Here is a 108,753-nt window from a genome sequence, read left to right on the forward strand (position 1 = left end):
TAAGCAGCCAGCCAAGAGAACAACACAATCTCACTGCTTAAGGGACAAGCGGAAATTTGAACAAAATGTCAGTTTGGAAAAGATAGCTTACCGGCTGCTTAAAGCAATTGACTGATTAATACAGGTATCTGCTAAAACAGGTTTACATGTATATACAAGTCTTCAAATCTGAAATCAAAGCAATGATCTTTAGGGGTAATACCTGTTCACAGGTTGTTTTTGGCACAGGTCTAATGGTATTACCACGACATTTTAAAAGAAAATACCATGACAAAATGATAATACTTGTATTATAACCCCTTACTATGATGTTGTCTGGCTGCAAATGAAAATTCATATACAATATATGCAACATCAAGATTTTATTATAAATCTGCAAGTCAATAATTATGTATAAGAAATGAAAAAAGAACAATGACTAAAGCTGTGACAGGTGTCCAAGTTTAAAGTTGACAAGATACTAAAAATGCGATTAACGTAAAAAAAACGCAAGTGTACAAACGTATTTCTAAAATGAAAATTTATAAGCTTTCAGCTATTGATCGTCAAATAATGTCAGAAAAGGCAAGAATGCATGTTTTAACATATAAATGTGTTTTGTGATTGAATGTCAGATTTTTGCCTCACATAATGCATAGATTACATGATAGCTTTTGGGAATAAGTCGTATGACAGTACGAAATCACTGCAATGTATTACGCAAAAACGCAAGTGGAAAAGCGCTTTTTTAAATAAACGCACATGTACGTTGTCTAACTCTCAATTTCTGACATTAGATAATGCCAGAAATAAATACATTTGTGCAAATATGTTTGATGGCTTAGTATCTGTCCCTCACATAACATAACATACATTTTAGAGCAAAACGATAAGAGTGTTGACGAAAGTGATAAAACAAAAGTGGACTGTGCATGCATCAAATGCTACATATCACTGGAAATCTGGCATAATTACATTGTTTATGACACTGAAATTCTGACGTAATGATTTATGAAACCAATTATTGTATCCAAATAATATAAACGTATTATTCCCCAAACCATTTTGAAGAAAAGTCAGTATCATTTTATTTCCTGCGTTGGTTACTCTTTTTATCTTTATTCAAGACCGGAAGTGAAGGTTTCAGTGCTCCCATGTTAAAATTGTTATACACTGTCTTGCCCCCACGTGCAGTCTGAGGCACGGGTATAGGAGGAGCCACAGGTTCTTGTGGTATCACGTGACCTTTGCCGTCCTGCTGCTGCTGGACTTTGGCATCGTCGTCAAGGCAACCGTTCACCAACAAACTACGAATGTCTTTTATGTCTCTGCTCATTGACATGTTTTGTTCTCTCAGAGCACGCATCTCTTCCCATTGTTTTTTCATAACGTCGCGCATCTTCTCAACTTCTAGACGCATTGAATGCGACACCTTAGCTAATTCCTCCTTAAACTTCAATTGTAAGGACTTTTTATCTGAATCCATCAATTTAATTTTTCCATTCTGGGTTGTAATCACTTCTCGTGCCTTGGTTAATTCTGATTCTAACATGGTAAGGTTAAGTTTCAGTTCACTGACCTCTTTTCTAAGAGCATCAACTTCTTTATCCTTTTCACCAAACACACCTTCCATTTCAAGACGCTCTTTTTCTCTGGTAAGGTTTGTTAGTTCCGACACCAAATCATTTGCATACGTTTTAGCACTATCAACTTCACTGTTCAAAGCTTCAATCTGGCGCCTTAGGTAGCTAATTTCGCCATCTCTTTTCTCATTTTCACACGTGACTTCTTTAATAGTAACATCTTTAGCACTGATCTGCTGTTTGAGTATATTAACCTCCTCTGCTTTTGATTTTAGTTTGGCTCCCGTTTCAGCAATGATTGCACTTTTCTGCGCTTCATGATGCCGGGTATCGAAGTCCAAACGTAATCTTAGTGTTTCTATTTGCTTTTCAAGAGTTTTATTTATTCCCACAAGTTCGTCAACTAACATAGGATTAGTGTCCCCATCATTTTCTGACTCCGAATCAGCCGGAAGTGCGTTGGACGCCATAAGGATACCGGAGGCAGCTGCTGCCCCGTCTGCAGCGTGTTCTTGGTCTTGCTTTTGGTAACCTTGACCTTGAATGCGAAAGATTCCTCCAACCCTGACCCGGCCACTCTGAAATAACAGAGTAAAACTCCATATCTAGTATGTACCTTTTTTCGGTAAATTGCTGAAAGTCAGTTTTAGCTGACTAATAGATTATGGTTCCCTTAACAGGGACATAGATAGATACACCATTCTTGCCTCGAAAGTGCTCGTTATTCGTTCTCTACATACACATTATATATATAAATACTTTAGGTATTTACTTAGATAAGCTGTAACCGAGTTGTGCAATTCTCAACAAAGAAGGACCGAGAACATCTGCTACACCAAGGGATCGGATTGGCGAGCGAGCGAGCAAGGTTCCTTTTACAACATGGCAAGACTTAAACGAATACATTTACATTACTAGTAAGATTCAACTACATGTAGGTTATGATTTTACGTAGTGCGGAGTTTTTAAGGCTTACGTGAACTGCTTCAAGAAAACTAATGGATGCTTACACTCGGCGTCATTTCTTTCCTCACAGATGATTTCCCTCTTTTGGGATGCCTGAAAAAACAACAACAACAACAACAATTTATCAGAAATGCATTAAAGACAAAAACAACAAGAAAAACAGTTACTTGTTTGTTATATGGCATAGGTTTATAGTACTAGAAACCAAAAGACATGCTATGACACCCGTTTCTGAATCAAACCAATGTCTTATCTGTTTTGTTAAACATCGACAGATTTTTTTTAAATTGTATTTGTCAGTAAATAAGCTTAGAAGATATAATCACTTTATCTTAGTTGTGGAATATACTAACATTGTGACGATATAAGTTTTTCATTTCAAGATTTTTAAATTATAATCTCCCCTTGACAGTAACACCTATAAAACCGACCCTTAGGCAAGAGTTGTCGTTATTTGCGGTTACAGCAAAAAAAATCTTTTACCTGGTAAAATATTCTTTGCCAAGCCTTTTACAATATTTTTCTTACTTTGAAAATTTAACTTAAAGATACTGTTTTGTTTTGATTACGAAAATCTTTACACAAACCAAAACACACACACACACACGCATACACACACAAAAAAATGTGTATACTTATTTCTTTCTGAATTGAATGTTACTCTTTTTTTTTCAAACGATACACAATATATAACATGAACACTGTTATTAATTTACAAATCAAACGTGCGTTAAATTGTTAGTTGAACTTCTCACGTGTTAGATATGCTGCACAAAATGATTGTGAACACGTCTTATAGAATTTAAATGGAATTTCTGTTATTTCAGAGTTGGTCCGGATGACACTATGATTATGTTATAAATCACGTTGTTTTATGATTATTTATGGAAAAGGAAAATCATTCAGGGAATTGTGAATATTCAGAATTGATACCTGTCGGATCGGTACATCTAAAAATAAAAGACAAAGTTAATTATTCCACATTATTAAAGTCATGAGAGCATGCATGTGCATTCAATTAACATGCGAAGGATTAGAAGATACGTTTATTTATTAAGGAAGCAGTCATATATGATGACAATTAATTGACGTAATTAATATACTAATTGATACAACCATTAGATCATGCACGAATGTTTCACTGTCATGCAAATATTATTATATAACATTTCAGCTACTTATAGTTTAAAGTAATTTCTATTTTAGAATGGCAATCTTACCTTTGTGTTCACTTCCTGGTAAAAACTGAAGATTTAAAATATATCCAAATATCAAAAGCTAGAAAATTCAAAATATAAATTATAAAATATGAATTTCCAAGTCTTTCTTTATCAAAAATATTTTGTATTTTGAGGATACAAAAAAGTTCAAACGATCATAACATTTGTTAAGCTGTTTACATCAGATTTTCATTTAGAAGCGTTTGCTAATCGTCTATTTTTAAGAGTATTACCGGTCTTTAATTTTTGTTTTATATAATCCTGGATTATATATTTCTGACATTGTTAAGGTTAAAAAGATTATTTGATCATTCCTATATTTTAAAGGGGGATTTGTTACAAAATTCAAATATGTTTTCCATTTAATTAAATGACCTATACTTACTAGATCATTTTATATCAAATGGACATCATGGGCATTTATAAATTAGGCGATTTCTAGACTCGCGCAGTGTTGTGTATTTAGCGATTGTAATATGCGATTTCATTTGTTATCGGTTTTGTTAAGCAGTTTCATACGCTGTCTCACATTAAAGCGACTGCAGCCGTAGCCGGTCTAGTATTTAGCGATTTCAGTCGTTATCGGTTATTAGGCACTGGAAGCGTTTATAACCCGGCTGGCATTTTATCAGTCCGGTGTCACATGTAACTTGTATTTGCCGTTGTTCGGCACGAGAAGCAGTTATACCCGCTGTGGGGCCTGCATCCGTTGTCAAGCGTGCAAAGCGGTTTCGGCCATTGTAGGGATTTATGTCTGGTATGAAACTGCATGGTAAAATAATTTTATCCCTCACGGAACAGGTTTGACGATGCAGAGGTAAAACAATGTTCCAGACATGCCCAATATTACCTGACAACGCACTGATGGGAGGGGGCAAAGGATGAAAGGTGCCAGTCTGTTCACGAATCAATACAAGTAGTCTAAAAATTCCGACGGATAATGCTTCAACTTGCCAATTTAAGAAATTCTTTTAATAGCACAATATTATATTTTGTAGTTGTTAAATCCTACTGAAGTACATTTACTCCCATTCATATGAACATTGGATGAAGTTTTGGGCAATTTTTCCCTGTAAATGCAGTAAAATAATCCAAGATTCCATTGCTCCTGTAAAATGTGATTCACTTACCGCGGACAAATGACGACTGACATTTTAACTGATTATTTTTATATCCACAATTGAAACAAAATTTATCTTAATTCAGTTATCATAACTCCAACCTAACTGGATCTTTATAAATAAGTTAATACATAACGAATATTGATTTGTTTCTTGTAAATTTAGTCCCGTCAATATACCGAATTTATGCTGTCAATAGATACACTGGACACTTCTTCCCACTGCTTCACAATAGAACAAAAGAAATTTGAAATAGATATTTCTTATTATGACAAAAGCCTTATTAAAGCAACTATACGTTTAGAACTATGCCAATTTTCAAAACTCCGCAGACACGCAATGCTATTGATATTAAGGTGAAATAGCGAATTTATAATACATTTTGTGTTATTTCTTTGTGTAGTTGAAACAGTTATTCCTAAAAGTTTCAATATTATACTGTAATTCATTTAACAATAAATTCGCTCAAAATGGCGTCAGAAAAGTTAGCTTTGGTTATTCTTTTCATGTACACAGGCGTGCTCACGAGATAGTAAGTCGTGCGCACAACACAAAAACATTTTCATATTCCGTTTTCAATTATTCATATTCTAATATCAAACAAAACCTTCAGTTGTGTTTCTATCATTAAGCTGCACATTGAGCACGAGCAATTAAATTCTCTTCTCTCATTAGCGCTCATATTGTTGTCCCAGAAACATTTTTTTATATACATGTATTAGATTACATTCCTATATTTATCATATTTAAAGTTTCACTGTACTTTTGCGAAACAATTAAATAATTTACCTGTTCATTTTAGGAGAAGAACTCAATAAGACTTGTCCTTCGTTCTAATCCTTTCCATCAACTGTACTTTAGTGATGTTAGTATATAAATATAATTATGTAATACTATATTGTTGGGAATAAATATGTTTAAACCAAGGGAATTAAACAGATATATTTAAACAAAATATGACAAGTAATAGCTCATGTTAATCAGCTCCTCCCCCCGCCCCCCCCCCCCCCCCCACCCCAAAACACACACCGTCTCCATTCGTACTTTCAACGTTTTCCCAAGACGAGCCGGTGAGTCTTGGCAGAAAATGTTACTAACAGTTACAATGATACTGTATTTACCCACTTGAATTATTTTAACAGTAATCATATCTTCAAGTACCTATTTAGTAATTAAAACAATAATTGTCATTAAGTCTTTTAGGAGAAAGCAAATAAAATGGTAATCATGATACGGTTTTATTTCCTCAATCACTGGCGCTTGTTCAATTTATTTCCCAGTATTCCAGAAGATTGTACGTAAAACCGTATATGTTTTTCATTTCTCACGTGTTTAAGAATGGGCTTCTACGTGGTATTTTAACCTATATAAAATGCAGTCAGAAAAACTGGTTTGATGCCAAGAACTTTCTACGTTTCTTGTTATTTGTGCTACAATTATTGTACGTAATTTCTCCATAAGAAACTTTTATGTCCAAACCGCTCGCCGGCTACTGATCACATTGGCGGTCATAGGTTTTAAATATTTGAATTTAATAGTGGTCAGTCGGCATTGTTAAAAAAACGCAACCGGAACTATAATGACCAGGCTAGTCTAATTGCATGAGACAGTTGTTAATGAACAGGCTGATGTGTAAGTGGGATGCAAGATAGGCGTGGGAGAAGGGATGGGGATGGGGGTGGGGAGGGGGTGAACAGGAGGAGGATCGAGGAGGCAAATGATGAAGATGATGACGATGATGATGATGAAAACGCTATTGATTATATGTATGATGGTAATTAGTGAAGCTTCTGGTAGTAATTTTGATAATGAGAACGACGACGACGACGTTATTGTTTTTGTTGTTGATGATGGAGATCATATTAGGCATACGGACACTAAATAGGAAAATGGCACGAAAAAAATTGTAGGATTCAAATATAGTCCCCAGTTTGTTTGCATCGTAGAGCTATTTTCCTTTTTTTTGCATTTTTTTGCTGAAATTACATGACAGATCTATGCTTGACATGTCAGTAGCATTTACATAATGAAATAATAACATGACAGAATTTGTCATGGAACCACCACCACCACAATTTTGCTGTTTGTGTATTTGACTGGAAATATTTTTCGTGCATCAAACATGATCCCCACTTTCCTTTTGATTTTTATTCAACATTGACAATATTCTTCAAGAAAATGTAAGTTACAAATATTTAAAATGGGTCCTGATTTGTGCTGCAGCCATTTGAAATATGTCAATTTTATATAATAACGAAGAATAACCTATTATAATACTCAATATTAACCTAGATTTATACCCTATTATAATAGTCGATTAACCTAGATTTATACCCTATGATAATAGTCGATTAACCAAGATTTAAACTTTGATATTAAAGCAAGTTTTATCATATTGTTAAAAGGAGCACTCATATTTTATCAATTAATGATTGATAATGATCAGGTAAGCTGTACGTTAGATGATCTGCGGCGCAAAATATTAGATCAGCTGTGTTTGTAAACAAAACCATGTGATTATCATAAACCACGTGGTGATTAATATTCAATATTTTGTCCAATCAACGGGAAGAAGCACAAACGTTCGTCCAATGAAGTTGATGATATATATTCGCTCCGTGAATAACAATGTACATCCGGCGAAAAAGTAAACAGAATACGCAATTCACAAACAAAAGATTTGTCTGGTGCCGTGCGAGCTTAAACATTTCGTAAATTATGCCATACTTGGGCCGTGACTGGCGATCTCCCGGTGACGAATGGGTTCGGACAAAAGAGGGATGGGAGAAGTTAAAACTCTGGCGAGTTAAAGTGTTTGAAAACCTGAATTCACACTGTCTTGCGAGGTAGGTCATCTTTTCTATTTTCTGACATAATTAATTACAATGAAAATCAATAATCAGCTGACACAAAAAAATTCGTATTTTGTTACGTATCTCAAATGCGGCCTAAGGTAGGTTTCACTGTATGCATAAGAACTGTCATATTCGTCAGAAGGACTTAGTATTTGACCGTTTGACCGATTCATCGGGAAGCAGAACTGCCGTAATCACCCAGAAAAGATACTTCGCAACTGTAATCCCCCAGGAAAGGTCGATCGCAACTGTAATCCTTCAGATCACATTATTACATTGAGTCTTAGACGTTCACTTAATTTATTAAGTTTTCATCAATAAATAGGTCAAATTTAGGATGTCATCCGAATTACAGCTGAACTAAGATCTCGAGATAGATTGATTTAACATTTATTTTGCTACCACCAAACTCGGATCTCTGAAGCCCTATACTTAGAAATATTTCGGCGGGAAATCTGCACGTGACCTCGGCCCCCGACGCGGGTATTTTACAAAATAAAAGAGCGTGACCAGTCTAAAGTAATAATTATTTAATATATTTCATTCACAATTTGTCAGTATTTACTGGCCATGCTCAAAGAGAGCTTTATGGCAGTTGCGGAATGTGATGGATATATTATAATTTAAAAAAGACGGAATTAGGGCATCGGTAAATAATATCCGCTATCGCAGTGACTGTTCGATCAGTATAGGAATTTTTCGCTTTTGGACTTTAAAGTCATGCTACAGTTTAAAAGGTCATATGGCGACTTGTATACTTACACAGTGGAGAAGAATCCATTCCAGGCATTATATCGTGTTAGAACCACCGATGTAACACGACAGTTTTCGTACATAACATAGCTCTACACCCAAAAGGCAAATTGTTCTTATTTGAATCAGTGACGCCAACCGCTTGGTCTCGGAGTCCGTCTCAGTATGATTATGTCTCTGTGGTTTCTTCCTTTTCCCAGGTTACTCAGAATGGCCCTTGAAGAATGGGACACGTGCTACGACGACCTTCACAATGTTCACAGACCCTACATCCGGTACATCAGGGCTACATCGCGAGAACAGAAGACATTGACAAGTATTAGTGAAGCATTTATACACCTAGACATGTCAACTGCTGGAAAAGATCTGAGGAGATTTAATTATGTAAACAAGGTAAGAACAGAAACAAGCAAGACCTTAAAGGTGGTATATCAGATTTTGGTCAAACAATATGGCTTTGTACAAACATTGACTTTAATTTATGGGCTAAGATTGCTTAAAACATAATAGATTTTCATTGGAGGAAATTTAAAATGTGATTTTCCTATCCTGGGTGCCAGCAAAATAGTTATTTTAGCATAAGTATTTAAAATTTGTTAAACAGATTTAGCCTAGGGAATTATATGAATATCATATCCAGGCCAGATGAAACTTTAAAGGCAGTAAAGGTTATAGCAATGTCACATAATTAATGTATAGCATATAACTGACATGTAGAACATAGGATACAAGAAAAAAAAAAGCAAGAGCTGTCACAGAAGACAGCGCGCTCGACTATTTCGATGCTGGATAGTGAAACTGGGCACATCTGAGGAAACTAGAGCTGTCACTGGAGTGTTTAATGACTCCAATTGTGGATGAAGATATTGCACAATAGCCTGAGTCTATGTCAAAAATATCAACTTAAAGTAATAAGAGAGGTAAAGATAAAATGTATCAAAACACTATATAAGTATATCCTAAGCAAAATGGGGCATAATTCATAAAATATTGGTGCCAGAGTTATGCACCTTGTGCCGTATGGTGTGGTTGATGATGTTGAACAACCATTTTAAGTTTAAATCAAATCCATTCAGTAGTAACAGAGTGAAAGTGCATCAAAACTTTAACCTAAAATTCTAAGTAAAAAGGGGGAATAATTAATGAAGAACTGGTGCCAGAGTTATGCACCTTGCGTCATATAGTGTGAGTGATGATGTTGAACAAATATTTAAGGTTTGAATCCATTCAGTAATAACAGTGACAGAGTGAAAGTGCATCAAAACTTTAACCTAAAATTCTAAGTAAAAAGGGGAAATAATTCATGAAAAATTGGTCCCAGAGTTATGCACCTTGTATCATATGATAAGGGTAATGATGTTGAACAATTGTTTAAGTTTGAATCAGATCCATTCAGTAATAACAGAGATAGAGTTAAAGTGCATAAAACTTTAACCTGAAATTCTAAGTACAAAGGGGAATAATTCATGAAAAATTGTGCCAGAGTTATGCATCTTGTGTCATATGATGTGGGTGATGATGCTGAACAACTATTTTAAGTTTGAATTAAATCCATTCAGTAATAACAGAGGTAGAGTGAAAGTGCACCAAAACTTTAACCTGAAATTCTAAGTAAAAAGGGGGAATAATTAATGAAAAAATGGTGCCAGAGTTATGCACCTTGTGTCATATGATGTGGGTGATGATGAAAAACAACTATTTTAAGTTTGAATCAAATCCATATAGTAAAAACAGAGATAGAGTGAAAGTGCATCAAAACTTTAACCCGTAAATCTAAGTGAAAAGGGGGCATAATTCATGAAATATTGGTGCCAGAGATATGGCCCTTACGTCAGATGATGTAGATGATGATGAGGAATAAGTATTTTAAGTTTGAATCAAATCCATCAAGTAATTACAGAGATAATTGAAAAAAGAGAAAGTGTAAAAAAACTTTAACCAAGGTGGGGACGTGGAAAGATGCCGACGCCGACACCAGGGCGAGTAGGATAGCTCTCCTTATACTTCGTATAGTCAAGCTGATAAAGACAAAAATAAAGCACAGTCTAAGACAAGCACAACTTTAAGATGTAACTAAATAAAGTTTCATAAGCACTGACATTTTTCTGCATCATAAAAAGATATTTTGCATCAAAAATCACAATGTCTTTTTATGGTGTATTATTAATTAATGTCAGTATTCATGCAAGTTTGATTAGTCATGTCTTAATGCTGTATATAAGAACTACTGTATTATATTTGCTAAAGATACATTTACAGTTGTATATTAAGCCGAATTTAAGTTGAAAAACTATTATATTATTACCTCCCTTTGTCTATCCTTGTTGTGTGACAGCTACACACAGTTTTAAGAATTGTCTTTAAATGTTTAATGTTGTTGAAACATCCCATAATCTTAACAAATGCAGATGTAAAGCTAGAAATTGGTTAGATTTTGAATACTTTTGTAGTAAAGGCAGTAATTATCAAAATTATTTAACTAAAATATACAAATCCGGCAGGGATCCAAATGTATGTAATAAGTCTTTTTTTATATCTAAATAGGGGCCTCTTTGGTGGAGCGGTTAAGGTCACTGACTTTGAACCACTTGTTTCTTACTAATGTGGAATGCGAAACTTCACTAGTAGTGTAGAATGTTTAATGTTAAGAAGCATAGAATGGAGCCATCAAACTGTTACACAGAAGCTTGGTGGTTCTACCCAGGTGCCTGCCCATACTCAAATCAATGCTTGAAGGGGCACACTGAGTCTTCTTCCAACGTCGTAAGGTGGAAAAATCGCCATAATTATGTGTCAGTGTGACTCTTAACCCTACCAAAAATGTTTCTTAAAATAATTAATCTCTAATATTAATAGACTATAGTTATAAATGAAAAATGAAAATGTGATAAAATATTGGTAAATGTGATTGACCATCTCTAACAGTATCTACCTGAAAAAGTGGGAATGAAGGTTATCATTAGTTTTTCATTGTCATATTTTAGCTCACCTGTCATGTAGTGACAATAAGCTTTAGTGATCGCCCTTGTCGAAGTTTGGCTATTTTGGCTTTTGCAGCCATATAGAGTATTTATGGTTTGATTTGATACAAACTTGCAAAATATCTTTAATAACAATAGTTCTTGGATTCCATGATGAATCCGTCAGATCCAATCATAGGTTCCGGAGTTACGGCCCCTGAAAGAGCCAAAATTTGTTAATTTTTACATTGTGAACAGGATAGAAGTGACAATTTACATTTGATTTTAACCACACTTACATACAACTTAAGTAACAATAAGATCTCGCTTCCTTTCGAAAACCGTCTAGATTCCTTCATGGGTTCTAGAGTTAATGCCCCTTTCTGTTTTGGCCCATTCAGCCATATAGAGGTTTCATTTATGCTTTGATTTGATACAAACTTATATAGAATGTTTATCTTGGTGATCTCTAAGCCAAGTTTGAAAGTGGGCTATGTGGGGTCTAAAACTAAGTCACCAGGTCAAATCAAAGGAAACGCTTCTTAACACTACAGATTCCACATTTGTAATCCTATCTTCATGAAAATTCAGATTGTTTATCTTGATGATTCCTATGCCAAGTTCAAAAGTGGGTTATATGGGGTCAAAAACTAGGTCACTCAGTCAAATTAAAGGAAAAGCTTTTTTAACACTCTTGAGGCCACATTTATGATCCTATCTTCATGAAATTTGGTCAGAGTGTTAATCTTGATGGTTCCTAGGCCAAGTTCGAAACTGGGTCATGTGGGGTCAAAAACTAGGTCACCCACTCAAATCAAAGGAAAAGCTTGTTAACACTCTATAGGCCATATTTATGACCCTATCTTCATGAAACTTGGTAAGAGTGTTTATCTTGATGATTCCTAGGCCAAGTTCGAAACTGGGTCATGTGGGATCAAAAACTAGGTCACCACTTAAATCAAACAAAAAGCTTGTTTTACATAAACTTATTTGTTTAAGAAGTAATGGCAAAGAAATTTGGACCAAAAGTATAATGTTTGATATAGATTTCAATATTTTAATTGTGACCTACTGACCTACTTTTTTGTTTTTAAAGTTACAGCAAAGAAATTTGGACAACATGTATATTTTTTGATACAGATTTCAATAATTACCTTGAATAATCTTAATAATGACCTATGACCTACTTTCTTGTTTCTGAAGGTACAGCATAGAAATTTGGACCAGTATATAACTATATTCTTAAACCTGACCTGCTGACCTACTTTCTTGTTTTTGAAGCTACAGCTAAATAAATTTGGATCACATGTGTAATGTTTGATACAGATTTCAATACTCATCTTGAATAGTCTTAATCGTGACCTATTGACCTACTTTCTTGTTTTTGAGGTTACAGCAAAGAAATTTGGACACTGTGTATATTTTTTATTACAGTTTTAAATTCTGAACTTGAATAGTCTTCATCTTGACCTACTGACCTACTTTCTTGTTTTTGAAGGTACAGCAAAAAAATTTGGACCACATGTATAACTTTTGATATAGATTTCAATACCCGTCTGTAATATTCTTAACCCTGACCTACTGACCTACTTTCTTGTTTTTGAAGCTACAGCAAAGAGATTTGGACCACCTGTATAATTTTGTAACAGATTTCAGTACTTTTCTTGAATAATCTGTACCATGACCTAGTCACCTAGTTTTCTGTTTTTGAAGCTTTAGCAAAGAAATTTGTTCAAGCAAGCAGCTTAACTCAGGTAAGCGATATAGGGCCATCATGGCCCTCTTGTATTTGTCTCTCAGAAAATAAAAGAAAAACAAATGCATGATGTACAAGAAATGATAGAGTGAGAGAAGTAGTATTGTGTCCTTGTATTGTATGAGAAAAGTTGCAGTGGATATAGTGGGCTTATGTGATCAATTCCTTCAGGGGATACAGCTTTATAACACACTGCAATAATTTGTCCCATTATGCAAAAAATTTAAAGTAAATATTATGTTATCTTGACATTCAAGTTGAAATAAGTTACTTTAAATATTGAATTAAATTTTGAAAAACTTAAGATTTGTACATGTTTCATGTATTTTAGCTGCTGAAACTCCTGCTGTGTGACAAAATTGCCCATCTCAGTGGAGCTGTACAAAAACATATTTTCGGTATTATGGAAGACATGGTCACTGACGGTAAGTTTGTGAAAAGGCAAGTTTTCAACTGCATGTACAACATTATTCAAATACGAGTCGATTTTTTGTCAGTTAAAGAAAGAAGAAAATAACTGTTGTATATTCAGCGAATGCGCAGGCTGGTCTGATTCCATGCTGGTCGCAAAGCCACTATGTTGGTTTTCTCATGGCGTGGCTCATATTGAGGTTAATTAACTTGAGTGTTGTTTCTCTATAAAACACTTTGATATTTTCAGTTATTCGATCACAGAACAATGTGACAGAGATGCGCCGTCTGGTGAATTTCGCTGCACGAGCTTTGAACGAACACCGCACAGATCACATCGGAAGTTCACATTTATGGAACAGTCACTACCAGTCGGTAAACAGAATGGCAACAAAACTGAGGAAATTCAAAGTAAAAGAGGTAGATAGTTGCTGTTGGTTTTCTTAAGGTGGACATGTACCAAAGAACACAATTATGTGTGTCTTTTCTTTTGATTCCATTTAAAATTAAATTCAGTATTGAATAATATATAAGTCATTTAAATTTCTGATATTCTTTCAGCAAATACTTGTACAAAGGCATCTATTTGACAAAGTTTTCAAAAGGAGACTTTATCAAGAAAGTGTAATTTGCTCAGTAAATTAAATATTGCATAACTGTTCTTCATATTGTAATGATATAGAGACAGTCTTTAATTGCTCAGACTTTCAGAATCTTAAAACACAAGTGCAGAAGTAAGCTGTGTATAAATGAACTATATTCACTAAGTCAGGGGGTTTCATATTGAGAAACGTTTTTCAGAAATGAGAAAATGATTTTTGTATATATTTCTTTGTATTTCTTTTCTATGTGTAGCAAGCACCAAAAATCTGCTGAAGTGCAAACAAATTAAGTCATGCACAATAGAAGTGCAAGAAAATCACAATGTGTGTGCTTTTGTAGAAAAAAAAAAATTAGAGTTTATTCTAATTCTCTCTTTCAAATTCTATGTCCTTTATAACATTGAATATTGAATTCTAACACACATCTTTTCTTGTATATACAGCGTAAAGATGATGGCAAATTAACATTTATGGATCTTCCGGAGGAATGTAAACGTCACATTATCACCACCCTGCCCGACCACAAGGACATCATTCATCTTGGTCAGACCAGTGCATCAAACCATGACATTGCCAATGAACAGTTACTATGGAAACAGATGTGCTTCTTTCATTTCAACAAACGTCAGATATTGAACTTCCACAACCAGAATGATGATGAATCTCACACAGACTGGATGTATATTTACAAAAGATGTTACTTGTAAGTTATTTACCCTTATCAAAGCACTTATTATATATCCCTTACCCTGCTAAATTTCTATAATGAACTTGTCCATCTTTCAATTCGGACAGTACCATTAACTGTTAAAATGGGTACTTACCAAAAAGATACTGACTGTATGGTGAACAGTGCAGATCTTGATCAGACTGCATGGATGTGCATGCTGATCATGATCTTCACTGGTCACATAGGCAGAATCAATCATGTCCAGCATTATAAGGGATATATATACAGTCTAACCTGTTTATGGCAGTCATCAAAGGGACTGACTGAAAGTGACAACTGTAGACAGGTGACCACTATATCCAGGTTTTCCATGTATGAACATTGGTTTGTAGATAAATATTATTAAAGGATAAATTTCATTGTTGTAACTTATTAGAGAGTAACATTTATTTGTACTAACATTATTTAAAAATTATTTGCAAGTAAATAGAAAGAAATAAGGGACAATAATGCAATTATTGTAAGAATGGTTACAGATCTGTGATTGAAACTGAAACTGAATAATTTGATTAAACGCCTGTTTCTATACAATGACATATTCAATGGCGTTGTACATAATAATAATAATAACAATAATAATAACAGTAATAATAACGACAATAATAATAATCATAACAATCATAACAGCCTTATTGAAACAAAAAGTCATGACCGCACCCTTCCCCCTGAGGTTGTTTTACCCCTGATTTTGGAATCATTAGCAGCAATTTCCTGTGTGCAGCTCAGAATGAGGTTGTGAGTTAGTGGGACCTCGAGTTGCTGATAATTTCAGCTGTATCGAGTTGAATGCCAGTTACGAAATTGAAAACAGTATTTCATATTTGGATGACAATGAATCAGTAGTGTTTCAGGACTTCTGTCTAGTATCTAACAACTTCCACCCAAGAAGTAGAAGTTAAGGTTGTGATTTTCAGCAGGTTGTCATAGACATTAATTTTGGCACCCCACAGAATCAAACTCACTACCCCTGGATTGGTATGCAAAACAGTTGAGATAAAAAACATGAATATTCAGTTAATTTTTATTGAATCTCTTATGTCTTAGTTCAGCATGATTTGTTACATCTATTTCATCTTTGTCTGGTTAACTCTTACAGATTTCAAGGGATGATTGAAAAGGGCAACTAATTGGTCTGAACAGTCACTGTTTTGGTGTGTTTCTGTGATTCCAGCTTGGAAAAGTTTTGATTCTATATGTCATGTAGACATATAAAATCCAAAAGTTTTAGTCCTGTTTGGTGCCATATAACCTGTACTGTGTTGTGCCATATAACCTTTACTAAGTTGGTGTGCTGTTAAAATCCAAATCGGCTGGATTATCTATGGTCAAAAACTAAGTAACTTTATCAAATCATAGAAAAACCTTGTAAACACTCGAAAGGACACATCTTCTACCTAATCTTCAAGAGACTTGGTGTCCAGGTTAAATTTGTCACTGGGTCACTTAAGGCAGAAATTTGACCACTAGGTCAAATCAGTGTGAAACGTGGTTAATGATCTACCTGATTTACATAAAAGATGGTCAGAATGTTTGTTCTAATGAAATCTAAGTCAGATCAAATTCTAGGTTATCTTGGATAAGAACTAGGTCAGGTGAACGATTCAAGGATTTCAAGGCCCTCTTGTTTTAACAAGAAAATAATTTTTAGATATCAATTGGGTTAGTGGGGTCAGGTCAGATTTACTAAATTGAAATATAATATCCGGCCTACACTAGTAACTTAAGTTAGGATTGACATATTTTCACCAATCTTGGTGTATACCAAATTATGTCAAGTTCAAGGTAATTGTTACAAAAAATTGAAATATGATTTTCATTCTGAAATTCTAGAGCTGAATGAGATATTGCTATAAACCTTTGTATGCATGTAACTTACAAGGTTAAGGGTATTCATTGCAAAGGAAATGTCTTATTATAACAAAATTTAGGATAATTATTTTTATATGTTGGAATATAGGTAGGTAGCAACAGGCCTATTGATTTTCATTGTCATTCTTGTATTACATATTTTAGGATAGTCATATGTAAAACATGCTAAATATGGTTTGCTTTATTTTCAGACGGTATGGTAAAAAAGAAGTGTATGCTGATATGCTGGCCATCTGTAGACATTGTAATAACATATTCTGGCAGGTAAATAGAATCTATGTTTTATGCCCCTCTTTGAAGAAGATGCTTATGCTCATTGTTGGGTCTGTTGGTCTAATGTCTGTCTGTTGGTCGGTAAACTGTTTGGTTTCTGATCAAGAACTAGCGGAGAGAACACTTTATGTCACAATAATCAAGCTTCATAGGGTGATTGCCTGTGGTCACTAGATGACCTCTGTAGTTTTTGAGGTCAGTAAATCTGAGGTCAAGGTCACACACACTGACATTGAGGCTGAAAATGATTTCTGCTCAATCACTTCAGCCTAAAGTTGTCAAACTTCATAATGTGTTTAGCAGTGTTGGGAAACAGAAGTTTAAAGGTCAAGGTCACTGTGACATTGAGACTGAAAATAGTTTCTGCTCAGTGCTCAATAACTTAAGAAGCCTTTGACCTTATGCCATCCAACTTCATTTGATGACAGTCTGTGGTCAGTAGATGACCCTTATTGTGTTGGGGGTCTGTTAGTAAATGAGCAAGGTCTTGGTGATCTCTTGACTGAATAAAGGACAGGTCATCATGGGGAGCATTGTGTTTCAAAAACAGCTCTCGTTTCTGAAACTTTTCTTCGCAAATTAAGATGTTATGATTTAAAGAAAGTTCTGTGGGATCATTTAGTTTCATGATAACATATATAACACATTGACTATTTGTTATGTAGGCTAGAAATATGTATTACAATTTACATATAAATAAAGTAAGCATTATATAAATATCAGCTGAAAAGCTGAAATGTCAGCTGAGGCAAAAGCTGTAAACTCAGCTGTTGACTGAGGCAAAAGGCTGATATTATTTTTCATGGGTTAAAAGGTCAAAGTCAAGACTGGGTAAGACAAAACTAGGTCACTGTGTCAATTTTTGTGATCTGCATAAAACTGTCAGAATATTTGTGGTGGTTTGAAACCTAGGTCAAATCATAGAACAAAACCTTATTAACACTCCAGAGCCAGCATTTTCAACTCGGTTGTAAAAAAAACTCGTCAAAATGTTTTGAAAATAGATTATCCAAGGTCACAAACTAGGTTAAATCATAGAAAAACCTTGTAAATACCAAGGAGGCTACACTTTTACCTAATCTGTATGAGACTTGAATAGAATATTTGTCTTTTTAAAATTTGAAATAAATTTGTAACTTGGTCATCCAGTCTAAAACTAGATCAGTATGTTAAATGAAAAACCTTTTCAGTACTCCAGATGCCATATTTTCTACCTGGTCATCATGAAACCAGGTCATTTATGATAAACTAATCATCTATGGTCAGAAACTAAGTCACAAGATCAAATGATAGAAAACTCTCCAAAAGCCACATTTTCAACCTGATGTTCATAAAACTGTAACATTGTTCATCTTTCTGTACAAAACTGAGGTTAAAAACAAGGTCAAACTAGAAACAACATTTTATACCTTATTGTACCATCCGACAACAAAGTTGTAAGGGGGGGAGGTGTATACTGGTTTCAGGTTGTCTGTCTGTCTGTCTGTCCATCTGTCCGTAGACGCAATCTTGTGTGCACCATCTCTCCTTATCCCCTTGACAGAATTTAATGAAACTTCACACAAGTGATCAGTACCAACAGTAGTTGTGCATGGGGCATGTTAGGTTCTTTTAGAAAAAAAAATTGCAGAGTTATGGGACTTTGTTTTTTTTGTTACTATACTATATACATAGACACAATCTTGTGCGCACAATCTCTCCTCATCCCCTTGACACAATTTAATGAAACTTCACACAAGTGATCAGTATCAACCCTAGTTGTGCATGGTGCATTCTTTTAGATAAATATTCTGCATAGTTATGGGACTTTGTTTTTTGTTATTATACTGTATACATACAGTCTATATATACATACAGTCCACATAATTATGCAATCTTGTCACAAGATTCTTGTGTGCGTCAAATTGCAATGTACTGTCAGTGCATGGGGGGGGGGGGGGGGGGGGGGTACATCCATCACCTTTAGTGATGGCTCTAGTTTTCATGATGTTTTGATGGAATGATTGTTTTTATAAAATGTACATGATTTTGGAAACTTAGGTGTCAAGTATTAGAAACTTAGGTCAAGTAATAGAAACTTGGGTCAAGTAATAAAACTTAGGTCAAGTAATTGAAATATACCTGTTTAACATAACACATGGTCAGAATGTTTAAAGAAATTAAGGTTAAACTGGATAATATGTTATCTAGGGTAAGAACAAGGTCAGGTGAGCAATACTGGGCCTTCATGGCTTTCTTGTTTATATGGAGGAAGTTACCCAGCTAAGTTGATAAAGGTAGATGGTATTAATTGGATGCTCCTGAGAGAAATGTCCACTGGGGTACTTACTGTCTTCTTCAACCATTAAAATTTGAAGTAACCATAGTATCATTCTGATCTTCATCTTTTCAGTCATTGGGCCACCCATGTGTCAGTGATCTGCCACCAAAGTGCAAGATCTTGAAGCCGGAAGAGTTCATTGCACTGTTCCAATTCTGAAGACCTACTGCTGAGCCCTAATATCAATAAGGCAGTTAACGCAGCAACATGTTTGTACCACAACACAAGATGCTCATAGGAGCTGTTTTATAACTAGTCTATGTTTTAATGACAGTTTTATTTAATAGGATATTCTGATGTTAGATGGATGCTATAATTTTAACAACGAATCACGACTTACTACCTTATTGACCAAATATGATAGGTCATTGTTCCTACTATTTATTATAATGTCAGGAAAAATGAAGCTTGAATTTACAGCAACAACTGGAGAATATTATAAGAGAAACTAACACACAAAAAGAACTCGGAAATGGTGTTAAAATCTAAGAAAACACTTGTGTCAGACTGAAGCTTACGGGGTGAGGGCAGCACTCGACAGTACATGTCTACATGACAGTTCTTTTGTTTGTTTTGGATTAAGCACTTTTTCAACAGTATTTCAGTTATGTAATGGTGGGCAGTTAACCAGTAAGCCAAGTGTAGCTGAATTCTAGGCCAGTAATAACTTGTTTCCGAACAGTTTCTGCAAATCAGAGGTGGAGGACAAAATTAATGATTATTCTGGACACTAGGTTTTTCATCAAATTGTTATAGAGAACATGCATCTTGCCTGTGAATCAAACTCATAAGCTGGCATCTGTAGATATGTGCTTTTCCTGTTGAGTTAAGCCGGAGAGGTGTGGGGTTGTGGCTACATGACAATTAAGTCAGCATATGAATAATCACTATAAAACTGTTTTGAGTTATTACATGCTAAGGAAACTATTACAGAAACTATTTCAGAAACAAGTAAAGTGATTTTCTTTTCTTGAAAATTCCAGTCTATCACATATGAAGATATTCCTACATGTGCAATAGTTTAATATTGTTTGAGATGTCATTTTAGTCTTTCAAGTTTTTATTTGAGAACAGATTTAGAACCTTGTGTTTTGTCTGTAGAGAATTTATTCTGTGTTCATAGGATCTGTTATATAACCGAGTGACAGATAATGTATATAACCTAGTGACATCAAGTTTGCAAAGTTAACATATTATATTTACATGTTTATATTATACTCCTACCTAGCTGCAAGCAAGTAATGGCACTATATAAGAAGCTTTCCCTTGTTGTACGCACAAATCAGAATATCCAGCTTCAGGGTAACGGTTGTAAGGTGGTAAAGAGGTTCTGCTACCATAACAGTTAACCAAGGGCTGGTCCTGGCTGGATATTTCTATTCGCACATTCAACCAGTGATAGATTCTTTTTCTTGCATACTCATTTCTACAAAGAATAGAAAAAATAAAGAAAACAAATAACTAATTCCTTTATGCACTACTTTCCAACAGTATCATATGAATTTACGCATTCATGAATGATTTCATAAATGATGTTATGATCATTTACAGCATTACTGTGATCCTTTGATGCTGAGAGTAAGAAAGATTATTTCAAGCACTGGACTCGCCTGTATGGTATGCAAGAAGAAAAGTTATAATAAGCAAATGCTTCAAAAATAGTGCTACAGATTTTGGATGGATTTTGTTATTGTTTCGTAAATATCTTGATTGAATAGCTCATGTAATTTCTTTTACTAAATGTACATAAAAGTGTTCAAACCCCGAAAAATAATTTCTTTTGCCAAGTTGTAACTGAAAATTTAAAGGGACATGCCTACAGATGGACATTAAAATTTAAAAATAAAATAAAATAGCAAATAACAAAAGTCATGAATTAGTATAGCTGAATTTGGTTTTTAAGAGAATGATATAAAATACAGCTTAATTCCATAGATTCTGAAGCTATTTTCAAATGTGTAACTTGCACTTTTTAGAAAGGTTACAGACTCAAGAGTGCTTACTGCACAGAACTTGCTGAAGCACTATTTTTATACGCCCGTTTGAAAAAACGGGACGTATTATGGGAACGCCCCTGACGGGCAGATTGGCGGGCGGATGGGCGGGCGGGTGTCGTCCACAGACCTTGTCCAGAGCATATCTTCTACATGCATGGAGGGATTTTGATGAAACTTGGCACAGTTGTTCACCATCATGAGACGGAGTGTCATACGCAAGAACCAGGTCCCTAGGTCTAAGGTCAAGGTCACATTTAGAGATCAAAGGTCAAATTCAAGTATGACTTTGTCCGGAGCATATCTTCTTCATGCATAGAGGGATTTTGATGAAAGTTGGCATGTGCAAGAACCAGGTCCCTAGGTCTAAGGTCAAGGTCACACTTAGAGGTCAAAGGATACAAGAATGAAAACTTTGTCCAGAGCATATCTTCTTCATGCATAGAGGGATTTTGATGAAAGTTGGCACAATTGTTCATCATCATGAGACGGTGTGTCATGCGCAAGAACCAGGTCCCTAGGTCTAAGGTCAAGGTCACACTTAGAGGTCAAAGAATACAAGAATGAAAACTTTGTCCGGAGCATTTCTTCTTCATGCATGGAGGGATTTTGATATAACTTGGCACAAATATTCACCACCACAAGACGGAGTGTCAAGCGCAAGAACCAGGTCCCTAGGTCTAAGGTCAAGGTCACACTTAGAGGCCAAAGGTCAGATACAAGAATGACTGTCCGAAGCATTTCTTCTTCATGCATAGAGGGATTTTGATGTAACTTGGCACAATTATACACCATCATGAGACGAAGTGTCATGCGCAGTTCCCTTCTTTAGAATTACTTCCCTTTGTTGATACCCATAAATAGCTTATATTGTAACTTTTTCATTACTAGACGTAGGGAAAAATCGAGACCACTTTTCTGTAGTACAACATGCATGTTACATCCAATTTTGAGGTGTATTTTGACCAATCTCTACCTGGTAAGGATTTTTGTGTGGACTTAAAAAAAATTTTTTTGTATTTTTTTTTTTTTTTTTTTTTTGTATTTTTTTTTTAAGATTAACTTCCCTTAGTTGTTACTATAAATAACTTATATTGTAACTTTTTTATAATTGACCGTTGGGAAAAACCAAGACCACATTTCTGTGGTACAACATAGTTGTTACTTTCTAATTTTAGGTGTATTTTAAGGTATCTCTACCTGGTAAGGAGTTTTTTTGTGGACTTAGAAAAACAAAAGAATTACAATGATTACTAAACAACCACAAAATCAACATTACATCTGCAAATACAGGCGCTAGAGTAAATAAATTTGCTGTGACGGGTGTATATTGTGACATTCTGGCATTCTTGTTATTTTTTAGTCTCAATTTATAAAGCACTTTCTAAATTTCGTAAATGACATAAATCTGCAAAAAGTTGACATAAATCTGTACAAATTTGACGTGAATCTGGAGACATGTCCCATTAAATGATAATTATTTAAAGACAGATTGTTTGAGAATGAAAGCAGGAATGTTGTATATATTTATTATTAAGTACTTAGTGCTTCTTTATACAGAATCTACCTGGTGTATATAATACATGTATGTATATATAAAGTTTATGCTTCACTCCTTTTACTGTACATTGAGATTTTGTGGGCTGTGTTATTGCAAAATCAGGTATTTTTGTTGGGTGAAAAGTTTGCTGTAAAACTCAAATTGGTGAGAATATTCTTGTTATGACCAGCTTTTGAGAAATATAGGGCTATTCATAGCAGTCAGATCACTTTTGCAAGTACTTATTTTCAGGAAAACAGACAGGGAATATAGGCAAAGTAATTCCCTTGCAAAAAATCTGATTTTACAGGCGTTGCTTTATAGATCAGGGACTGTATTTTCATTAATGTTAATGCCACTCATTGTTATGTTTTTATTTATTCCAGCTATATATGTCCAAGATTTTGCTTTTTATTTGTCTGTCTTTTGTTGATAAACTGTTTGTATATAATAATTATTTTGCTAACTTTCCTTTGTTTTATTCATCCACGTGTCACAATAAAACCTCGATTCCATTTCCAGTGTTTGTAAAGTTGTGTTGCTGTTACCTTAGCGTAAATTTGAGTTTCTATTACCTTAGGGTAAAGTTGTGTTGCTATTATCTAATGACAAAGTTGTGTTGCTATTACCTAAGGGTAAAGTTGTGTTGCTACAGCCTTAGGGTGAAGTTGTGTTGCTATTACCTTGGGGTAAAGTTGTGTTGCTATTACCTTAGGGTAAAGTTGTGTTGCTATTACCTTAGGGTGAAGTGGTTGCTGTTACCTTTGGGTTCAGTTGTGTTGCTATTACCTTAGGGTGAAGCTTAGTTGCTGTTACCTTAGGGTTGTGTTGCTGTTACCTTAGGGTAAAGTTGTATTGCTATCACCTTATGGTGAAGTTTAGTTGCTGTTACCTTAAGGTAAGTTTGTGTTGCTATTACCTTAGGGTGAAGTTGTGTTGCTATCACCTTATGGTGAAGTTTAGTTGCTGTTACCTTAAGGTAAATTTGTGTTGCTATTACCTTAGGGTTGTGTTGCTGTTACCTTTCTCAAGTTGTGTTGCTATTATCTAATGGTAAAGTTGTGTTGCTATTACCTTAGGGTGAAGTTGTGTTGCTATTACCTTAGGGTGAAGTTGTGTTGGTAAATTTGTGTTGCTATTACCTTAGGGTTGTGTTGCTGTTACCTTTCTAAAGTTGTGTTGCTGTTATCTTAGGGTATCTGAAGATGCAAGGTTTGACCTTTCTTGGGACTTTAAGCAGTCAAAAATACTTGCAAATTACAGCATTGCTTTTGTTAATTTGAAACAATGACATAATAACATTGTAGTCTTCAGGCATCAACACACTAAATAGCTAGCTGTCTTTATTCTGTATAAAATTGATCAACTTTGCTGTAGGACACCACCAGGACCCTTCTTAAATGTCAGTTAGTTCTTTTTGTTGAAAAATGGTGTACAGCAGAAATAAATAGGAGTCATGAATGGTAGATTAAAAAGCATGTTCTAGCAAACAAACTCTTTGTAAAATCAATGAAGAAGCATGACCTAAAATGTATTTGTTGTGTATAACCTGTAAAATCAATGAAAAAGTGTGACTCAAAATGTATTACCTAAGTTTATAGTGCAATTAGTTCATGAAAATGTGCCAAAAACTGTCATATGACTTGAGAAAGATATTGCTGTGAAATGAACGAAAAATTCTCTAAGCAGAAAAAACTGGTAACTATCTGAATCTACCATTGTATGATCATCTTTTCTGCACCATATGGCTATTTAGCGTCGGTATACCTTGTGAGTCATTCATGTAGGCATACGGTTCAAAGTGTGGACAAGTTGTCTCTGTTATAAACCTTTCTCTGATAATCCATGTTTAATGTGTTATTAAAGATATCTTGCCCGTTAAGTTCTTGTTATATATTATGTGATTCATTAACGCACCTACAGATGTATATTTTCTTGCATTGTTAACTCACAAAGTTTATTGTTTTGTGGAAATTTGTTCAAATGTGTAGATTGTTATCATATTTATATTGAATGTAATTGTCTTAAGACTATAAATTGCATTATTTTGTTACCTTAAACAAATTATGTAGATTTAATCCTGTTTGAAACGTCTCCCTCATGCCAATATGTGTTTAATAATTGTGCCAATAACCACTACAGGTACATCACTGCCATTTAATAAGTGCACTTATCACACGTTTGAGAAAGAAATAAAGCCGTCACATCAATTTGATATTACACTAGTGTAATACAGAACGATGTTGACGTTGTTTCAACTATAAAAGACGTTGGTCGAATTGGCATCTATAATGGATAGGCCTAAAGAAAGAAACAAATTCGATGTTTCAGCAAAAAAAGCTAACATCTGAGAAAAAGATTTGTATCTTTCTCCATTGAATTTGTTACACTGATAAAATGCTCGGCAGATAATATCCTTTATTTAATTAAAATCATATGATACAATCGTGTATTAGTGTGGTTGCATACTGATTTAAATGTTAAGATTTTCTCTCTTTTATATCTTATTTCAAAACATCTATGATGTTACAATTTTGTGCACTTATAATGCATTTGGGACCTTTTCTATCACATAGAAAACCAGATATAAAAATAATCCAGAGAACTTTATTGTAATTTAGCATTTTCATTACCATTTTAATTATACGTTTCACAGTGTACAGCTTATAGTATGTAAAACATACAGCTTGAAAATGTTGTCGGAAATTAGGTTTTTGTTTATTGCTTTGAGTGACACAGTTATTTTTAAAAATAAAATGTTAAAACTGAAGTCTTCTTTTTGTTTTGGTTATAACAAGTGAATGAAGTATTGCCATGCAATACAAAGTCCCCTACTGGAAGGCACCTAACTTTTTCTACTGCAGTATAACATAATGAACTGATATCTGTCAATGATGTATAAACAATATTGTACTACATATACAATATGTTATAACATTATAACAACACACTTGGATTAAAATGTGCATATATAAAAACCCACAGTTGTTTTCATATTAATTTTTTGGGCTGATTATAAAAATGTTATCATGCAAGTTATTTATAGTAACAACAAAGGGAAATTAATCTTTAAAAAAAAAAAAAAAAAATAATAATAATAATATAAGTCCACAAGAAACTCTTTACCAGGTAGAGATAGGTCAAAATACACCTAAAAATTGGATGTAACATGCATGCTGTACCACAGAAAAGTGGTCTCGATTTTTCACTACCGCCAGTAATAAAAATGTTACAATAAAATCTATTTATAGTAATAACAAAGGGACGTTATTCTAAAAACAAGGGTGCCTCATGGTGGTGAACATTTGGTCCAAGTTACATCAAAATCCCTCCATGCATGAAGAAGAAATGTTCCGTACAAAGTCATTCTTGAATTTTACCTTTGACCTCTAAATATGACCTTGACCTTAGAGCTAGGGACCTGGTTCTTGCGCATGACATGTTGTCTCATCCAGGGGAATATTTGTGCCAACTGATATCTAAATCCTGCTTTGCATGACAAAGTTATAGACCGGACAGGAAAAAAATCCTCTTGACCTTTGATCTCAGTGTGACCTTGACCTTTAAGCTAGGGTACTGGGTTTGCGCATGACACGTCGTCTCATCATGGGAAACATTTGTGCCAAGTAATATTAAAATCCCTTCATGGATGGCAGAGTTATGGACGGGACAGTAAAAAAACTCTGTTGACCTTTGACCCCCAATTGTGACCTTGACCTTTGAGCTAGGAGTCCGGGATTCGCGCATGACACGTCGTCTCATCATGGGGAACACTTGTGTTAAGTGATATTAAAATCCCTTAATGAATGTCAGAGTTATGGACCGGACACGAAACAGACCCTGTTCATGCTATGTTAACATTTGACTGCTAAGTGTGACTTTGACCTTTGAGCTAGGGGTCTGAAAGTTGTGCATGACACATCGTCTTATTATGAGGTACATTTGTGCCAAGTAATATTAAAATCCCTTCATAGATGGGAGAGTTATGGACCGGACAGGAAAAAAGCCTTGTTGACCTTTGACCTCCAATTGTGACCTTGACCTTTAAGCTAGGGGTCCAGGTTTTGCGCATGACACGTCGTTTCCTCATGGGGAACATTTGTGCCAAGTAATATTAAAATCTCTTCATGGATGGGAGAGTTATGGACCGGACAGGAAAAAAGCCCTGTTGACCTTTGACCTCCAATTGTGACCTTGACCTTTGAGCTAGGGGTCCAGGATTTGCGCATGACACATCATCTCATCATGGGGAACATTTGTGCCAAGTAATACTAAAATCCCTTCAAGGATGGGAGAGTTGTGGACCGGACAGGAAAAAAGCCCTGTTGACCTTTGACCTCCTATTGTGACCTTGACCTTTGAGCTAGGGGTCCGGGTTTTGCGCATGACACGTCGTCTCATCATTGGGAACATTTGTGCCAAGTAATATTAAAATCCCTTCATGGATGACAGAGTTATGGACCGGACACGAAATTGCGGACGGACGGAATGACGGAAAGACGGAATGACGGAAAAGAGCATTCCTATAGTCCCCAAAACTGGTTTTCAACCAGTAGGGGACTAATAAAAACCTCATCTAGAGTCTGTTTCAATGTACATGTACACTAAATCAGTTAACATTATAGTCTGTTTCACTTTCTTACACAAGTTGTAATTAAGAAATAATTTATAGCAAAAGAGTGTTTTAACACTATTTATGCACGATGGGCGGTTATGCGTTGGGCATAATAATTTCACGAGGGCGCAGCTCGAGTGAAATTATTTGTACGACATATTACTGCCTGAGTGTATAAATAGTGGTAAAATACATTTTTGCTATAAATTATTTCAATTCTAATACGCCCTTAATCTAAAACAGTAGATAAAATATAGAAGCGCTGTTTCTTGGCCGCAACAAAAACTTTGACGTCACCGCACATTAACGTGACGTCATTCTATCATAAGCATGTTTTAATAGAGACAAGCATATTAGAACAGTATGTAACAGCTAACAAGAGCATTCTTTCAAATACATGTTGCACATGTTGATCCAAACAAATAAACAACATAACAGAAACTGGCCATTTTCATGTTAAAGCATTTATCTTCAATGATTCCAATGCCTAGATGCTTATTAAGTAAAAAGTGAAGATTTTCTACATTGATAAACAAGATCTCATTTGGCTGTCATTAGATTTTGATTCATGTCCTAGGGACAGTTTCTGACCTGTTTTATTACATAGATCTTTGGTAGATCTGACAGATACATGTAAGACATTTCCAGGTGGCACTCTCCTGTATGTCCTGTCGTCTGCTGTTTGGTAGACGCAGACATGACATGTCTAAAACATCAAATCTCCATAATACTGGATTAGATGATAAAAGGAACTTTGAAAATAACTTTAGTCAAAGGAACAAAAAAAACAACATCCATCTGACTGTGGTAATTTTGTTCTTGACGATTATATAGAACTCTTTGTATTCACAATATTCAAGCATTCAAGTATTGGGGATATATGTTCTTGAAGTACACTCATCTTTCGTCATGGTTTTGGTTCCTCCTCTTCCCTATAAAAGAAAACGTGAAATTCAGTACAGAAATCCTTATTCATTAGAATATGTCAAATTCAGTACAGAAGTCCTTATTTATAAGAAAATGTGAAATTCAGTTCAGAAATCCTTAGTAATAAGAAAATGTGAAATTCAGTGCAAAAATTCTTATTTATAAAATGAAATTTCAGTACAAAATTCCTTATTCATAATGTTGAATCAACAAGTGGAAAAGGCTGCCCCCACAACCCTGTTTATGGACATGTACACTATGCATCAGCGCCTGGTAATCCCAAGACTTCTCTGGCTTTTCTTCATCACTGAACTTGAAGATTTCCAAATCTTAAAATTTTAATTAGAGAATTAATCTACTGTCTAACATTTGATGAAAGAAAAAGTCTTGCATGTGACTTTGACAATGTTTTTAATACTAGAACAAGAGCTGTCTCCATAGGATGACACATGCCCCCGATGGCACTTTGAATGAATAGTTATGGCCGATGTTAGAGTTTAGGACCTTTGACCTACGGAGCTGGGTCTTGCGCGCGACACTTCGTCTTACTGTGTCACAAATTCATGCATAGTTATTTTAAAATCCATGCATGAATGACAAAGATATAGACCGGACACGCTCATCAATGCACTATCATGAAAAATGACCTTAAATGTCTAAGTGTGACCTTGACCTTTGAGCTACGGACCTGGGTCTTGCGTGCGACACGTCATCTTACTGTGGTACACATTCACGCCAAGTTATTTGAAAATTCATCCATCGATGACAAAGATATGGATGGGACACGCCATCAATGCACTATCCTTTAATGTCTAAGTGTGACCTTGACCTTTGAGCTACGGACCTGGGTCTTGCGCGCGACACGTCGTCTTACTGTGGTACACATTCATGCCAAGTTATTTGAAAATCCATCCATCGATGACAAAGATATGGACCGGACACGAAAATTGCTGACAGACCGACAGACTGACGGTTCAAAAACTATATGCCTCCCTTCGGGGGCATAAAAAATAAAGGACTAATGCTCTCCCAGTATCACTGTCCAAGGAAATAAGAGCCCTTAACTGCACTGGTTGAACCAACCCTAAAACAATGTCATGCATATCTACACTTTATTATTATGATTATAATGATGTAGATATTTTCATAAGAATACCTTTAAATGCGGAAATAGTCACACTGGAATACTTATATATGTGGAAGTAGTTTCATTGGGATGATTTTAAATGTGGAAGCAGTCTCATTGGAATATCTTTAAATGTGGAATCTGTTCCATTCGAATATTTAAATGTGGAAGCTGTTTCATTGGAATACCTTTAAATGTGGAAGCAGTTTTATTCGGATATCTTTAAATGTAGTAGCAGATTCATTTCGTTAGAACATCTTTAAATGTGGAAGCAGTTTCAATGGGATACCTTTAAATGTGGAAGCAGTTTCATTTGAATATATTTAAATGTGTAAGCAGATTCATTGGAAGGTCTTTAAATATGGAAGCAGTTTCATTGGAATACCTTTAAATGTGGAAGCAGTTTCAATGGGATACCTTTAAATGTGGAGGCAGATTCATTGGAAGGACTTTAAATGTGGAAGAAGTTTCATTGGAATACCTTTAAATGTGGAAGCAGTTTCATTGGAATATCTTTGAATGTGGAAGCAGTTTCATTGGATTTTTTTTAATGTGGAAGCAGTTTGATTGGAATATCTTTGAATGTGGAAGCAGTTTCATTGGAATATCTTTAAATGTGGTATCAGTTTTATTGGAATATCTTTGAATGTGGAAGAAGTTTCATTGGATTTTTTTAATGTGGAAGCATTTTCATTGGAATATCTTTGAATGTGGAAGAAGTTTCATTGGATTTTTTTAAAATGTGGAAGCAGTTTAATTGGAATACCTTTGAATGTGGAAGCAGTTTCATTGGAATATCTTTAAATGTGGTATCAGTTTTATTGGAATATCTTTGAATGTGGAAGAAGTTTCATTGGATTTTTTTAATGTGGAAGCATTTTCATTGGAATATCTTTGAATGTGGAAGAAGTTTCATTGGAATATCTTTAAATGTGGTATCAGTTTTATTGGAATATCTTTGAATGTGGAAGAAGTTTCATTGGATTTTTTTAAAATGTGGAAGCAGTTTAATTGGAATACCTTTGAATGTGGAAGCAGTTTCATTGGAATTTTTTTTAATGTGGAAGCGGTTTTATTGGAATACCTTTGAATGTGGAAGCAGTTTCATTGGATTTTTTTTTTAAATGTGGAAGCATTTTCATTGGAATATCTTTGAATGTGGAAGAAGTTTCATTGGATTTTTTAAAATGTGGAAGCAGTTTAATTGGAACACCTTTGAATGTGGAAGCAGTTTCATTGGATTTTTTTAAATGTGGAAGCGGTTTAATTGGAATACCTTTGAATGTGGAAGCAGTTTCATTGGAATATCTTTAAATGTGGTATCAGTTTAATTTGAATACCTTTAAATGTGGAAGCAGTTTCATTGGGATATCTTTAGATGTGGTAGCAGTTTAATTGGAATACCTTTAAATGTGGAAGCAGTTTCATTTGAATATCTTTAAATGCTGAAGCAGTTTAACTGAAATACCTTAAAATGTAGAAATTGTTTCATTGGAATTCTTTTAAACGTGGAAGTATTCTGCTTTACCAACTTCTGCAATGGACAGATTAATGGCATGACCAACTGTAAAAGGACTCCTATATAAACCCCTTTAAATTTTGTTTTTGGAGCTGTGATAATAATAAAGAGATTACACACTGTTTTTTCTGCTGAACGTATGTGTCCAATGTCTGTGACAACTGCGCCATCTGTCTTTTATATCTCTGCACATTGTTTTTATGTTTTCTGGAACCTATGTGCTCTAAAAACATACACAATAAATGTTAGTATGAAATGATGTACAAATATAATTTTGTTTGGAATGTAATATTTAACATAACTACCAATATGCCTTACTTTACTTTTTCAGTAGTGTGTGAAAACATAGTTTGAAATTTCATAATTCTTACACTTTAAATGCCTGGAAAGCAAAAATTGGTCTTTCAGTGGTAACAATTTAGATCTAATCCTATCTTTTCACGATTTACAGTTTTTTCTGTTTTGTTTTTTCAAACCAGATAACCCAGTTATCATCTATATAAGTACAGTTCATTAGATTTACAGCAAATTAGATAATTTGTATGAAATTAAAACAAAAACTGAAATCAAAAATATTTTGAAGGACAACTTTTCATGGTTGCATCAATACAAAAAGTTAAATCCCAATTAGCACAAAAAATTCTCATTAATCTTTTATTGAAAAATTGAAATCTAGAAATTCATATTGCCGCAAAATGCCCATGTAATTAAATGTTTTCATAGTAAATTGAAAATATAAAATTTATAATTTCCAGTTATTTTTCCTCCATAGCAATGTAAATTTAAATTCAGTGATACAAAAAATGATTGCATGTGTTCTGTTAGGTTTTATCAAATGCCACCAAACAATATTATGTCAAACCATAAAGAGCCAGTAATGGCAGCAACACAACCTATGTATGGCAGGTAGCTGCTTAAGACAAAGTGAAATAAGAACAAATAGGCAAATTGGGAAGTTAGCTGATTGGCTGCTTAATGCAAGTGGCTGCTTAATACAGGTATTCAAATGCATGTCATATGGCACCTTTCCAGCTTTAATACAGGAGGAAGACACCAGGTGCCCATCTAGGCACTAACTAAGGTAAGGCGGTCACTTAAGTATAACCCGAGACATTCCACATACAAGTTAGATGGCTTCCTCACATGATGACCCAAGCAGGGTTTGAACCCACAGAAGGTGTTTGGCAAGTGATATGAAGTCAGCAAACTAAATCACTCGGCCAAAGACTTCCCTCTAAGAAAATAAACATTTGTTTTAGACTTAAGAAATCACTTACTTTGCCAAATGTCCTGGATAACAGCCGTCACATTGCAATATTTACACTCATTATACTCATACTGTTGTACATGCTCATCTTCATATGGTATAGCCGGGATAGGACTTGTTTCTTCCTGTAGCGGGAAAACAGAACATTACTTCAACATGACCTGTATTTCTACTAGTCCTAAAGTGATTTTCCTGAAAGTTACAGTTACTACAGAATGGGTAATCTTTGCATAGACTTTATTTAACCATTTCAGAGCTAGCAGCCTTGTTCATGATGTTAAGAATACCTAAAATGTGTTTATGTTTTAGAACATGATGCAAATTAATAATCCTGTTTATTCTGCCTTCTACAAGTTTCTTGCATTTCTATTGGTCAACAGACGTCACGTGCAGACAGGATATATTCCATATCCTGCTAGTAATTTTCCGATATGAATTCTGATTAGAACAGAATGGCTGCCGCATCGATGGCATAACTTAATCAAGTCAGATTATTAGCTCCAGCTATAGATATTTTCCAACAGTAAATTTAGCTTTTTATTGCCGTTTTCTTTGTCTTACTTAGTTTAGATTTGTGAAGTTAACCATAAGAAGCAGAAATAGAAAAACAACTAGAGATGCTTTTGAGAAAAGCGCATGTCTCCCACAACTGCCCCTATGAAAAATGTTAGTTTCTCTAGATGTTTTAGACGAGTGGATCCAATTAGACAGTCTGGATGAGTGGATCCAATCAGTAATTCAAGGGCCATAAATCAAAAGTGCCTGGGCAGATTTGGCTAGGTATCGAACTTGGGTAAGGTCTTATGGCCAAACACATTTTGTTCAAGTTTGGTGAAGATCGGATGAGAAATGTTCGACTTAGAGAGCGGACATGAGTAAACAGACAGATTTTTTCGGTAATTCAAGGGCCGTAACTCTAAAATGCCTAGACCGATTTGGCTAGTTATGGAACTTGGCCGAGGTGTGATGGTCAAACATATTTTGTTCAAGTTTGGTGAAGATTGGATGAGAAATGTTCGACTTAGAGTGCGGACAAGAGTAAAAAGGCCAATTTTTCGATAATTCAAGGGCCGTAACTCCAAAATGCTTGGACCGATTTGGCTAGTTATCGAACTTGGCCGAGGTCTCATGGTCAAACACATTTTGTTCAAGTTTGGTGAAGATCGGATGAGAAATGTTTGGTTAAGAGTGCGGACATGAGTAAAAAGGCCAAGTTTTCGATAATTCAAGGGCCGTAACTCCAAAATGCCTAGACCGATTTGGCTAGTTATCAAACTTGGCCGAGGTCTCATGGTCAAACACATTTTGTTCAAGTTTGGTGAAGATCGGATGAGAAATGTTTGATTCAGAGTGCGGACATGAGTAAAAAGGCCAATTTTTCGATAATTCAAGGACCGTAACTCCAAAATGCCTGGACCGATTTGGCTAGTTATCGAACTTGGCCGAGGTCTCATGGTCAAACACATTTTGTTTAAGTTTGGTGAAGATCGGATGAGAAATATTCGAATTAGAGTGCGGACAAGAGTAAAAAGACCGATTTTTGGTAATTCAAGGGCCATAACTCCAAGACGCCTGGACCGATTTGGCTAGTTTTCGAACTTGGCCGAGGTCTTATGGTCAAACACATTTTGTTCAAGTTTGGTGAAAATCGGATGAGAAATGTTGGACTTAGAGTGCGGACAAGCTTTGTGACAGACACACACAGAGACAGACTGGAGTAAATCAATATGTCTCCCACACCACTGTGTGGTGGGAGACATAATAACTCCGTATGGGAGACATGGCCACAGTTATCCAAAGGCACTCGGTTGCACTGATGAAATTTTTTCATAAATTGGCTAGTACCAAACTGTTGCTGGTTTTAACATATGATAATGTACCAGTACTCCATGTATTCAGAAAGTTGAATTACTTTAGAAGAATCCCTTTCTGAAATAATCTTAAAATTTTATGATCTTGTAGATATAATACGATCATGGGATTATTCTCAATTAGCAAAAATAAAACCAACACAATATTACTCAATTTGCAGTATGTAACAGCATTCAGCAGGTAGTTAAGCTAATGATATTGCTACATTTCTAATGGGTTTTCTACAAATATCTGTCAACTTCTCTATTTGAAGAATACCGTAGGTGGAAAGTAATTCAAATGACCTTTGACACAAAGATTAAGGGTCAAGATGTCTTAGATTCCCAAATCCCATGTTTGTTTTGTTTGGTTCAACACTGTCTTTCAAGAGTTTTTAGTCTTTAAAAGCAAAGATAAATTCATTTAAATTAAAGGGGAAAAAATGACCATAAATGGTAATAATCATATATAATTCATTAAATTTGGCAAGTGTCACTAAAAACAATAAGGAATTTTGCTTTACCTTCCTGAGTGCAGTGAGTATTATAGTTGCTGGTTTACACACATTGTCATCCCACAACGATACATCGGTACAGTCTAAACCATACACAGGAGGCACTTCCTCTCTACATGGTCCTGCAATATAACAACTTATAATACTCACAGATACAATCGAAACTTGTCCATCAATACCTAAAGGAAATGAAAACAGTCACTCAGAACAGGCAGAATTATAGCTTGAAAGAAGATGGGAAGAGAAAAGGCAGATTATACAGTAATGTATTTTGTGGCTGTATCAATTCACAAAATGAAATGCTATTGTATAAAGGAAATTCCTACGCATCTTCTCTTCAAAAACTGGAAATCAACAAAATTTAAGTCTCCATAAAATAGCCATTTGGGTCAAAACCACAAAATAAAATGATTTCAAGTAACTGCAGTTATTATTACTATCATTCCATTGACAAGTTTTCTTAAAATATTCTGATACCGGTATGTTCATAGTCTGTCCCTCTAACAAGTAGGCACATGGCCAATGTTTTCAGTTTGCAATACTTACTTTTAAGAAGTCGTTTTCTCACCCATCTATTCTGGTAACGTGCATACCTTCTTGTAGCTATTTTCAAATCTTCAATACCTGATAAAAGGATATCTTAATAGTTAAGATAACAAACCGCAGTCAGAAAGCCACATAATTATCTACAAAAACTCCTTTGGGGTGTTTTAAAGACTGCACATTTTAATAAAATTCCACACTATAAATGATCATAAATAGATGTATCACATATCTGTCAACTGTACATCTAACTATAACGTCCTTTTCAAAACTGCATTTGGAAACATGGGGTGTTTCTTTAAAGAACACACCAGATGTCTACTTTCAAACGTTCATCACTGAGTTATACACAATCAAACTCATCATGTCATGGGTTTGGCAGAGACTTGATTGTAGATTAAGTTGACCCTGTATTACGAGTGACGAGATTAACTTTTATATGATGTCACATCATTATGATGTCATACTTTATGTCATACATTTATGACGTCACCGCTGAATCATAATTAAGCTAATTGAATTCGCTCGTAGAGATCAGAGCGTGTTTTACGGACCTACACATAGGTCAGTATGACTTTTTATTATATTTATGTTTTTGAAATGTTGTTTTCAACCATTTGGCCCTGAAATAATTCGTATGTAATGGAACTGAAGTAGAATCTCTTATGTTACAATCATAGGGGTTGAAATGTAACAGCCAACCATATTTTATCGTAGATTCATGTATAGGCGATTTCGCTATATGTTTATATAGCAATTGCTGCGGATCGTGTTAGAATGTAGATTAAAGAATCAAGCAGCACATTGGGTATTATTTCAGGAAGGAGTATTATTATTATTATTATACCAGATTTATATCTGGTAGACACATGGTATCAACTAAAAACTTATAAAGGCCAACTAGATATCTTGAATTTTTAATAATGATTATAAACCCCTTTTCAGTCATCAAAATTATTAACCAACAAACCATCCCCTATCCTAAGAGAATTCTGTCAGCTACAAGAACACAAACCTTTCTGAAGAGCCTTCTTGCCTTCCTCTGTCTCTCGTTTTTCCTCATCAAGCATCAAGTAATCATGAAACTCCTTAAAACCTATACTCTGGAATATACCTGTAGTGTAATCAGCTTCACTGTAAAAACAAGGTACATGTATTATTTTCAACTATTAACTACAGAGGGAAAATGATTAAAGTAGAAAACTATTTGAAGATTTTACACTGTAACAGGCTTTTCTCATGAACATGCTGAGGGGAAAATTTAACCCACAACAATCTTTCTTCAAGTAGTATAGGAAATATAAAACTAACATAAAATCCTAGACTCAAATCTTTTGACTCTGTACTGTGACTTGACCTTGGACTAACAGAACTGCATCTACCTGGATGATGTAAATATTTGACTCAGTATACTGTGAAATAATTAATATTCGTGGGGGACTTATTTTTGTGGATTTCTTGGTTAAGTCAATCCACGAAATTTAATCCCAACGAACAAGTGAAATTCCGATTCATTTTATGTTCAAAATTTGAAATCCACGAATTTCTATCCGCACGAAATTGCTGTTTTGACCATAACCATGAAATTTCATGCCCACGAAATTAAATGATTTTACAGTAAATGAATATCATTAAAGACTGTGTGTTCCAATTAAGCGTTTTTTTTCCAACAATTTTTCAGTTATATAAATGACTGTGTCTACTTGTAACTGTGACCAAACTGCCCAACTTAATAGTATTTTTCTGCACTTGAGAATTACGATGTAGATGCATTACATAATACCCCATCAAGTCACATCATACCGACACCGAGCTGACATGTCCTAGCACTATACTCTTAATTCTGAGCCCATACTGAGGAAGCTACTAGTACCATTTTTCATATCTTTGGTACCCATGCACTCTAAGCCAGTACTCTACATATGTTAATAGGCTACTGAGGCAATTATATCCTTAAAGAGGTTTAGGATGGTAAAATTCAACAACAACACGTGAATATTTTTTTTTTTTTTTTTTTTTTTTTTTTTTAAAGAGGTTTAGGAAATATGGATCCAAAATCAAATTCAAGCAAATGGAGCAACCAACAACATGAAAACTTTCAATTAAGAATATCAAATAAAGACTGTGTGTCTGTTCTTTTTACCGCATTCATTGGTTGTCACAAGTGAAAAAGTGCAGTTAACATACCTTCCCTGTTGTATCCTGTACTCATTGCACTGTTTATGAAACTTTGAGAGTTCATCTAACAGTCCTAACTCTAACATCTTGTCTACACGATCATCCAAACGTTTGTCTAAAACTGGGAAAGAAAATTATACACAGGCATCAGACAATTGTTTGTTAAACTTCCTTAGATTAAACATAAATTCAAAGACATCCACTTTTATTACTACACTCATAATAGTTTAATATACAAATGGTTGTTAAAAAGATGAGCCAATGATACTGTAAAATCATTTAATTTCCTGGTAACAAAATTATGTGGATTTTGGTCAAAACAGCTAGTTTGTGGGGATACAGATTTATGGAATTTGACTTTTGAGCAGAATATGAATGGGAACAGGTACCAGTTCATGTGTTCTGCATTACTGTCTCATCACTGACTACCTATATGCCAAGTATAAAGTCAATATCTTGAATGTTTTTTATGTTATGCTCTGGAGACAGCTGTATGCACAATCACATTTCCAGGTCCATTATCAGGTATAACAAGAGCTGCCCGTAAGACAGCCAATGCTCAACTATTCGAATTATTGTCTCAGAAGCAGGAAAATGTTACCTTAAATGTTAAAATATCTATAGAGTTTCAATCCTGTATCTGCATTAGTTTTGGAGATAGTAAATTGCATGCAAAACTTTAACCAGAAGTTTTATGTTCAATAGGGGACATAATTTGACCGAAATGCACATCAGAGTTATGGGACTTGATGCTATCAACTAGTTTTATAACCCCAAAGTTTCAATTTAATACTGCATTTGTTCTGCAGATAGTAACTAGCACGCAAAACTTAAACCAGAATTTTCTAAGTCTAAAAGGGGGCATGATATGGCCAATATACATATCAGAGTTATGGGACTTGACCCAGTGAGGTTGGTAATTGATCTAGAAAAATAAAAAAATAAGTTTCAAATATATATGCCTTTAAGTAATAGCTGTATGTACTTGCATGCAAAACTTTAACTAGGATTTTTTAAGTCAAAAAGGGGGCATAATTTGGCCAAAATGCAGGTCAGAGTTATTGGACTTGATGCTATCAACTAGTTTTATAACCCCGAAGACACATGTGAAGTTTCAATTCAATATCTGCATTAGTATTGAAGATAGTAACTTGCATGTAAAACTTTAACCAGGATTTTCTAAGTCCAAAAGGGGGCATAATTTGCCCAAAATACATGTCAGAGTTATGGGACATGACCCAGTGAGGTTGGTAATTGATCTAGAAAAAGAGAAAATAAGTTTCAAATCTATTAGGCCTTTTAGTAATAGCCGTATGTACTTGCATGTAAAACTTTAACCAGGATTTTCTAAGTCCAAAAGGGCCAAAATGCAGGTCAGAGTTATGGGACTTGATGCTATCAACTAGTTCTATAACCCTAAAGACACATCTTAAGTTTCAATTCAATATCTGCATTAGTTTTGGAGATTTTCTAAGTCTAAAAGGGGGCATAATCTGCTCAAAATACATGTCAGAGTCACGGAACTTGACCCAGTGAGGTTGGTAATTGACCTAGAAAAAGAAAAAATAAGTTTCAAAGCTATATGCTATTAAATGATAGCTGTATGTACTTGCATGCAAAACTTTAACCAAGGTGTGACGCTGACGCCAACACCAGGGTGAGTAGAATAGCTAGGCCATTCTTTGAATAGTCGAGCTAAAAAATGGCTCATGAGTAAAATAAGTAAACTTTCATCATCTTGTATAAAAAATTGCCCATGTATAGAATATGTAAACTGTTACCATCTTGGTCACACTGTAGCCAGAAGATACAACAGTCCCTGTATCTTAAAGGTCCGCTCATCGCCGTGCCCGAAATCTCATGCCGCTGTGCTTTATACACTTCTGACATTGGTATGCCATGCTGCTTATATACCAATATTGCTCTGTAAAGGAAACAAGATTACCAGCTATTATGCCAGAGACTCATTTTTGTATAATTCATGGTTTCATTGATATTTAATTTGTATTCACAAACTGCAGAATTATACAAATTCCATGCCCCCAATATGAGAAATATAACATTTGCCGAAACAATTTATGCCAATAAATTTACATGAATCAACAGTATACTGGTCTTCATTATTCAATACTAACTGACTTGAGTTTTTTCCTGTTGACATTTGCTGAATGTTAATCTAACAACCACAGTTTGTAAAGCTTTTATTGACCCACCAAGCTGTACCAGAAAAATAAATTCTGTCAAACCTGATAATTTTCCGTCTATCATTTGGATGCATCTTGAGTGCAGTATCTGGGTCAATCTCTCGAAGTCTCTGATGAAGTTCTAGCGAGCTCACGTCCTTGAATGCATCTTTTGTACTAGTTGTTACAAAATCATCCTCATCATTATCAGAATCATCATTTCCATCAATTTTATCATCTGATGAAAATGATGATGATGCAGGTGTGCTTGAAACCAAGAAAAAATCTTTTATTACATTCGAAGAAGAAACCAACATCAATTTTATAATCTTAAGAAACCTTCATTTCTGTAAGACAGTTACCACTTTTCACATTTGTATCTACATTTTCCTAATATTTGTACTAGCGCAAAGACAAAATTTATAGTGCGTAATATTAAAGTATAGTCAATCCCATACTTAGGGTATGCCACAAAATTACTTTATGACAACCACTCATGGCTCTTCCAAGCAACATACTAACATACAGCTCATTTTTTCACTGTAATGGAAGCTTTAAGTTGCATTGAATTTCAATTTATATTTTTATATAAAATCAGTATTGACTTTTTTCAAATACCCTTTATAGCTATTTAATACAGGCTTTTAAAGACTATTTTAATACTTACTTTGTATTATTATCACAATTTGACTCATCTTGCAAAGCATTCAATGCAACATCTGATTGTCCCAATTCACCACTAAATTTCTTTACCCCTGCAAAGGCAACTCTTGAAACATAATTATCAGAAACCTAAAACTTGTTATCTCCCTTACACCATTTAACTCTATACCAAGTTAAGATAGCACAACATGAAAGTCCTCATCCTGAAAATATGAAAAAAAAAACAAAAGAAAAAAAAACAAAAAACAAAAAAAAAAAAAAAACTGAGGCACAAATAGCAATTTCTTTAGCATAACTTAACTCAGTTTACAAGAACCTTTCATTCAACATGATACTCCATGTACAACAACTCTTCAGTAACTAAATATGGATTACATAAATTAGTAGCCTCCCTTATACCATAGATGATTCAGTATCTATGAGCATACCTTGTAATTTTGGAAATTTTGACGCTGTACTTCTGGTCTGTGCAGCAGCTCTCTTGACATCCTGAAAACATATAATTACTACCTAACAAGTGGCAAGAAATTAATAGCTTTGCTGGAACACTAAATACAATTTTAAAGTATACATACTTCTAAAAGTGATACCATAGGCTTGACACAACACAGTCAGAAATTCTTTTAGCCTGCTGGCGGCAATTGGTTTTGGTTTTGCCTTTGCGACCAGTGCAGACCAAGATCAGCCTGCACATCCATGCAGGCTGATCATGGTCTGCACTGTTCGCTTTTCAGTCAGTAAATTTTCAGTGAACACCCCTTTGAAAAATAAGTGGTACTGCCCAAATTGAATGATGGACCAGTCCATTTAAGATATTTAGCAGGGTAATGTTTATGTGTTTTAGGTCACACTGAAACAATTTAGGTCATCTGATGACTTCCCAGCGTTTATGGTGGACACTTTGCGTTATTTCAGGCATAAGCAAGCACACTGGTGTTCCCACAACCTTCTGCAAGTCAGAGAGATGGCTTCCTCATATGATGGCTCAAATAGGAAACGAACCCACAGAGGTGAACGTAAAGTGATTTAAGGTCAGTGACATAAACCATTCCAACAAGGCATTCCCTCAGAACTAAACAAATTTGGATAAATTATCATTAATCTTTAGCCAGCAGGCGGCAAGTGATTTTGCCTTTGCGACCAGTGCCAACCAAGATCAGCCTACATAGATGGTGATTGCACTGTTTGCTATTCAGTCAGTAAATTTTCAGTGAACACCCCTTTAAATAATGAGTGGTACTGCCCAAATTCAATGATGGACCAGTCCATTTAAGAAATATAGCAGGGTAAAAGTTAAACTGAAAAATGATAATAATACATAAGTTGATTGGTATGTCTAGCTTATCTTGCACTGTCTGTCTGAAGCCCTTAACAAACAGAAACTCACTGGGTTCCATAACAAAAACTAATCAACAACAGAAAAGTCACTGTGGTAAGTAAGGACGAAGACAGATGCAATCAGGGTTAAAACTGAATACAGTAGGCTGCAGCTTCCTGATTTATATAATTACTTTTTAAACTTTAGAAAATAACAATACTGAACAATCATTAATGAGCCGTGCCATGGGAAAACCAACATAGTGGGTATGCGACCAGCATGGATCCAGACCAGCCTGCGCATCCGCGCAGTCTGGTCAGGCTCCATGCTGTTCGCTTTTAAAGCCTATTGGAATTGGAGAAACTATTAGCAAACAGCCATGGATCCTGACCAGACTGCGCGGATGCGCAGTCTGGTCTGGATCCATGCTGGTCGCATACCCACTATGTTGGTTTTCTCATGGCACCGCTCATTTCTGTTATTTCAAAGACATTGCTTTCTTTTTTCAGAAGTGACATACATCTGGAGAAATACTGCCTCTTTAAATCACTTTTTCTTCATTTTCACTCTTTGTATCAAAAATAGCTTAAATATTTTACACTTCCTAGAAAATTAGCATCATCTGATGAAACATCATGGGAAATTCTAGACATTTCACATCAATTTAACCTTTCAGCAGACAGCAGAAGACCACAGCAGACTCCCATGAAGCTATTTTAATGCCAAGGTGTGAGTTTGATTATATAATAAAAACTAATTCCAGGCAAGTGCTTTGAAAAATGCCTGTGAAAACAACCTGTGAGAGATCAAATTGGGGTCATATTTCAGTCTTCAGGGCAGATATAATTTATAACAGGAAGTTGTAGTTTCTTGGTAAACCATGTCTAGACTTGTGCACAGATCAATATTAGTGTGTCATTTTAGTGTAAAAAAGCCTTGTTTATAAAGAAAAAGATGAAAACCCTTTCTGAATTGCCCAAATTAATTTTTTGACATTTCACAGATTTTTTTCTACTGGCAGAACTTTTTTTAAATTTAACAAAATCTATTTAATACCCGTTATGTATGCTTTATTTTCAGCGATCATAGGGGTAATGTCACCATGCCCATCATGATAACTGCATGGCTATTTTGAAACTGGTATTCAAATATGAAATCTGAAGCAAAATGTGAATAAATTTCAAGACAAATTGGTTTCATTTTCTTAAATTTTCACTTCAACACAAATAATATTGTGTAACTGACAAAAATGATTATTACTAATTACAAATTTTGAAATTCACACGAAAAAAAGTTTTCTTTAATTTCTACTTTTTTGGCATCATTTCTCTGATAAACAATAAGTTCAACAAAAGACTACACATTCTTTCACTTTTTTTTATCAATTGACAATGCTTTTTCCTTTTTACTGTATAATTAATTTATGTCATATACATCAGAAAGAAATAAGTATCCGATATTTACATACTTCTCAAATTTTGGTTCATTTTTGCCAGGGGCCATAACTCTACTATCCATCTGCATTGTTTCATTCCTAGGGTATTTAATTCAGAAACTCACATCTCTTATGGAACACTTTAACAAAATTTGTGGCTACGCTACTAAAAGCTACAATATTCTTTACTTTCCATTGTCTTACTTCTAAATAGACATTATTTTGCCAGGGACTGACTATAAGTTCATGTAAAGGGCAGTGTTCGAATCCGAATTCAAGTTCAATGGGAATATTTACATGTCTCCCCCAATGCAAAGTGGTATAGGCAAGAAGTCAATAGGAGTCAGGAGTGAAAGTCAAAGAGACATTGATGGTTGGCTGCAATAGGGATCATCTACTTGGCATGTCCAGTCATCCTGCTAAGTTTCAACACTCTTGGCCTAGTGGTTCTCAAGTCACTGTTCAGGCTCCTGTGACCTTGACCTTTGATCAAGTGACCCCAAAATAAATAGGGGTCATCTACTCTGCATGTCCAATCATCCTATTAAGTTTCAACATTCTAGGTCAAGTGGTTCTCAAGTTATTTTCTGGAAATGATTTCACATGACCAGGCCCCTGTGACCTTGACCTTTAATAGACTGACCCAAAAATCAATAGGGGTCATCTACTCTGCATGTTCAATTATCCTATGAAGTTTCAACATTCTGGATCAAGAGGTTCTCAAGTTATTGATCGGAAATGGTTATTAATGTTCAGGCCCCTGTGACCTTGACCTTTAACGGAGTGACCCCAAAATCAATAGGGATCATCTACTCTGCACGAGCAATCATCCTATGAAGTTTCAACATTCTGGGTTGAGTGGTTCTCAAGTTATTGACCGGAAATTGTTTTCCATGTTCAGGCCCCTGTGACCTTGACCTTTAATAGAGTGACCCCAAAATCAATAGGGGTCATCTACTCTGCATGACCAATCATCCTATTAAGTTTCAACATTCTGGGTCAAGTTGTTCTCAAGTTACTGACCGGAAATGGTTTTCAATGTTCAGGCCCCTGTGACCTTGACCTTTAACAGAATGACCCCAAAATCGATAGGGGTCATCTACTTTGCATGTACAATCATCCTATGAAGTTTCAACATTCTGGGTCAAGTGATACTCAAGTTATTGATTGGAAATGGTTTTCAATGTTCAGGCCCCTGTGACCTTGACCTTTAACAGAGTGAACCCAAAAACAATAGGGGTCATCTACTCTACATGACCAATCATCCTATGAAGTTTCAACATTCTGGGTCAAGTGGTTCTCTAGTTATTGATCGGAAATCATTTTCAATGTTCAGGCCCCTGTGACCTTGACCTTTGACAGAGTGACCCCAAAATTAATACGGGTCATCTACTCTTCATGACCAATCATCCTATTAAGTTTCAACATTCTGGGTCAAGTGGTTCTCTAGTTATTGATCAGAAATGGTTTTCAATGTTCAGGTCCCTCTGACCTTGACCTTTAACGGAGTGACCCCAAAATCAATAGGTGTCATCTACTCTTCATGACCAATCATCCTATTAAGATTCAACATTCTGGGTCAAGTGGTTCTCTAGTTATAGATCGAAAATGGTTTTCAATGTTCAGGTCCCTCTGACCTTGACCTTTAACAGAGTGACCCCAAAATCAATAGGGGTCATCTACTCTTCATGACCAATCATCCTATTAAGTTTCAACATTCTGGGTCAAGTGGTTCTCTAGTTATTGATCGAAAATCATTTTCAATGTTCAGGCCCCTGTGACCTTGACCTTTGACGGAGTGACCCCAAAATCAATAGGGGTCATCTACTCTTCATGACCAATCAACCTATTAAGTTTCAACATTCCGGGTCAAGTGGTTCTCTAGTTAATGATCGGAAATGGTTTTCAATGTTCAGGCCCCTGTGACCTTGACCTTTGACGGAGTGACCCCAAAATCAATAGGGGTCATCTACTCTTCTTGACCAATCATCCTATTAAGTTTCAACATTCTGGGTCAAGTGGTTTTCTAGTTATTGATCGGAAATGGTTTTCAATGTTCAGGCCCCTGTGACCTTGACCTTTGACAGAGTGACCCCAAAAACAATAGGGGTTGTCTACTCCAGCAGCCCTACAACCCTATGAAGTTTGAAGGTTCTAGGTCAAATGGTTCTCCAGTTATTGCTCGGAAATGAAGTGTGACATACGGACGGACGGAGGGACAGGGCAAAAACAATATGGGAGACACATAATAAGGAAGTAGCAGACAGAACATTACTGCTTGTGTTAGAATAATCTTCTTTCTCATTTTCAGTGCGGTCACACTGAGTTGCAGTAACTCTGTTTTTTTTCTAAATGTATGCTTGCCACTATGTTTTTGCTGATAATAATTATTATACTACAAACAATAAAGTCAACAGAATGACATAAATTACAATAGTGTTTATTCTACATCAACAAATTATAATGTATAGTTTTTATAAAATTTTTTGCAACGGGCAAAAAGTGAATAAAACCACCTGCAATGTGACATATGGGTTGTTGTCCTTTGTAGCAAGTTCACAGTTAAGTTTTATTATTACGCATTTTCAACCAGTCTCATCGGACCTGAGACTTTTTTCTACAATATTGACTTATAAAAGTTTATATCGGTTTTGCGACATCATTGGCTTATGCCTAAATATGTACAGGGCTCCAGATAATTTTTTTGGCCTATGAGTATTTACTCATCATAATTTTTGTGAATAAGTAAAATGGTAAAGTCTGAAATTTACTAGGAGTATTTTTCCTCCTGAAAATTTGTAAATGTGAAAAAAAGAAAACGGTTTTATAACATATTTATTAATTTGGTGTAACACCCATGAATTTGTTTGCAGTTCAGTTTCAATTCAGCATTCAAGTTTTTGCTTTTTGTTCTCCCTTGGCTTACTTTTGCTTAAAACGCCGCTACTGAATCCAATAGAATACTCAATATAGCTTTAAATATGTTTTAATGATCGTTCTTGTTGGTTTAAAGATGTGTAATGTTTGTTCACTTTTTACAATCTTAGAAAGAGACATTTTGTTGTTTACTCTACACCGGAGGTTGATATTTTAAATTTTAAAATACACTATCGTACCATCAATATTGTTTCCCAACTATTTGATTTACGAATGCAATGGGTATATAATATAGTTTAACTTATAAAGTACCATTCAATGCGTGTGTACGTTCTGTGTGGGACAATTAATGCTGACTGTGCTTTGTTACGTAAAGCCTTTGGATGATTCAGATTTTGTTTACGCTAGTAAAAAGTCATTGCAGGAGTTTCTGTAGTTTCTTATACGTTTTTATACGCTTAAAAATGATCGCACATGCGTACATGCATTATTTCAAATCATAATTTACGCTAATATGCACCTTATCTGGAGCCCTGATGTAGAGCTACAAATAACTTGTACATATATTTCACTTATATGCAGCATGCGTCAAAAGTAACTGACAACTTCTCTACATCAATCAAAAGTGGAGGATTTTAGAATATATTATATACTGTATTTTCCCGAATAAACGCCCCTGGGGGCGTTACATTTTCCAAAGAGGTAAAAAAATAAAAAATGAGAATTTTTACAAAACTTAAAAACATCATTCAAACTAACTGTAAAGTGTTTCTGTGTTGTTTAATCCCACCAAAACGTAATTATTTGGCATCCAGTTTAATGCAGTGTGTCTTTTATGCATTTAAATACGGTACCTCATGTATTCCATGTCTGGCTTTTTGACACGCTCGAGACATTACACATTACGTCATGACCCAAACAGCTGTGTACTCCGATAACATTTTCCTTAGTTATGCGGGTAGCTAACAGCGCAATACACAATGTCAATGGTCTGACACGCTGCTGTGCCTGCTTTTAAATTAAAAGTTCTTAAAACTGCCGAAGAAAAGGTTAAACACTTTGTTTGTTTAAAGTCGGCAGGAAGCGTGTGTGCGAGTGGTGTGAAAACAAATCAAAAATGTATTTACCATTTAATTTTCTGTTTGATGATTGGATACGTACCGTACTTAGTACAAATGTTTTGGACTTACAGTACATGGACTGTTTAAGTGTGTTTAATTCTTAATAATATACTGGATACTTAGTACTGTAAAAAACTTATTATGTGGACTTATAAAAATGAGGTAGGTGATTTTTTTCCCATTCTTGTTGACTTTTTTCCCCTCCAAAATGGGTGGGGGGGGGGCGTTAATTAGAGGGGGGGCCTTAATTCGGGAAAATACGGTATATTATATATTGCCAAGCAGTAGAAACCTATCGCCTCCGTATTAGAATTCTAGTGCCCTTCCCATTAAACCTACTAGGTTAAGATTAGGTTGACAAAATCTGTCATTAAAAACTCAGCTCTAGGTGCATTACTAAGGGAAAGTGAGTTGGCATTTTTTTTCATAGCCAGTGCATAGACTTCTGCAAGACACTAAATAATGAAGATTGGCAGGTCAAAATTTACAGAAGGTCTTTGGAACTCAAAGAAATGTATGTGTATTATGTTGAAATTTCAATGAATCGATAGAATGACCCCCCAGGTCTTTTTAACTTTCTTCATACTTCATAGAAAAATAATTGTACATATACTGTGATTTATTTCGAATTTCTACATACCAACTTTCATTTTCCAATAAAATGAAATAGTTTCTGTGCTTTTTAAAAGAAATTAAAATGTTCACTTTCCATAGTATTGGACCTTTAAGTAAACAGTTATTATTATACCAGATTTATATAGCGCCCTTTTCATGATAAACACGTTCAAAGGCACTTTACATATAGCAAACGCAGCCACCCAGGGCGCAAAATTCATCCTCTACTAGTACAGACACAGAGCGATCTGACCAGAGGGACAGAGTGAGATACAGCCCCCAGAACAGATGGAAAGAAATCATTTTAGATACAGGCCTGTCCGGCTAACTTAGCCTAGCTCTTTGCAAATAGACAGTCTGGTTCTTTAACGTGCCCGGTGTATAGCACCAATACAAAGGAAGCCTTCATTCCTGGGAAGAACCAGTACAGGCCTCTTAGTTAGGTGGGAGACACTCAAGAGCATCTCAGAAATTTCCAGTGCCTGGACCAGGATTCGAACCCCGGACCTCTGGATTGACTGTCAAGTGTGTTAATACTAGACCACTGGCCCACCAGTTATTCCGGTATATGACATAAACAAATTTTCCAAGAGACCAATTTATCCCAACATGCAAAAGAAGTCGAAGCTAAGACAGTGTTTTCGATATTTAATTGGGAGAGTCTGGGGTGGTGGTGGGGGGAGGGGGAGGAGGAAGGGTTAGAAAGGAGAATTTTGGGACTTATTTTGACATTCATAGACAATAAAACTTTAATTTAAATTTAAATGATGTAATTATTAAAAACAGGGGCTATATTCTATATATTTTATTTCTTTACACCTGTCAATGTAAGTGCATACTTGTTATATAACAGAAATGGAATGAACCACTAGAGAATAATTTTACAGGTATTTCCAGACATGGGAAAGTATCAGTTCTACAGACACAATGTAGTGCCTGTTTCATCTCTTTAAACTGAATAGTATGTTAATCAAACGCCATAGCCAGTCTTAAACAAACAAGAGCTGTCGGAGGACAGCAACGCTCGACTATTCAACAGCCTTGTCAATTGAATGAATACAAGTCGAAAAAGGGGCATAATTTTGTAAAAAAAAAATGGAAAGTGTGTGATCTTTCAATCCTTTCCCGTAAGTGGATACTGAAATACCAGCTTACATACAAAAACTTAACCGAAAACTGCTAAGTCGAAAAAGGGGCATAATTTTGAATAAATGCAAAGTAGAGTTATGGGACCTACACAGTGCATGTCAGATAATGACAGTGAACAAGTGTGTGAAGTTTCAATCTAGTCCCATTAGTAGGTACTGAGATACCAGCTTACATACAAAAACTTAACAAAAAACTGCTAAGTCAGAAAAAGGGGCATAATTTTGAATAAATGCAAAGTAGAGTTATGGGACCTACACAGTGCACGTCAGATCATGACAGTGAACAAGTGTGTGAAGTTTCAATCCATTCCAATCAGTGGGTACTGAGATACCAGCTTACATACAAAACCTTAACCAAGAATTTCTAAGTCGAAAAAGGGGCATGATTTTGAAAAAAAAGCAAACTAGAGTTATGGAACCTGTGCAATGTAGGTCAGTTTATCACAGTGAATAAGTGTGTAACGTTTCAATCCATTCCCACAAGTGGATACTGAGATACCAGCTTACATACAAAACCTTAACCAAGAATTTCTAAGTCGAAAAAGGGGCATAATTTTGTGAAGAAGCAAAATAGAGTTATGGAACCTGTGCAATGTAGGTCAGTTTATCACAGTGAATAAGTGTGTGAAGTTTCAATCCATTCCCACAAGTGGTTACTGAGATACCAGCTTACATACAAAACCTTAACCAAGAATTTCTAAGTTGAAAAAGGGGCATAATTTTGTAAAAAAGCAAACTAGAGTTATGGAACCTGTGCAATGTATGTCAGTTTATCACAGTGAATAAGTGTGTAAAGTTTCAATCCATTCCCACAAGTGGATACTGAGATACCAGCTTACATACAAAACCTTAACCAAGAATTTCTAAGTCGAAAAAGGGGCATAATTTTGTGAAGTAGCAAAATAGAGTAATGGAACCTGTGCAATGTAGTTCAGTTTATCACAGTGAATAAGTGTGTGAAGTTTCAATCCATTCCCACAAGTGGTTACTGAGATACCAGCTTACATACAAAACCTTAACCAAATCGGGACGCGGACACCGACGCGGACGCATGGGTGAGTCCAATAGCTCTACTATTCTTTCAATGGTCGAGCTAAAAACTATATCACAGTCAATACCCGACTTTACAGAAAATTAAAACATTTACAAACATATTCAACTGGTAACCCTTTGGGCTGGTCTAATTACCACCCCTCTCTCCCAGAACAACTACTTAAATCAAATCTGCCTAAATCCTTCCTTTCAAAGAAAAACCCCAAGCCTTTTAGCAGACAATAAATTTAATTTCTCCATCATTCTTTTTCAGAAAAAGCCCTGAGCAATATGTTACCTTGACTGTTGCACTAAAATTTAAGGTGTCAAAAGGCTTTTGCCATTTTCATGGCTTTTTTTATTTGAATATCTCTTTAACATCAAAAAAAAAAAAAAAAAGATGTTGCATGGAATATTAATCAAATCAATGGTAACATATTGTATGAAAATTCTATGGAAATAAATAAGTTTTGTGCATCCAAAAACATTAATCCAGTGAAACTGCATAGGAAAACCTTTGTCCAGCAGGACATCTGGATAGTTTATCCTCATGCTGTAGAATCAGAAATTTCCACAGTGGGGGGGGGGGGGGGGGGGGGGTATTTTAGCTGCAGGTGGAGAATGAGTCTCCAATAAGTCAAAATTGAGAGTAAATTAGCCATGCCCTATGTTTGACCAAACAAATTTCTGAGTATAATATGCATCGGGCAATTAGGAAGAGGCCCATGTGAAATTCATACTTTATAACTGCTTATTTGGAAAAAGAACATTTTTTAAACTGAGAATTGTCCTTCTGAATAAGAAGTCTGTAACAGAGGAAGAAATTTGTTGGTATCCTAATCCTAAATCAGCTGATTACTTCCTTATTTTGTGAAATATAAATGTTCCGAAATTTTTATATATTTTTTCTTCCATTAAGGGAAGTTTTTCTGCCACATTTGGGGAAATATAACCTTGTTTTCAGTTGGGAAGTGGCCCAATGAGCAATATGTACATATGAAATGCTGTCTGTAAACTGACTAGATAAAACCAACAAAAAAGAATTTTCTGCAACATTATTGTTTAAAATGACTGGTTTTTTTTTTTTTATAAAAAGTAGACCTATTAAAGAGTTTTCACATTATCAATAATGGAACCTTTAAACACTTTTCTGAAGAATATTTTTTTCTTCAAACCAGTCTCACTCCAGTTCATAACCTTCTCATGTTTATAAAACAACAGGATGACATTATCAAGTTAACCTATCTTCACAAGCTGTTTCATTCATAGATTTTCTTTTTCTCATGCCTGTGGGAAAAAAATTATAAGAGAAGAATGACATGCATACTGCTATTATTCATTTGAAAAATGCTGCTGACAGACATGGGGCAAGCCATTAAACAGCTTCTTAGACCCTTCTGGGAGCTATTAAATGTTCATGTAATCATGGTGTTAAACTTTTAAGAAAGTTGTGAAGGTGGTATAGACAGGGATAAAAATTCCTAAATGTATTACATTTGAAAGTAATACTGATTTAATGAGGAAGTGGTTAATTCAGATCTTAAACAATTTTAGTAAAAATGTGGGAGGTATTTATTAAAAGGTCTTTAAAATGTTATATTTTCTGCAAACTTTGTGTACTGCTGAAAAAGTTTTACATTTACTGAAGTTTTGGTTATCATAATTATTAGGTAGTGGAGATGTCAGGTAAGTCATAATTGCAGAAGAAAAATGGTATTTGTCTGCAAACTTGCCCAATTTTCAACTTAAAAAATAGCTTAAGCTGGTCTCCAAGGCTGAATACACCCTAAAATGCAGACCCCTCCATCATTACAGACCCACCCCCTGGACTTTCATCCCAACAGGAACTTATTCTAAATCTGTTTTATTTCAAATAAATATTACAAAATTTCTACTCAATACATATAATTATTATCTAACTGATAATCAAAAGGATCATTTAAGAACTGAAATATTTTGTCCTTGTTCATGCGAAATGGAACAACAGAATAGGATTGGCAAATCCGTGAATCCTGTTAGCGATTCATGTTTAATTTGCTGATCCTATTCTGCCATTCATTTGGCATGAACACCGAAAAAAAAGTTTGATTTCTCATATTTACATTATATTTCCTAAAATTTTCATTTGTAAACAAGATTAAATTATAAATTGCACACATTTTGTTGCATTTAACATTAAAATCAGCTTCCCCCCTCCCCATTATATATATGTACACCTGATGGAACAATTGCGACGTCATCTAAGAAACTTTCTCCCTGACTATACGCGGACGTCGTCAAAACAGCGGCTTGTTATCACTAAGCAGTGTTGATGTAACTTTCGCACCTTTACTTTTGCTGTTCATACAAAATGAACGTTATAATTTTCAATGGGAAAGAATAGGGCGAATGTAAATATTAAAACTCAGTTGTTTAAACCAAAAGAATAACAAGAAGGCCATGAAGGTCCTAGATTGCTCGCCTGAGTTTTACATATTGCTTGAACGATTTTGGTAGGGGTGTTTGGGCATGGAAAATATCTGTGAAATTAGTTTGAAATGGCTGGTAATTTCTGACAAGAAGATCTTTTAAGTTTCCACTAAATGCACATAGGAAATACTAATATATACATGTATAAACAAGAGCTGTCTGTTGATAGCAACGCTCCACTGTTCAACAGCCTATTTGACTTGAATGAAAAGGGCATAATTTTGTTAAAATGCAAAACTGAAATATGGAACCTGTACAATGCATATAAGCTCACCACAGAGGATATGTGTATTAAGTTTCAATCCATTCCAATTAGTGGGTACTCAGATACCAGCTAACATACAAAAACTTAACCAAATATTGCTTAGTTGAAAAAGGGGCACCATTCTGTAAAAATGCAAAGCATACAACCTGTGCACTGCATGTCAGATCATCACAGTGAACAAGTATGTGAAGTTCCAATCCATTCCCATTAATAGGTACTGAGATATCAGCTACTGATGTTCCGATTGTCGACGACAATCGATTGTCGATCATTTAATAAGCCAAAGTCGCCGACATCGATTATGAATTTGCATAATCGATTATTTGACACTTAAGCTAGTTTTAAGCCTATTCGGGAGTTACGCGTCTTTTTGGAGGCATTTCCTCTTTAGGTTCATTTCTTTTCCACTCTTCAAAACAGAGCATAGGCCTACTGCATTCGATCAAAATAATAATGCAATCAAAACTATATTCAACTATCCAGGGAAGACTATACCACCAGTGTGGAAGTAGTTTGGATTCTACAAAGGTACGTGAAGGTGCGGTAGTGAAAGACAATTTAAACAAGAGGGCCAAGATGGCCCTAGGTCGCTCACCTGAGAAACACACCATAACACACCATAACAGTGTAAACATGTTTGACCTAATGATTTCATGGAAAAAATATTCTGACCAATTATCATTAAAACTGGAGCAAAAAATCTTGAGTATAAACAAGTATTTTCTTTGATCTGACCTAGTGACCTAGTTTTTGACCCCAGATGACCCATATTCAAACTTGACCTAGATTTCATCAAGGCAACCATTCTGAATAAATATTATGAAATCCAGTAAAAAATGCAGCCCCTATTGCATACACAAGGTTTTTCCATTATTTAACCTAGTGACCTAGTTTTTAAACCCAGCTTATCCATATTCAAACTTGACCCAAATTTTATCAAGGCTATCATTCTGACAAAATTTCATGAAGATCAGTTGAAAAATACAGCCTCTATCACATACACAAGGTGTTTCTTTGATTTGACCTAGTGACCTACTTTCTGATCCCAGATGACCAATAATCAAACTCAACATAGATTTATCAAGGCAATCATTTTGACCAAATTTCATGAAGATCAAGTTGAAAAATACAGCCTCTCAGCGTACTCAAGTTTTTCTTTGATTTGACCTAGTGACCTAATGTTTGATCCCAGATGACCCATATTCAAACTTGACCTAGATTTTATCAAGGCTATATTCAGACATAATTTCATGAAGATTTATTGAAAAATACACCTCTATTGCATACACAAAAGTTTTTCTTTGATTTGACCTAGTGACCTAAGTTTTTGACCCAGATGACCCATATTCAAATTGACTAATATTTTATCAATGCAATCATTCTGACCAAATTTCATGAAGATCAATTGAAAAATACAGCATCTATCGCATACATAAGGTTTTTCTTTCATTTGACCTAGTGACCTACTTTTTGATCCAAAATGACCCATTTTCTATCTCGGCCTTGATTTCATTAAAGTTATTATTTTGACTTAATTTCGGGAAGATCAATCGAAAAATACAGCCTCTATCGCATAAAGCATTTTCTTTGATTTGACTTAGTGACCTAGTTTTTGACCCCAGATGACCCATTTTCGAACTCGACCTAGATTTTATCAAGTTTATCATTCTGACCAAAATTCATGAAGATTAATTGAAAAATACAGCCTCTATCGCATACACAAGGTTTTTCTTTCATTTGACCTAGTGACCTAGTTTTTGATCCCAGATGACCCATTTTCAAACTTGGCCTAGATTTCATCAAGGTTATCATTCTGACCAAAATCCATGAAGATTAACTGAAAAATACAGCCTCTATTGCATACACAAGGTTTTTCTTTGATTTGACCTAGTGACCTAGTTTTTGAACCCAGATGACCCATTTTGGAACTCAGCCTAGATTTCATCAAGGATATCGTTCTGACCAAATATCATGAAGATCAGTTGAAAAATACAGCCTCTATCGCATACACAAGCCAAATGTTGACAGACGACAGATGACAGACAGACAAACAGACAGACAGACGACAGACGCCGGACATCGAGCGATCAGAAAAACTCACCTGAGCTGCTCAGGTGCGCTAAAAACACGTGACCAAGTTTCGAACAAGACCTAGATATCATCAAGGTGAACATTCTGACTTACTTTCATGAAGATCCATTGAAAGGTATGGCCTCTAGAGAGGTCACAAGGTTTTTCTATTTTTAGACCTACTGACCTAGTTTTTGACCGCAGTTGAACCAGTTTCGAACTTGACCTAGATATCATCAAGATAAAAATTCTGACCAATTTTCATACAGATCCCATGAAAAATATGGCCTATAGAGAGATCACAAGGTTTTTTTGTTATTTGACCTACTGACCTAGTTACTGATGGCATGTAACCCAGTTTCGAACCTGACCTAGATATCATCAAGGTGAACATTCTGACCAATTTTCATGAAGATCCATTGAAAAGTATGGCCTCTAGAGAGGTCACAAGGTTTTTCTATTTTTAGACCTACTGACCTAGTTTTTGACCGCAGTTGACCCAGTTTAAAACTTGACCTTGATATCATCAAGGTGAACATTCTGACCAACTTTCATACAGATCCCATGAAAAATATGGCCTCTAGAGAGGTCACAAGGTTTTTTTATTATTTGACCTACTGACCTAGTTTTTGACGGCACGTGACCCAGTTTTGAACTTGACCTAGATATCATCAAGGTTAACATTCTGAATTACTTTCATGAAGATCCATTGAAAAGTATGGCCTCTAGAGAGGTCACAAGGTTTTTCTATTTTTAGACCTACTGACCTAGTTTTTGATCGCAGTTGACCCAGTTTCGAACCTGACCTAGATATCATCAAGATAAACATTCTGACCAACTTTCATAAAGATCCCATGAAAAATGTGACCTCTAGAGTGGTCACAAGCAAAAGTTTACGCACGCACGCACGGACGCACGACGAACGCTGCGTGATCACAAAAGCTCACATTGTCACTTTGCGACATGTGAGCTAAAAATGGGGATTGTTGTTTGCGGATTATGCCGTAAAGACTGCAAATAACGGTACCCCTCCCACGTTCGTAATGTAGGTTGATTTACTTCATAGTTTCAATCAGCATTGTGCTTCTAGATATATGCAGCTGTTGGTGTGTGATTTTATAAACAAGAAATAGTTATAAATAGAAAATTAGAGAATTAGAAATAAAAAAATTGGAGGGCTTGAAGTTTGCACCAATAATAAAATGTACAAATAGGGACAAAAATAGCATTTTATAGAGGGGTTTAAGGTCTGACAGCATGGTCAGTTTCTCAGGGAGTCCCGATAGTCCCACAGACGTTTTGGTGCAAATCATATAAAAATTATACCTCAATAAATAAAAGATACTTTTTAATTAGCCAATTTGATATGTGCATACAAGGGCTAAATCTTCACACACAAATTATATTACTCCTGCTAAATATATGCTAATACAGTTTGTCAAGTGAGCTAATGTTTAATACGTAACAGAAGGTTCAGTGTTGCAGTCAGATTATTTTCCGATTAATCGCTCGAAAGGCCTTCCGATTATATCCGATTAATCAGTTATCATAATGCTGTCCGATTATCATCACTAATATCAGCTAACATACAAAATAGTTATGGAACATGTGCAATGTTAGTCAGTTCATCACAGTGAATAAGTGTGTGAAGTTTCAATCCATTTCCAAAAGTGGATATTGAGATACCAGCTTACATAAAAAACTTAAGCAAATCGGGACGCCGACCCTAAGGCAGATGTGGACAAATGGGGAAGTCCACTAGCTCTACCTATTCTTCTAACAGTCAATCTAAAAAGTGACTATCCCCTCTGCAGCCATGTTTTGACAAACTGGAATAATTTGAACAAACTTGGTACTGGTCTTCTGTGATTATCTAAACTAGAATTCATACAGACAAACATTCTGACCATGTTTAATGTAAATCAGAAAGATCATTTACCAAGTTTTTCAATGATCTGACCTAGTTACCTAGTTTTAGAGATGACCAAGATTTCATAGAGACAAACGTTTCGACAGTTTTGTGTGAATGAGGTAGAAAATGAGGCCTCTTGAGTGTCTTAAGGGTTTTTTAATTATTTGACTTAGTGACCCAGATGACCAAGAAGCAAACTATTGAGGGTAACATTCTGACCAAGTTTCATAAAGAGTCGGCTGAAATTGCAGCTTCTACAGCTTTTAACAGTCAAAGTGTTGATGCCCAATGACGTGCATAGGACAACCATAGACACAGGGCGATCACAATATTATTGAATGTTCGTAGTATTTCAACAACCAAATGAGACCTGTAACAATCAAACACTGACAGTCTTAGTATTTTTCTAACGCGTTGTGTATGTACCATAAGGACATTTTTGAAAATATACTGTCTATTAAATATCACCAGCCTCCCTACCGGACTACACTTAAAAGCAGAGGAAAAACTCCTTAGACTATTCAAATATCTATTAAATTATTTCCCTAAAAAGTTGCTTCTCAAAACGCTTAGATGAAGAGCCACACTTGGCTATGAAGGAAAAAAGATAATCTAGCCATGAAGCCATATAAAGTAAAATATTACAGGAAAAAAGTAATTCTGAGGCAACCTTATTCAGGATGATATCATTGACAAGGATCTTAACATATAATTAATCTATCTTCAAGTGATTATAACCTCAAGGTCATCTTGAATTAAGTTTTAACACTTGACTTTTTGATGATCCTGCTTGAACTGTAGTACTATTCAAGGAAAAATCCTATTTGGACTCAAGGGCTTTTAGTAAGATATGTGTTTCTGGTCATATCATATATTCAGTGTAATAGTAAACACAAAGGATGATCAAAAAGCTTTGACACCTATGGGAAGTTTGTGGTCTGACAGCTATTGGAAGTTTGTGGTCCGACACCTATGGGAACTTTGTGGTCTAACATCCATACAAAGTATGAACTTTTCGCTCTAACAATCATGAGAACTTTGTGGTCTGACACCCATAGGAAGTTTTTGGTCTGACACCTATGAGAACTTTGTGGTCTTACACCAATAGGAACTGCACTGAAACCAAACATCATGTCAGACATCACTTTAATGCATAGTAATTGACTAATTATAAATATACAAATAAAGTTCAGTTTTGACAAAGATTCTATAAGGTCAATACAAAACACTTCTGGAAGAAAAATTTTACCACTTGCATGCAAATAAGACTCATTTCCTATGAGATGCAAATGTGTTACTCTGCAATTTCTCATGTGGTAAAAAATAATATACAGCAACAGAAAACAAAGCAATCTTCACTTTTTTCCAGATCATTTAACATTCTATAAAGCAATAACAAACTGTTAATTCAGAAACAAGAACCAACTTTTTTTGCCCTATTTGCAAGTGTCTGTATTTCATTTGTCATTTAATTAACCAATGAAACTGAATTTTTGTTTTGACAAAAAACATCCTCATACATTCATTGATACACAGTTTTTAAGAGAGGAAGAATAAGAATTTACTTGTATTTTGTTTCTAGTACTGAGAAGCTGCTTTCAGGACGTATCAGTTGCATATGCCAGTCTGCTACCTAATGATTCTCTTCTGGGCAGGGTACAGTAAATTTGTTAATTCCACAAAATTGTGTTGATACCAGTGCAAAATCAAAGCCTTGAGATGTCTGGTGGTTGCGGGTTTTGCTAGAATTATTTTCATTTAAAATGCAAATCTATAAATATATATGTATAAGAAACAAATACTAATGTGCCTCATATCTAAGATAAACTCTGCCTTACATGAATGATGTAACCATGGGCTGGAATACCTAATCATTGACAGATCTTATATAATCTAAATGGCCAGTGTGAATGGATAGAGGAAGAATAAGAACTACTTGATCATTGATAATTCATCCGCATTGTTCTTGAATGGGACTACTTTGTGTAGCACATGAACATTCTTCCTTTGGATGTGATTTGGAATCAAATAAAGATACTACATGATTGTCAGAAATACACTTAACTTTGGTACCGGGATAAACCCACAACCAAAAATCACAAAAATACAATTTTCTGTAATGTCAGGAAAGTGTAAAGCAAATGTATTGCATATACTTAGCACTTCATCATGTGCCGACTCTGGGTATTTATGATAAAGCGAGTAAAACTCTGATTTCCGAACACTAAATTTGGAAATAAAGAAGGCCAAAAATGCACACCTTGCGCAACCTGTACCTTAATATCTGCAAATGACTGACCTAAAACATATTATGTATATTTTTTAAGTGTGTGACCTGGCCCCGTGTTCACAAAACATTTTTCGATCTCAGCTGAGTTTGAGTTGGAAATTTTAATATCAGTTTTACTAAAACTTCATGGTTAAATTCCAAATGAGACTGACCATCAGTACTAAATAGTCACTTGAAAATAGTTATTAACTTCAAATCTAATTTTAAACATGCTGTTTAGATATAAATGACAAATGAAGTTTCGTTATCAAACTCAGCTGAGACTGAAAATGTTTTGTGAACACGGGGCCAGACGAAGATTATGATGGTAAAAAAAGTGTCTCATAACCCGTTTACTTTTTTTCGAAAATTTGAACTGAATCTAGATGGATGAATGACTGCATGCTTCCATTTCGTGTGACTTCTGTTACTTAAGGTAAGATTTTCAACCCGACTGTCTACACGGAGCTAGGAAAATCGATTCAAGCATTCATTTTACATAACAGTTACTTGTCCACACGAATCTTTAGTTCTAAAAACATTATAAATGATCAATTGAATATAAATGCCTTAATACACACATCTACCTATTTTAATAAAAAAACATACCCAGGCCACAATACAAAACTGGCCGCTGCCACTTAAATATGAAGTTGGTAAGTTGCAGTCGGTAGTCGCACCATTCCATTTGAGTTAATCAAAGTAGGCAAAAACCTAAAAGGCAGGTTTATATCTAAAAGAAAGGCAAACAGAGATGCCTGAATACAAGAATTAAAGAAGACAGAAAAGGAAAGAAATTGAAGTATAGGGTTGTTACTGTCTATTTTTATGCAAGATGTATGCATGCTAAACTGAGAGTTCATATCTATATTGTTAATACAAATTATGTGAAACAATACAGGCAAACAGAAATAAGCAAAAGAAATAATATTTTTCAAAATATTTCATCTAATAATTTTTTTTTTTTTTTTGTAAAAATAAGTCTAAATCCAAGTATCTTATCTAAATGTCTCAGAAAAAAAAACAAGGAGAGCCATGATTGTTATGTTTTGTTCTGTTTTATATGATGTACCACAGTGAACCATATTGTAAATTGGCTCTGTCAAATATGTCATCCACTATAGATTAAGTTGTTACTTACTTACTTACTTACTTACTTACTTGCTATGTAAGCTATCTATACAGTAAAAAAGAAAAAAAAAGTTGTCCAGTAAAAAGAAAATTTGATAAAAAATGTGCAATACTTGTTACTAAAAAACAATCAGTGAATTTTGGACTTTATATATTCATTTGTAACAATAATATAATATTGTATGTACTGAAGTAAAAAAAATTAAGAAAATTTGTGAGTAAATTTAATCAGTCATGAAATTTCAGTCATTATAAGTTTGCTTCAGTTCTGGGTTCTCATAGGTGACGATAAATTTCAAATTGGTCTAGTAAGAATCTTGCCCATTCTTTAAAAAAAGACATGGTGACATATCATAATGAGCGCAGAAGTTGATAAGATTTATACTGATACTGACATTAAGTAAAATTTAAAAAAATTCTGTCCATAGCAAAAAAATTCTAAGAAATGACTTTAGGATTATAGTTCTTCAAATATGACTCTCTTTTTTTCTGCAATTTAGAATTACTATACTTCTTTTTAAATGGACCAATAATTTGGAAAAACTCTACTTCATGCAACTTTTCACAATGTGAGTTTATGGGGAAAAATCACAATTTTGATGACATTTCCCTATACAGAAAAAATCAAACTGAGATTTTTTTAATGAAACTTCTCATAGCTGTTAATTTACCAAGTTTTCTATCTGGTATTCTGACTAAGGGAACCAAATTAAGCTTATACTACGACTATATAAAATTTAGACAAATTTACAATTTCAACACATTTTTTTTTTTTATTTCTATATGGTTTGGTAATTTTTTGTGGATGGGATTTAACACTCTCAACCTGCTAAGTGCACTGGGCTTTAAAATTAGTAAAACTCAGGGGAGAGTTCTTGGGCAGACAGGAAACAACTCTAGCAATTACTAATTGAGAAGAGAATTCCCACACTTGTCTCTCAGTCTTCCATTGTGCTGTTTGACATATTTCTGCACTATATGCACCAATTCCAGTCAAACTTCATCAAAGAGTTCAGGTAGAAAACTGTCCACCTCTGGCCACTCCCCCACATGTGATGATAATTGGCTATGACTGACAGCTGTAAACACAGACATCAAGTGGTGTCTATTTCACAGGCAGAAATATTTTCCCATGCATTGAACATGTTGATTCTTTTTGGTTCATTTCAATATCAGTTACATCTCATTTGAGGTTAAGTAGTTCCAAAAGTTTTGAACACAAATACACAAAGATGGATGCCCATTTTGTACTCATGAACCACGGGGCTCTCTAATGAAAATATTTTGTTTATTGTAAATCATACTGCCGTGAAAGCAGTGGTTGAAACTGATATGTTTTGGGTGCGCATATTTGAGGTCATGTTGTTCTAACTGCATCCTGACATTTGAGAATACATCACAGGGTAAACTTAAAGATCCCAACAATATTAAAATTGGGTAATCTGAACTAAAAAAACAACATTTCATTTCAACAAATGACCCCAAGTCATCTAGAGTGTGGTGTGAAGGGATATAGCAGTCTAAGCATCAGCTGTGTAACTGTATATGCTTCCTCATACAACGCCACTAAGGAAACCAGATTCAGCAATGTCTAAGTTTGAAATCTATACTCTATTATATCATGCATCTGTTGCAGTCCCTTTTTGTCATTATTTTAATTATCTTCCAGCAAAACTTCATAAAAATATTTAATCTACTACAGTAAAACAAGGGGATGGTTATCTGTGATTTCATGTGATACAATTGTAAAAATGTAAGAAAAAAGGTTGAGGACTGCAAAAAATGTTCGAGTCAGCCATTTAACGCTAGCCACTGTAAGTTTTATGGTAATCAGCAACATTTTATCTAATGTATTGATTTTGGTTTTTCTATTAAATTTAACATTTCAATAAAAGTCCATGTCTAAATTTTTAGTTACAGACTAAGCACTAATTAATATTGGTCATTAACTTTGACTCAAGCTTTAACTTACATTCTAATATGCTTGTTTCTGTTTAAACACGCTTACGCTAAAATGACGTCACATTAACGTGTGATGACGTCAATATTTTGTTGCAACCAAGAAAGAGCGCTACTATATTTTATCTACTGTTTTCAGATTAAGGGCATATTAGAATCGAAATAATGTATAGCAAAATCGTGTTTTACCTAGATTAATACACTCAAAATTAGTTATATATCGCCAGGATACTTCCCTCGGGCTACGCCCTCGTGAAATTATTCCGCAGACATATAACCTCTTTACATGTTTTAATAATGTTAAAATATGGTTTTTCTATACATTATTTCTTAAGTACTTAATTAATTAATTAACAATGAACTTGGCTCATCCTGTATTGTGTTATCCATTAACTAGAGACAGTCACATGACTTCAAATTTAACATCAGTTCAAGAAATGTACAACTAAAATATTTATGACTACTTAATGTTACTACAGGGAAGTGTGAGTTCTGAGAGTAATGGAACCGGCATACTGGTTATTGACTGGAAAAAAATGACCATGGTGTGCATATAATTTAGTTCACCTTTAAATGATTAAATTGTAACACTGTCTTATTATATGAAAGTTAACTTTGTTCAAAATTATTTGAGTATCTTTCTATTCATATCAGGAGCTGATTCAGTCTGGTTCAGAGGGGTTGCAGCATTTCTGTTGGGGTCCACGGCCAGGGTAATTTTTATGTATATACCTCAATTGCTGAAATAAAATAACACATTTTTTTCTTTCAAAATCTGACAATACACAACAAAGTTATTAATGGGACATGATTTTGTACAAACAAAACAAGATATGGAAGCACAAACACAAGGACAGTGTAAACTAGACCACCTAGTGGTAGAGCGCCTGCTTAGAGTGTGGGAGGTCGTGGGTTCGATCCCTGGACGCGTCATACCAAAGACGTAAGAAATGGTACTAGTAGCTTCTCTGCTTGGCGCTCAGCATTAAGAGGATAGTGATAGGACTGGTCAGCCCGCTGTCAGTATAATGTGACTGGGTGAGGTATTTTGTCACATGTCTACGGCGTGATATTCCAGTGAAGCAGCTCTATAAAGTTGGACATTGTGCTCACTGCTACAAGTAGACACACAGAGTAAACTTCATATGTGCCACCCTCCCCCAACATTTTAAATAGAGGGGCATAAAACCTTTTATTTAGAGAAACATGAAATAAAATTTAACTGAAAATATGAAGATATTATTTTGCAACAAGCTATGGACTTTCCTTTTATTTTACACAACTAAAAACTACCAATGTTTCAATATGAGTGCAGTCAAATAGTCTTGTAGGTTTTCTTATTCACTTTATGTGTAACTGCCTCTACCTAACTACAATAGAAAATTAAAATTGTGAATATTTTACTGGTGTATTTGACGTGTTGTCCCTCTTACTGGTTTTTATCATTGTTTACTATGTAACATGAAAAAAGATTGCGGGGGCGGGGGTGTGAGCTTATTTAAAGTCCCCAATGGTAATCTGTATGGATAACTACTCCAGAAGACTATTTAGTAATTTTTAGTGGGAGGATAGCTAAAGATACAGAAGATCTAGCCTTGCTCCGCGGCTGCATGGTTATTTTTATATAAATACTGGAAACATTTTATAAGAAAATTTTACGCCTCTAATATAGCACAATTTATCTGATGGCTGAACCATACTGTGTTCGGAGCCAGGGGCAATAAAATCTCAATGTAGAAACAACCTTCTGGAGTTACTTCCCTCTTAATGAAGAAAACTGATAATATATGTAAATAAGAACAAACATAAGGACGGGAGCCAGTCTATAGAAGATCCTGCAATCCCAGAAGCTGCCCTGGTTTTATAAAGTGCCAGATGTGCAGCACCCAGACACAGAACTTTTATGTGAATGTTTTTATTGTTAGTTAGAGGAGTGGGGATTGAACTTTCTACACTTGGTTTCATAAGCCAAAGTGTTACTACTGGACAACTGCCTCTCACACTACTCTTACTGTCTGCTGGGATCAGTTATTCATTACTTTGAATACACAAATATACAAACTAATAAAATATCTTATCAGTTTGAACATCAATGCTTCATGGGAGCAGCAACTATCATATAAGTGTCAATTAAGTAACTCACAGCAGGCCATGATAATACAGGTAACACTTGATTGATGGTTACACATAGATAAGAATATTTGAAAGTGCTTGACATGAAGAAGACACTGCATCTGGTCAAAACTTTCTGTGATTTTACATGTGAGATAAGATGCTTTCATACTTTTTATTGCAAAAGCATACATAGTTTTTACCAAGAGTTTACTGCAAAATCATTAATATTCATGACAAACTAAGTTCCAAGTCTTGTGTGTCATTTTGGTGCGCGCTAACATGACAAAACGAAACTAACAACCCAACATAACGAAACATTATTTTGTGTTGGTGAGTGTGCCATCATAAAAAATTTCGGGTTGGTTCACTGGCTCCCACACCAAGACAAAATGAAATGTTTCGCTATTTCACAATGATGTATGCACCATTAACAAAGCTTTTCATTTTGGCATGTTGGTGTACACGCCAAGACAAAATGAAATATTTCACTTCTGACCAGAAAATAAAATAGATAAATAATCCCTGAAACAAGGGATGGACATTACATAAAATGACTGTTCAGCTTTTGCTACTACAGTAAAACACCGCTCGCTCAAGGTCGCAAGGGGATGAGCAAAATGCTCGAGTTATCCATGGTTTCGAGCGACCCAAACATTGACCAACATATGAAGAAAATTGAAGTTACTTTTACTGATTTTCATCTGGACCGTTTGCAGAGTAAACGGTGATGGGTAATAATAACATATTTGTGACATTTTAAAAGTATTACAAACGTTATCTATGATAGACGTTTCAATACGTAATTTGTAAATGGCACATGTGAGGAAACAACTAAGACTTTTTTTATTAAAATTCATCAACAAGTGCATATCATAATTATCATCTCAATTTAATGAAAAGGTTATATTACTTCCTTCATTTGCAAACAAACAACTGTTGATTAAAATACTAAGATCTCATACCTATCTTCTTGATCCCACAGAAATAATGTTTTAAGTAATCAGTAATTGATCGATATTTGATCAATAAAACTTTTCTTTAACCGTTTATCAATAATTAATCTCATTATAAGATCAAATATACCGACAAACAATCATTTAAGATAGTCTTGGAATAGACTACGCAATTCTCACGGTGTGTGAAAATTTTTGATTAACCGATTCATTCTGACCACCGAAGGTGTGAAAAATTTTGACACTTCTGTTCGAGTTTGCCAGAAGAAACAAAGAATAAATTGATACACAGGGACCAGGTGTCATGCTCGAGCGATCGAGTTATCGATGCTCGACCCAGCCGTGGTAATTTCGCAAAGCAAATAGAAGGAAATCAGCCGGGACTACATGAATTGCTCGAGCGAGCCCGGGTGCTCGAGTCATCGATGCTCGAGCGAGCGGTGTTTCACTATATTTTGAAACATATATTCATTTAAAAGCAAATTTCTACACTAAGGCAATATTTGTGTCATTTCAATAGGTAACTTATATATAAATACAGTAAATGGTTATATTTAAATGATAAAAAACTTATTTATCACATTCATCAAGTAGTTAAAAAGCTGGCTAGATTGAAATATTTAGTTAAACCAATTTACAAAAATATTTTAGTACTGATCAATATTTGTCGAAATAAGTTTTAAAGGCAAAATTTTTACTGCATCTGGAAAGTAAAGATGTATAAATATGGAATATAGACAATCCCCTCAACCCCCATCCCTGGACAAAATCCTCCCTACTCAATTTGTTCACATAAGGCCTAACTATAGTAAAGGAACCAGCATGGGAGCCATCTGGTCTAGTCGTGTAATGGCGGACAGGTTTTTGAACTCTAATTTTTCACTTTGCATGGCCACAGAGGTCTAAATTAAAGCTGGTTTCTGATTAAATGTCATTGAAGATGTATTGTGGACATTTTGGAAAAATGGGAGAGGAGGTTGTATTTGGTGAAGTAAAACTAAATTTTACTATGAGTAGTACTTCCAGGTCACAGCAGTGTGATATTGATGTGATTTTACAGTAAGCAAATGTGACAAGAGAAATCTCTCTTAAAATATACATGACCCCTACTTTTCTCCTCATTTTATATCAGTTTTATCATAACTCTTTAAAATGAGGTAAGGATTTGTTCTCTGAAATGGGTCCAGCTATGTTTGGTAGGTCTTTAAAAAAAGTCAGTTTTATAAAGAATTCATAGGGAATACTATTTCAATACTGGTGTGTGACCATAAGGTACCTTTCAAAAAATGTCACCAGAGTCCTGCTATGTTGTTGTTGTAGTTATCAAGACCTCCTTTCTTGAAGAACCGTCGTAGACGTGAATAGTAATAATCAAATCACGGAATATTATAGTAACTGACTGCTCACACTTTTAAGGATACAGATAAAAAAAACACCATATATGTTTTCTCCAAAGTGGACAGTTTTTGGCAAAAAAAGGTAAAATATATCCCTTTAACAAGGGTTTAATAAATATACAGGATGAAGACAATTAATCAAAGAGATTAAGATTACGATAAATTTAGGTGTTTTATGGTCCCAATGTATATTGGCACCCTGTTGAGAGAAAGTGATTTGGTAGTAGTCTGTGGCCATCTGCAGTTTGTAGGGGTGTTTTATGGCAGGTGTTGACACGTCAATAAGTCACTAATTATGTTGTTTTAAGGAGGGACACTGATCACCTTATAGCCCTTTTTTATTTTGCAGATGAACAGTTGGGTATCTGTTTATGGTAGCTTTTAAAAGTACTTCTTAATATGTGAAGAAAGGGGAAGGCGAACTTTAAGTTGCTATTATGTAAAAATGTGTATAATAATGCTAGAAATTTTAGAGCGAGGACTGAAAATTCACTTATTTTTTCAATATGTAGTTTGAGTCCAATAATGTAATGTTCGTCCCCTAAACATGATTTTTCAGATTTTTTTTTATTGAATGGCAGATGTTAATAAAAATGATAATTTTAGAAATTAACGAAACTTGATTTTCTAAATAGCTTTTTAAAAGGTTACTAAGAAATATGTAATAGATCTAACTACATTAATTTCTTGAGTGGTATGGGTATATATAATGTATAGTCCTACAAGAACATTAATGCTATGTGCTTCGCCGTTGTTGGCATCATAATTTTATCTTCAGAAAAAGCAGTGGCTCAGAGGAAAAAAATCCCAGTGTGACCCCTGCCTTGACCTTAGACCTACAGACATCAATGTCAAACTTTACCTGTAATTCATGATGTTACACCTGTGTACCAAAATTTATGATCCTAGGCCTAAGCATTCTCAAGTTATCGTCCTGAAATCATTTAACTGTTCCGAGTCACTGTGACCTTGACCTTTGACCTACAGACCTCAAAGTCGAACTTGACCTGTATTTTATGATGTTACACCTGTGTACCAAAATTAATGATCCTAGGCCCAAGCGTTCTCAAGTTATCATCCGGAAACCATTTAACTGTTCAGGGTCACTGTGATCTTGACCTTTGACCTACTGACCCCAAATTCAAACTTGACCTGTATTTTCTGATGTTATATCTGTGTACCAAAAATCATTTAAATCGGTTAAACCTTTCATGAGTTATCATCCAGAAACCATGAAAACCAACGGACCGACCGACAGACTGCCAAGCTCACTCCTACATACCCCCCCCCCCCTCAAACTTCGTTTTGTGGGGGTATAAAAAGAAGATGAAACTTTAGATGCTAACCTGTACTATAAGCAAAAAGGGCTAATTTTTGACTACTTGAGCTTGCCATACCAACTGAATTTTGAATTTATAGCATGAAATTTCACCAGTACATTTACATCTGTATTACACCTTACTTACAATTTTTATTTCATAAATCTATTGCATATAGTTTGAAAGATGTAGCTTTAACTGAAATGGGCACTGTGCACCAGGCCTGAAGAGGTTTAACATTGGCAAAGTACAACTGAGGCATACCTTTATGGTAGTCAAATGCTACAGACAACTGCCTCAATAAGCCCAGGATCGGGAAGCTGAGACAGCAAGAAGACGTTTCAACAGCTAGTCCGGGAAAGTAGAAGAAGAGTTACAGGCTGACGAGGTTTAGTGTTACTGGCAAAGTATAAGCCGCGCATCAAGGAATCAGGGCAAATATACTGAGCTGCGTCTCCGATTAAAAAAAGGCTTAGGCTCATTATCCTTACTATAGGACTTGCATGTTGTTGATTCATAGTTATTGTCTGGAGGGAACTTCAACAACATGGCCAGTCAAGTATTGCAGTTCCTGCCTATAGGAAGTAAAAGCTAAACATCATCAGTTCTATGCTTATAGATTAAAACAGTGAGTGATTTGCCTGATCCCTGAAATTACTGAGATCACAATTTAAATCATTTGAAAATCATTGGCTTATGAATCATTTAGGCAAGGTAGCCAGAGGAAAATTGTATATATGGGATATAATGGTCTCACCAGCTCTGTGGTTTAACAAAGGACATTGAGCTCAGTTTTTCAGCTACACTAAGACATAGTTACCTCAGTGATTGGACCCATTTCATTGCTCAAAATATGAAAGACAAAGACATAGGCGCTTTCCTGGTCAACTCATATAGCAAAATCTTGACAGATGATGAGTGATCCCAACAGCTCACCCAGAGCACATATTTAGTGCTCAGAATAGCTAAAAATTAGTTGAAATGTTTAACTGTAGATAACTTAATTATTTCTTGCCCAATGTCACCACTGCTGAAAAACTCCATCTTACACCACACCCTATTTCCAAACTACAAAATGAAATGCAAGAAATTCCTATCAGCACCTACAACCAGTGAAAGATTCTTATATTTGTAAGTAAATCATCAGTCTGAATTTTTGTAGCATGGGTTCCAGTTGAAATAAGAGTTTAATGACTTCATCTAGGGCTGTGGATCATCAGACAAGTGGCGATCAGATCCGATCCGCGAGTCGGGGCTGACAATTCACAGATCGAACCACGGATCACCAGCAACAACTTATAATGATACAAAAATGCAAGCCTGTTATTTTCGTACTTTTTTTTTCTTTATGGAATCTAAACTTTGCAGTTCTCATGGTGCTCAGTTTAATAGTTTTGACCTGTATTTGTTTAATGTTTTGCTCATTAATTAAAGTCAGGTTTCGCGGGTGGATGTCTGTAATGTTTGGCCATTCTTGCAGATGAACGATAGAATCTGACAACGCGTTTTCGTCTTAGATGTGCAAGAAAATTCATTAAAGACGTTTAATGTGGCTTTAATTTAGTTTTATTGATAGAATTATACATATTGCATATATTAATGAAAAAGACCGCGATCCAACGATCTTGACAATGACGAATATGCGTACTTGAACTTTTGGTCAAACTCGCAGATATCCGAGTACTCGGATACTCGTTACAGCCCTAACTTCATCCATCAGGAATAAACTCTGTAAATAGATGATACTATAAAGTAAGTTACCTCTTTATTTACAAGATGTTTCCATAGCAATGCCTCAATGTAGTAGTTTGTTCCCCCTACTATGACTGGAGACTTCTTCTGCTGCAACAATGAATCTATCTACTTCATATTCAAGGAAAAATATCTCTTCCAATACTTATGCATGAATATAAAAAAAAAAAGTTGACCTAAAATCTTCAGTGTCTAATTGTCACTGTACAAATAAACTTTCAATACAATAATACAAGTATTTAACATTTTTGACATAGTGTAGAATAGATATAAGTTGCCTGTAATCTGGGAACCAATCCATTAATGGTTACAATGGAATCTGGGGACCAATTAATTAGAGCATTACAACAGGGCTCCACTTTAACTCTGTAGAACACTTGCCCATAGGGAAACTTCAACTATATTTTTACTTGCCAGAATCTAATTTTTGTTTGCCCAAATGTAACACAATGGTGTAAACACTACTACAGTAGTACATGATTTTCCGAGGTCGGCAACTGAGTATGATGTTTTGCCTACCCACACTCCACTTTTACCTGCCCTCGGCAATAGGGCAGTTGTTAAGGTAGAGCCCTGTACAAGGTATGTTGAAAGCAGCTAACTGAATTAATGTACAATTGATAAGTGTATTCCATTGTAGGTGTTTGATACATCTAGTTTACAACATTAAATTATGACAGCATAATTATGGTGACATTTTAAGCATTGCCAATATTCTTAAAATGTCAGGTTATTTCATGTTATGATTATATCCTAGGTAAATAAATGCTAGGGCTATTTTATAGTGGTCATTGACACTCAACTAGCAGAATGGAATCAATTTGTCTAGACAAAACATGCATTTGGAAGCTAACTTGAGAGTGAAGAGTGAAGTAGATTTGTTGTAACTAAAAGATACAATGGGTACAGCTTGATCTCTATAATGTACGACTGTGTTGTCCTCCTTCAGTGGAGACAGGAAATCTATCATATGATGCCTGCATGTAGCTCGTTCCTCTTGTGTTGCCTTGTTTGTGATAATGTCCAGGCCCTTGTATAACTGTAAAAGATTAGTCAAAGTAAATACACAAATAAAGAATTTTTTTCATATAGGTGTTATTTTTATAACACTTATATACTCCTGCTTTTTCAATCTCTAGTAGTGGGGTTTCAAATTTGTTTCAAAAATTATTTGTTGTTTCTTTGTGTTTCATCATCATGTCAGTTTATCAGTTTTAATTTCTATTCTGCTGAAATTAGCATCATATCTTATTGGAATGTCTTAGCAACAACACACAATTTACTCTTATGCTTTCTGACTGCTTTAAGGAAACAAAAAAAAGAAGACAATTTAAGCACGAGTTACATTTACATTACATCTTAATACCAGATTAGTTATCATTTTAAGTACTTTTGTATTCCAAGAAACTTTAAAAATCAAAATGTAGGTCTAGAGAGAAAATTTAAAAATTGTCACTCCAGGTCCAGTCCAAGCAGAACAAAATTGTGATGGAAATTACATAATGTTCCCCTGTTGGAACTGTTAAACTCCTGTAACATTGGACTATAAAGGTAAATCCTAAAAATGAATCAGTCTGATGCCACTGTAAACTCCAAACCAAACACAAAAAAAGTTATTCTCTCCTTAATATAACAGGTTACAGCTTGACACTGTATCAAAAGCCACTGTGCTAAACAACAATTATTTCAGTTTGTTTTTAGCAATAAATCACCATTAAAATCTGCCTCCTACTGCAAACTAAAACTCCAGGACATGTCTGACTCTGATCAAATGTCCCCACCTGAAAACAATCAAAACATTCCTCTAGGATATAACATTACCTATTTTCTAACATTACATCAGTGCCAATGAAATAGAAAAAAAACTCTGGGTCAAACTCAGTCACAATTGGTGGATTTTTCAGTCTAGATTCTGTGCACTCAAATACCACTTATATCTTCAACTCATGAATACAATTTGTCCTACAATGACACAAATGAAAAATGGTAAAGAGCATTTAGTTAAGAAACATTTTGAAAGATTTGGCTTTATTCTCAATTTTCTTAACCAGAGCAAAAACATCACACTTACTGAAAATATAGGAAAGAACAAACATAACCATACATTACTGGGTTTCCTTGTCAGTTGGGCAGCACCAAATTCCATATTATAACTAAATACATGTATATTTATTTGGAATAAATATTTCTAAACTTATCAAATAATAAAATGAAAAATGTACAGCGCTTCATAACCTTTTCCAACCATTATTTTACTGTACTTTTTTAAGATGAACTCAACTGTTGATAGCAGAGCTACCGGCGCCACTTCAGCGTCCCATTTCAGTTAGACGTGTGAAAAGGAAATCCGTTTATTCTTATTCTATTGTATACTAAAGAGATGAAATTTGTGGTATTTGATAGAATCAGTGTTATTTAGCTTTCTTCCATAGGACTGCACATAGTACTAAATGGTATCAAGCACCCTGCTTATTGTTTTGAATATTGAATAACAATGTAAATCAGATTCTAAACAAACTTAAATTGCATTTGGGAATTATGGATTATCGTTAATAGAAATAATTGTGTTAATATAACATAAACTTCCTAAATTCCGTAATACCTGATATTGCCATTGCGATAACACCACTTCTTTAAAAATCTAATGGGCACTGGTGATTTTTCAAGAGAGCTCTGCTTTTTCCGTAGCACCTAATTTCATATTTTTCTGTGATAGTAAATGTGCTTTTAACTCTATGCTATGAATTTTTATAGAATGATTTCTTGTTTCACATATCATGACGCTGTAGTCCAAATAATAGGACAATTAGGGACAGCATGATAACTTTTGACTGTCACTGTCCTGTCAGAGTGTATATCAAAATCCCCTTGATCAAAATCCCCTCCACTGAAAAATGACTGGGTGTTACAAAATCCGCTTCGCATATTTGCAGGGGGTATCATAATCCCCTCTGTGATTAACATTATAGATATATAGATATCAGTGCTCCAAATTATATTATGTTTGCTAAAGGCATTGTATTTACGTGCTTTATGCAATAGACTTTTAATGTTGTAGAATTATGAACTTGATGAAAGAAGTAAAAATCATAGAGGGGATTATGATAGCCCCTGCAAAAGTATGAAGGGGATTTTGTAACACCCTGTCATTTTTCAGTAGAGGAGATTTTGATCAAGGGGATTTTGATTGTCTCCCGTCCTGTCACATCCAAACTTATTCTGCATAAATCTGTTAGGAAATCCCAAATGAAATCCGTTGGGAACATTTTCTGGTACATGTACAATGTATTTGTAATGATTACATCTCTGATAATGAATTTATGTTGACATTACAACATAAAATTGCCTTGCTGACATTTTTTTAATGTATATTTTGTGTTTTGTTTCTGCAATTTAATGTCATCGGCAGTCCACTGTATTGAAACCAGTGTCAGGGAAGATATCTCTTTGCACCTGTTTACACATATTTCCACAGATTTAAGTCTCTTTTTTTTTAAATTATGGATTATATTCAACCCATCTGAAGTTTCTACATGAATATTAATGTTTAATTTATTGGAGCAAGTAAGTTTGACCAGTACAGCATTATATGATTTTTTTAATTTCTTTTTCCTAACAGTAAAATGCAGATATGAGTTCGGCTTAGAGGGATGACAACTATGAAATAACAGATCATGAAATAAGTCACCCCGACAAGCCAAATAAGTAAGACTAATGATGATGATGTTACATCCGAAATATGCAACAGTTAACATTTCCTTTTTAACTACATAATGATTAATCCTGAAAGTGAAAAACCTGCATAGCATCAGCACTAATTATTTCTCCGTTAAAAAGTTTTGCCAATTCTAGTGACAGTTTCGTTTTTCCAGTTCCAGTGGCTCCAAGAATAACGACTACAGGATTTCTCATGGAGGCGGCCATGTTTTTTTTCTATTCGCCTAACTGTGGTTAGGTAAGTTTATAGTGCGGTATTACGGATCAATGTACGGTAACAAGTTTACTAAAGGTAAAAAGGTAAAGGTATTTTTAACGACATACAACACGAGCTACAAAGCTCTTGTGCGACAAACTAGGTATCCAGTAACAGATACTACCTGCTTTTATTTTACCTCCTGGTACACCTTCATGCTGGTAACAACCCAGTTACATGCTGTAGTGCCAATGCATCAAAGCGGAACTCTACCCAGTACACATTAATTCTCCCAGTTCTCAAAGTTCAAAGTGCTTCAAAATTATGTCAGAAGATCCTTTGGAAGAATGCTACTAAGAAAAAAAAAATTTCAACAACCCCACACCCCTATCACAGGCTGAAGCGAAACTCTTCGTTATGTGAACATGAACACCACAACCCAAAATATTCCATTCTGGGGTAATTATTGATGGAAAATACTTGCTGGACTAGCCTAGCATACTCTGGATCTTGGGATTTTTTTTCTGGGGGGTGGGGGGGGGGGGGGGGGACATTTCCCAACCTTTGGATTAATCGCATGATATTTATATTACCTACACAAACTTGTTAAAAACATCATGTGAAGAAATTTCTAATTTCAAGGTAGCCGGTGAAATTTCAAATGAGTGTGCCATACAGAACAGCAGTCCCGCTTGTCCTGTCAACGGAGCACGTAATCAGTGACCCAATGACGACGAAAATTCTGTCACGTGACACGGTGGATTCTGTCTGTGAAAAAGAAATGAGTCCACTGGAGATGAAACTGATAAATTTGATTAAACAATGACATCTTTAATGGCGTTGTACATTTAATTTACAATTAACAAACCTAAAAAAATATAGATGATGAAATGTAAAAAAAACTCACGAAAATTTAAAAACTAATAACACCTGCTGTTATCGCATATAAAAACAATTATTAAAAAAAATAATAAAACAATGTCATGAAGTCTCTAAAATACAGTCTTAAGATTTTTTTGAATGTGTCAAGTGATTTACTTTTGCTTAATTCTAACGGCGTTCATTCCACAGTTTTAGACCAATAGTACAGAAACTTCTATTATTAAATGTTTTGCACTTGTATGGAACAACATAACGACATTCAGAATTTTCTGACGATCTCAAACCTTGTCTACAACCTGTACTCAATGCTGTGGAGGCGAGAATAGTCAGGTTCGACACCGTGGCCCCCTCGAGTTCATTGGCGCAGTGTTGCCAAAACCAAGGTCACTTACGCTTCCTATCCCGGTTCACTGCATGATAATACATGATTTTCTATATTGTATTTACATATTGCTTTCGCGTAGGAAGTCTGTGACGTCCATAGAGAAGTATTTTAAAATAAACCTCATTATTTTCAATATCACTATCAGCATCAAATACATGTAGACAATCTCTTGTTTACTTAATACCTTTTCCAACCCGATGGATCAAGACCAGTGATGATGGAGTTCGAGCCCGGGACTTAGTGTAATTAAATGGACACTGTACCACATCAATGTGCCAGTGTAATAAATAGGTTTCTAAAAGTGATAGTATGTAAATCTTCAAGTTGAGGATAAATGCTGAATGGTGGGAAAACATTCAAATGTGCCGCCATCCCGTCCCGGCATTTTCAGATATGGTCGGATAGCTTGGCAAACGACTTTCAACAATCCGGCTGAATGTCTCCAATACAAACAATTTTAATCACGGGCGAGACTTCAACCCGTAGCAGTGCAGACACGAATCCCAGAATCAGTGCCTTTAATGACAAAAGGGTACCCTAAGGTTGAAACTTGGGGCCGGTAATAAATTCCAAGAGCGGACGCTGAGGTCCAGTGGTAACACTGTCTGACTACGAAACCAGGGGTCGCGAGTTCGAGCCTACGCTCCACCAACTAAAATACTATTATTGGGATAAGTTCCGTGTACGGGTGTTTTACACCTGGCACGCTAATGCACCAGGGAAACTTCTGGAATTGGAGCATCTTCTGCATCTTACATTATCCTCCAACTAACATTATTAAATCTTCTGAAAGTCGCCCATATGGGTTACCGGTGGCGACTATAAATAAGCTGTTCATGCGGGAAGTTGTTCATTTTAGAAGACAAGACCCTATGGTAAACTAGGTTCTCTTATTCGTATGAACTCTTGCGTGTATTTCTAGGAAAGGTCACTTGTCACAAGGGGTGTAGATGGAAACAAAATCCATCAGATCCTTCATGGATGCACCCCCGCCCTCCCAATACTGTGCTATCTTCTATATAGCTAAAACTATCAAAGGGCCATTTCTCCAGTAGAAATAATCAAAGATCATCGTCTGTGAAAGTTTGAAGTAAATCAGGCTAATAGTGCTTGAGGAGTTGGACACACAAGATTTTTCTCTATATTCTATATAGCAAAACTATCAAAGGTCCATAACAGGGGTAAAAATAGTCAGAAAATCCTTTCTTTATAGTCATCTACACATGTAACTTTTTCACCTGTGGAAGTTTGAGGCAAATCAGGCTAATAGTGTGGGAGGAGTTGGACACAAATTTCGGTTGGACGGGCAAATAAATAGCAAACTGCTTAGTCTAGAGGTAATGAAATGCAACACCCTTCGCGTCCTCTGGCACCAAACTATTACTTCTAAAATACTGAATAGACGGAAGGCGGGTGTAATGAAGTATTTCGACCCCCATAGAATAACGACCCCCCGGTCATTATTCTATAGAAAATGTGACTCCTTTCCTGTAAAATATTGACCCCCCTTATAAAAACTGACTCCCTTTGAAAACTCTATAGAACAACGACCCCCCCCCCCCCCGGTCATTATTCTATAGAAAAACTGACCCCTCCAAGTAAAATACTGACTCCCTAAAGATGACTCCTTTCGAATCTCATAGAATAACGGCCCCGGTTATTATTCTATAGAAAAAGTGACTCCTTCCATGTAAAATACTCACTGCCGAAATTACTACATTCGAACTCTCATTCCCGGACATTATTCTATTTAAAAAAGTTACACTTTCCGTGTAAAACACGGGCTCCTAAAAAGACTTTCGACTATAATATCTATTAAAAAGTGATCCCCACCAAACCTAACGGATAATTTTACTAGATCTACAACTCTAATACCCTCCATTGCCAATAGTTAACATTTTGATTGTACTACTACTACTGGTGCCGCTACTTCTATTGCTATTACTACATGTACTTCTTCTTCTACTACTACTACTACTACTACTACAACTGCTACTACTGATACTACTATCCCTGCTTCCACTAATACGTCTTGTACATCTACCTGTTCTTCTACTGCTGCTGTTGTTGCTGCACTTATTCTTCTGCTGCTGCTGCTGCTGCTGCTACTGTAACTGCCACTACCACTGCCACTACATGTACTACTGTTGAAAAACGGCGTTAAACCCAAAACAAACAAACAAACAAACAAAAACTACTACTACTACTACTTTCTATTGTTGCCGCTACCGTACTTTACTGCCACTGCTTTAAGTATTGCAACTTTTATTAATACTAAGTTCTATGCTAGCAGTTTCTTGTGCAGTTTTCACCTGAAGTATTACTTCATACCTAAGTTTGCAGGAATTATTGACACTGGTGTGTTTTGTGAACCTATTGTGAATTGTTATTTTCCTGAAAAAATAAATGTATACACCAAGATACAGCGTCTAGAAATAGAATCCCTTTTCCCGTTGCGGAATGCTCTGATTTCTGTGTCAAGTGATTGTATCTGGTGCTAATGGTCAAACGGAAGGACGGACGGACGGACAGACGGACAATGGCAACTCTATATGCCCCCTCCCCCGAGTGGGGGCATAAAATGCAGCAATTAGGCCTTAGATACACGAGTTATCACTAAATTTGACCGGGGGTCATTATTTTATGAGAGTCAATATTCTTCATGAGGTTCAGTTTACTTCACGTGGGGGAGTCATAGTACTATGATCTGGAGGTCGTAATACTATGACCGGGGGTCACTTTTTCTATAGAATAATGACCGGGGGGTCATTATTCTATGGGGGTCGAAATACTTCATTACACCGGCGGCCCAACCATGGTACTGTCCGCGTCTCATTTCGTTACCGTCATCTTCTAGAACCGTTTAAGCAGATTATAGAAACTAGTGCCAATACGTTACATACAGGGTGCAGGGCATACTAGTAACTACCATCCAAAAAGCAAGTGAATTAGGCCATCGGCATTGGGTATGTATGACTACGACTCCCTAGTGCATGAAACATTTCCGAGTATCCAGCTAGCTTTGCCTCCGATACTTTTGTCGAGACAAAAACTGTTGATGCAAAAATTGGACACTATCGGACGGATGAACGAAAAACACCGCATTATCTGGTAATATTTCCATATACGGAATGAACTGTGGTGAATTAGACTTGTATCAAATCTTATCATGCTAAAGGATTACTAAATAAACATTTTTATCACCCTACATTTCCGCATCTCATGTGACATTCAAGATGTTTTTGAGACGCTCCCTAAAGATGAATGAAATTCCATTTGTGAATTCATGGAAAACGATTGGCTGTGAGTCACCTTGGTAGTCTCTCGTTTTCCCGCCAAATGTCAGGTCGCTCTTTGTTATAGTGTATGTGGGTTTGTAAAGTGATAACATTATTCAATATCTGACCTATATCAAGGAAAGAGGTAAATCACAAAACAAGTAGCTTGTACAGACTCATTTTATTTGTTTCCTTTAACCATGAGTTTTCTTGTATTATTTTTTGTAAAAGTCGCCAAAACATCGCTAACAAACAAAAATGCAATTTCTAAAATTAATGCAAGAATATTTCGAAACTAAGTGAAAAAGATCTCAAATTTTCATTTCTTATAACTGTATTCCATATATTTTACATTGAAAGAAGCAATTCTTGCATTAATTTTTTCAAGAAATCTGTTTGTCAAAGAATAAAAGAACTGCTGCTTGCAGACTGCTGTAAATCAGATTAGAAAGTTATTACAAAAAGCAAACTACTTTGTAAAAAGTAACTAACAAAAACTTCAACCAAAACTTTGTACATAGGATAATTAAACCAAGAGTACGATTCTTTTTACATTTTGTTAAAGCAAAAACATTTCATTCAACCAGGTTGTTTAAAAACATTGATTAATTATAAACATTCATTAAAAACCTCAGTTATTTCCATTCAACTTTTATAACCAGAAAAAAATCTTAAATAAATTCTTTATAGCAAACTTTAACACTATCAAAGAACAATATTTACATACTTAACTGGGATGGTATGACAGAAAGTTTTAGCATCTACCAATTACATCAAGATTTGGTTGGACATTGAATTCCAAAAATTGAAAACATCAAAATATACAAAGTCTTTAAAGCGAAAATAGTACATAAACACTGTAGAAATAGAACTTAATAAAGATTAACAGTCAAACACTATTCATACAAAAATGCAATAATAATATCACCCATTTAGTCAAGCAAACGAAATCAATAAAACTACCATTTGCCCCAACAAAAATTGTGTAAAGCAACTTAAAAACAATCATTTTCTTTCCTGAACTGTCTCTACACTCTGAACAGAAAATGTCTTAAGGCTGAGACTTTTGTTTGTTTTCTACAGCCTCAATGAATATAATATGTATGTAATACAGAACTACTGAAATGATGAATGCCAGTGTTTACATTAAAGGCAGTGATATAATGAAAGAATGTCACTGAACACATATATGAACACAGCTTGCTAGCAGTATCATTCGGCCCTATCAAACTGGTGTAAATTTACTCGATTAATGCCTAACTATGAACAAATTATTTTCTGTAAATTATCCACAATGTTATGTATGTAACAAGTTGATCTTAAATCAATCACATACTTTGTAGTATATTTCATGCTGTCATATTTCATAGTACTATCATATAATCCATTTCTTTATTTCATATGTACTCAATACTCTCGCAGTTTTGCTAAATGTCGCTTTAGCTTTTCTTTCTTTATTTTCAACTGTTCTGTTTCTCTTTCCTGCCGTTTTTGCTCCTCAATGAGTCTATTTATATACTGTGATGCTTTCCTGAGAATAACAACTTTCGGTGCACGTTCTTGCCCCTCAAGCTCAGGGACAGAGTCTCTAAGGTGAAAGAAACTGTTTTTCAAGTCAGTTCTACGTTTACGTTCAAGAACATTATGTTGAGTCCGTTTACCACTTTCACACATTTCCTCAGAATCACTAGAGTTCCGACTACAACTTCCCATGGAAGATTTCAGTTTTTGTGCAACTTTTCTCAAGTCTGAAGGTATACTTATATCCCTTTTCAGTTTTTTACTTTTATGTGTGATAGGTGAACTTGGATATGAATGCACTCGTTTCAAAGAAGTCACTGGTAAACTGTAATTATGAACATCTGTTGGACAGTCTACTCTAGGTCTAACTGAAGTACACTTTGTTAGAGTCTGTGTAGTAAATCCAGGTTTCGGTCCTATAGTCAATGTAACAGTTTTAGTTCCACGATTTTGCTCACTGTTAGGGCTGCATTCTTCATCTGATCTGTATTTCCTTTTACTAGGAACAGTCACCTGTAGTTGTTTCTCCACTGTTACAACATCTATTTCTTCTTCTGTAAAAATAGAAAACACTTCATGAAAGAAACATTACTACTTACTATTTTACTACTTACTATCAAGGTTGACAAAGAATTATCCAGTTTTATTTTTAAAATTTTTGGAGTTTAGTATTACAGATATATATTGTGTAAACTTGTTAAAACCAGTGGCAATTTTTTTTTATGTTAAGCTATACTAACCAGAATCTGAGGGTGTCTCTATACCAAGGTTATGTACCCTGGTTTGTGACATAACCCCTCCCAGGTTGGTGGCTGGAGTTTGAGTTGTCTCAAGTGGGAACACCTCATCAGGCGCTACACAAGCTGTATTGAATGCTGGGTTTGAGCATGAATTGCATCTCAATCTATGCTTCTGGTCTTTTGGAGTAGATTTACTTAGTTCCACAGACTTAGCTGGAGCTGACCACATAATGTCCTGGATCAAATTTGACTGAAGATTTGACTCTATGTCTGGACCTGGCGGAGACTCTGGAAATGTTGAAATGACTTCTTTCAGCATCTCATTTGCAATGTCATCATCAAATAGAAGGAGATCTTCAGTATCAATGTCAAATGGCATTGTTATATTTTCAATATCAAAGTCATTGTCACTTTCATGTCTAGGAGACAGTGGCGGCGTCGGCAAGTCAAATTTTTTCCAAATATCTTCACTCATTGTTGTTGGAGATGTGTACAATTCTTCCTCTGACAGGCAAGTAGCAGGAGTTTCTGATACTTCTTGTAACAAATTCATTTTAGGATTTATGTTATTTTTTCTAATTGCTTGCAGATCTGAAAAATAAATAAACCACTTATATTCAAAGTCTGAAATATCAGTATCCAACTTCTTGTACAATTATAACATAAGAAGGCTTTTAAATAATCTGTCATTATTTATCAAGGACACTGCGTAGATAGATTTAATACCACATGTAAGTAAAAGTAATTGGCTTCTTGCCATCATTATATATGCATATGACCTAGAATAACTGTTAGTGAACACGTGATACCAGAATGCGCGACAGATTGTACAATACAACTGCGTAAATATCCATTTTATCAAATGGAAGTTTTTAATTTTTCAGCTAGATATAATAAAATATCATGTAAGGAATATGTTACATGTATTGTCATGACATATCACTGCGCACTTGACTTGGTTTACACTGAAAATGTTTCACCGGCATTGGCTGAGACAACTCCCACATGAAAAATGCCGGTTGGCAAATCGTCAAAAACTCCGGGAAAATTTATCATTAAATTTCCCGGATAAAAAATATTGTCCGTAAGAAATTTAAAGCACTAATAAAATCTAAGTATTTACCTGCTACTACATAACACGGTATATTTTTAATTCCCATAGATAACCAAAGTAATTCCACGAGTTGTACAAGTTCACAACTACTGCCGAAGTGCAACGATACACCGAGACACGATTGCTATGTACATCTAAGTTGTGAATACATTAGTATTCATGCGCGCCGCCGTGACCCTACACAAGGTCGATTTTACGATAGCTTGTAACATTACATCAAACAGTAAAATCATTTTTTCAAGCGTATAGTGCAGATAAACTAACAATTTTGTACACATTCTTACACATATTTTTTTATATTAATCTTTCGTTTTAAAATTTCGAAGTACTAAGTGCATCCGCAGATGTTTTTTTCTTAGCGGAAGTAAACCGGTCGAATGGCGGGAAAAGCGTGTAGGCGGAGTTACATTAACTTAACTTAGATAGTGCAAATACTACGAGGCATGATTATTTACGTGTTTTCTTTACGAAACACGACAAAATTATGTCGGTTTTGCGAAAGTCAGATATGTGCACAGAAGGTACCATAATTCTGGGCCAAATCAATTTAAGCGTGTAAACTTTCGTTCATCTTAAGTTATGTTCAATGGCGGAAAACTGTTTCACTCAGTAGTAGTAGATTACTGGCATGACAGTGAAAAAAACTATTAAGTTTGTCAAATACTATCAAGTTTGTCAAATACATTTTGTTACGTTGCGTCCAATATTCATTATAGCGGAAGCCTGTGTCAAAAAGGCCTACTTTGAACCGCATTAATTAGCAACTCCACCCCAAACCAAAATCCATTCCTGGAGCTGCCCCTGGACCCAGCATAGCCAGATCCATGCAGTGACGAAGAAGCATGAAACATCCTAATAAATACGCCCCAGAACCCAAGGGGTTAGCTCTAGATGCAGTACTGTTGTTATTGGTGGTAGTACAGTATGATATACCTACCTAACCCTAACCTCTAGTCAGTGTATTGTACGCTCAGTGTACTACCTATAGTCATATTCGGTACTGCATCCAAGGCTGCCAGGCATCTAAATGAAGGCCATGTCTAACTATCCTGTTCTATTCTTTACACCAAAAAAAAACATCTATGCTTTTTTAATCCAGCAGGGGTGAAAAGTGTTCATCCCTAGATATGTTTTGTCATGCTTGTCAAGAAGATAACAATATTATCATGGCCTTAAAATTTAGACATCAGTCCATTCAGTAGCCTACATATAATTTCAGTGTGAGACCATACGACAGCCAAAATTAAAAAGCTACAAACTTGGTAAAATTGCTTTGTTTTTCGAAAATTTTATTAAAAAAAAAGACATTTTGTCATGCTCAAAATTTCTCCGATATCGAGGTGTAGATGCATGCCAAAACTTTTTTGAGAGTGCATGTGCCGCATGTCACGAGCCCAACCTACCCCGACAAACCCTGCGCCCCTAAACCAAAATCATAGATCGCCGCTCCAGATTATAGTTATGATTTATGATGATTATTATTAGTAAGTACTAAGTAGCATGAGTAGTAGTAGTAAGTATAATCGATACTGTTGAATATATACGGAAGAAATAGCTTCTAGATCTACCCTACCCTATATCATATGAGCCTTATACAATTATGGTCAAACATTATGAGGACAGACAGGCACTCACAGGAAGCTGCACGTGTAACAGAACCGCGTTAAATTGCATTGTCATATGCGATAAGAATCAAGTTTTTACTGACTATGCGCACATTATAACCGTGCAAATTTTAATTATTTCTAACTTAAACAGGGTATCCGCGCGAATTATTAGTTGACACAGACACATGCTTGTAGATCTATATAAAGACGAGTATGTAGCCAACTACTCAAATAGTCCGTCAGTGACTGTTGGGCGAATTTCACGTGCAATAGGGAAACTTTTTCGAACACGGGAATTTAATGTAACAGTAAGTATATAAAAGGACAACAGCTGGTGTATATATGTATACACGGGCGTAGCTCTACCTGAGGCCTGAGGGACAACTAAATGGTTTTTATTTACACGCTGGAAAATGAAATTAAGTCTTGAAAATATCAAGGCTGACTTCTGCAATGTTCAGTTGAGATATTTTTGCAAACAAAAAACTTATAAAGGCACATAACCCCAAGTCACTAGAATTACCTCCGCTCTAACACAAAATTCTAGAGCCTTCTCAGGGTCACACAAAACAAATGACGGACATATATGATTTCAGAATAGCTCTTTCACTGTTTACTTTTGGCTGTATGGAACTCCAGAAAAAGTAGTTCGTTTGATGTCATAAAAATAGATATGTCAACATGTCAGTGACGTTTCTAATTACATCACTAGAAAAATGGGTCAGCAATTGTTTACTTCCGACTGTGTTTGCTCTCCTCTACTTCTAGGGAATCTACCGTTATCTTTTTATCTAAACAATATTTTTAACACCAATTTGGCTTCTTTCGTTGCTAAAATTGTTTGAACTGATAAATAAAAATTGAATGGAAAAAACAACAGAATTGCCGATAATTGACAGAGAATTGCATCCTTTTGCAATCAGCTAATCATTTTATAGATCTGCCAAGAAAAAGAGTGATTGATTGATTTTTTATATCAAGTATTCAGATTCCTGCCATTTGTTTTTTTTTCAAAAATTTGATTTTTTATAGATCTATTGGAAAATCACATTTTGATAGAATCTACCATCTATTTTTATTTCAATCAAAATATTAACAGAAAAGTTAAAAAAATATCCTGCCCCAATCTGAAAAGAATGTGTAAGCAGCCCAGTAATTATGTCAGTATGTCATACCAAGATCCAGGGTTCAAGTCTTAATCTGGCAGCACAATTATTTCATCCCATGAAATATGACACCGATCATGAGATTATGGAAACACTACTTGGTTAGTCTTATAATTAAGAAGTGGACAAATTTATGTGAAAGACTTGATTTAAATTTTGGGGAGAGTATGTATAAGTGGAAGGTTGGTACAGCATCGGAATGATATTTCTAGGTCCCGGGTCCAAGTTCTGGTCTAGCTGCACATTTTTCTCCCGTGTTTTCCCTAGTCTACACCCAGGCTCTGTCTTGGACTGTGACCAAATGTGCAGAACTGAATAATTAAGTACTGGACAATGGGACAGTAGGGATATTTTTAGAAGGGCTTGATTTCCTGATATCTTAGGAGATTGACACTTCTAGTAACAAGATTCAAGAACATGGTTTCTTAAAGACCTGCTCCCGTCCTATCTTTTAACCTTAAATTGTCACTGAGAAAGCATGAAAATCCTGACTATGAACAGTGACACCTGTCAAAATAGAGTCTATTTTATATAACATTCTATATAAAATATCTGTGGATTTTTGTGCTAAAGTGTGGCGCATGGCCATTAACTGTTACCTATTGTAATCATGGGTTGCATACACATAATAGAATTTGAGTAGCCGGGGAGCAGAGCTTTAATGTAAGAAAAATCAATTTTTTGACATCAAGAAATGATTTTTTTATATCAAGATCATCATTTTTAGCTCAACTATTCGAAGAATAGGCATAGCTATTCAGGCCTGGATCCAGAAATGGGTCAAAATTTTGAGAAAATATTATTCCTTTGCCAAAATAGTGAAGTGCATCTTTGATGGGTATAGGTCACTACTCAGCCAACTGGTGGAGGGCCGGGTCTGTCTGTTAGATTCACCTGTGTGTCTGCGTCAGGGTCCAAATTTGGTTAAGTAAATTTTTTATGTAAGCTGGTATCTCAGTAACCACTTGTGGGAATGGATTGAAACTTCATACACATTCATTGTGATATAATGACTTACACTGCACAGGTTCCGTAACTGTTCGTTTTTTTAACAGAATTATGCCCCTTTTTCGACTTAGCTGAATTTTTGGTTTTAAATTAGTTTTGTATGTAAACTGGTAGCTCAGTACCCCCTAATGGGAATGAATTGAAACTTCACATGCATTGTACAGGTGCCATAATTTTTATCTCTGTAATAAATTTTTACAAAATTGTGCCCCTTTTTCCACAAGTTTATATTCATTCAATTGACAAGGCTGTTGAATAGTCGAGCATTGCTGTCCTCAGACAGCTCTTGTTTATATTAGGAAATGGTCAGTACCTTGAAGAACTTGAATTTTGATATTAAGTAATAAGATCAAATTCTTAATATCAGAAAAATAAGACATAAAATATATTTAAAGAAGAGAGGTATGTTTTTTTGCTGATATCAGTTAGTTGGTCTGTCACTGTTTCTCAAATGATCCGCCATTGAAGCAAGAGTTTTTGGGGTTAGTGGGTCAAAGGTCAGTGTCACTGAAAACAGTTACTGTGAGGTCATTAATATTCATGGGGGACTAATTTTCGTGGATTTCGTGGTTAAGTCAATCCAGGAAATTTAATCCCAACGAACAAGTAAAATTCCCTTTCATTTTATATTTAAAAGTTAAAATCCACGAATTCATATCCCTACGAAATTGCCGTTTTGACTAAAACCACGAAATTTCATGCCCACGAAATTAAATGATTTCACAGTAACTCTTTTCAATATATGAACCCTGTAGTTTTTGGACTCAGCAAGTTAAAGGTACTTAGTCTATGCATGTCAATCTTTATAAAGGTTGCCAGTTGCCCGTATGGTTTTAGGGATATGTAAACAAAGGTCAAGGTCACAATGACTTTCAGAATGAAAAATACTAATCCTATTGCATGTGGTCTGTATTAGTGATCCCGATAAGCACTATATATGATGGAATATTCTCAAAAACTGACAAAAAGCTTCCCATGATTCAGACTTACAGGGTATTTGAGAAAAGCACAAAATGAACATATGCTCTAACAAATGCCACATCCCTTGGCTACTCCCTTATTTTAATATAACTGGTTCATTCCATAAATCTGCATCTTGATCTCCTTCTTTGGATCTAGTAGAAAATATTTACCCTTTTGAGGAGTATTAATATTATATAAGCAATGTACCTATACTGTAGGTATAATGAAATTTGAATACAGGTGTTTAAGCACGCGACAGATGGAAAATACAAACTATTACTTATCCAGACTAATAGCTTTTGTATGATTGTAATAAAATTTCTCATGCATGACAGGTGTTTATGACTTTGTTTTTATTTTCTAAAAATATTTGATTTTTGCCGTTAGGAATAGCAGCTATTCAAATTCACTTTGCTCCAATGGAATCAGAATTTGATTGTTTGGTCTGTGTCAGAAGGGGTTAAGGGGCAAATTCCCATCAAAATGCTTTATTTTTTCATAAACCATACTCTTATTTGCTTTTTCTTAGAGTATGTTATAAGCCATATGCCCAGGAAGCTAACTAAGTGCACAATACTAAGGCTGAAATTAGTTAATATAAAATCTAATAAATTTTATATCATTTTACGCCTTTAACTATCACTCCAGGTATTAAGTAATGTTTGATGCATTTTAATGAAAATTCTACTTTAAAACTTTAAGAATTGCAGAAAGTCACTCCTTGCTACTGATCTCCATTGCACTTGAAGTTCATTTCAGGGCAAAACGTAAAAAGGCAATAAATCTTAAGATTTTGTCAAATCTACTTTTCTGCTTTTCAAGATATATGCGATTAACGCAGCATTGAATGTACCAAAAAACACTTCGCACCCATCTTTATGTTTATGTCATCACGCGTATATTCAATACATAGAATTAGCAGGTGATCTTTGTTTGTTGAATTTGATATTTCGACGGTTTTATTTAAATTTGACAAAGAATTTATTTAAGAATCCGTTAGCTAGGTAACAGGATCTACCAGGTCAAAATGTCTTTGTTGATCATAGTAGATCTACCTGAATATTCAAATTTGTCCTACGGGTTTATACATAATACACAAAGAACTTTTTTGGGTAGGAATTTTTTTTATCGAAAATTCCTACTTCATAATAGCTGAATAAGTATTACTTAGTGTAATAAAAACAGCAATAAAATGTAAAATCATTGTTGCAGAGAGAAATTAATAAGTGTGGTTTTCTAAAGCAGCGTTATTTATATTATAAATAAGTCTGCGCTATTTGTTAGAACTTCTTTGTCGTCTATGCTCTACTTTGGTTTGTCGTACATTACCACAATTTTCTTTGTTCTGATACTATTTTCATTGCCTTTGTTACAATCGAGATCTATATACATAAATAAATGAAGGTACTATTTCATAATGGACAGAAGAAACTGGATGACAAACTTACATACTGTCTAAACATCATGGACAAATTCACACATGATTTTAACAGAGTATTAGATAATATTTTTTCAATCAGTGTTGAAGAGACCAGTCATAATTTGATTTTTTTTAATGTTATATCTTATTGTGTTGGTAAATTACCATGAATGCAAGCACAGATCAAAAGCGGGGTACAAGTTGAGTAGGGGAGGCCTCAGCAGCAAGGCATGTAGTGATAGGTGGGGGTGACCTAAGGTACAGCTGGAGCTATAACATGTGTAAATGTTGAGTTCTGCTCGGCTAGAGGGAGTGGATGGTAGCTTGCATTTCCACTACAATTCGTGAACAGGCTCAGTCAAACCGAGCCTGCAACATTTTCATTTTCATGCGACCTGTAGTTATCCACTTTTTCTATTTGCTATACTTCAAATCACATGGGATCATGGAATCCATTCAATTTTTACTATAACAGAATTTGGGGTGTGTTCTTAACCCTTACCCTACTAAATTTCTATAATGAACTTGTCCATCTTTCAATTTGGACAGTACCATTAACTGTTAAAAGGGGTGCATACCAAAACGTTACTAACTGAATGGCGAACAGTGCAGATCATGACCAGATCCGTGCAGTCTGATCATCATCTGCACTGGTCGCAAAAGACAGAATCAATAGTGTTCAGCATGATGAGAGTTAACCTCTCATGAATAGATTCAGTCAAACTGAGTCTGCAGTTGTTTTGCCTATATCAGGCTATTATGCTTCCAATGATCTTCTCACAGATTTTATTATTTTATATACTAACGCATTGTGCATCTCCTTATACAGCATGACCTTTCTTTATATTTAATTCAATGAATGTCTATATAATTATATATTTAAGATGGCTTAAGGGGTTATATAATAATTAAACAAATGTCAGCCTGACCTACTGGTTAAAAGTCATAGCATAATATAATTCAGTTACCTGGTTAAATTACCCTCTGATTTGCAAAGCAGTTAATTTTGCAATAATTCACATACCTTAGATATATTAAAATTTTATTAAGTTATTCAACATTTATTATTGCACAGTTGATTTTACTAGTGTTTATTAGGTGTAATTGCAACCCTTTAAACCCAAGACAAAATAATATTGTATAAAAAGTCTGAAAAATTACTACCATGTATTAAAGGAAGGCAAACCATCAAATGTTTTACTGTTTTGCTATGTGAAAAAACTTGCACCAAACTTTATTTTTACAATGTTGATATATTTCAACAGTTAATTTAATATGTAATCATTTTTTTAAACTTTAGAATATACTGAATAAAATACAATTTAGTGATAAAAGAATTATTTAACCAGATGAAGTTATGAAAATACAATTTGTTGAGGAAGGGCCTGCCCTCACATAATAAACCTGTTAACTTATAATATTATATATAGTAGAACTACTTTCATACAGTTCTTGGTCTTCCTCAGTCTTTATTGCATTCAATAAAATACCCATAGTACCTGAATGACAATTAAGCATTTTAATTGCCCCCTTCTTTTGTTCATAAATAGTTAAATTTTATGACTAGGAATTAGTCTAATTTCAATGGCTGTTGACAATTTCATCAAAATCTGACAATTCTTGGTTTTATAGACCCTAATTTTCTTATTGTGAAAAATTCATATCAGTTTCACAGGGATGGTAAAGACATTTAATTATTTCGCAGTTTCATTAATTCATTTTGATTGTCGATTGCTACGACATGCTCTGCAACTTCGAATTCTGATGTCAACAAAAATGCACCGACCGAGTCACAAGAAGATTAATTGTTCCTCTTTTCATGTTCCGACAAAAGATGCATTGTCGGGAAGTGCAAAAGATCGTAGCCGTTTCTCTCGTCATGTGACAGGACCACTCCAGGCGGCTTCTTTAAACAGGGTTACATGAAATACAAACTATTCTACAGGTTAATGGGAAAATCTTGAATTTGTAATGGCTTTAAAGAATTTTAATGAATGTTGTATGGAGTTGAATACTGGCTTGATACTTAAATGTTAGGGCAATGCACCAATTTCAGACAAAAATATAAAGTTTAAATAGTTGAGAGAATTAATGACAAAAAAATTCTTTGCATTTCTTGTGAAAAAGAACCGTTCTCAATTTTTTTTATTTTATTTTTTTTGTGTGTGTGGCACTGTAGCTTTGATAACTATTTTGCATTTGTTATCAACACCAGCATTACATAATCATTTTCTTGTACCAGTCTATGATTGTACATGTATATAAAATGATAATGCATTTTTGTTACCTCTTAAAATTTAATAGAGATAGAAGCAGATAGACCAGTTTCGCTGTAAGCCCTCGAAATGTCTTCAATACACGTCAGTCATTTTTGAAATTGTCATTCATTCTTCAGGTTATATTTGAAAAGTATCTATAACAATTATTTGGCCTTGAAGCAGCATTATACGTAATTAATTTCTTTTTACTGCATGAAAATATATATAATGCAATATATTGTTGTAATACCTTTTACAAGTTGTTCTGTTGTTAGAATGAGAATGAATCAGTTTAGTGCAAGGCAATTGTAAAGGCAACCTTTACATTATAAGTGAGGCTCAATTACAAAACTCATATTTTGTTTATCATCAGTTTCCAACAACAATTATTCAAAGGATTCATGGCTACAACACGTTTAAAACTATTAAATTATTCATGTAAAAGCATTGATTTACATTTTAAATTGTTATCATGCAAATTAATGAATTTTCTCAGATTACTTGTTGAATAGCAATAACGCAGCATTGAATGTACCAAAAAAACAGTTTAAGTATTTTACATACTGTCATCTGTTGTAACAAAGGATACAATTTGAACCCATGACCTGTTTGTCCAGTGCTGGAAAGAATTACATGGCTTCAAACTTCTTATTATCTAGGGTTCCAAAGTTTTAGCCTAATATATCCAAAATGGAAGTTTTCTCCAGATTCATAAGGATCCGTAGAAAAGATTTCATGAGAATCCACAAACAAGAATTCATAAAGACCCACAGAAGAGCCAGAAGAATCTACAGTAAAAGTCTGTGGGGTATTAATTAAGAATCGTAAAGCAATATACAATGTAGTTTATCTTACGGGGATGTACATCTATATTTCTGGTATACTGCAAAATCAATTACTAGTAATTCTAGGGCATGATTTAAAAAAAAAATTGAAAGAAAATGACTATTTTGTGGGAATATGACTTCATGGATTTCAGCATTTCAAGAAAAAAATAAATTTCACAAGCTCCTTAAGATTAAATTTTGAGGATTTAAGTCCCCCTTAAGCATTCGTGATTTTACAATATTCCATGCAGCTAGTGTATAATGACTGTGTGCTTTCATAAATGAATACTACCAGTCCTAGAACGCATGAGATCACCTTTAAACTTTTTGTTTACAGTTACAAACAAACTGAAAGTACTAATTAAGTCTTCTTAAATTTTCAAAAAATAAATGGCATAAATCTAGAGGCATGCCTCTTTAGAAGGAAAATAAATGCCATCATTGCCAGTTTGACAGAAAAAAAAATGGTGAAGCTTATAAACTATCAATATGAGTTTTTTATGTTCTTTTACAAGATGTTACTATTTACACTGTAAATAAAATCTAAATAACATCCAACACTTTGCTATTTGCGCAGGTAATGAAATTCAAACATTTATATTGACCACATTTTTGCCAGACTTTGTTTTCTGAAGTGCACTGGCTTCAGGTGTGCAGGCCATGCAAAATCATAGTAGGGGTAGCTCGAAAGGACCATCTTAGCAATTGATTATTAAAGTAAAGAACATCATTCAAAGTATTGTAAGTCCATTGTGGTGGATTTTGCGAATGTGTCAATCCCAGTGAACATATAAAAGTCCCATTCATTTAATTAAGAAATAATTTATAGCAAAACAGTGTTTTAACACTATTTATACATGATGGGTGGTTATAGGCCGAGCGTTTAACCGCCTGAGTGTATAAATAGTGTTAAAACACGGCTCTGTCATAAATTATTTCGATTCTAATACGTCTTTTATTGTAAAAATTAGTTCAAATGTGATAGAACTGTTTCTTTGTGGATGTAGAGCACCAATTAGTAGGTCATCACGCTCCTTTGTTTATGCATGTCTGGACTGGAAACGGTAAATTTAAATATGTCTTGCGGAATAGTTCAATTAATTAAAGCACAAATGATGGCGAATTATTCTGCACAGAGAATTACCCACTCAGTGTGTGTTTATAAATCAATCAAGACAGTTGTGCTATGCAACATTTCGTTTTTAAGTAAAATATTTGATCAAATTTGAAAGCGCTATTTCTCGATGCGTACATGGCGCTAAATAGATCACGTCAACGTGACGTCAACATAGTATCGTTGTGATGATTTAAGCATTGCCTAGTCATATTAGAATTATATATAATTTTAATATGCTTTTTTTTGTTAAGATACTCTTACGCTAAAATGACGTCACGTTATCGAGCGGTGACATCAATGTTTTTGTTGCGACCAAGAAAGAACGCTACTATATTGTATCTACTGTTTTAGATTAAGGGCATATTTGAATCTAAAAAATTTATAGCAAAAGAGTGTTTTAACACTATTTATACACTCAGGCGGTAATACGTCATACAAATAATTTCACTCGAGCTGCTGTGCATATAAAGAAACAAATTATAAGTCAATATTATCTAAGTTGTTATTTATTGTTTTCTTAATAATAGCTGTGGTTTCTATGTTTGCACATGTTGTTTGTTTTTTTTTGCTGTGTGACTTACGGTATGCTGATGACAAGCTTCCATAGACTATGCAAACTCTTTTATAAATACACTACCTGCAAAAAAAAAAAAATTAAACCTCGTTGTTTTTCTTGTTTTATTTACAAATTCAAACAAAGGAAATCACTTTCTAATTTTTCTAAAATTTTAACATTTGCTGAAGGTATGTCTGTTTAAGACTGCTTATGTCATTCCGCGTAATTATCAGGCTACTTGACACCAGCTTGAATCTGAGAGTCAACCTGCATTTTAAATGTTAAGGTAATGCATAAAGGAGAAATTTTTAATTACAATTATCCAGTCAAAGTTAAATTTAAAAAAAAATTCTTGTGTTATGATATTTTTATCATTGTCCTTCAAAAAAAGTAAGGAGGTGTTTCCTGACAAAGGAATAATTGAATTATATTGCATGAATCGATCGTCAAGGATCAAATTGATATCAATAAGACTGTATAACAATTTGAAATTACAGACCACAAAACCATTTTCAATATTTGGTGTTGAAGTGGAAATTTAAGAATACAGAAGTAAACATTTATCAATCAAACAAATTAGAAATACCGTAACACTGTTTATACTAGTGAAGGTGACAGAGTTGGTGGCCGTCTGCTTGGGTAACAATGCCTGGAAAACAAATTACTTTACATGTATATGATAAGAACACCTGTCAAAAACAAGGACATTGGACACTTTCATCGATATTCTTTTAAATTACTATTATATTGTCTTTTTTTCAGCTTAGTTTAATATTGAATCAGTTTCAGAGAACTTCAGCCATTCACTGAGACTACATGTTGATATAGTTATATGAAAGGCACAGTTCTTATTACCTTCGTAACAAATGGGTCCTAGGTTCATATCATAGATGGAATTTGACTAATAAAGGCATCATGCAAAGTTGAAATAAAGCATTATTCTTCCTCTTTGACCAGTTGCAAATGAATAAGTATTTATTTTTCAGGCATGGTGTCTTGTCTCTTCTAACATTAGCTAGTTCAATCTAATTAAGAGTCAGTTTCCTGGAAATACAGTGCTAGTACCCTATAAGAAGCTGCACATTACCAAAGCCAAGTTTGAATCTTTAGCCTAAGGAAACAGTCCCAGCTCTTACCAATGGAAGAAGCTGTACATAGAGGCAGACTAAGTAAGCATATTTTGCTATCTAACTATGGAAGCTTGGAGGTGACATCATAGTTTTCTCTTTCAAAGCCACCTCTTGGTTTCCAGGATTGAAAACACAGTTTTGACAAATTTGAAATTTCGTATTTTTTAAAATATTTTTTAATGTTTTTATTTTTCTATGGGTGAAATAACATGAGAAGTAATTTATATCTATCAAAGAATATTTTTGCTTTATGACCATATACAAATCAGATGATGTAAAGTTATCAGTGACTTAAAAGATTAATCATAAACAGGTAGCAACCCAGGATGTTATCTTAAAATACTTTAAAATACTAAAAATTTATGGAATGTAGCAAAATTTTCAACAGTGTTTTGTCTATGCTTATAATAAGGCTCTGTCTATAGGATTATATCTTGATATATATTAAATTCAACACCTAGCCTTGTCATTGTTTTATTATTTTTAAATGGCTTCAATGAATATCAGATGGATGTAATAATTTTGAATTTTATTGGTTTTATATATACAATCACCTTTTATTTGTTATGATATTTTGAAAATTATTTACTGTTTTTTTCCATAGGAAATTCATAGCTTTGAAATAATGTTAAGATATTTGTAGCGCAAAATTATTGTTGGACACATCAGCAGTCAAACTCGTTCACATTTTCAAATTAATATTTAAGCTAAAAATGGTTAAAAACTGGGATGGGGGCTACGCAAGACAAACATGCGGTAACTTCTTGTTGTATCAAAACCACAACTTCAATAAATTTAACTTTATCTGTGATAATTGTCTAAAAATTTATTACTCGACTGTGAAATTATTTTTTGCTCCGAGATTTAAGCACATACTTTAAAACTGCCAAATATTTACTTTTGGTTTTGTCAGAGTCAAAGTTTAAGGTCGTATTCACGGAAATGGGAGCGCCAAATTGTAAAGATTATTTGCAAATAGGTTGTTCTAAATGTTCTTATTAATCCTTACAGATAAAATCATACTTTTTGAGACGAGGTTCTTTGTGCAGAACTGATCACTAACACCTCGCTTGAAATGTTTTGTATGGTGGAGGCTTAATCCCTACTTAGTTTTGAAAACATAAAGTTCCTTCAGGGCCGATATTTTGAACAATAGCCGACTTCCTGAAAAACACTAAAAAGTCAAGAAAGGTCCTTCTAACTTTGTGTTATTTAAACATTAAATATTTATAAAAAAGCTTAATGAAATTTATTAATATACCTTTATGATCATTTAGAGGGTGATTTTTAAAATAGCAAGTAAAAACACTCAAATGACTTCCGGGTATAAACTTTTTGGTCACAGGTCCTCTGAGTTCAAGTCGTGTATATGAAAAAACAAAACAAATTTTAATCCAACACAAGGAATTTTTTACAAAAGATATGACTTGTTTATATGTAAAAAGTTGGGGGTTTTTTGAGAACATTTTACCAGAAATGTATAAATAATTTAAATTTAAATATTTTAAGCACTAAAAAAATTATCAGTGAACTCAATGTATCAGTAAAACAGTACCCAAAGTATTATTCATCCATGGTCGTATCCCAGGAAGATGACAAATGTTTAACAAAACATTTTAATATGAGTTTAATATGAGAATGCAGAGGTTTTCTCCTTTTCAAAGTAAGCAAAAGTGCCCTTATTATGACTCATGGGTTCAGGGTGGTTGGTGTGTGTGAGTGATGATGGAGTCCATCGTGGGTAGAAAGTTATGTAATTAAGCATTATATCAAATGACTCCAGGCTTTAAGAACCCCTAAATTTTGACAGTCATAGTCTTACAGACTCCTTGAAAATCTGTGATCAGTGTATATAAAAGGGATTACAGTATCAATTTAAGAAGGGCAAAAGATTAACAAGTGAAGGCTTTATTTGTGTATGGTAGCAGTCAGATAAGATATGAGTGGACCCAATTACTGGGCTTACTGATATAATCATATATAGGATTGGGCTCGCACAATGAAAACTTCATCGGAATTATCTTTTAAAGAGGCTTATCAGCGATTAAATGATAAATATACTGTACAAATACTGACATGATAATCCCCTCTAACTGGATGTCAGGATCACAGATCAAAATGTCAAAGTACCTCTTAGTCTCTAACTTTTAGATTGGATTCGAGATAATTGCATCTTTAAGACTTATTAAGTGCAACTGAACTAAATTTAAGCCCATTGTATAATAATGATAATAAAAATAATAACAATAATAATAAAAATAATAATGATAGGTTAAGATGATCAAGTTTTAACTTCTAGATTGGATTTGAAATAATTGCTTTGTATTAACGTCAGCACTTGCACTGAATTGCGAAAAGAGCTTGCATGAAAGAAAACATATTCTTGCCTACCCAGCGGGGAAAGTATACATTTATCCGAGCACGCGCCGGGGACAGATATTCCTGTCTTTTCCTAGGGAAAAAGCTTGTCTAAAATAGCGTGCACTAATGTGACGTCACATAGTACTGGTACCATTGTGAGGTCATAAACTTTATAAATAATGTCAGGAAATACCCAAACCCATTTGTCTTCACGATCTTTTTTTAATGTGATAGGCAAGAAAAATGATCTAACATGTCTGCCTGTGTAAGACAGCTGTTTTCCCTACCCTCAGGACAGCATGGATAAAAAACCTCGCTAACGCTCGGTTTTCCATTCCACACTGTCCCTCGGGTAGGGAAAACCCCGTCTTACACAGGCAGGCATGTAAGATCCTTATAGTCTAATATACCATACTTTTCTCTGTTAAAACACTCTTACGCTAGAATGACGTCACGTTAACGTGCGGTGACGTTAATGTTTTTGTTGCGACCGAGAAAAAGCGCTACTATATTTTATCTCCTGTTTTAGATTAAGGACATATTAGAATCGAAATAATTTATACCAAAACCGTATTTTAACACTATTTATGCACTCGGGAGGTAATACGTCATACAAATAATTTCACTCTGGCTGCGCCCTCGTGAAATTATTACGCCCGACATATAACTGCCCATCATGCATAAATAGTGTTAAAACACTCTTTTGCTATCAATTATTTCTTAAATAAAGTCCTATTATCTCTAATGGTATTATTTAGTTATTATTATCATACTGTTGATGTAATTGTTATTGTTTACCTATTACCTTCACATGGGTTTTCAAATCTTTTCATATAAATGGAAAAAAAACTTCTTCAATGTCTTGAAATAATTCATTTCCTGTAATTTTCTGGTTTTCAGCAATATTCTTGGGTTGTTTGTCCTACTTACTCAATTTTTTTGTAACACTAAGTCTAAATATCTTGATTCTTCCTGTGATAATCTGTTAAATTGGAACAGGTGAGACATGTATTTAAATATTACAATGTGCAGCGGACATTTCAAAGAGAAGTAGGTGCGACCTCTACTTAAATGTACAACATAGTATAATGTTTGGTATTAGCAACACATCTTTAAGAATGATAACAATGTTTGATCTTTTTGATATATTTTACGAAAAAGAGGAATAGGTGTGACGGTTACCTAAAGGATAATGTTTGGTGTTCGGTAGGCATTTGCTGCTAGACACCTCCGGATGCGGATATTTAAGATTAGTTTGTATGAACTGATTTTATTAAAAGAGCAAATATTAACTTTGAAGGCTTACTGGGATATTATGTAAATACCCTGTGAATGGTATATAGTATAGCTGCACTCAGATAGCTGTTTGTTTGTGATAGCTATATGTGTATAACAGCTTTGTTTATTTGCAGAAAAGATTTATGCGATCTTTGAATCAGCAAACACTGATATTGTTCTGTTTCGTAATGAAGGATGTTTTTACTGTCATTGAAAAATCTTTTTTTTTAAGATACCGGTACTATCACTTATAGAACCCAATTTTGTTGGCTTCTTTGCTTATTTGATGTTTTCATTCATTTCAGACTCTTGTTCTACTTGAAAGCTAACCTGGCTCAGTTGTTGACCAGTACTTCTTTATTTCAATCTGTAGATGGACCAGATTTATGACTGGTATGTGCAAAGGGTAATTTTCACACAAGAGAGTAAGCTGTATTTATAAAATCTATCCCATACATATATGCCCCCATTTCATCAGATGGCAAATTGATATGACCGCCTTGGTACCCTAATGGTAGAGCACCTGCTTAATGCGTTGCAGGTCGTAGGTTTGCTCTTTAATTGGCAGCGTCGTACCAAAGACATGAAAAATGGTACTAGTAGCTTCCTGACTTGGCGCTCAGCATTATAAGGATAGTCATATGACTGGTCATCGCAGTGTCAATATAATGTGACTAGATGGATCATCATGTCATGTGTCTATGGAGTGATATTTCAGTGAGACATCATTATAAAGTTGGGTTTTGTGCTCACTGCTACTTGGTAGACACCAACATTTATATGTCCAAAAAAAATGAAGCAGGGATAAGGGAAAGGGATGAAAATGTCTCGGATACCTTGGCAGATTTGCTTTTCGCTCATACAACTTTGAACAGAATTTAATGTATAGACACAAATTGATAAGCTTTTTGACGAAGACCTGTCCAAATCATCTTGCATGAATCTTCCATAAATTTTATCACGGATATATAGTTTTGTTTTTTCCTTTAACCACTGATAAATGGTATACTATTATATACTAAAATTGAATATCAAAATTATTTCATAAACGGTTTGCATTTAACATTTTTAAAGAGACTCATGAAGTATTTCAGGAATAAAATCTAATATAGATCGAATATCCTTTATTTATGGTAGGTCAAAAATGAAATTTAAATATATGGTAGTAGCCAAATTGCAAGAATACCGTCTGTTAATACTAGTAGTTTGTGAACAATTTGTCTTTTTCTTAAATTACAAATAAATGGTACAATATAAATATTCTGAAATTGAATATTAAAATCATCTCGTAAATGATATACATTAGGCTTCTTGAAGTGTTCCAGACTAAAATCTGGTGTTGCATGGACAGTGTGTCCTTTATTTATGATATGTCACAAATGAAATTTAAATATATGATAGTAGTCTGTGTACATGAATACTTTAATGTCTGGGCAGACCCCATAAATTATCATAAACTAAATTATAGCCCACACTATCTGATTGTGGTAAAGTGAAGCTTAAGTGTCCAGATTTATGTCCATTTATGACTGACCACTCATAACAATGTCTTAAAATTTAAGAGGTTTGATAAAATATTTTGATGGTTAATAATTCAGCTGCTTTGAACAGATTCATGGGAAACTAAAACCATGGCTAATTCTCCAGTATAAAACTATCCGCATATGGATTTATGCTGCACGTTAACATAAAAATGTCAGATTTTTTTTTATCGACCATGATGTTTTTAGTTTAGAGAAATAAAATGTTTTTTTTATGAATATAGATTAAGAGATACACTTTATTAGTGTTTAGAAAGCAAAATAAAGATGTAAAATAAAATAAAAGGGAACTGGTGCCAGAATGTAACAGAGTGACAGATCATAACTCTTTCACTTATTTTTGCAAAGATAGGCTATTAATAATTAACAGTGCGAAAAACCATATTGCATGGGTTTCCCCAACATGGGTAAAATCATTAGAAACGCAAGTCCAGTGTTCATGAATTTGTTTGTTCTGTTGTGAGAAGAGAAGGAGACAATGACTTGTCTCAGGATGTCACAGTTTAAGGACATGTTTTGGCAAATTTTTATTTACAGTTGAACTTAGTTCTCTTGAACTCGGATAATTTGAATAGTACCTTTCACTCGAACTCATCATTAGGTCCAGGCAATATCCCTATATAATGTATATTGTTTGACAGCTTGAACTGCCTGATTCAAACAAACTTTAATGGTCCTGTTGACAAAGTTCGACTGTAATTGTGTTAAGAATCATAACCTCCGTTTCTGCTTTTCAGAAGGATAGCCTTGGTACTTTGTACACATCCAGAAAATGCCGACAAGGTCCCATCAGCCAGTTAAGATTACAGCATCCCAAGATTACAGTATTTGATTTACGGTATTATTAAAGGTGTCTTTTTGTCTTGCTTTCTTTAAAGTGTCTTTGCACATTCAGTGTTTATTCTAACACTCTACTTTGTTTGAAGCCATTGCTTACAAGATCAAAACAGATAAGTGTGTCTCTTTGAAATGGTGATAAGAAATTAAGGTGTCTGATACAGAATTAAGAAGTCTATTGTTGTAGGAAGCTGTAGATCTAAGCAGATATTAACACTACTTAAAACATCTTAAATAATCAATCAAATTTCAGGCAATCAGATAACTTTTCAGTTATATTCTCCAGAGGTTTTTATTCCAGATACCTGAAAGCTTGGACTTGTGTTGGGGAATTTGTTGGGTATGACAAGTGTATAGCAACTCTGTTATTTATGGTCATCACCATCATTATCATCATCATCATCATCATCACTTGTAGTGATTGCCTCTCTCTCTATCAGGAGTGTATAAGGTCATATTATATATTTTTTTAGGAAAATCCTTTTGAAATTATTGTTTTTAAAATTAATTTTTGGCAAGGTCATGGAAAAAAAAAACATTATAAGCATTGTCTTTTATTGAAGTGTGCATGCTGTACAATTAAATTAGTATTTTCAAAGATTGGTGTAGACAGACTTCTGTTTATGAGGAAAACTACCAAAGCAACCATGTTTTTATTTGAAAACAGTAATTCTAGACACAGAATAATGTATTTGATTACTTTACATTTAGCTTCAACTGACATTTCACATGCACAATTTTATAGATTATTCAATAAAACAGTGTGCACCTGTGCTAATTGGATGTGCAGTTCAAATAATTAGAAACAATTTACAGTTGTTTATGGCAGTAATTAACCCAATTTGCTGATGTGTCATATTTATGGTTGTGTGTTAACAGATAATATTGGTTTATCATAGTCATTAGACATACAAGAAAGTTTTATTAGACTTTATTTAAACACCCACATGACTGATTCTTACATAATAATTATATAACCAAGTTCTGGAAAGAACAAAATGACAACTAAAAACACTGAATCCATCTTGCTCAGTTGGACCGAGACATTCTATTTTTTTCAATATTACTTATTTTTCAACTAATTCTATTTTTCAGTTGATGAGAATTTTGTCTTTCATCTGCCCATTTTCTGTTATAGAGAATCAGTGCAAAAAGATATTTATTTTGTTGTATTTGTTATAAATTATATTCTTTTTTTAGGACGAGGGTAGCAGCCCATTTTATATCAGTCCTACAAACCTGTGTTGATCTATTGACTGCATGGTCAATAACATAAACTATGGACTAGCAATTTATATAAGGAGTCATGTAATATATTATTTTTTTTGCAATAAAGAAGCTAAGAAGCTATGTGTGATAAAAAATGGACAAAATCCCCCCTTTGATTTTCTTGAATAAATACTTAAAACTGAAATTTTTACGAAGCTGAACAAAACTAAAAAACCCACTTTTTCAAGTTCTAAATGGAATGAAGTGGAAATCTGGAAAAAAAAGGGGGATTTTGTCTGCCTTGGTCAAATTGAGCAGGAATTTTGCCTTTAGCGTATTCAACATGTGTGGCACTAGGTCATTGTTACAACAACATCATACATAGTGCTGAGCCATTATGAACTAAAAACATGGGTCAAACATGTTTTAGCGATAATATATTTTTTTCTACTGTTATTGGTAGATGTCACTCAGTCAGCAGAAAATAGTTATTGTGTTCAAAATGACAATCTGCTTCATATTTGGTTTGAAAATTCAACTTTTGGGAATTCACAAAATAATTTTTCTTTTAAGAAAATTGTATAATTTGTCTGAATTATCATTTTATTTTGGCCCCTATTAAACACGGGATCCGGACATTTGCCCCCCAGGACATTTGCCCCCCAATGAAAAAGTGGACTTCTGGACATTTGCCCCCCAGTTGAAATGGTAGATAGGACATTTGCCCCCCAGTGCTTATTTCTGAAACGGACATTTGCCCCCCAATAGTTTTGTCCCCCAGTGATTTTTTGGGAACTTGATACAAGACATTTGTCATGTTTTAGGGGACAATGGCTTTGTTTTATACAATTTTGTAGTAGATAATTGCCAAATTAACAAGTTTGAGTGTTAAAAACATTGCACTAATTAAGAAATTATATCACTGTTATGAACACTTTTATTACTCAATAATAGGCTATTATTTACCTTAACACCTGAAAGTAATTTACATATTTATCAAATTATTATTAAAAAAACACATTTTTTTACTGAATATTGCCTTTTAGAGTAATTTTGATAATAAAACAACCAAAAATACAGTTATATATACTGGCATATAGGACAAAAATATTGGGGGGCAAATGTCCATTCCAAAAATAAGCAATGGGGGGCAAATGTCCTATCTGCCAATTCAACTGGGGGGCAAATGTCCAGGAGTTCATTTTTTCATTGGGGGGCAAATGTCCTGGGGGGCAAATGTCCTACAATCATTAAACACACATTGTTTTGCTCATGTTGGCAGTCTGTCCGTTAGAGTGCTTGGGCCAACAGCAGTCAAACTCAAACTTCATAGGGATGATTGCCTGTGACCAGCATATGATGATTTTAGAGTCACAAGGTCAAAGGTCAAGGTCACAGTTCCTTTGTGGTTTGAAACTGGTTCCTATGAAAAACTGGACAATGCTTTGACACACTGCAGTGGTGGGGCGAGGGTATGCCTTGTTACCTCTAACTAGTCATCATGGTGGGGGGTATACCCTGTTACCTCTAACTGGCCATCATGTGGGGGAGGGTATACCCTGTTACCTCTAACTGGCCATCTCGTTGGGTATGATACTAATTATTTACAAACAATGCTTTTTTTAATTAAAATTAAGATTGTGTGACATAATTAAAAACCAAAACATTTTTACCAAAACGTTCCACAAGATAGCTCCTTTAGCATGACTATGCACATAACATCCCTAGGTAAGACTGACTTACTCCTGCCGAACATTTCTGTTTGCAGAAAAAAATGCATCTGCATGGAACTCTGTATCAGAAACTTTGAACATACATGTGGAGATCTGTCAATACATTGTTTGACATTATTGTCGAAACTGTAAAGAAAAAAATACAAAAAAGTTTACTGACAGTATCAGCCTGCATCATACTCCGGAAAACATGAAATATGTATCATATCATTATTACATGAGCCAAATGACCTTTTTGATGGTTAAATAGATAATCAAAGGTAAAGTTTACAACTTCTGTAAATGTTTACAAACACCTGGCTACATGTGTGTCTAGACAGGTTTGACCTTAATATATAAGTTAATTGTTATCTATAAAACATTAATTGTTTTATGGAAATGCATCTGAGTTCACCTAAAGGTAATAGCATTAAATAAAGACAAAAGAGACAGGCAACAATGCCATTCAACATAATAGCAAAATTTTGATCCTTCAAGTTGTTGCATCAGGTTGAAAACATAAAGAGAGTTTTTTCTATCCTCGCCTTATTCCTCACCTAATAGGATTTTTATTGACACCTGTCATATTCTTTTAAGTATAAATGTAGGATAAAATTCCCTTGCTCAGACTGAACAAGGATTAGGCAAAGTCCTGCTTTTGATTTTGTCTATAAACAAGAACTGTGTTAGTGTGCGTGTATGGGTGCAGGGGGTGAGAGGAAGACACGGAAGAACTATAGATTCATTCCTTTTTTTCATTCTTTCATTTCTTTTTTAAAACAAGGGATGGATGTCCCTGTGTCTTCTATCAGATATTGCCAATATATCATTAACTGGTTTATTTTGCAGAAAATCATCATTCTGCAGTGATAGAATTACCTTTGGCTGAGGGTCATCTTACTGCATACAATTATAATCATTGAGAAAACAGTGTCACATGGCTAAATTATGATGGACTGGAGTACCTGTAACCCCAGTGAGTCAATTTATAATTTTCTGAAGTCACTTTTAGACAAATAAAATTACACACAAGTCAGTTTTTCAAATTTGACAAATTTGAAAAGTAGTTATTAGCCTCTTAATTTTCCAGTTAACTTGGTCATAAAATGAAGGGGCTTAGACTGGCTCCATTAAGCAGATTAAAATTTCTAATCAAGGAAGAGCTAATCAGATAAAATGAACCTAAATGAAATTAATTGAAAGCAGTTGATTGCATTGGAAGTCATTGAGCACAATTAGACTGTGAAAAGGTACACACAATAAAGGCTTTTATCAGTCTGACTGCTCCCACAGAAGATGTTAATGAATTTATATCAACCCAATTTGAGACAAATCTAAAACAATTTTGGTTTGAATAATGTCAGTGTTTCCTAAATGTACCCAAGAAACATAATAACTCTTTTGTTATTACACTGGAATCAACATATTTTTGCAGACAAGAGGTCTAATCAGGTTCCCTAGTGTGTTACTAAAAGCTGTATTACCTGAATTGTGTTGGTATGAACAAAAAACAATAACAGCAGCAAAAAAAACCATCAGTTTTTGTTGCCCTTCAGCTTGCATAGCATTTGACCTTATCCATACCGTTTTACGGAACGCCCTTGGCAGGCAGGCAGGCAGGCAGGCAGGCAGGCGTGTGAGCGGGCAGCGTCCAGAAACTTTGTCCGGAGCATTTCTTCTTCATGCATGGAGGGATTTTGATGTAACTTGGCACAAATGTTCACCATCATGAGATGGAGTGTCATGCACAAGAACCAGGTCCCTAGGTCTAAGGTCAAGCTCACACTTAGAGGTCACAGGTCAAATTCAAGAATGCCTTTGTCCAGAGCATTTCTTCTTCATGCATGGAGGGGTTTTGATGTAACTTGGCACAAATATTCACCACCATGAGACAGTGTCATGCATAAGTACCATATCCTTAGGTCTAAGGTCAAGGTCACACTTAGAGGTCAGACGTCAGATACAAGAATGACTACTGTACAAGCTCCTGATGGCACCCTTGTTTGAATATATTGAAATTCTATCGATACCTACTCTGATGACCAGCTGAATAAAATTACATATCAGTTACATGTAGTATCAGTTTCTTTTATGGCTTATTGATTGTTTTACGCATGCACATGCATTTAATATGCAGTATTACATTACTTAATTTCTACTATGGTGTCTTTACATAAACATTTGCTCTAATTTAGTAAATTTAATTATAATTTTAGTGTGATACATAGGTAAGGAATGTTTATTTCACATATTAAAATTGCCAAAGGTTATTAAAATTTGCTGCAAACTAGGAAAACTTATGAGTAATTAAGAAAATTATTAAGTGATATGATAAACACTTAGTACAAATCAGTTCTTGAAGGTCAAAAATGTCTGGCTTATTTATAAGGCTACACATTTTTAAAAGCCTTTTTTTTTTACATGTGCATGTTTGAAAACAGTGTCTGGTCTGTAACTGTAGATACTGGTAGAGGCAAGAGGCAAGTTTTTGACTCCAAAAAGACTGGTTCATACTCTTGGGAGCAATTTGGATATTTTCAGCCGATCAGTTCATCCTCTAAATGGACAATTTTTTGTAATTCACTGTCTTTTATTTCTTTTTCTTTGCATTTATTTTGTACTATTTCTGTATGGATGGTTTTGCTTATACCAGTGCTGTCTTTTCACAACAGAGAAATGTGGATAGGCCTCACTGAGTGGGCAACATTCACCTTTTCATGTAGACTAGAATCAGTCATTAGAGTTCTTTAAAATAAACATCTCTGCCATTAAAGCTCTCAAATAGCATTTTTGGGAAAAAAAACTTACAATATCTCTAACTCTCTGTTGAGAAAAGGGTTTCCTTAGGAATTATCAGTGTCATTATGAAGAAAGAAATAAACTTTATTACAGATTACTTCTCAACAGACTTTGTAAGTCTAATTTATCATGAGAAAATGGAATTCTGTCTTGTAAGATAATTGACTGCAAAATGATAATAGTTTCTTAAACTTTATTCAAGTGCATGCTTCAAAGTCTATGTATGAAACATGCAGACCAAGTTTAGTGAAAATCACTTTTAGCTTTAAGCATCTTTATTCTCAGATTGCTGCTTGCATCATACAGTGCAGAGGAGCAGAATTGTTGCCATCTTTACTTCAAGCTAACTGGAACCTCTTGCTCAGGTAAGCAAAATAAGTTCAAATTTCATGTAGAGACAAGCGTTTTCAGGTATCTCAAGAAAGGAATATTTAGCTTGACTAAATTCAAGTTATTTTTATCAGCCTTTATTGTCATATTTTTTTTTGTAAAGATGCATAAAATAACTAAAATCTTCAAAATTTCATTAATACCAGTAAGACAGCAATTTTTTACTAAATTTTTGACAACTTGAAACTTTTATTGCTTACAAATTAACATAGATTGGAAACCATCCCATAATTATTATTTCATATCTTTATAACATTTATTACAACTTTTTTATGATATCTTTCATTATCCATGGTAAATTTTTGGTATGATAAAGATTAATAATACCTTTTAAGATGGCTAAGAAATGTTTTGCTGTGTAATAATCATGTCTGGAGGTCGACCCTATTTTATGTTTAATGTGTACCATTATTTGGGTTGATTAAAGAGCATATAAGTTAAACTGTCATAAAGCTTGGAGAAAATTTATGGCAGAAGATAACTTTAATGGTCACTTTCATTGAATCCTAATTTTTGTTGAGTAGGAGTTTTTCATTATCATGTAATTTATCATGTGAAACGTGTCATAAAAAAATTATGAAGAATTTTTGTAAAGGTGAAACTTTCATCAGTTTTTCTTCCTCTCTTATTAAGATAAAGATGATTGCGACCTGTTGATATTTTCACGACAGTACTAATTTAAGAAAAACAAACTTTACATCTTTATTCTTAGCCCCTAATTTTTGTAGAGTTGCTCTTTAACCATCTGTATATCCATAGGCATTTGTGTTGTGTAATGTCTCAATAATGTATTGGAAATAGACTCATCAAACCTCACAATGAAGTTGTGCACATGGTGTTATAACTGGGATTTCCCTCAGCCAGACCAAAGTTATGGCCCTTGACTTGGTTAAAAATATGCAAAAAAGGACCTAAAAGTTTGTGTCACATGTATCTCAAAAAGTATTTGTCCTAGAATTATGAAACATTATAGGAGTATTATTCAGCAGGTGAATTTGTGCACCTAGGATTTTGTTAGAGATTTCACTCAGTCAAACCAGAGTTACAGGCCTTGACTTAGTCAAAAATATGCATAAAAGGGCATAAAGGACTCCTGCATTTCAAACGTTTTTGACATAAAGTTGTAAAATATTACAGGACTGTTACAGAGCATGTGAAGTTTTATTCATAAAATTACCATGTAGTCTTTGGGTACCATGCTAGACAAACACAGCTTGTATGTAAGTGCTGTAAAATAGGTACCTTGATAAACAAGCTGTCTGCAGTGTTAGACAGGCAGTATATAAGTGCTGTAAATAGGCGCCTTGGTAGACAAGCTGTCTGATGTGTAAGTCAGGCAGTATGTAAAATGCTGTAAATAGGTACCTTTGTAGACAACACAGCAGACAGTATGTAGGCAGACAGTATGTAAGTGCTGTAAATAGGTACCTTGGTAGACGAACTGTGTTAATTGGTAGACAAATTCTCTGCTGTGTTTGTCAGGCAGTATGTAAGTGCTGTGAAATAGGTACCATGGTAGACAAGCTGTCTGCAGTGTTAGACAGACAGTATGTAAGTGCTGTAGATAGATACCTTTGTAGACAAGATATCTGCTGTGTTAGTCAGGCAGTATGTAAGTGCTGTAAAATAGGTAACTTGATAGACAAGCCCATTGCTGTGTTAGACAGGAAGTATGTAATATATGCACCTTAACTGGTAGACAAGTTCTCTGCATTGTTATTCAGGAAGTATGTAAGTGCTGTAAAATAGGTAACTTGATAGAAAACCCCATTGCTGTGTTAGACAGGAAGTATGAAATATATGCACCTTAACTGGTAGACAAGTTCTCTGCATTGTTATTCAGGAAGTATGTAAGTGCGGTACAATAGGCAGCTTGGTAGACAAGCTGTCTGCTGTGTTACACAGACAGTATGTAAGTACTTTAAATAGGTACCTTTGCAGATAAAGTGTCTGCTGTTTTAGTCAGGCAGTATGTAAAGTGCTGTAAATAGGTCTCTTGGTAGACAAGCTGTCTCCTGTGTTAGACAGACAGTAAATAGGCACCTTTAATTATTGGACAAGTTCTCTGCTATGTTAGTCAGGCAGTGTGTAAGTGCTGTAAAATAGGTACCTTGGTAGAGAAGCTGTCTGCTGTGTTAGACAGGCATTATGTAAGTGCAGTAAATAGGTACCTTGGTAGACAAGCAGTCTGCTGTGTTAGTCAGGAAGTATATAAGTGCTGTAAATAGGCACCTTGGTAGACAAGCTGTCTAATGTGTTAGATAGGCAGTATGTTAGTGCTGTAAAATAGGTACCTTGGTAGACAAGCCATCTGCTGTTAGTCAGGCAGTATGTAAGTGCTTAAATAGGTACCTTGGTAGACAAGCTGTCTGCTGTGTTAGTCAGGCAGTATGTAAGTGCTGCAAAATAGACACCTTGGTAGAGGGGCCCTCTACTGTGTTAATCAGGTAGTATGTTAGTGCAGTATAATAGGTAACTTGATATACAAGCCCTCTGCTGTGTTAGACAGGAAGTATGTAAGTGCTGTAATATACGCACCTTAATTGGTAGACAAGTTTTCTGCTGTGCTACTCTAAAAAGTATGTTAGTGCTGTAAATAGGTACCTTGGTAGACATGCTGTCTGTTGTGTTAGTCAGGCAGTATGTAAGTGCTGTTAATAGGTACCTTGGTAGACCAGTTCTCTGCTGTGTTAGTCAGGCAGTATGTAAGTTCTGTTAATAGGTACCTTGGTAGACAGGCTGTCTGCTGTGTTAGTCAGGCAGTATGTTAGTGCTGTAAAATGGACACCTTGCTAGAGGGTCTCTCGCTATGTTAGTCAGGCAGTATGTTAGTGCTGTAAATAGGTACCTTGGTAGACAAGCTGTCTGCTGTGTTAGCCAGGCAGTATATAAGTGCAGTTAATAGGTACCTTGGTAGACCAGTTCTCTGCTGTGTTAGTCAGGCAGTATGTAAGTGCTGTAAAATAGGTACATTGGTAGACAAGTTCTCTGCTGTGTTAGACAGGCAGTATGTAAGTGCTGTAAAATAGGCACCTTGATAGACAAGTTCTCTGCTGTGTTAGTCAGGCAGTATGTAAGTGCTGTAAAATAGGTACATTGGTAGACCAGTTCTCTGCTGTGTTAGTCAGGTAGTATGTAAGTGCTGTAAAATAGGTACATTGGTAGACCAGTTCTCTGCTGTGTTAGTCAGGCAGTATGTAAGTGCTGTAAAATAGGTACATTGGTAGACAAGTTCTCTGCTGTGTTAGCCGGGCAGTATGTAAGTG

The 108,753-nt window shown here is 34.8% G+C and overlaps 4 protein-coding genes across 10 annotated transcripts; 1 reads left to right on the plus strand and 3 right to left on the minus strand.

Annotated features, from left to right (window-relative positions):
• Positions 1 to 345: 345 nt before the first annotated feature.
• On the minus strand, positions 346 to 8,682 carry LOC123525443 (probable E3 ubiquitin-protein ligase bre1). Of its 6 annotated transcripts, none has more exons than XM_045304490.2 (5): positions 8,487 to 8,682; positions 3,749 to 3,773; positions 3,462 to 3,478; positions 2,573 to 2,621; positions 346 to 2,140 (listed from the first exon to the last, which is right to left on the minus strand). In XM_045304490.2, exons 1-5 carry the CDS (start codon positions 8,558 to 8,560, stop codon positions 1,067 to 1,069), a joined length of 1,239 nt encoding a protein of 412 aa, XP_045160425.2. In that variant the 5' UTR covers positions 8,561 to 8,682; the 3' UTR covers positions 346 to 1,066. The 6 variants fall into 6 exon arrangements, with proteins under 6 accessions (XP_045160425.2, XP_053393852.1, XP_045160424.2 ...); XM_053537877.1 differs by lacking the exon at positions 8,487 to 8,682 and adding an exon at positions 5,659 to 5,681; XM_045304489.2 differs by lacking the exon at positions 8,487 to 8,682 and adding an exon at positions 4,879 to 5,362.
• On the plus strand, positions 7,492 to 23,389 carry LOC123525442 (F-box only protein 32-like). Its single transcript, XM_045304485.2, has 7 exons — positions 7,492 to 7,715; positions 8,678 to 8,870; positions 13,525 to 13,618; positions 13,855 to 14,024; positions 14,650 to 14,909; positions 16,997 to 17,069; positions 19,471 to 23,389. The coding sequence occupies exons 1-7, from the start codon at positions 7,588 to 7,590 to the stop codon at positions 19,555 to 19,557; spliced, it is 1,005 nt and encodes a 334-aa protein (XP_045160420.1). The 5' UTR covers positions 7,492 to 7,587; the 3' UTR covers positions 19,558 to 23,389.
• Positions 23,390 to 24,515: 1,126 nt separating this feature from the next.
• On the minus strand, positions 24,516 to 73,414 carry LOC123525440 (tRNA dimethylallyltransferase-like). Of its 2 annotated transcripts, XM_045304482.2 has the most exons (15): positions 73,274 to 73,414; positions 71,188 to 71,256; positions 70,374 to 70,514; positions 69,485 to 69,583; positions 40,747 to 40,807; positions 40,323 to 40,410; positions 39,719 to 39,922; positions 39,254 to 39,396; positions 37,482 to 37,593; positions 36,310 to 36,428; positions 35,298 to 35,375; positions 34,761 to 34,873; positions 32,397 to 32,511; positions 31,240 to 31,342; positions 24,516 to 28,479 (listed from the first exon to the last, which is right to left on the minus strand). In XM_045304482.2, exons 1-15 carry the CDS (start codon positions 73,397 to 73,399, stop codon positions 28,455 to 28,457), a joined length of 1,596 nt encoding a protein of 531 aa, XP_045160417.2. In that variant the 5' UTR covers positions 73,400 to 73,414; the 3' UTR covers positions 24,516 to 28,454. The 2 variants fall into 2 exon arrangements, with proteins under 2 accessions (XP_045160417.2, XP_045160418.2); XM_045304483.2 differs by lacking the exon at positions 71,188 to 71,256.
• Positions 73,415 to 78,095: 4,681 nt separating this feature from the next.
• LOC123525439 (transcriptional regulator Myc-A-like) lies at positions 78,096 to 81,472 on the minus strand. The gene is made up of 3 exons (XM_045304481.2): positions 81,318 to 81,472; positions 80,195 to 80,785; positions 78,096 to 80,008 (listed from the first exon to the last, which is right to left on the minus strand). Exons 1-3 carry the CDS (start codon positions 81,352 to 81,354, stop codon positions 79,341 to 79,343), a joined length of 1,296 nt encoding a protein of 431 aa, XP_045160416.1. The 5' UTR covers positions 81,355 to 81,472; the 3' UTR covers positions 78,096 to 79,340.
• Between the last annotated feature and the right edge of the window lie 27,281 nt (positions 81,473 to 108,753).

This window comes from Mercenaria mercenaria, chromosome 3, assembly GCF_021730395.1.
Source record: "Mercenaria mercenaria strain notata chromosome 3, MADL_Memer_1, whole genome shotgun sequence".
Lineage (NCBI taxonomy): Eukaryota > Metazoa > Mollusca > Bivalvia > Venerida > Veneridae > Mercenaria > Mercenaria mercenaria.

What these genes read in the sequence shown, in the direction of transcription:
- LOC123525442 (XM_045304485.2), top strand. Translation starts at nt 7,588, where the DNA reads ATGCCATACTTGGGCCGTGACTGGCGATCTCCCGGTGACGAATGGGTT. An exon ending in GGAAGACATGGTCACTGACG is followed by an intron (nt 13,619 to 13,854) that starts GTAAGTTTGTGA and finishes TGATATTTTCAG; the next exon opens with TTATTCGATCACAGAACAAT. An exon ending in GGAAATTCAAAGTAAAAGAG is followed by an intron (nt 14,025 to 14,649) that starts GTAGATAGTTGC and finishes TTGTATATACAG; the next exon opens with CGTAAAGATGATGGCAAATT.
- LOC123525443 (XM_045304490.2), bottom strand. Translation starts at nt 8,560, where the DNA reads ATGTACGAAAACTGTCGTGTTACATCGGTGGTTCTAACACGATATAAT. An exon ending in AATGGATTCTTCTCCACTGT is followed by an intron (nt 3,774 to 8,486) that starts GTAAGTATACAA and finishes TTAAATCTTCAG; the next exon opens with TTTTTACCAGGAAGTGAACA. An exon ending in GGAAAGAAATGACGCCGAGT is followed by an intron (nt 2,141 to 2,572) that starts GTAAGCATCCAT and finishes CTGTTATTTCAG; the next exon opens with AGTGGCCGGGTCAGGGTTGG.
- LOC123525440 (XM_045304482.2), bottom strand. Translation starts at nt 73,399, where the DNA reads ATGGCCGCCTCCATGAGAAATCCTGTAGTCGTTATTCTTGGAGCCACT. An exon ending in AACATCTTGTAAATAAAGAG is followed by an intron (nt 40,808 to 69,484) that starts GTAACTTACTTT and finishes ATATGTTTTCAG; the next exon opens with GATGTCAAGAGAGCTGCTGC. An exon ending in GATAGACGGAAAATTATCAG is followed by an intron (nt 39,397 to 39,718) that starts GTTTGACAGAAT and finishes TTTCCTTTACAG; the next exon opens with AGCAATATTGGTATATAAGC.
- LOC123525439 (XM_045304481.2), bottom strand. Translation starts at nt 81,354, where the DNA reads ATGGGAATTAAAAATATACCGTGTTATGTAGTAGCAG. An exon ending in ACCGTGTTATGTAGTAGCAG is followed by an intron (nt 80,786 to 81,317) that starts GTAAATACTTAG and finishes TTTATTTTTCAG; the next exon opens with ATCTGCAAGCAATTAGAAAA. An exon ending in AGAGACACCCTCAGATTCTG is followed by an intron (nt 80,009 to 80,194) that starts GTTAGTATAGCT and finishes CTATTTTTACAG; the next exon opens with AAGAAGAAATAGATGTTGTA.